General features: G+C 44.8%; 2 protein-coding genes and 1 long non-coding RNA gene across 10 annotated transcripts; 2 read left to right on the plus strand and 1 right to left on the minus strand.

The window, feature by feature from the left end:
* Window positions 1–3,910: 3,910 nt before the first annotated feature.
* MDM2 (MDM2 proto-oncogene) lies at window positions 3,911–27,642 on the plus strand. 4 transcript variants are annotated; one of them, XM_070622015.1, is made up of 11 exons: window positions 3,911–4,110; window positions 5,279–5,363; window positions 8,078–8,152; window positions 10,600–10,733; window positions 12,725–12,774; window positions 15,364–15,431; window positions 15,559–15,655; window positions 18,863–19,023; window positions 22,770–22,925; window positions 23,575–23,652; window positions 25,316–27,642. In XM_070622015.1, exons 2-11 carry the CDS (start codon window positions 5,283–5,285, stop codon window positions 25,889–25,891), a joined length of 1,476 nt encoding a protein of 491 aa, XP_070478116.1. In that variant the 5' UTR covers window positions 3,911–4,110; window positions 5,279–5,282; the 3' UTR covers window positions 25,892–27,642. The 4 variants fall into 4 exon arrangements, with proteins under 4 accessions (XP_070478116.1, XP_070478117.1, XP_008529685.1 ...); XM_070622016.1 differs by lacking the exon at window positions 3,911–4,110 and adding an exon at window positions 4,569–4,732; XM_008531383.2 differs by lacking the exon at window positions 3,911–4,110 and adding an exon at window positions 4,877–5,151.
* Window positions 27,643–28,653: 1,011 nt separating this feature from the next.
* Window positions 28,654–49,000, plus strand: LOC103558287 (uncharacterized). 4 transcript variants are annotated; one of them, XR_011540538.1, is made up of 6 exons: window positions 29,198–29,473; window positions 30,553–30,816; window positions 38,512–38,583; window positions 46,097–46,157; window positions 47,697–47,981; window positions 48,589–49,000. It is a non-coding gene; the product is annotated as an uncharacterized lncRNA (long non-coding RNA). The 4 variants fall into 4 exon arrangements; XR_011540537.1 differs by lacking the exon at window positions 38,512–38,583 and having other exon boundaries at window positions 29,244–29,473; XR_011540536.1 differs by lacking the exon at window positions 38,512–38,583 and having other exon boundaries at window positions 29,333–29,473; window positions 48,269–49,000.
* Window positions 35,043–97,945, minus strand: CPM (carboxypeptidase M). 2 transcript variants are annotated; one of them, XM_070622018.1, is made up of 10 exons: window positions 97,819–97,845; window positions 97,430–97,592; window positions 88,273–88,362; window positions 61,049–61,146; window positions 51,746–51,918; window positions 50,173–50,357; window positions 49,284–49,454; window positions 46,367–46,519; window positions 38,644–38,792; window positions 35,043–36,616 (listed from the first exon to the last, which is right to left on the minus strand). In XM_070622018.1, the coding sequence occupies exons 4-10, from the start codon at window positions 61,061–61,063 to the stop codon at window positions 36,374–36,376; spliced, it is 1,089 nt and encodes a 362-aa protein (XP_070478119.1). In that variant the 5' UTR covers window positions 61,064–61,146; window positions 88,273–88,362; window positions 97,430–97,592; window positions 97,819–97,845; the 3' UTR covers window positions 35,043–36,373. The 2 variants fall into 2 exon arrangements, with proteins under 2 accessions (XP_070478119.1, XP_070478118.1); XM_070622017.1 differs by lacking the exon at window positions 88,273–88,362 and having other exon boundaries at window positions 97,819–97,945.
* Between the last annotated feature and the right edge of the window lie 46,234 nt (window positions 97,946–144,179).

A 144,179-nucleotide genomic window follows, 5' to 3' on the forward strand; every position in this document is an offset into this window, starting at 1 on the left:
TGTCTTTTTTATGGCTGAGTGCTATTCCATTGTATATATACCACATCTTCTTTATCTACTCATCAGTCTATGGGCACTTGGGTTGTTTCCACATCTTGGCTATTGTGAATAATGCTGCAACGAACATAGGGGTGCATAAATCTCTTTGTATTGTTGATTTCCTGTTTTCTGGATAAATACCCAGTAGTGGGATAGCTGGATCATATGGTATTTCTATTCTTGATTTTTTGAGAAATCTCTATACTGTTTTCCATAGTGGGTGCATCAGTTTGCATTCCCACCAGCAGTGTATGAGGGTTCCCTTTAAAAGCATTTTTAGGGGCTGGCCTGTGGCCGAATGTTTAAGTTTGTGCACTCCACTTCAGCTGCCCAGGGATTCACCGGTTCAGATTCTGGGCATGGACATGGCACTGCTCATCGACCCATGAGGCAGTGTCCCACATAGCATAACCAGAAGGACCTACGACTAGAATATACAACTATGTACTTTGGAGAGAAGTAGGAAAAAAAAAAAAAGATTGGTAACAGATGTTAGCTCAGGTGCCAATCTTTTAAAACAAAAATTCTTGAAAAAAAATAAAAGCATTTTTATTAAAGTCAGGAATATGGCAAGCATGCCCACATAAAATAATACTTGTTCTAATGGTTATAAGACAAGAAAATGATATGATATTAGAAAGAAAGAGACAAACTGATGACTTTTACAGATGGTATTGTTATTCACATAGAAATTCAAGAGCATCTGCTGAAAAACTAATAAGTATTTATGAAGCAAAATGCAGCTGTATTTCTGGCTATACGATCACAAGATACAAAAATCAATAATTCTCCCTGGTGTCAGAAATAACTAAATAGAAATAAAATAGAAAAAAGATATAATTTACGATAGCAATAAAAATTATCAATTACCTCAGGAAACAAACTAGCCAAAGGGCCAAGCCCCGTGGCACAGCGGTTAAGTTCCCACATTCCACTTTGGCCACCTGGGGTTCGCCAGTTCGGATCCAGGGCGTGGACCTACACACTGCTTGTCAAGCCATGCTGTGGCAGGCATCCCACATATAAAGTAGAGGAAGATTTGCAAGGATGTTAGCTCAGGGCCAGTCTTCCTCAGCAAAAAGAGGAGGATTGGCGGCAGATGTTAGCTCAGGGCTAATCTTCCTCAAAAAACCCCCACAAACAACAACTAGCCAAAGATACAAGAGCCCTATGGAGAACATGATAAAACATTATTAAAGGATGTAATGGGAGACTGAAAACAGTGGAACCATATGTCATGTTCTTGTCTGGGAAGAATCCAGACTGAAAAGATGTCAAATTAATCTATTAACCCAATGCAATTTGAATCCAAATCCCAATAGGATTCTTTTTTATAACTTAGACCAACTGATTCTAAAAGTGACATTGAAGATGAGCCAAAACGATACTGAGAAAGATGAGGAGAGCTTTCTGTGTTAGATATTGAAGCTCATTACTAGCGGCATACCCTGTGGCCCAGTGGTTCCTCTTGTATGTATGTGGCCCACTGTACATACTGTCTGTGGATTCACACACTTATAACTGATGTATAAAAACAGGGGCTCAGTGCACATACATCAGACTGATCATTATGACTGCCTCCAGGAGGGAGGGAATGGGATTAAGAATGACAACAGGGGAATTTAAACTTTTTTTTAATGTTCTATTTTTTTAAACATATCTGGAGCAGAAATGACAATGTGAATTCTAGGCAGTGGTTACATTGGAGATGAATTGTTCTGTGAATGCTTCTGCATACTTTAAACTTGTCAAAATAAACAAAAAATTCGTTAATTCTCAAAATAGAAACAAAAAGCTTGTATTTACATTCACTGTTTGCTGGGATTTTGCTTTTTAAGTAACACTATTCATCTCCAGATGTTTGGAAAGATATATGGAATTTGAACTACTTTTGTAATTTTAGACGGCCTCATAAATATTGTGAAAATTTCAGCATTCTAAATACTGTTTCTGAGATAAATCTTGTTTATTTTTCACCACTCTTTAAAGATTAGTCAGCTGTCACTAGTAAATGCAAGTGTGAAGTGGCCCTTGGACCTGGATAAAAGTCTACTCTGGATGTGTTTGCAGGGTTTAGGTCCCAAGGAATACAAAGATGCTCAAGGGATCTCCATCCCTTGGAAAGGAGGGTGTTGAGAAAATTACTGCTAAAAATTAAGCAGAAGTTTGCCCCCAGGAAAGCCTCAAGAAAGCCCAAGGGCAGAGTGACACAGGAAAACAACAGCTGGTCTGCATTTTTTTCTTGATGATAAAGTCACAAACAACAGGAACTGTTTTTAGAGTGAGCAGGTCCAGTGTGTTTTTCTCATTCCTCATTTTTTTTTACTTTCTGCTGGATTCGGTGTTGTTACTTGAGTCCTCTGTTGTTGTTTTTTTTGCTGAGGAAGATTAGCCCTGAGCTAACACCTGTGCCAACCATCCTCTATTTTTTATGTGGGATGCGGACACAACATGGCTGAGGAATGGTGTAGGTCCACGCCCAGAACCGAACCCACAAACTCAGATGCTGAAGTGGAGCACGCGAACTTAGCTGCTAGGCCACGGGGCAGCCCAAGTCCTCTGGTTTTTGAGACACCATTATGTGGGCCTGTGTTGGTTGGCCTCTGGTCATTCCTCCTTCTTTGCTGTTTCCATCCCTGCTGCCTTATTCCAGACCAGTCCCTTCTCTCCTTCCAGGAAGTCATCAGCTCTCAAGTGGTGAGCCGGTCATCCCCTCAAAAGCCCTGTCTCCAGCCTGAGCTTCAGGTCGGCGTTTCCTACCACCGAACTCTTCCTTCTGTGTTGCCTCATTCAAAGCTCAGCAACCACCCAGCTTTTCACTTCCTCCAAACGTTTTCTCAGCAGTATCATCATTCTCTTTGGGCAGAAGTTCAGAGTCATCCTCCCAGGTTCTATGACAGCAGGATATGACTGTCTTGTTCACTACCTGGGGTCTCGGGCAGTGCTTGGTACACACAGTAAGTTTTCAGTCAAACTGGTTTCCTGAAAGACAGAGTACTCCCTCATCCACCTCTCCCCCAGCACTGCAAAGCCCCTGTGTCAAGCCCACGCCCGCCAGAAACTGCACTATATTTATCTGATAAAGATGGGTTTTTTTTTAAAGCCAAAACAAATCCCTGAAGATAATAATGTTAGCAATTAAATCACTTGAGTGACCACTATGTTTAAGGAAGATTCCTTCCTTTTTTTTTTTTAAGATTGGCCCTGACCAGAAGCAATCTTTTTTCTTTCTTCTTCTCCCGAAAGCCCCCCAGTACACAGTCGTATATTCTAGTTGTAGGTTCCTCTGACTGTACCGTGTGGGACGCAGCCTCAGCGTGGCCTCATGAGCCGTGCCACGTCCGCGCCCAGGATCTGAACCAGCGAAACCCTGGGCCGCCCAAGCGGAGCGCGGGAATTTAACCACCCGGCCACGGGGCGGCCTTAGGGAGCCTCCTTTCTAGTAGGCTAGGGAGTGGGAGAACGGGAAGATACAACTTTATAAAAAAGGACAAGAAACTGATCTCTTCCGAGCAAATAAGAACGTGTTCTTTGCAATGATTGTGCTGTTTGGGTTGAGTCAACTCAATTGTCACGTCCTCGTTCATTTTTGAGATCGCCACGCCTATGTGCCAAAAGGGGGAAGTAGGCGAGTGCCTAATACATAAATACATATTTTTAATGGCACTCAATGCCTATGTTATATACACAAACGAACCCAAACACTCTGAAAGCGTACAGCGAAAAGTGGCGGCTCTTCTTCCACCCCCACCCCCCCCCCGCCGCTTCTAACGGTAACCGCCAGAAGACTTCTGTTCCTCCATCTGGAACATCTGTAGGCATGCGTTGTACTATTTTTAATCATACTATTTAAAAAACAAGTCTTGAAATAGCTCATTTTGCGTACAACTCCGACGGCTGGCGGTGCGGGCTTCACAGATCGCACAGCTGTGAATTTTGCTTTCTTTTTCCGCGGCGGCTGAGACGCGCGCTCGCCCGCAGTTCCCACCGCGGTCGGGAGGCGCAGGAACAAGAAGGGCAAACACAGCGCAGCCAGCGAGGAAGGCCCGGCCCCCGGGCGGAGGAGGGGCGGTGCGCGGAGGGGGGATGCGGGGGGCGGTGCGCGGAGGGGGGATGCGGGGGGCGGTGCGCGGAGGGGGAGATACGGGTGGCGGTGCGTGGAGGGGGGCTGCGAGGGGCGGTGCGCGGAGGGGGGATGCGGGGGGCGGTGCGCGGAGGGGCGGTGCGCGGAGGGGGCATGCGAGGGGAGATGCGCGGACGGGGGATGCGGAGGGGCGGGATGCGAGGGGCGGGATGCGAGGGGCGGTGCGTGGACGGGGGATGCGGAGGGGCGGTGCGCGGCCGGGGGATGAGGGCGGGCCCGGGACCCCTCCCCGAAACCTCCCCGGCCCGGCCCGGCCCGGCCCGCCCCGCGCCCCCATTGGCCGAGGCGGCTTCCGGCGCGCTCCCGGGCGGGGCGGGGCGGGCGCGCGCAGGGCGGAGGCGGCGCACCGGGCGGAGGGCGGGCGCGCGGCCGGCGGAGCGGAGGTGGGGGGCGCGCGCCGCCGAGCCCGGGGCCGCCGAGCGCCCGTGAGCGGGCCGCGTGCGCCGCGGGACCTCCTCCGGGACGAGCGAGCGGCCGGCGGGCCGGGGCGATGGCGGCCGAGGCCCCGCGCGCCGGGGGCCCGCGCGCGCCGTGAGGACGCCCGGCCCGGTGAGGACGCGCGGCCCGTTGGGCCCGCGCCTTTGTGCGGCGCGTGGCGGGGCGCGGGCACGTGGGAGGGTCCGTCCGCAGGAGGCGGTGCCGTCGCGGGGGCGGGGCCTCGGGCCCGGCTGGGGGCTCCGGGCCGGGGGCGCGGGGCGGGGTCCGGGGCGCGGGCGTCCCGCGGGCCCCCGGCGTGACAGGTGCCTGTGGGTGCCCGCGTGGGCGCGCGGGCGGGGCGGGTCCGCGCGGTTGACTCAGCGCTTCCCCGGGCCGGTCAAGTTCGGACACGTTCCGCGGGCGCGGCCGGAGCTAAGCCCCGGCTTGTCTCCAGCGGGGCCATTTAAACGGCGCCCGCCCAGCTGGCCGCGCTGGCCGCCCGAGATAGGTCCCCGCGCTCCGGGGTAGAGCCCTGACCCCGTACCGGCCAGGTAAGGACCCGCCTGCAGGTGGCTTTGGGTGTCATCGAGGCTGTGTCTCCTCGCTGTGTGGTTTGGTCTTTTGACAGATGCTTGATCATTTCGAGTTTTTATCGTGTGGTTTTTTTCCTGCTCTTAGGCAGATGTGCAATACCAACATGTCTGTGTCCACTGATGGTGCAGTAAGCACCGCGCAGATCCCAGCTGCGGAGCAGGAGACCCTGGTTGGTATTTCTGTCTCAAGCGTAACGTTTACGGATAATTTATTTGATGAGCCGATCAACTAAATTCCATAGACCCCAACTCTAGCATGACTCTCAGTGACGTTGTATGTACTAAATTCTCCCACTCTGTGTGGAGTAAAAGTTGACTGTGACAATCAGTGTTTACTTTCTTAGAGCTTTCCCGCACTGGATTTGAAAGTAAGTTCATTACATTCTTACGGTGGATGCTGAAGTTGTGTTTATTATATGACTAATTTGTGTTTCTGTTTTGATCTGTCAGTATTTAACTTTTTAAATAGTTTCTAAAAGTCGCAAAAGTAATTCATGCTTGGAAATATTTTAGACGTTACAGAAATGTGTAAAGTAAAAGCTGAAAATTCCAGGCTTCTTTTTCCACCATGTTTCCTTTTAGATCTCGCTGTGTACATGCCACATATATGCGCGTGTGACCTTTAGTCTGTGTCATCTGTCCTGCTAAAATAGGATTAAAGTAGAGGTGATCAGCAAATAGCATCTATGTCAATATAAAATCAGAATTCTTTTTGATGGCTTCATAGTACTTCATAGCCTTGGTCTACCATTTTTTAAGTTTATGCCTTTACTGATAAATTTTTTTAATTGCCTTTAGTTTTTGAGTCTTACAAATACTGCTCTTTTGTGCATGCATTCTAACACAAGTGTTAAGTGAGCATTTCTGTAAGAAATATTTTATACAAGTGAAACTCCTGGGTCCTAAACTATACACATATTTGATTGCTGCTGCTAACTTGCTCACCAAGAGATTGTACTAACATTGAATCTTCTGTTTTTTAAATTGCCATTTTTTTGGTAAAAGGTACTCTGTCGTTGTTAAAATTTGTATTTCCCTAATCTCTGGTGAGGTTGAGTATCTTGTTTGTTAAATCATTTGTTCTGGGGTTTGCCTGGTCTTTTCTGTCCACTTTTCTGTTGGTTTTAGTGTATTTTTCTGAATAATTTGTAGTAATCTCTGCATTTCTAGCGTATTTAACTTTTATCATTTACACATATTGGGTTTAACTTTCATCATGTTGTCTTTTTCCTGTTGAGAATGTTCTTTTGAAGTCAAATTTGTTGGCTTTTGAATTTTGTAGCATGAAGATCGTGCTTTGGAAGAACTCTCCCATCACAAGATTATGCACACATGTTACTATATTCTCTTCTAGTTTAAAAAATTTTTACATCTAGATCTTTGTTCATCTGCAGTTTCTCTTTTTGTTCTTGAGTGTAAGATTAAGAATGATGCTCTTTTATAGCAGTTTCCTTACTAATGCATGTCTTTTAAGTGTTAATAAAAAACTAATGGCTTTCATTGCTGATTTTTACTTTGTTTCATGTGGTTTGAAGTTAATATAGCATATATAAAATTTTAGGAGAAAAAAGTATCTTTTCTGAGAGAGTTCATTCTTTAGTTTGAAAGTAAAGCGCGTATGTAAGCACATGAAAAATGTGTGATTGGAACAATTAATGATTCCGTACTACACTTATTGTGTATTTTAAATTTGCAGTTATTAAATATTGTTGTGTTGATTAGTTGGAAATAGGTCATTTTTCTTAAATCTAATTTTGAGAGTTAGATCCCAAACTGGGATGCTGTCGGATTTCAGTTAGACAAAGGACAGGAGTACCTCGAGAGGCCCAGAGGCACCGTCCTGACGGGCGGCGGGCTGTGAAGATCCTTGAGTGTGAAGAGTCCGATAGAGCAGCAGATAGGAGGAGAGGAGCACATCGTGTCCCTCCCGCTTCCTGGTTATTTCTTAATCCCACTTGCAAAGCCTCTAGATCAGGGTCAGGCACACCACAGCCTGTGGGCCGAATTTGGCCTGCTGCCTGTTTTTGTAAATAAAGTTTTATTCAAATACAGCCAAGCCCATTGGTTTCCATATTACCTATGCCTCTGAGTCAGACCATCTGGCAGGGAAAGCTTAAAATATTTACTCTCTGGCACTTCACAGGAAAAATTGACCCCCTGATCTACTTGGCTGGCTCCTTGAATAGAGGTCATGTTGTACTTGTCATTGTTTTGCAATATCTGGCACTGTCTGGTGCATGGTAGGAGCTCCATAAATGTCAAGTAGATACTTGAAATGCAGACCAACTAAGGCAGCAGTATATCGTAGGAAGAAAATGCTGACCTGTCGCTGACAGATGTGAGTTACACTCTCAGATCTGCTTTTCATTATCCTCGTCAGCTTGGGTTAGTTATTTAAGTTCCCCATCTTCAGGAACCTAATCCGTAGAAAGAAAAGATTGGTAAAAGAACCCACCCTAAAGGTTTATTCTTTTCCCTTGGATTTTGTAACTTAGCTTACAGTAAGTTCATTGGAGTATTCCTCTTATGGCTGACTTTGTAGGGTAGTCAGCAGATGATAGAAATAGCTGGAGGAAGAAGCATTTTCACTGTGTTGGTGTGGGTACTGTTTTTGATTACAGCTGATGATACTTGAGGGTTCTTTGCAGAATAATCAGATCCCAGCATTTTTTCCAAGGCCCCCCGACAGTCGTTGGCATTTGGTTTATATAGTCTGTTACATTTAGGGGAAACATGAGGACTTATTTTGTGAGGTCTGACCTTTGAGCTTGTTAAACATAGTGCCTGCTGCCTTTTTTGGAATTGTTTATGGACGTTTTTGTTAGGGGCCTTGTAGTTCTGGAATAATTTTGGAAGTATAATAGCAACTTCTTGTTCTTTGCAGGTTAGACCAAAGCCATTGCTTCTGAAGTTGTTGAAGTCTGTCGGTGCACAAAAGGACACTTATACTATGAAAGAGGTGAGCTGACCCAAGAGTGAACGAGATAACCGATGTCTTACTAGTTATAATTAGCCCTGGGGAGAAACTGGCCACACAGGATCGTCAGTAAGCAGCTGTATTAAGTATTGTGGTCATTTGGACTATAATTTGAAGCTAAAAATTCTAATGATACTTGAATTGCGTTTCTCAGCTAGGGACTGAGAGGCAGCGGGAAGCTTTGCAGGGTTGTTAGCCATTTTGTGCTGTGGACCCACTTGGCAGACTGGTAATTCCTTCTCAGAACCATGTTTTTAAACTCATGAACTAAAATATATAGAATTACATAGGAAGCAAATTATATTAAAATAGTTATCAAAATAGTAAATGAGATTGGGATATGTGCTTTTTTATTAACACATTAAATGATGAGATTTAGCAGTTGATCTAATAGCTATGATTTTGAAGTAGTGAGGAGTATAATCGATAGTTCGAGATGTTAACTCCAAGCATAGTATGATATGAAAACAATTGTGATTTTTATTGACAGAATCACAGATATTGCTAATACTTTGTGGTTTGTTGCCTATATTCACAATTGAAGGAAAAGCTAAATTTCAGTTAAAAGTTAGTGAAAATAAAGATAGAAATTTTTTTCCATCCAAATTAATGGACCCCCTGAATTCTATCCAAGGACTTCTTGGGCATCCATGGATCCCAGGTTAAGAGCTTCTGCACTAGAGTGCGTGGGTACAGTGTACTGATCTTTCTGGGCAGAGGTGAGCTGCTTCGTGGAGACGTGTTCTGTTTAATGGATACACTTCAATGTATTGTTCTCTAGCTTTAAATTTGTGCACAGAAGCGTGACTTTCACTGAGAGATTGGGTCATCTTAGGTGAAATTTCAGTGTGATTGAAATGTGCCTCTTTCCCATCTCTCCCACTTAGTTTACGGGGCTCAGGTTGCTTAAAACACTAAAGTCCCTTACCTACATCAGGATAGTGGGGCAGGAAGAGATGCCAGACCCTTTTCCTTTTCAGGCACTCTTTTTTTAAATTTTTAAATTTTTTATTTTTTTGAGGTAAATTACCCCTGAGCTAACATCTGCCGCCAATCCTCCTTTTTTTGGTGAGGAAGACTGGCCCTGAGCTAACATCCATGCCCATCTTCCTCTCCTTTATGCGTGGGACACCTGCCACAGCATGGCTTGACAAGCGGTGCGTAGGTCCACACCCGGGGTCCGAATTGGTGAACCCTGGGCCGCTGAATTGGAGCATGTGAACTTTGCTGTGCCCCTGGGCTGGCCCCTGTTCAGGCACGCTTTTATAAACTTCCCTATGGGCTGTTTGGTAGGAGTCTAGGTTCTCTTCCCGCTTCTGCCAGCCGTCTCCAGTCCATAGTTGTGGAGGAGTATTCGTTTACTCTGCACCCTGCCAGCCTGTCACGTGATTAGACAGTGCTTGCAGGGAAGTGTCAGGGTAAATTATGTTTTTAGGGCTGTTAACCTGGGTTTGACCTTATTATTATAAAAGCAATTAAGGAAACAAACAAGTATGGATTTAGTAGCAGATAGAAACGGATCGAGGCCGTCACAGCGAGCTTGGATGCTTAGCCAAGCCCTGTAACAGCAGTGTGGATGTTGTCTGGTGCAGGTTTCAGTTGTGGGATGTTAGTTCTGAGACGCTGGGAGAGTGATGCCAGCTAGTATGGGGTAGTAGAGAGAACTTTGGACTAGGCGTCAGAAGGCTGAGTCAGTTTCCTTATTCCTAATATGGTGATAATAGTTCAATGAAATAACAGAAGAATGGGACAGCACTTGTAAAAGTGTACCATACGTGTTTAGGTGGTTGTTGGTGGGTGTGTGTGTGGAAGTCTTAGAATGTATTGCTGACATCTTTGTCTCAGTGGGGCATACAGAGTGTAAATTAACTGTAAATACATGATTCGGGGTCATTATTGATTGTTTGTGGTTGTATGATTGTATTGATACTTTTGAGGGCTTATTTCATTCACTGAATTCTCCCAGAATGTTAGGTAGATGTGATTGGTCATTTTCCTGTCTTCCTTGTCTGTGGTGACCTCACAGGCTGTGTGGTGTCCGGGATCTTTACTAAATGACTCCGGTCACTGCTGTATTCTGGTTGATGTTTCTGATTCTGTAACTTTTTATCACTATCAGTGGTTTTGCATTTTTCTGCTTTCTCCCTTCTTTCTAACGTGTCGCACCTAGATAGTATCTGGACAGAGTTAAAGTCTGCCAAAAAAAGAGACGCATTTTAAGGTTTGAGTAAATCTGAGAAGCAGTGTCTCTACGTCCATCACACTGAAAAGATTTCAGAGCAGCTTTTTCTGCGCGCAGGACGGTGGTTATTCTGAGTGCTTGTGGACGCGGTTGCTGTTGAACCCTCTTCCGATAAATGAGATATTACTGAATGTATTTGAAACTAACTTTTTTTCTTCAGCGCTCGGAAATCGTGTCTGTGTTTCAGGTGATCTTCTACCTTGGCCAGTATATCATGACTAAGCGGCTGTACGATGAGAGGCAGCAGCACATGGTGTACTGCTCCAACGATCTGCTGGGGGACCTGTTCGGCGTGCCCAGCTTCTCTGTGAAAGAACACAGGTGCGCTCCTCAGCCTAGTCCACTCTGAAGGCCAGCCGGCACACGCTTCGGTTCACCCCACCCTCACTCCCTGGGGCAGAGAAGAATTGTGACTGTATACGTAAGAGGAGCTGAAATTTAATTTCTTAGCAATATAGCATGTTGCTTGAGACTCTGAGTCCTGGAGTCTTGGAAAGCTGGGTTTGAGACCTAGCTCAGTCATTCACTAGCTGTGTGACGAGGCCAACTGACTTGCCCTCTCTAAACCTCAGTTTCCCCTGTTTGTAAAGTAGGGGTAATATAAATACTTCATGTGGAGGTCATGAAGAGACGTCGTGTGGAAAGCGTAGTGTCTGGCACAGAAAGCACTTGCATGTTAGTTACTGCATATTAAAAATGTTATTGCCGTCACTTGCAAGGACAGTCTGTATACCACCCTGCGGGTGAGGCCTCAGTTACCGTGGAGACCACTCTGTCATATACCTTGATGGCCTCAGTCAGCTGAGTTTTCCTACTGGGAACTGAAGACTGTTTCTCTGTCATTCTTACCTCACATTTGAGTTCCTGTCCCGTTTGGTTTGGTGCGGTCAGTCTGTGTGGAGCCTTAACACGTATCTTAATGAACGGGGTGAGTGCTTTTCACCTGAAGCAGGTAACTAGACTCTACTAGTCTTTAATGCCCAGTAACGTTACAGCTAAAAAGATGGTCGTTAAATGGGGTATTTTTCACTGTCACACAACTGTGTTATTATAAACATAATACATATTCATTATTGAGCATTAGGAAAAGACAGAAAGCTAAGAATAGGAAAAAAAATGACCATAGTTTGTCATTGAAAGGTATTTTTACTCATCATTTTTATATTATGTCCAGATGTATGTTTTAACCTATTTGTTATCATACTATATTTAATTTCATCTTGCTTCTTAATTTAACATATAAGCATCTTTCCGTTTATAAACCACTTCTGTTTAATATTTAGTTATCGTTTTACACTGACCTTGGGATGTAAGCTCTAATTTTGTAAATTTACCGAATAACTGTCTCTGTGACTTGCGCCGTTTGAGTACTGAATCTTCTGATAGGTTTGGAGGCGTGGGTTCTGGTGCTGAAAGCGCAGTGTTAGGATTACCTTTCACTGCGCTCTGACGTAACTGGGGAAGTTCTGGCGCGGACAGAGCCCCTGCAGAGGAGCGTCGCACAGGGAGCTGCAGCTTCAGCCCCGAGGGTGAAAAGAAATGCTTGGGGTTCGCACTTTCCCCTTAACCTTCAAATCTGTGACCAGTAAACATTCTCTAAAATCATTAGTTTAAAAAAGAAAGAAAGAAAAATGTGCTCTGACGTGAGTGAGCTCCGGAGTGAGAGCTGTCGGCCTGCACGGCTCTCGGCCCCTGAGGGGGAGGTTTGTTTATTTCGTTCTTTGCCTTCCTCGATTTCTAGAACAGTGACAGGTCCATAGTAGGTTCTCAGACTGTATTTATTAAATGAATAGATACTGCTTTATCTGTTAATAAATTTTAAGGTCAAGAAAGAAAACCCATTAGATGACTGGTCCAAGGTCGGTGAAATTCAGAATTATAGTCAAGTTCCTATAGTGGGTCTTGCATAACCCGCTACTATTGTAGGCAATCTGCTTCTAAGCACAGCTAGAAAATTTCTTTTCTGTTTGAAAATAAGTATATTAACCTGCTTCCTGTGTTCACACCCATTTTCTGGGGTCTTTGGTAAAGTCCAAACAAGGCAAGCTTCAGGAAATGGAGATGTGAGGTCTTTCAGCCGGAGACACCTTGATGATTATTAAAAGCAGCTGTCTGTCATCGTCGTGCAACTAACGATGCTGCTTTCTAGGCCTGGAAGCTTGCCAGGGATATAATTTTAATGCAGTGATTTGAAATTTGGTTTGTGTGCGATAGTTCATACTAATAGGCATTTAAAAGTTGGGTTAAGTCCAGTTTAATAGATTTTTATTTTAAAATGTACATCTGTTGTTTTGTTTTTTTCTCCCTCCAAGGAAAATATATACGATGATCTACAGAAACTTGGTGGTCGTCAATCAGCCGGGTGAGTTAACTGTGAAAACCGTGAAAGTAGAAACGCGTTGTAAAGATCTCTGTGCATGCGCAGTCCTTTTATAATTGTGCTTCTCTTTAAAAGTTGCTTTAGTTATGTATTTAATTATAATAAAAGTGTGATAAATTTAACAGGAAGAAATAGGAATGAACTAAAACAATGTCATATTGAGGTTCAAATGCAGATTTGCAATATGTAAAGTTAAGTATCCTCTTACATCAGTTTAAGTCTTGGGATATCAGAGTTGGAATTTGTTTTGGAAGGTAGATGATTTCAGAAGCTCCTGCTTAGTCAAGATGTGCTCGAACCTTGGAACAGGATTGGAAGGCTCTGGGAAGTGATGTGGGTACTAGGTAGGACCAGGTGAAAGGATGGGTCCTCTCTGTTTTTCATAATGGATAGAACTTTGTTACCAAGTTATTTAGGTAAGTGGCATTTTACTTCCCTGCCTTTAGACCTCTGGGTCTTAACTGGTTGTTTTTGGGTCACATGTCCCTTTGATAATCTCATGAAGGCGCTGGGCTCTCATTCCAGAAAGATACGCATGAGTAAGTACAGCGGTGTCCTGGTGAGTGTTTAACAGCCGCTTCTCCGGGGAAAAGCCCCGATGTGTGGTGGTTGCTGATTGCCCTGCTCTGAGTCCGCCCGCCATGGCCTTTTCAGAGCGCAGACGGGGTGTGGGAAGCGCTGCGCACGGGCTGCTGTGCGCGCCGGTGGGAGCCGGCTCCAACACCACAGGCGGCTTTCCTACGCCTGAGAACTGTCCTCAGAAGCGTGTTTACTTCCCAGAACCACCTGACCCCTCCTGTGTGCTCCCCCATTCCGTACTTAGACTGCGTTGCTCTCTTTGTTACACTCACACGTTTACGTTTCTGATCCTGTGTCCTGTTCAGGTTGGCCTTCTGCATCACACAGGACAGAGTTTTGTTCATGTGGTGTTTAGTAAATGTGTTGAACTGAACACTTATTCTTCCAAAGTTAGGATTTAAGACCCAGAAAAGGCCATCACCAACTTATCTCAGAACAGAAGTAATTAGTAGGCTGGTGACTTGATATTTTATTGTTTTACAAAGCTGTTTATGAACCAAATGAAGGCAAGTAAATAGTATCTGTAATAGTATTTTCACTTTTCTGAATATTATACCTGCTGTATTCATTCATTTGTTTAAACCTTGGTAGATTACTAGGACAATGATATTAATGGGATGGTAACCTGTGGGTTACTCACGTTATCTCCATTCTGAGTTTGTTTCAGTTTCAGGCTAGTAGAGTGAACTTCAGAACTCCTGTGTCAGTGTTCTCAGCCTTGTCCCACCTAGCGCTTCCTTTCTGTCACATCTCCTTTATAATACTAAGGCAAAATATAACCTACCCATATGTACAACTTAAAGTTGGTGTAATACCTCACCCATAATACAAAGAAGAAATAAACTGTTAGGAGAATGTGTATAATTGCAGAATGTTAGTGCCCAAGCCTGACTTCACTGTTAAGACGAAGATGTTTTGGGGGGAGTAGTAGAGGGTGTTTGGTGATGACCTTTGGGAGTCGTATACATCCCAGGTCTGAAGCCTTGAGTTTGGAGCTTCAGCTCTCTACATCCAACTACCCACTCTAACTGCCTGCTTATGAGTTTCATCCTCTCCAGTTCATTGTCTTCCCACCCACATCTCTTCGTCTTCTGAATTTCGCTCTTGGTGAATGGTGCCACCCATTTGTCCTCCCCAGGTAGAATCTTGGAGTCCTTCTTGACTCCTTCCTCCACTGCCGTAGATCTCAGACACCAGGTCTCGTTGGTTTCCCCCTTGTCATTTCTCTGGACTGAGCTGTTGTCCACGCCTGCTCTAGGCTTTAGTTCCTCTCGTTTGTCTCTGCGGTCACTGTCGGATACGGGTTTCCCTGGCTCTGCTCTCTTTCCTGTTTTGCCAGAGTGATTTGTCACTCTTCTGCTGAAAATGACCATTTACGAGTTCCTTGTTGTTCTTGGATGAAATACTTGCTGTGAAGCAGCAAGTCCGTTTTATCTCTCGGATGAAACCTTTTCATTGGTGAGTGGCTGCGACAGTGCCGTGCGGAAGATTCTCAATATCGGCTGGGAAGAATGCAGAGAGGCGGGCTTGAGTGCTGCCTGTGGACATGTTTGTGCTGTTCAGCAGCACACACGGGATCCTTGCTGGTCCTGCTTACATTCCAGTGGTAAAGAACTGCCTGCAGTGCACTTCTGGATGCCGTCTTCACACGGCGTCCCTCCTTCTGCAGCGGCCTTTCCTGGGCCTCCTGCTGCACGTTCTCCTGCACACCCTTTCCCGATTCCTCCTTCCTTAGAACTGTCTCTGCCAAATAACCCTTGCTCCATCTCTCCACGAAGTTATCTTATGATAATTCCGTTGTTTATTCTACTTTATAATTACTCTCGTGTATCTTCTATATTAACATGGAACTGTCTTGCACAGGTGGCACCTGGGAGACACGTTTACTGTTGTTGACACGTCCAGTTGTGTAAGGAGTTTCTCCTGGACTGATGTCTGTGGAGCAGCCCTTTCTTTCTTAGTTGGTGATTCTTTGTTTTTATTTTCTATCAGAACCATCAGATTCAGGCACATCTGTGAGTGAAAACAGTTGTCCCCTTGAAGGTGGGAGTGATCAAAAGGTAATCTTGAAATGAACTCAGTCAGCTGTGATGTTTCTTGAAAATTGGAAAAATTATTTCAAACAAAGAATCTTCAGCTTCCTGGTGTTACAGGTTAAGTTGTGTTCTCCCTTTCCTGAATGCTTAGGCCGCTGTGCAGGAGCTGCAGGAAGAGAAGCCGTCGTCTTCGGCTTTGGTGTCTAGGCCGCCCACGTCATCTAGGAGGAGAGCCATCAGTGAGACGGGTATGAGCGCTGGCACTCTGAGTTTGTTTGCTCAGGAAATTGGCGGCTTAATGACCTTGTGCTTTTTTGGTTTAGATGAATGAATTTCTGAGTTTCTGTCATTCTCATTTTTATATGACTTATCTGGTTTAAAAATTGCTTTCTTAGCAGCATTTTTCTGATTGACTGCAGCAGGCACGGTTGACTGTGCCCCCTGGATTTCGTCATTAGCCAACGCCATTGTTCAGGATGGGAGAGGCCAAGGATGTAAACTGTATCTCAGTCGTTATTCTCAGTCATCTTAGCAATTAAAATATTGTGTTGTTTCTCATAAATGGTAAAACATAACAATGAGTTTAAAAACAGAGAAAGTAAATAGTGTCTTAGAAGTGAAGACGAGGAAAAGAAAATAGCTGAGAGCATTTTTGCAGAGAAAAGGCAGCGGGGGAGGCCGTTGCCTGGTCAGAAGTCGTAATCCCCAAGACGGTGTGATCCAGGTGAGGACGTGCGCAGCAGGCCCTGAGCCCGGATCCGGAAACCCGGCCAGAGTCTGTGCGTGAGGTCAGAGGGCAGAAGCTGTCTTCGTGGGACTCAACAAATGGTTGATAATTTGGGAAAAAAATCAAGTTATGTTTGTACCCTATACCAAGATGAATTCCCAATGAGTTTAAAAGATAGATGAAAAAAATTACAACAAATTTGAAAGATATTCACTTTAAATTTGACAGTGTTAATATCTTTATTACATAAAAAGTTCCCAAAAGTCACTAAGAAAAATATCAAAAATTTGAAAAGGTAAAAAAACAAAACCCAAAACACCAAGAGGTATTTCATAGTAAATACAAATGACTAATAAGTTTGAGGGTGGATATTAGCGATTTAGCTTTGTGGATAATGAAAAATGCAGAAAAGTGTCTTTTCTGGTCTATAAATTAGCAAAGGTAAGTTTTTGTACTGATCCTTGCTGACGTGTCTTGGCACTGACACACTGATGGTGTGCCACTTAGTTTAAATTGGTTAAACCTTTGGACTTTAGAAAGGCTTGCGTTCTTACCATTGCCCCAGTAGCTCCATTCTTGGAATCTATCCTAGGGGTATGATCAGAAATGCAAAGATTCTATGTAGAGGTATTAATTATGAGATTTAAAAAAAAATTTTTTTTTTTTAAAGATTGGCATCTGAGCTAACATCTGTTGCCAGTATATTTTTTTCCTCCTCCTTCTCCCCAAATCCCCCCAGTACATAGCTGTATATTCTCCTTGTGAGTGCCTCTGGTTGTGCTATGTGGAACACCGCCTCAGCATGGCCTGATGAGTGGTGCCATGTCCGCGCCCAGGATCCGAACCAGCGAAACCCTGGGCTGCTGAAGCCAAGCGGGGAACTTAACCACTCGGCCACAGCGCCGGCCCCTATGACATTGTTGGTAACTGGAAATACCTGTGGTGATGAGGATGTCCTCCGTCTGCTCCAGGCTGTGGCCGTCCCCTGCCTGGACCACGGCAGCAGCTTCTGCCCTTCTGTTCCTTCACACAGTCCCCAGAGAGACGGCGAAAGGGGAATGAGACCCTGTCACTTCCCCACGTAGCTACTTTGGTCACTTACCTTTGACCTTCAGTTAAACTCACTCTTTTTCCTGGGTCTGCGAGGCCCTGACCTGCCTGCAGCCTGCTTTGGGGCCTCTCCTCTACCTCCAGTGTCTCTGCTGCACTGCTTGCTTTGGTTCCTCCCATCTTCCTGCTTTAGGGCCATTTGCACACAGTTTTTTTTTATGCCAGGAGCTCTTCTACCTCCACTTTGCAAGACCAGCTCCTCGTTTTTCTGTTTTTACTTAAATATGACCTTCTTGGAGAAGCTGTTTCTAACCACCCAGAAAAGCAATCCTTTCTTGTTATTTTATTTAATTTTTTTTTGGTGAGAAAGATTCGCCCTGAGCTAATATCCATTGCCAATCTTCCTCTTTTTTTGCTTGAGGAAGATTGTCCCTGAGCTAACATCTGTGCCAGTTTTCCTCTCTTTTATATGTGGGATGCCTCCACAGCATGGCCGATGAGTGGAGTGTGTCTGTGCCTGGGATCCGAACCCGGGAACCCTGAAGTGGGGCACACGGAACTTTAACCACTCAGCCACAGGGTGGCCCCCGTTTTCTTGTTATTCTTTGCCCTAGCACCCTGCTGTTTCCTACACAGCACTTGTAGCTCATAAATGTGTATTTCAGTTGCTTTGACGTTTGAATGTAAACTTCCTCTGGTGGCCAGAATGATGGCTGACTTCACGTTTGTAGTTCCGCGGCCTGGCGCTGTGCCCGACAGGAAGCAGGTGCTCAGATATGTGGACTGAGCGGTTCAATTACGATGGACCATACATGGACCTATGTCATGGACACCATATTCTGCAGCCATTAAAGATAATGTAGAAGAACATTTCAGAGAAAATAATCCAGAAATTGTATATATATGTACGTATATTTGTAGTGTGTGTTTCAAATATTTTTTTAAAAAAGGAAATAAACTGAAAAAGCCACTGGAAAATTACTACACTAAAATGTCTATAGTAGTTTTCTCTCAATGGTAGCATTACAGAAGTTTACATTTTGTTTTTTTTCTATTTTTTTAAGATTTCTACAGTGAGTAATATAATTCTTTAATAATCAGAAAAACCCCAAGTGTTATTTTTAATGGAGGTGAGACATAGCAGTAGCGGGGTGTGGGCTTCTGTCCGATGTCACTCAGCCCAGACCGCCTGTTCCTATGGGGAGTACAAGCCCGGTGAGGGACTTCTCTCGGGGCCTTTGATCATTGATTTTGATTCCTGTTGAAAATACAGGGTAGGTACTGAGGAAATTTGAAAGATTAAGAATACCTTCTAAGTAAATTAAGCATTTTTGGTTATTTTCAGGAGAAAAATCTTATATCCTAAAGTTTGACTTTGACAGACAAATCCTATATTGTTTAGTTAATGAAAGCTCTAGATGAATTAAATTGTGAGTTAAAGGAGATAAAGTTCTGAAAGAAGCTTAAAAAGCTTTTGGAAATAGAGTGTTCTGCTGTAACTCTCAGACAGGCGGATTCCGTACAATAGTGTTGACTTTTGAAACCCTAGGACTTCACTATTTTTCTCTGTTTATTTCATTGAAACTGAATTTCAGTAGAAATAGGTACTCATGACAGTTCAATTTCTAAGTAAATCACAGTATAGCCATTGGACTAACTCGTTTCCTTGCACATCCAGAAGAAAACTCCGACGAGTTGCCTGGTGAGCGGCAGAGGAAGCGCCACAAGTCCGACAGCGTCTCGCTGTCCTTCGACGAGGGCCTCGCGCTGTGTGTCATCCGGGAGATCTGCTGTGACGGCGGCAGCAGCAGCGAGTCAGCCGGGACGCCGTCCGATCCGGTAACCTCCTCGTTTTAAGTCAAACGGGACTCCTGGCTTTGCAATCCAGCTCTGCCGTGCTGGGGAGCATTCAGATAGCGAGCGCGTGTGTGGCGTGCGGTTGCTGCTGTACACCGGGGAATTTCTGTCCAGTGAAACTGCTCTCGCTCTCCCCCAACCCCAGGTGTGGGGAGAAGGGTGGAAGGTAGTGGAGTTGCACTGGGGTATGTTGGCAAAATTAGGACCAACATGAATAGTTATTAATGTCACCTTCCGTGTTGGAGAAGCTTGTGGGCCACTGCGCCAGTGGTAAAGTCAGATAAACTGGAGTATAGAGTAGTCTGAGAATTTAGAAGTTTTACTTTTTAAAAAATAAGGAACAAAAATGAAAATTTGGTTCAGTTAGGTGTCTAGGGACCTAAGGCAAAGCTGTCTTGAATATTTAGAGTAGAAGCATCTTTTTTGTTCCAGCTGTCGGGAGCATGCCAGCGCAGTCTGCGGTTCCCACGTGCCCACGTAGGTCGAGACATCACGGAAGGTCTGTGCGCTCAGGCTGTGACATACGGGTCATTGTCGCACGGATCGCGGGCGAGAGCTGTGGTTCCTGATTGTCGGATACAAAATTCCAAAGTATTAGCCAGGAGTAAAATTCATAAGAGATCTCACTGAAGTTTGGTAAAACAGTGTTTGCTAACAAGAATGCTCGACAAATGGGATATTTTCCTTCTTGTCATTCAGTGTGTCTTTGACACGTCACTAAATCGGGAACCTTTATTTGAGCTGTGGCCGTGTCTCCTGGTCATTATGGGAGATATTAGTGGTCATTCCTAGTTCTCTAGAAGATGGAAGGACTGAACCCGCTGTGACAGTGACCTGCTCTCACTTTTCCTGTATCCTTGTCCCGTCTTGTGTTTACCGGCTTCTCCAGAGCAGGGACTTGCGGAGGCAGAGGTGCCGCGTCAGCGTTGGTGGAGCTGGTCCCTGGATTGGCCACTAGAGGGCATGACGGGCTCCGAGAACAAGTTCTCCCTTCAGGAGATGCTCTAAGGTCTCCTGGAGGCCCGGCCCCGTTTGCGGTAGAGACAGAGGGGTAGTCGGGGCAGACAGAGTCCCTGCCCGCGTGGAGAGAGATCATCAACAGTCAGACAAGCAACTAAAACATTTAATAAATGCTATGAAAAAAATACAGGTTCTTGAGAGCAAATACGTCTGATGTGAGAATTGAATCCAGTTAAAGAAAACTTGACATGTACACAAACTTGACGTGTGGATAATTTTATTTCTTGCAAATGGTTTAAATAGAACTGCTCTGCCCCGTTAGACTCAGTCTTTGACAGAGCTGTTTCAGAATCCTCGCTGAATGGTCTTGGCTGTCCTGGTTCTTGCGTTCTGCCTGGGGCGCTGCTGTGTTATCAAAGCAACGCAGAGGCTATTTCCTTTTTTTTTTTGTTAGTCCTCTCCTACACTCTCTTCTAAAAATCCTATCTAGTAAAAATCTGCTGTTTTTCGGGCTCCGTCCCCAGTCATTAAAGCTTTTGTAGGGCCCATTTTTTTTCTTCGTTTTAGCCTCCCTCATGTCATGTCGTCACTCAGTGTCATCGTTCGCCACTGTGAAGGGAGCTGAAGCCACGTGCTTTCGCCTCCATCTCTTCTTTCTTTTGGGTTCAATAAATTAGGGAACTGAGGCTATTTTCTAGGCCCTAAACTGGGCAGTTTACATGATATATATTACTTTATCATCTCAGCAGCCTCAAACTCTTCAGATGGGAAAACTGAGACTTGAGAGTTTCAAATAACTCAAGATCCTGTAACTAATAATTGTCACAATTGGAATTCAGACAAAACCAGGCATTTCTGACTTCAAAATTTAAGATATTTCCAGATTAAGGCTGTCTGATGCTTTTTAAATATATAATATTTAAAAGTTTCTAGGTTGTTCTTTTTTGAACATTAGCCAAAACTTTTTAAAAGCAACTTTTAATACTTGCTTTCTTCATAGTACCCTAGATGAGGGGTGGGCAAACTTTCTGTAAAGGGCCAGATAGTGACTGTTTTGGGCTTTGCAGGCCATGTGGTCTCTGGTGCAGCTGCTCAGCTCTGTTGTGTTAGGCTGGAGCAGCCCTGGACAGCTGGTGCATGGGTGGGCGTGGCTGTGGCTGTAAACCCATATTCATAAAAATAGATGGGTGGTGGGCCATTGTTTGCCCACCCTGCCATAGAAGATGCTTTTTTTTCTTTCTTTTTTTTTTTGAGGAACATTAGCCCTGAGTTAACGTCTGCCAACAGTCCTCCTCTTTTTTGCTGAGGAAGACTGGCCCTGAGCTAACATCCGTGCCCATCTTCCTCTGCTTTATATGTGGGACACCTGCCCCAGCATGACTTGACAAGTGGCGTGTAGATCTACACCAGGAATCTGAACGGGCAAGCCCCGGGCCACCAAAGCAGAACGTGTGGACGTAACCGCTGCGCCACTGGGCTGGCCCAGAAGATGCTTTCTGAGACTTACCTTTTCTTGTGACTTACCTCTTCATTTTAGACTTAGTGCACTGAAGACTAGTTAATTGAAGTACCCAGTTTGTTGGGTTGCTTTCTTAGAGGTGTTTCCAGCTAGACTTGTGATGTTAACCTGGTTGTTGATAGAGCCCTGTGAGGCCCCAGGGCTGCGGTGTGGCTGCTGCTACTGCTGTGCTGACATTGCTGTAAAAAACAGGTTTTTGATCTCAGTGGTTATAAAATAATACGCTTTGTTGTTGTTTTTATAAATGATGGAACTCTTAGAGTGCATTCAGTCCAGATTCCTGTCATGGGGGAGGGGCTGCGGCCTTCACAGGTGAAAGATGTCCGAGGTGGAACAGCCTCTTAGTGGCAAGTCCAGAGTAAGACGGTATGTGTCCTGACTCCCAGACCACTGTCCTTTCTGTATGCCAGCCTTCTGCTTTGTCACATGTCCCTGCCCCAGCCCCCGACAGCAGTATCGTGGGACTGAAGGTCTTATTAGGTTCTCAGACTGTTAACTAAAGTCCTAAAATGAGGCGTCACAGGAGCAGTTACAGAATTTTAAAAATAAATTTTAGAAAATTATGTCTAAAAGCTCTTCTGAAGAAATTATTCTCAAAGTTTATTTGAAAACATAAAGCTCAGAATTACTGTGCGTGTTGTAGCTTCTGGCATTCTTCTGATCTGAAGATAGAAAGATGACTGAGACATGGTCTTAACTCTTGAAGTGTGTATAGTTCAGATAAGAAACATGCATGCAAAGTAATGTTTTGCATAATTTTTGTGAAAAGATATGCTGTTCAATAATACCGTCTAAGTGGTCAGGATCATTGAAGGGGGAAGAGCTGTTTTCACTATGGGATTGACAGAGACTTCGGCAGAAAAGCGTGAGCAGGACTTAGAAACTGTCCGGTTGTTCCAGTCAGAGAGGGAAAGGGAGGGAATCGAGGTGCCAGGTTTGGTTTGGGGAACCATCTAGATCTGGCTGCTGGTCGATATTTATTGGGGGGAGCGAGTGTCTCCTGGACAGAAGACGAAGGCGCTAACGTCGTCGCACCGTATGAGCCTTGACTGCCAAGGGGCTTCAACCCTTTCCGTTAGTGGTGGCGTTTTGAACAGGGAATGACGTTACCGTGGCAGTGCCCCCGAATCGTGGTCTGGTGTCGGCGGAGGCTGGCTCTGAGGGAGTTGGGGCACACTGGGGAGTTGGGGAGCCCTTACGGAGGCCAGCGGGTCGTGCACGTTAAGTTGCTTTTCCTTCCGGATTTCAGGATCTGGATGCTGGCGTCAGTGAACGCTCAGGTGACTGGTTGGATCAGGATTCCGTTTCAGACCAGTTCAGTGTGGAATTTGAAGTGGAGTCGCTCGATTCGGAAGATTACAGCCTCAGCGAGGAGGGGCAGGAGCCCTCGGATGACGATGACGAGGTAGGCTTTTCCTCTCTGTTCCAAAGTCATTAAATGTTTTTCACGTTCACTGACTGATGAGATTGAAACAATAGTGTATTCGGATTGCGCTGGAAATCTTGGGCTCTTGATTTGTTCAAACTAGAATATTGTTCTGTGGATTTGAGGCTTCTGTGGTTCCTTGTTGTCTGACTTATGTTCTTACGAGCGCTAATGCCAAGAAGTCAGTAGGCCTTAATGAGCATTCTTATAATAGGCTGCTCATTTTTAAAAACATTTAATTCAGTTCCCCTCATTTAATATTAATTTACTTTTTATAAAAGTAAAGTGTGTGCCTGGTTAGAGTCACACAGCACCTCCAGACCTGTTTCTGGAGGTGACACCTTCAGCGTTCCCCGCTGCTTCACTGTCACTCAATACCTCCATATTTATAGAATAAAAATACTCGTACTGAATTTTTTCTTCATTTGTGTACACATCCTGTCTGCTGCCTTTTTACCATGTGCGAGAGGATGTCACTGTCCTCTACACTCACGCGTTCCACTGGACTTCTGTTTCAGAATTTCTCACATGTGGGAACATACGCTGTGGTTTAGGACTTTCCACTAAGAAGCTTTCCTGGTTGAAGAAAAAAGGTGATGAATTGATGCCAATGGGTTTATTTTATTAGGTATATCGAGTGACTGTGTATCAGGCAGAGGAGAGCGATACAGATTCATTTGAAGAAGATCCTGAAATCTCCTTAGCTGTAAGTATACATCTGCTTTTTTAAGGAATCAAAAAATAACATGAGGTCGAGGTTGGAAAAAGAGGCCTAGCCTACTTTCTGACGTGAGGTAATTTTTATAAAGTTAAATCTTTTTAAAGTTTTAATGATTTAAAGCATTCTTGTTCCTTTATTTGCTGCGTTGGCATCTGTTGTTACATGTTTTCGGGTTTTTCTGTGCTGGAATTTGAACTTTTAAAGAACTTTTATGGAACATTTCCGGTATGTATAGCAGAGAGGGTGGTGTCGTGCCTGTCCAGGGTGCTTAGCACCCAGCTCTGACAGCTCCCAACATTTGCCAGCCGCATCAAACAGAAACATTTGTTCCACTGATGTGTATTAGAGAATGTGGTAGGATTTGCCATTAAAGAAATCAGGAATTAAACATTTATATTTCATGCCTTATTGGGTTCCTGAGGTTTTGGAAGTTTTTTTTAACTGAATATTATTGCTTTCACTTTTGTTCTTAATACTGCCTTGTATTATATTTGAATAGGAAATCTCATTTTTCTTTTCCGAGTTGGAAACATTTATTAATTATCCAAATGCAAGAAAAGAAGTTGAAAATGTAAAATTATTTTGCTATATTTGAAAATAATTCAAGTAACTAGTTGACTCATCTGATGTCAGGTTGAGTGAAATGTTTAGGCCTCAGATCTTGAAGTTGTTGGACTCGAGGAAGCACGTCCGCCCCGCCCCCCCCCCCCCCCCCCAAATTTCAAGACCTTTGCCTTTCATTTTATCGGTTAGTAGAAACCTCCCTTGGGAACATGGAATAACCAAGTGGGAGAATGAACTCTCTCCATCCTTACTGCTCACGTCTCACGTCATTTGTCAGACAGTTTAAAAAGAGTTACATTATTTGTGCAAGAGAAGCCCCTTGTGGCAAGTTCTACGTGTCCAGTGTCCTCAGGCAAGACCCGTGCCTCAGTTAAGGCAGGTAGATGAGGACATGTTCAGAAAGGAGGCAGGGCATGGGAGGCTGTCCAGATTGCATGGTGGGAAGGTTGGGGAGTAGGCAGTGGGGTGAGGAAGCAGCAGGGAGCGGTTACAGAGACAGGAACACAAGAAGGATGGACTGTGAAGGGTGTGCATTTTAGAAAGTGACAGAGATGACAGATTTGAGCTGGCAGTGATGGCTGAGAAGAATGTCTTAGCACTTCCTTTGTGGAGGAAGTTAGGGAGCACTGGCTTGAGCCCTGGTTCAGAGCACTTCTTAGGGAGTCTCCGTTGGTGGCAGGTTGGGCGGTAGTTCCGTCTAGACTGATGGGGTGGGCTCTGGGCGCAGTCCTGTGGGACCCCGTCAGGCTGGAGTGGGTACAGGCCTTGTCACCAAGGAGGAGATCCCATAGCACTTGCTTCCATTAAATGAACCAGCACCATGTGTGTTCTCAAATAGTCACGGCATAGATACGTGACCAAGATCACGGCGAGTACACGTTTGGTTTTAGGGTTCTTCAGCATGGTTTGGCTGAAAAAAAAATGTACTTACAACCTTATACTTGAGGAAAGACTGTTTGAGATAAAACATGAAATGCTGAAAATTGAGCTGTGTGATGCATGGTACCTGAGACGTCGGAGGTGCTAGTGCTGCTGTGACTAGGTCCCCGAGGGCGCGGAGACTCACTGTCTTGTTTCCTTGAAGGACTACTGGAAGTGCACTTCCTGCGGCGAGACGAACCCCCCGCTGCCGTCACACTGCAGCAGGTGCTGGGCCCTTCGTGAGAGCTGGCTTCCTGAAGGCAAAGCAAAGGCCCCTGGGAGCGGGAGCGGGATCGTGGCCCCGGAAGGCTCCGGCCCCGGGGAGGAGGGCGTTGATGTCCCCGACTGCAGGAAGACCGAGGGGGGCCATCCCAGGGAAGCGTGCACTGAGGATGACGACGCTGCTGCCGCCCAGGCATCCCAGTCCCAGGAGAGTGAGGGCTGCTCCCAGCCGCCAGCTTCCACCAGCGGGGCTCACAGCAGCCAGGAAGGCCCCGGCGAGCTGGAGAGGGAAGACGCACCCGACAAGGAGGAAAGCGTGGAGGCCAGCCTGCCCCTCAACGCCACTGAGCCGTGTGTGATTTGCCAAGGTCGACCAAAGAATGGGTGCATCGTCCACGGCAAAACAGGGCACCTCATGGCGTGCTTCACGTGCGCGAAGAAGCTGAAGAGGAGGAACAAGCCGTGCCCCGTGTGCAGGCAGCCCATTCAGATGATCGTGCTGACCTACTTCCCCTAGCGGGGCTGGCCCTGAAAAGTAGACTTACACAGTTCTAACTGTGTAGCCCGAAGCATTTAGACATGAAATTCATTTTTATTTTTTTACATATATCAAAGTGGGGACCTATCTTGGTGCATGTAGATTTCTTCTCTGCAGTGTAATTTACCTGTCTTAGCAGGGGGAATAGAGAATATTTACTTCCTTTTAGGAAAATTTCACTTCTGTTTATATTTTATATTTGGGTTTTAATGTAAGTTGAGTTAGATATATAGCTCATCATTTACCCCACCCCTATTTTAAATAATTTCCACTTTCTCTTAAATGAGCAGGAGCCAATCCTTAGAAAATATAAGTAGGACATTTAAACGTAATTTATTTAGTGCCTCTCATGTAAGGAGAAAAAGTTATTATGAAAGATAATATTTAAATTTTACATGCTCTTAAACCTTCTGATCCTTAGTTACTCTTTCAGAGCCTCTTAAAATACTCTGGCACACGAAGAAGGAATTAGTAGTTATATTTGGTGCTATGTAAGCAGAGAGGTGCTCCACCCTCTGGGGGATGGTCAGGGCTGGGTGGGGAGGGTGGTGTCAGTTGAGAAGTCTTTGAGAGCAGCCCTCATGTACCTAAGACTGAATTTTTTTAAGCCCCCCCCCCCCCCCCCCCCGGTGCAGCTTGCAATTATGCTCCAGGTCTGACTTTGCCACACCTCTTTGCAGGATTAGTGCAATCTCTTGTTTCCCCTGTGAGGAAAACCATTCTGAGACACTTTGAAGAATGCTCTCGGGCCGGGGCCCAGGGTTCCTGGGAGTTCCCTGGGTTTCAAACCTTTGCTTAAGGCCACTTGTAGAAACCACTGAATTCACGAAGAATAACCCAGAAGTTTAGGAAACAGGAGGACTGCCTGTTTTTTAAACTAGCTGGAAGTGTTGTAGCTTTTCTCCAGATGGTGCAGAAACGCTGCACTACTTTGTTTCAAGAATGACGGGATCGCAACACAGGCTTCTAAAATAGCCCTCGAACTCACAGACTAACATCTTCATTTATCTTTAAGTATGAATCTTCAGCAAAAGAGCAAAAATAACCACTTTGACTTAAGGTCCCAGTATCTTCCTCCCATATGTGACATACTCGGGGGAGGACAGTACAATCAGCTGAGCTCTAAGTTTAGAACAGAACTGCACGGTACTGCTGCACAGCACGGTGTGTTAAGCTGTGAAGACAGACTGCACACGCGGGACTTCCCTTGTGCACGTGTGTGGGTTGGGCCTCAGCGGGTGGTCCTCACATACAGGGAAGTGTTATTAATTTGGGACTTACAATACTTCAGCAAGAACTGAAGGATCCTTTCTGAGGAGAGTTGATAGACATGTACATTCAGGGTATGTCATGCAGTCATTATGCTACTCACAAAACATTTGGGCCACCCTGGGGCCGAGTGGTTAAGTTCGCGTGCTCCGCTTTGGCGGCCCAGGGTTTCGCCGGTTTGGATCCTGGGCGCGGACCTGGCACCGCTCATCAGGCCACGCTGAGGTGGCATCCCACATAGGGGCAGAGGCAGGCACAACTAGAATATACAGCTATATACTGGGGGACTTTGGGGAGAAGAAGAAGAAGAAAGAAAACCATGCAAGTGTGTGCGGATAGCATCTCATTCAGCATGTCTATCCATACTAATATAGCTTTGATTGTCTAAATTTTTAGGTTTAGTATACATATATTATTTATTAATTTACAAATAAACAATTTATTAAATGTTTGATTAAGAATTGTTTCAAGAATGTGATTATTGGATCTTACAGTTTTTTCCTAACAGTGAGTTTTGTTAAAATAGAAATTGTATTTGAATATCATCTATTTAGGTAATCAAAGGTATAAGTCTGAATATGCTGCTTTTTTGGGAATGGTCGTGTCTGCCCACTTTGGAGGTCCACGTATCAATGGGCAGTGGGATGCCGTCGGAATCTCCAAGGCACTAAGACCAGCCTGAGAGAATGATGTTAGATGCGGCAGGGCCACGAAATGCTGCTTCCTCCGTGTCCTGTTCACGTGTGTTACCACGTGGCAGGTTGGCTTCAGCGGTTTTTCCACAAGTTTTAGGGAACCTTCTGGAGGGGCTGTAGGTGCGGCAGGAGGAGGAGTCAGGGCTGGGCACCCTGCCGATTGTCAGTGGGGAAAGCCCTGTTGTAATTGCCCGTGACTTCTCTGCGTTGGTGGAGCTAAATGCCATGGGGGGAGAACCTCTCCCTGATGGTGACACACACATCCAGGTGCTGACTAAGTTTATTGTGACTTGAGTCCGGAAGCTGATTTAAAGCAGGAGCCTGGGGGCACCGAGCCAGACCGCGGTGAGCTGCTGGGTCAGTTAGTTTAGATTTTTCTTTTAACAAGAGTTTTAAAGGTACTGATTGGTGTGTAGGTCTGTGGGCTCGTGACACCAGCTGCGGGCCCTCATGCCTGGGGGTGTGAGAAGTCTGTGGCTTTACTGGTTGGTTGGACTCTGAATTGGGTTTTGATTTGGTATTTACAAAAAATACCAATTGTTAAAAAATAATTCCAATTATTTGGTATTAAAAGATAATACCAGCTTAAAAAAAATACCAATTGTTTAAAAGTTTGTGGCCTTTTTGTCCCATAGCCAGCTCTGAATTATATGATACGGAGTTTTTTACATTTGCAAATAACGATTTAAAAACAAAAATATCTGAAAGCACTAGCACATTAGAAGGCACTCAGAAATGTTGAATGTGTTAACAAATTGTAAAATGGACTGTTTACAGGAATAAAAGCAACAGAAAATGGGAGCGCGTGCGCAGCGACCAGCAGCCGGGAGCGCCCCCAGGTGCTGAGTGACATTTGACAGGCGCGTGCCCACGGTCGCCGGGAGGCAGAATGGACTCGATGGCACGGACAACAGTGCCCCCGAAATGGGACATTCAGATATTGCCGGAATAACATCGATTCGGCCTTTCGTGCGCTTGCTGGCTCCTCCCTGCGGGCGCCCTTGAGTCGGGGACCCGCCCCGGGGGAGCGCTGCCGGTTTGGGGTCTCGCCGTCCGCCCGGTGGAGCGCGGGTCCCCGGTCCCCGCAGGCGGGCTCTGCGTCTCACCTGCGCCCCGGGAGGCCCGGGCCCCCTCCGCCGTCCGGTCCCGGGGCGGGAAGCTGGTGGGCCGGGGGCGATCGCGTGCCCCACCTCCACCGTCAGGCGCCCCTGCTGGTGCCCGCCGGCTTCTCGGGGTCGGGGGTCAGGATCCCAGCTCCCCGCTCCCCGCTGTCGGGTCCCCTCTCCGAGCCCCGCCTTCTGTGTACCACGTGCGCATCCCTCCCGCCCCCGGCGGCGGCAGCGTGGCCCTGGTTGGGTTAGGGATGTGCCCCTCACTGGAAGTTGGAGGGGACACAAAGGGACCCGCTCCCGCCGCCCTGATGATGACGTCTTAGAATATTAGTACTCTGGATAAGAGAACCCTAACTGATTGTTTCAGGAGCGCCGGAAACCTCCTGAAGGCCACGGCGCCTTTGAAGCGCTGGGCCTCCTCTGGTCCTTGTTTCAGTCCCCGGACCTGCCTCCAGAATACCATGCGTACGTGCTCTGCCGGCAACGTAAGTTACCAAAATATTCACGTTCCAGATTCCAAAGTTTCAACTCTTCCTATTTTTCACGTTACTGTCATGTTACGTGAATTTCATTTTTTGTCTTGGTTAAATTTTAGCACTTTCGTGCGTGTGTGTTTGGTTCACACCTTCCCAGGCCATACCCTGGATTACCCCCTCTCCGAGATCATGGTACATCTGCCGAAATGGGCTTCACTGCCTTTGGTGTCCCCCAGTTTTGGTGCATTTGTAGATTATTTTATAGATATCTTCATGTCGCTCCCCTGATGTAAATATTGAAAAAAACCTTCAATAATTCTATTGCTTGTTGGATATTAGCTCAAATGTTCTGCCTGACCGTTTTGGACTTCAGAGCTCTCTCTGAAATGGGTGCTTTCTTCTCACCATTCTCTTCTTACCCTTTTTACCTTTTCTTGCCTCCCCTCTCCCATGACTCCTTTTCATGTTCATCCTGGTGGAGTGGGAAGGGCTAACTTCAAAGAGCAGATCTGGAACTTCCTTGCTCCATGATAGAAGCAGAGACAGGAGGTGGCTGGAGTCTCAGATGGGGTCTGGCGGCTAGCAGAACTTCTAACACTGGCAGTTGTTGAATAATACTCCGCCTGCCTCCATTCAACGGCCATCACCACTTCCAACACCCAGCTGAGGTGGCCTTCATTAACCCTGTCTCTGGTTCCACAGGGCCCCAGCCCTGAGATACTGTCCCCTTATGTTCCCTGACATGTCGCTGTGTATCTTCTCTCCTTTTGTATCTCCTTCCCCGGGTGCCTGACAGAACACACTGTGGGCACAGCCGGCTTTTGGAAAAGGCTGTGGATTGAAGGAAAGCAGCTGTGCGTCTTCTCTACAAGAGGAAAAGACAGTTTAAAAACACCTGAGAAAATATCGTCCATGCAATAAATTCCTTAAATGGCAGAAGAGAAACATTCTAAGGAAACAACGGTCTTTAAAAGTTGATGGGGTGTCAGAAATGTAACAGAACTGGGAAAGCTTCCTTAAAAAACAAAGCTTCCCTCTGTATAAAAAAATACTTTTCTCACCATCATTTATTTTGTTTCTTTTTAAAGAGGCATGTCAGAAGACCAGATCTCTTTAGTTAAGCACCGTTTTAACCCAAGGCAGCACCACATCGGGAGTTCTCCACGGCACCCACTAATGTAGGGGGACGCTGAACCGCGGAGGAGAGGTCGCCGGGCTAGACAGCAAAGAAGTGGCAGGAGTTCTGGTCTCAGTTTTTAGAGAAAACACAGACTTCCCATTTCAGTCCTGAAATCCTTCACGGCTCATCCCTCAGAGCCTCGTGAGATGAGCACTGAAGAAAAATACTACGCGTAAGTGTTTGAAGCACAGATGTCCTTGCTCAATTAGGAGGAAAGTGTTATTAACTTTGACCTAAGTTAGTCAACTGTTAGTTAAGTATAAACTCTGGAAATGTTTCATGAATATGTAAGAATAGGTGTAGCAGTTACTTGTGTAAACTGGGGCTTCTAAAACTTGTGGTTCCGTTCTTTAAATCAGTTGCTTTTCTTTCGTTATAAAATTAGTAAGTAGAAAATTTCAAAAATGAAGCAGGAGAAACTAAAACATTCTATTCTCCCAAAATAGGCTGATTACTTGTTTATGCTTTCTTTCGTTCACTTGTTTTTCGTATGCCTAATATTTTAAAATTTCATTCATTCAGGGGCCGGCCCAGTGGCGCAGCAGCTAAGTTCGCACAGTCCCCTTCAGCAGCCCAGGGATCGCCAGCCTGGATCCCGGGCGTGGACCCATGCACCGCATGTCATGCCATGCTGTGGCAGGCATCCCACATATAAAGTAGAGGAAGATGGGCACGGATCTTAGCTCAGGGCCAGTCTTCCTCAGCAAAAAGAGGAGAATTGGCGGCGGATGTTAGCTCAGGGCTAATCTTCCTCAAAAAAAAAAAAAAGTAAAATTTCGTTCATTTAAAAATCATGCCTTGCTTTTAGGGGTGGCAGGTGGGGAGTAATGGATGCTCTAAGGAGCTGCACGTTAAATATTGATGTCTGGCTAAAATACACCAAGGGGTTCCTATATAATAAGTTTTCTTTTGAAAACAGAAAAACTGTTCCCAGTTTATTTTCCAAATTGCAATATTTATCACTTTTTAGAAGTTGGTACCTGTAGGCTAGCCATTTCCTCCGCAGCCTTTCTCATTTCTGTTGCTTCTTTAGTGTGGTTCAGAGGCTGGACGTACCCTTGAGCCTGACCTCTGTCCTATTGGAAACTCTACATTATCAGGGCTGTGTGGGTGAGCGTGAGGGCTGTCACTTTTCCAGTTCCCACAGCAGGCAGATTATCTGTTTATAACTATGCTCTGTGTTTCAAAGGCACTTTGAAATCAATAACATTTATTATTCAGGACAAAAAATTTCTCCCTATATCAGCATTTCCAAAAATGTGTTTGGAAATCTAGGAATGTAAGTTCAAAGGAATGGTACTAGGCTAAATTATTTAAGAAAATGGTTCCTTGGCTAACTGTTTGGGAAATCCATTTCTTTCTTGCATGGTTTTTTAGATCCTTTACTACAGTAATGTGCATTGTGAATGTTCCAAAGTTTGTTTTGTTTTTCTTTTTACCAGAAGGTGCACATTTCATCCATCGTCTGCTCCATGTACAAATTAACTTGGAATATAACATGCATATTAGGATGGGTTGATACCATAAAAACTGTTCTGGAAGGACTATCTGGGCTTGGAAGAGTTATTATAATATTATTGCCTCATAAAAGGTCATTACATTTGTTCTTTCTCGGGCTTTATTTGGTGGTAATCAGTCCTCTCTAGTCTATGGACTTTGTTGTACTTGCAAAAGTACTTCTTTTCAAGGGAATGTTATGGAGAGAAACAGCATTCTGGGCTGGCCCCGTTGCGTAGTGGTTAAGTTCATGTGCTCTGCTTTGGTGGCCTGGGGTTTGCAGGTTCAGATCCTGGGCATGGACCTAGCACCGCTCCCTTATCAAGCCATGCTGTGGTGGCGTCCCACATAAAATAGAGGAAGATGGGCACAGATGTTAGCTCAGTGACAATCTTCCTCACAAAAAATCCAGCATTCATTATTTACATGAATATTAATTCTTTATTGAGAATCAGAAATATTGTAAATTTAGTGAATTCAGAGGTAGTCATGGCCCCTGCCCAATAAAACTTTACAGTCTTAGACAATTTGTGCATTTTAAGTTAATTGTAGTACAAAAGAAAGTCACTGAGAAAACTTGTAAAATCAGCTTGGAAGCATCCGCGAGGCTGTGGAGTTGTTCTTGTGCTAAAGTCTGACCAGGCAGTTTGTGAGCAGTCCCGCCCAGTCCAGTCCCTGCTGCTTGGTGACGTGAAGAAGTCAGCCCCTTTCCCAAACTTCTCTGTTAGGTGCTTTGACCTTTTTTTTTTTGCTCTTTAACCATCCTCATTCTCTCCTCCTCCCTCCATCTAAAGTCATGAGGAAGATAGAAAGGACCTGTCATAAAACAGACATCAACTGTATCGTCACCGTGTAGAGTAAGAACCATGCTTCTCCGTCAGCAGCTTCTCCTGTTGCAAGGAGACGGTATGCTACGCTCATTTTTCTGGATTCCCTAGGAAAAGCTATTTCCAATCCAATGTCAGATATAAGTAGTTTCTAAAGGTAGAGCTAACTTCCTATACTGACGTTTCTGACGTATCCAACAGCGCAAGTCTGAAGGTGACACAGTAAGCAGCGAAATCAACAGGCACTTACCTGCTCAAGGTTTCTCTAAAACACTCCCCCCATTTAGATGCATTCATGTTAACATTTATCATCACTTGAGTAGGTACATGAAAAAAGCTGTGTTACTTCATGAAAATTTGCTTAAATATTATGCAGTGATCATTCTAGCTAACAAATGTTTTTCAGGCAAATTCTGTTTATATCTGAGGCAAAAAATTTGGTCTTTAATAAGTTATGTTATACTGCCTTCAAAAGACTTATGCCACCTGAGTGTTAATTGTCCTTCCTCCACCTGGGCAAGCACCAAAAACGGCGGCGAAGTGTGGCATCTGACACTGCAGCGTCCAGAGCCACAGTGGAGAGGGCTTCATTTCACAAGTCAGGGAACTGGAAGTAGGGGTCTGAACCCAGGGCTCCTGCCTCCTACTTATCCTTTTACCCCACATGCCGTCGTCTTCTCTCCCATCTTGAAGACCTTTGCTGGGTTGGCGTCTCCACAAAAGGAATTACACCTGAGCCTGGAACGCGAGGCCCACAGGCCCAGCCTGGGAGGGTGCAGACGGTAGGAGAGGCGTTATGCAGGGGCACTGAGGTCTGAGCGGACTACGGTCAGAGCTCCACGTTGGTTTCTCCCCTCTGACGCCTCACTCGATGCGTGGGGGTGGAGCTGGGGTTCTACATACTAAACCCTGGCCACTAACTGGACCTGTGAGCACAGGGCCATCACCACAAAATAGGTACCCCAAACCTGCTCTGAATTAAATTCAGGTTTGCCTTACGTTTGGTTTGGAGATTATTCTAATTGTTTTGCTTGTCTCTAAATGATTTTAGGTTTGCTTCAGGTAAAATTTCTGATTTTAAAAACATTATTTCCTTAAGGAATTTACATTAAGGCTCATGAACCAATTCAGATTTTGGTTCATGTCCCTTCAAAAATTGCTTTCTTGGAAAAGGAAAAGTTAGAACTCAGAACGCCTGATTGGAAAATTGATGAGGCTTTGATAAATCAAGTAGTTTTATATAGTTCTATATGTATTATACCAAAATCACTTTCTGCAATATTATATTAATATTCACTTTCAAGTATATAATAAATTACTGGTTATTTAAATAAAAATGATCAAAGTATTCAGGTTATTACCAAATTTAAAAGATGTGATTAAAAGTCTACAAATTCTGTTTCTGTTAACATGTATGGCTCTGTGCATGTAGCAGAGGCTTGCACAGGAGTAGCTCCCGAATGCCCGTGTGTCTCCCCTCCGTTGTGCTGCTCAAGCATCCACCAGGTACGAGCCCAGCACAGTTTCCTGTTCAGATCCTAGGAACTTTCAGTTTAAAGCAAGCGCCAAGGAAACTCGCCTCCCATGAGCAACACACAGCACTCAGAAACCTGCTCACCAGAATTGCTCTTACGTCTGTCTGATGCTGCCCCTCCTTAATTCTTACATATAATGTTTTAAGAAAGGTTAACTCTCATTCCAGTGGAGAACAGTTGCTTCAAATTGAGTACTAATGGTAAAAATTTTGTTTCCTGATAAAAAAGGGTGCTTGTAGTGTTGTTAACAGGTAATGTAATACCTTTACATTAAATGCGCAGTCCGGTAAAAGCAGGTATTTGAATTAATTTCTCGATACACATGCAAACAGTCCTCTGTCAGTGTTACCAGTGAGCAGGAGACTGCCAAAGCATAGGACCTAGTTTCATAAAATGACTTTCAAAGCTTTGTACAGTTTCTGGAAGAGACGGGAGCAGGCTGCTGGAACCGTTCATTCATTCATTCATTCAGTTCCTACTGACTGCAAGGCTCAGGAGCTAAGATCGAATTTTTCAAACAAATTAAACATAGCCAGGTCTCAAAGAGCTCACCTTTACCAGTGAAAATCACACATGTAGACCATAATACAGTATGTAAATCCAAAAACAGAGGTGACCCATTTAATTTGGGGAGCAAAGAGGAAGGGTCCCCAGATGGACTGGGAGGGTGGAATGGAATGGAACGGGGTGATGCTCAGCAGAGGCTTCCTGGAGGGGTTGGTCAGGGGGCATTCCAGACAAGGGATCCAGACCCACGGTGTGAGCGTGGCAACTACAAGCAGTTGGTTGTTGATTTTTGTTCTAAATAGACCCCCTTCCCCAGTGCTGCGTGGAGGATGGATCTGAAGGGGAGGAACCTGGGGTCAAGAGACCAGGCAAGCGGCTGCAGTGGTGGAGGCGAGCTACGACGGCCCGCACTTGGCCGTGTCAGTAGCCATGGAGAGAGGGGAGAGTCGATCAACATTCGTAATGAGCATGCGTCTTCAGTGGCTGCATCTGTCGGGTGAAGAGGGAGGAGGAAGTGTCAAGGATGACTCCCAGGTTTCTAGTTTGGTGGGGCCAGGAATTGAGACAGAAGATGGGAGGAAGAGCCACTCTAGGGAGAAAAGTGTGTTCAATTTTCAACACGATGAGTTTGAGGTACCTGTGGGTCACACCCGGGTGATAGGTCCAGCGGGCAGTCGACGTGAGTCTGCAGCTCAGGCCAGAGGTGAGAGTCACGCCTTGGGGTGGTCAGCATTACAGGACTGTGGCATCAGGTGCAGAAAGGCGGGGACACTTACTTAACCGACCTGTTGCTTTGGGGCTCTGCAGACACAACCTTGTCATCCCGTCAGGCCTGTATCTTCTTGGCCACTGAGACACGGTTGACCTGTTTTCTCTCATATTTCCTTATTTTGTTCCTTATTAGTGAAACCAAATATTCCCGGCCCATCACCATTTCTCCCCGTGCTGAGAACTGATTACACATGGCACCATCTCTTCACAGGTGGCACTCGTGGCAAGGTCTTGCATGTAGGAGGCGATCGATAAATGTTCATCTTCATTGCCCATATTCATCTGGCTCCCTGTCTACAAAAGGAGCTCCTTTTTTTCTTGCAGGAACTTCTTTTTTGCTTCTCAAGTTTAACTTCTTACAAGTCTCTGAGACAACTTCCAGGTGAGGTGTAAGGGGGCAGTGCTCGCCAGGTAGGCGTCTTCCCTTCACCATCACCGCCACACACTTCTTGTCGCAGGGTTTGGAAACAACCGCTTCTCTCCTTAGGGAGGGACCATGGCGGTTACCTGGTCGAGGTCCCCCAGGAGTGAGAGGGGCAGTGAGCAGTCCCCGATGCCAGGTGGTAATGGCGGCTGAGTCTCAGATTTTGCTTTACTTGAACAACAGGTGAAAAAGAGTCACCAAAAACAAGAACAGACCGGGCTTTGTTGCAGCCGAGTGGCTTGGCAAGTCACTGTACAGAGGAGTCATGGGGCATGAAGGATTTGATTCTGGGATAGAATCCAGTTGTCCTCTGAATGGAAGTAAAATGTCCATTTTAAGAGCACTGAAGTTCTGGGATTTTCCCGGAATAATCACCTTTGTGAGGTGCGGACTGTGTCCAGGGACTGTAACCTGAGGGGAAACAAGGAACAATTATCTGAGTGACTGCAGATGTTTGGTGCTGCCAGCACTGAAGACACCGATATCCACACCACAGTGCGGCCTCTCTGAGACGTGTAACCATCGGCCAGGCCTCACGGCTAGTAACGCTTCAGGCCCGCTGGCTGAAGGAGTTAGCCAGTGCCTGTTGGGATGGACCACAGCGGTTGATGTTGTCGCTAAGAATTACAACGTGAAATGAAGACAGGTCCCTTCTCTGGAGAGACAAGTCAGGAGAAGGAAGCAATAGACCGATTCTGCCCTCTCATTTCATGGAGAGCAGAGGTAAAGAGAGGGCTGCGGCCCCAGGCTGTCCCTAATATTCTTTTCTCAATTTATTCCATTTTCCTTGCAGCTCATCTAAGTGTCCAAGTTTCTTGCTTCCTTAAAAAGCTTGGATTTTACCTGGTTTTGTTCATGAGTCTGAATCTTCAGCTAGATTTGTCTTTTTGGTGGAGGAAATGATCAGGAAAAATGGGACAAATGCTAAACTAACCATAGGTCACGTGCACTGAAAAATGCTTTTATTACATATGTGGGAGAGGGAATGACGTTTACATAACCACTCACTGGTCTTCAGCCATTCATTTCAGCTTCCAGAGTCTTGTCTCCCAGTCTTGTCCTAGAACTAGCAGCCAGAGCCAACGTGGACTGTGTTAGTCTACCTACTTGGAAATGAACAATTCATAACTTTATAAAAGGTGTGGCCTATATGGAGTTGCATAAAAATAACTTAGATTCACTACAAAGAAAACCCTTTTTTTCAATAGAGTAGGAATGTCCCAGTAAATAATAAGAAAATAAAGGGTCTTTTTAGGTAGATTCACATTGAGTTGAGGTCTTTCCCACTCTCTCCGTCTTCTCAGGAGGAGGAGAGAGTCTCGAGAGGAGGCTGTGGGGGTGACCTGTGAGCAGGGAGACCCTGCATCCCAGTTTATACACTGAAAACCATGCCTTTTATTATGTCCTAATGATGCAGTAGTGAAATACGAAGCCAGTTTTGACTACAGAATGATGATGACCTTCTCCCAGGAGTAGCTCTGTACAGACAGTCGCTGTGCTTGGCATCAGACCCACTTAAGCAAAGTAGAAGAGTCTTGAGTTTCTTAGAGAAATCCTATCAAAGAGGAGAGGCACAATCTGCCCAACTAAATCAGGTACTTATTCATTTAGTTCATGGACGTAAATCTACTCGGGCTAGACCAGTCCATGCCTCCTCCTAGGAAGGAATGACTCAGAAACACACAGCTTACCTGGAATTTTACATGCACGATTGGAAAACTCACCATCATTTGCTTATGAAAGGGCTGCAAAATATGTCTATCACTTGCTTAATAGAATGGTAGCATTTGTGGATCAAGTTTTACTTGTGTCCCAATCTATTTTTTAATAGCAGAAATTATGTTTCATGGACTGGGCATTAAAATGGTATTCCATGAAGCTTGGAAGTACTTCGACCTTCTTGTTTAATTACTATTAATAAGGTTTGTCCCCTTTTTTTAAAAAAAGGTATCACAAGGGGCTGGCCCCGTGGCCGAGTGGTTAAGTTCGCGCGCTCTGCAGCAGGCGGCCCAGTGTTTCGTTAGTTCGAATCCTGGGCGCGGACATGGCACTGCTCATCAGACCACGCTGAGGCAGCGTCCCACATGCCACAACTAGAAGAACCCACAACGAAGAATACACAACTATGTACCGGGGGGCTTTGGGGAGAAAAAGGAAAAAATAAAATCTTTAAAAAAAAAAAAAAAGGTATCACAAGAAATAGGATTTGGCTTCTATTAAAAAAAAATTAATTGCCAGTTGGGAAAAAACCTGACTTTTTTGTTTGTTACCATCATTCCAACCTCTCCCACTCCCGCCAAATGCAGGTCTGACGTCCTTTCCTTCTGTCCTCATGAATCTACTTCGGGACTTTCCAGACTTATTTAGATTCCTACTGGGTGAGTAAGTATTGTGAGTTCTTTAATACTTTAATAATAATAACTAGGATGTATACTCACATTTATTATATAGGACCCAGGCAAGAGAAGGAGATAATATTCTCCAAATTTGTTGGTTCTATAGGGGCAGATATGTTTTCTGTCTTGGACTTCTACAATTGCATTGGGTAATGGATTTCCATTCTGATCAAAAACTTGACCCTTTACACCTGCAAGACAAAAAGAGAATTAAATGTTAATACCATGTTTCATGGCATATGAAAAATGATTTTTGTAATTATTTAATAAAAATATGCTCAATATTTATTAGCTAAGTTAATAAAGTGTTTGAGAAGGGAAAGTAAACTTCTTTAAAAAATTGAGAGATAACTGACATATAACATTGTATTAGTTTCAGATGTACAATATAATGATTTGATATATGTATATACTGTGAAATGATCACAATATGTCATTAACATACTTACAGATTTTTTCTTGTGATGAAAACTTTTAAGATTTACTCACTTAAACTTCAAATATGCAGTATAGTATTGTTAACTATAGTCACCATGCAGTACATTACATCCCCAGGATTTATTTATTTTATAACTGGAAATTTGTACCTTTTGCCCACCTTCATCCATTTTACCCACTCCCCACCCCCCACCTCTGGTAACCACCAATCTGTTCTCTGTATTTATGAGGTTTTTTTTCTTTTAGATTCCATATATAAGTGAGATCATATAGTGTTTGTCTCTCTCTATCTGACTTATTTTACTCAGCAAAATGCCCTCAAGGTCCATCCATGTTGTTGCAAATGGCAGGATTTCCTTCTTTTTTTAACGGCTGAATAGTATTCCATTGTGGGTGTGTATCACATTTTCTTTATTCATTTATCCATCAGTGGGCACTTAGGTTGCTTCCATGTCTTGGCTATTGCAGATAATGCTGCAATGAACACAGGGGTGCAGATATCTTTTCAAGGTAGTGTTTTTGTTTCTTTTGGATAAGTACCCAGAAGTAGAATTGCGAGATCATATGGTGGTTCTATTTTTGACTTTTTGAGAAACTTCCATACTGTTTTCCATAGTGGCTGCACCAATTTACATTCTCACCAGTAGTGCACAAGGGTTCCCTTTTCTCCACGTCCTCACCAACACTTGATTCTTGTCTTTTTGATAATAACCATCCTGTCCTGGGTGAGGTAATAACTGATTGTGGTTTTGATTTGCATTTCCTTGATGATTAGTGATGTTGAGCATCTTTTCACATACCTGTTGGCTATCTGTATGTCTTCTTTAGAAAAATGTCTAATCAGATCCTCTAGCCACTTTTTAATTGGATTGTTTTTTGTTGTTGAGTTGTATGAGTTCTTTATATATTTTGGATATTAATCCCTTTTCAGATATATGATTTGCAAATATTTTCTTTCATTGGTGGGCTGCCTTTTCATTTTGTTGATTTCCTCTGCTGCAGAGGCTTTTTAGTTTGATGTAGTCCCACTTGGGATTTTTTTGCTTTTATTGCCTTTGCTTTTGGTGTTAAATCCAAAAAATCATTACCACGACTGAAGTCAGGGAGCTTACCGCCTATGTTTTCTTCCAGGAATATTATGGTTTCAGGTTTTACATTCAAGTCTTTAATCCATTTTGAGTTAATTTTTGTGTGTGGTGTAAGAGAGTGGTCCAGTTTCATTCTTTTGCATGTGGCTATCCAGCTTTCCCAACTCATTTATTAAAGAGATTGTCCTTTTCCCATTGTAGATTCTTGGCCCCTTGTCCTAAATTAATGGACCATATATGCATGGGTTTATTTCTGGGCTCTCTATTCTGTTCCATTGATCTGTGTGTCTTTTTTTATGCCAATACCATACTGTTTTGACTCCTATAGCTTTGTAGTATAGTTTGAAGTCAGGAAGCATGATACCTCCAGCTTTGTTCTTTTTTCTCAGATTGCTTTGGCTATTCAGGGTTTTTTGTGGTTCCATACAAATTTTAGGATTTTTGTCCTATTTCCATGAAAAATACTGTGGGAATTTTGACAGGGATTGCATTGAATCTGTAGATTGCCTTGGGTACTATGAACATTTTAACAATATTAATTCTTCTAATTCATGAACACAAAATAACTTTCCATTCATTTGTGTTCACTTTCTTTCGTCAGTGTCTTATAGTTTTCAGTGTACAGGTCTTTCACCACTTTGATGTTTTATTCTTTTTGATGTAACTGTAAATGCGATTGTTTTCTGAATTTTTCTTTCTAATAGTTTGTTATTAGTGTACGGAAATGCAAAAGATTTTTTAATATTGATTTTGTATCCTACAACTTTACTAAATTTGTTTATTAGTTCTAACAGTTTTTGTTGGAGTCTTTAGGGTTTTCTATATATAATATTTCAACTGCAAATAGTGATAGTTTTACTTCCTCCTTTCTGATTTGTATGCCTTTTATTTCTTTTTCTTGCCTAATTGCTCTGGCTGGGACTTCCAATACTAATAAAAGTGGTGAGAGTGGGGATCTTCATTTTGTTCCTGATCTTAGAGAAAAAGCTTTCAGTTTTTCGCCACTGAGTATGATGTTAGCTGTGGGCTTGTCATATATGGCCTTTATTATGTTGAGGTATGTTCCCTCTATTCCCACTTTGAGAGTTTTTTAAATCATAAATATATATTGACATTTGCCAAATGCTTTCTCTGCACCTCTTGGGATAATAGGACTGCTTGGAACTCTGCTCTCAGAACTGCTTTTGCTGTATCCCTAAGTTTTGGTATGTAGTGTTTCCATTTTCATTTGTTTCAAGGTATTTTTTGATTTTTTTCTTTGATCCATTGGTTGTTTGGTAGCATGTTCTTTCACTTCTACTTATTTGGGTTTTTTCAAGTTTTCTTCCTATAAGTGATTTTTAGTTTTATACCATTGTGGTCAGAAAAGATGCTTGATGATTTCAATCTTAAATTTATTAAGACTTGATTTGCAGCCTACCATATGATTTACCCTGGGGAATGGTCCATGTGTGCTTGAGAAGAATGTGTACTCTGTTCTTTGGATGGAATGTTCTCTATATGTCTGTTCAGTCCATCTGGTCTAATATATCATTTAAGGCCATGTTTCCTTACTGATTTTCTGTCTGATCTATCCATTGATGAAAGTGGAGTATTGAAGTCCCCTATTATTACATTGCTGTGTATTTCTCCCTTTAGGTCTGTTAATATTTGCTTTATATGCTTAAGTGCTCCTATTTTGGGTGTGTAAATATTTAAAATATATCTTCTTGTTGGATTGACCCCTTTATCATTATATAATGATCTTTTTTACAGTGTTTGTCTTAAAGTCTATTTTGTCTGACATAAGTATAGCTACCCCAGTTTTCTTTTGGTTTCCATTTGCATGGAATATATTTTTCCAACCCTTCACTTTTGGTCTGTGTCTGTCCTTACATCTGAAGTGAGTCTCTTGTAGGCAGCATATAGAAGGGCCTTGTTTTTTAATCCATTCAGCCACTCTCTGTCTTTTGATTGGAGAATTTAGTCCATTTACATTTAAAGTAATTATTGATAGGTAATGTACTTGTTGCCATTTTGGTAATTGTCTTCTGGCTGTCTTCTAGTTCCTCTGTTCCTTTCTTCTTGCTTTCTTTGTGATCTGGTGATTTTCTATAGTAGTATGCTTAGATTCCTTTCTCTTTCTCTTTTGTAAAAACCTGCTCTAGGTTTTTGCTTTGTGGTTACCATGAGACTTCCATAAAACTACTTATATTTATAACAGTCTATTTTATGTTGATAACAGCTTAAGTTTGAATGTATTCTAAAGCTCTACAATTTTACTTCCCTGCCCATGTGTTATGTTTTTGATGTCACAATTTATATCTTTTTATCTGTTGTCCCATTAAAAAATTATTGTACCAATAGTTATTTTTCTACTCTTTTATCTTTTAACCTTCATAGTAGCTTTATAAGTGATTAATCCACTACCTTTACAACATTAATTATTATGAATTTTACTATATATTATACCTTTACCAGTGAGATTTATACCTTCCTATGTTTTCCTAATTATTGCCCTTTCATGTAAGCTTAAAGAAGTCCCTTTAACATTTCTTCTAAGGCTGGGTTAGTGGTAATGAACTCCTTTAGCTTTTGCTTGTCTGGAAAACTCTCTCTGCTTCAATGCTGAAAGACAACTTTCCCAGTATTCTTGGCTGGAACTTTTTTCTTTCATCATTTTGAATATATTACACGACTCCTTGCAGGCCTGCCAAGTTTCTGCTGAAAAATCAGCTGATAGTCTTATGGGAGTTTCCTGTATGTAAGTAGTTGTTTTTCTCTTTCTGCTTTTAAGATTCTCTCCTTGTCTTTAACTTTTAACACTTACATTATAATGTGTCTTGGTGTGGGTCTCTTTGGGTTCATCTTGTTTGGCACTCTCTGGGCTTCCTGGATCTGGATGTTTTTTTCCTTTCCCAGGTTAGGGAAGTTGTCAGCCATTAATTCTTCAAATAAGATTTCTGCCTCTTTCTCTCTTCTCCTTATGGGACCCTATAATGTGAATACTGGTCCACTTGATGCTGTCTCATAAGTCTCTTAAGCTATCTCATTCTTTTTCATTCTTTTTGCTGCTCTGACTGGGTGAGTTCCACTGCCCTGTCTTTGAGTTCACTGATCCCTTCTTCTGCTTCATCTAGTCTGCTGTTGAGCCCCTGTAGTGTATCTTTCAATTCAGTTATTGTATTCTTCAGCTCTGTGGCTTCTATTTGGTGCTGGCTTACAGTTTCTATCTCTGTTGAAATTCTCATTTTGTTCATGCATTCTTCTCCTGAACTCAGTATCTTTATGACCTTTATTTTGAACTCTTTATCAGGTAAATCACTTACCTCTGTTTCATTAAAGTCTTTCTGAGGTTTTACTTTATTCTTTTGTTTGGAACATATTCCTGTTTCTTCATTTTCTTTGACTGTATTGGTTTTAATGCATTAGATAAAATAGCCTCCTCTCCCGTCTTGAAGGCATGGACTCGTGTAGGAGATGAACCTTATCCTTCAACCTTTTCCTATCTCTTGGTTGCCTCTCATATCTTTGTGCTTGGCCAAGCAGCCGGCTTTATTTTTAGTGGTTTCCAGTAGTTGAGGGTGTGCCAAGACCTGTCACCGTCCCAAAGGGGAGGATCTTAGTCAACATCTAGATTCAGGCTGATGGGAAGCCAGGCCCTCAGGCAGCAGCTATTAAGGTATGCAATATACCTCTTTCAGGGGAAGACTGGGAGATGAGCACTTTCTGTCTGTTCCCTCTGCACTGAGCCCTGGGGTGATAGCTAGTTAAGAACTATTTATTTGTTTGCCTGTGAACACAAGCCCTGCTGGCCAACAGTACCAGGTGATCAAGAGATGTGTACACAAGATCCTTTCTTGGAGACACTGGGGACCTGGGGTGGAGCAGAGGGAGAGCGTGAAGATGGCACCTGCCACCCTCCCTTGTCTTAAGAGCATTGTAGTTGGTCCCTCGATGTGTGTTTAATTAAAAGCCTACCCCTCAGGCCACCACTATGAAGACATGGGAATAGGCCTTTTTCACAGGAAGACGGGTCACTTTTCAGTTGGCTGCCTTGCTGGTGGTAGCCAGGTGAGACCGTGGGCACAAGCGGTTCTCAGTTTGCTGCAGCCTGCGGGTCTCATGGATGTAAACCCCGTGGCTTTCAAAGCTAGATGTTTTGGGGGCTCGTCTTGGGTGTAGGTCTTCACAGTTGGGGTGCTAGCTGAGGGGTGCACACCCTTTGCTCCTCAGGGAGAAGCGTGGAGTTGTAAGTCCCCTCCTGATGGTGGGCACCATGCCAGGGATGGAGTTTATGGTGAGACTGTGTCTTGGCCTCTCCTACCTATTTTGATGAGTTTTTTCTCATTTGCCTAAGGTGTAGGAGTTGCTCAGGCAGTTTTTGGGTTTCTTTCAGAGGAAATTCTTCCCTATGTAGCTGTAGACATGGAGTGTCCACAGGAGGAGGCGAGTTCAGGATCCTCCTACATCATCATCTTGACCTGGGACTCAGTAAACTTGTTTCTGATGTAACTTAAAATACAGTCAGTTTAAATGTGATTTACAGCTTAAATTGGTTTGTTGCTGAATATTCCATTTGTAGCACATATGATCAAAACGAGAGCGCATAGATGACAGTCTGAACCCATTCCTTCCTTCCCAAGTTGTTCACCCAGTCTGCAGCTGTACTGCAAGAGTGCCATGGGTGGATTCCATGAAATCTGAAACACAACTCAGAAATGCCCACGTCTTCATTTACAATAAGATACTTATCTATGCAAGGAAATCAATAGTTCTGTCACATGGTTGGGCAAACTGCCTGGGAAACAAAATTATAATCACAAGGTTGCTTGGAAGCAGGGACTCGATTGTTGGGGTCCTGTTGCTAATAACAGGAGCAAATATTTACTGAGCAGTGAGTATATTTCAGGCTCTATGCTCAGTGCCTAATGTGCGCTTTCTCACGGATCCACACGTCAACTCCACGAGGCAGGCAGCGTCACCACCACAGTTTTACAGGTGCAGAAGCTAAGGCTCTGGATTATTAAAAACCTTCTCAAGCTCATGCAACCAACTGGTTCAACACAGCCCTGTGAGCTCACTAATAATCTCGTGTTCAGGGTCGGGGGCACTGGGGGTTGGGGACGTGGGTATGGAGGGGGAGGGGTGGCCAAGGGAAGCCCCTAATTGTCCTTGTACTCAGCCCTGGACCCCTGTGCTTCTGACTTTTCCCTCTCTCAGCTCCCTCCATCTCTTTTTAGCAGGTGGAAAGCTTTGGTGTGAAGCATGCAGAAAATTCCAGGAATTATGCAATTGTGCAGCAGACCCATGATGTAAACCTCTTCAACACAAACACCCTCCACTTTGGCTTGATGTGGTAGCACGACTACTGTGCCACTTCCTGATATGTTTCTTCCCTCAAGTCATTTTAACAGAGAAAAATATCTTTAACTCTGGCAAAACAGAAGAGCTGTCCACACCCTGCCCGAAGAGGCCCAGACCGGTTCAATAAACTTGGACTGTGCCTGACTCCATCCTCATCACAAGCAGTGTGTTTCTCTAGTGCAGTGGTTCTCAAGTGTGGTCCCTGGACCAGCAGCATCAGCATCCCCTGGGCAGATGTTCACCATTTGAGACCCACTCACGCAGGGACACACAGATGGGGCATGGCCACATGTGTTTAAAAAACCCTCCTGGTGGGTCCACCACACATGTCTGAGAACTATGCTCTGCCACATTTAGTCTGTCCATCGTGAGAAAGGCCAGCCAGCTGTCAAAAGACCGGCTGGGGAGATTTCCACTGCCAGGTCATTTGGCAGAGTTGAGGGCTGGGACAGGTTGAAGCTAATGCCGCTAGGTCACCCCCTCAGTTCCAGAAAAAATGTAAAATCCACGTCCAGTGTTCTCTGGGTCTTGACAGCGTGTGGCGAGTGACGAGCAAACTTGGCTTTTTCTAAATGGGTGATGATGCAACAGAGTAACAACCTGTTTTCCTGCTCTTTTGCCAGACTTCCGGGTCATTCAACATGTAAAATCAGAAGTGTTCTGGATTTTACAGCCTGCATTAAGGTAACATACGTCTCACTTCCTCTGATAGGAGCCGCATTTCCCACACACTGCAGGCATTCATGCAGACAGAATTCTTAACTATTGGTTCTGGTGCTGAAAATGAGGCTACAAGCTAGAAAACATAATAGGGGCTTGCGTTTTCTCAACCCAAAGGTTTTGCCAGATGCTATATTTTCTGTCGACAGGAATTAATGAGAAATCTTACAAACCTAGGTGCACCTGTTTTATATATTCAATCAGCGAGGCTTTGTTAAAATTCCAGAAGAATGGAAGCTTCTCCTCGGGAGGATATTTACAGCATGACAGCTCCAGTGTAATTTCAAAACACTGGGCCCAGATGTAGTTGTAATCTTGCATTCCACCTAAAACACAAGCATATTTAACTTTTTTTAAGGTCTAAAATTGGAATGTACCCAATATCCCGTACCTTGGAGACAAGCAAATCAGACAGATGCAAGGAAAGTGCATATTAACAGGAAGAAATGAGTTTGCCATATTAGCATGTAAAGGCAGGGCTCGACATTTCCTTCCCAGGCTTGACCAGGCCCTCCAGAGTATTCCTACCTGGGTAGCTGGACCGGAGCAGACTCAAGTTCAATTGTGCATCAAAATTAAGGGGGATGGGGAAGGGTCATTTTTTTAAACCATACATTACAAAAAAGAATCTTCAAATTACATTTCTTCCCCAAATTACATTTTAAACAGATATGGAATGAGATTTCTTTAAAAATATTTCCACAAACCATGTATAAATACATCTATTACGTAAGGCTAAGTACGTTAATTTGAAGGATAATAATGGCCGTTGACCGAGTGTTCCTGTTGCCGGGTACTGTTTGAGGGGCTCCGTATCAACACTTCCATCTTCACAGTAGTCATTCCCTGTATTTCCAGGTGAGGAGCCTTAATCACAGATGGGGAGCCCCGTGCCCAGGACTCCAGCCTGTGCGCGGCGGGGCGTGGCTCCCGAGCTCTCACCCGTTACACGGGGCCGCTTCTGAGGACGGAGGGGGGCACTGGGCTGACTCGGGACGGAGTGGCCGCTGCCCAAGCCCACTCTGCAGACCTCACCTCCGGAGACAGGATTTCAAAGGGTTATAATCACACTTCGTATTTTCTAAGATGCAAAACTTTTCATATTTTAAAATCTCTGAATTGGGGTTGTCTTAAATTTGATGGCTGAAAAACTTCATTGTGTCATTGGTTTGGCTGGAAATAGTTTTTCTTTCTTGGCAGTACAGTGTACTTTACAATCAATGGCATCTTGGATTTGATGAAATATACACTTTGAAGGCGGTAGTTTTTGCCAGATTTTAATTTGTTATACTTGATTACCTGCCCAATAAGATGCATATTCTCAATTCCATTAGGGTATTTGGGAAGTACTGAAGGAGAGAAAAATCTTATGCTAAGAAAATAGTCAAAATATTATATCAAAATACTATTTAAATATTTTGTAGGTCCAGATTTCAGCCAGGAAGAACTTCTCCATCCTTTTATTTCCTTTACTTATAAGTTTTGTCTTTCTCTCTGACCTAGTTTTCACTAAGAAATAGAAGAGGGGAAAAAGGAAGAGAGAAACGACATGGAAAAAAAGCCCTTGGCTGGATGGCTGTGTCCCACGTGGAAAGAATTAAACGGCATGGCCGCTGTGCAAGGCTGCGGGCCGAGGCTGCCAGGCATGGAGAGCATGTGTGGCTCTGGATGAGGCCGTCAGGCCTGGCTGTGTGACCTCCAGGCTGAGCCAGACGCTTTGTCCTCAGCTCCTCAAATCGCTGGCCTGGCCCGCATTTTTTCTCAGAAGGATACACAGCCTACACACAGGTACACTTGGGAACAATGCCCGACAGCAAAATTAGGTTCCTCGCTAATTTCCCACACATCTGGATCTGTCTGGAAAGTTACAGACAGTGCACACGGAGGACAGCTCTGCCATAGGGCAGGAGGGGTCCTTTCCTCCCCAGGCAGAGTGACGAGCAGGGGCTGGCTGGAGGCCTGGCGTGGGGTAGGGAGGCTGCATCTTGGACAGCAAAGAGAGGTTTGGGATGCTGTGGTGTCCAGCTGGCCCTGCTGCCTATCAGTCATGGTCTCTGTTTGTTTATATTACCTAGAAAGCTGGCAGAGAGCCACCCAGACATGAATGTATCAGCTTGTGCAAGAATACCCAACAGCCTGTGCTGTCAAAGAGGCAACTGGGGGAGGGCCTGGATGCAGAGGGGCGGCCTGCAGCTTGCCGCTGGTAGGGGCAGGCTGGCCAGGCTCGAGGGGGCACTTCCACTGAGGCAATGGAAACCGTCTCCCCGCTCGCCCCTCCATCCTAGGTCCCTCCTATTATCTCTTGGCTCCCAGACTAGGATGAGTTCTGACACCCCTGGGGTTCTGCTCATATCTTTCCTCCTGAGAAGAACATCTCCCTCCCATGTTCCCACAGCCAGTCTCCTCCCCCACTCTTTCACCTGGCCATCCTGTTGCAAGGGGGGAAAACTGGGGGCCCCCTCGCGCTGAATCAGCCTGAAGAGTTCTTTTGTTCAGCCTGCAAAGTGGCTTGAAAATCATGAAACTTCACAGACAAATCCAGCTTGTTTTACAAACAGGAAGATGTAGCAGTATTGGGATTGCACTGCCACATGGCAATAATTAACTGGCTCTAACTAGCAGCTGTCCCCATCGGATGAGACATAAACAGTACATTTCTCCAAGGTCTTCACTACTCCCTATTGCATTTTGGCTGTATACCCTTGTGGTACACTGTACCTGTTCTAAATCTCTGTTTTTCTTCTAATTACACTGCCACTACAATGATTTCTTTCCATGTCGCTCTTCCCTATTAAACTGGAGGGGAAGACCTGTGTCCTGTTCATCTTTCCTGGCACTGTTCCTGGCGCGTAGCAGGTAAATGCTGAAGGAGCATCTGAACGGATGAAGGAGGCGTGGCAGAGAGGGACGTGTCTGAGCATCTCTCAAACCGTCAGTCACCTCCACTGCTCTTGTGGTGTTAGCTGACAGAGATGCTGGAAGGGACTGCACCGTGCCTAACGCATTCTGACAACTGCCAGGGTCAACGAAAACCAGCCAGCACCTCTGGGTGACAGCAACAGGAGAACGGTAGCATGAAGAGAAACTCACCTTTGAGTGGATACCAAGAGTATCCATTTGTAATCCCGTTAGGAAAGTTCATTTTGTTTTTACAGTGATCTCCTTTCTTCATGTTGGCATTTTTCGAAGCGTAGGTGTGAGCGAGGTATTGAAAAACGTCATCATCGGGGGTCAGGCTCCGGGAGTGTAATGTCCCGGTTGCTGTACATGAAGGACAGACCAAGACCTGTCAGCTGACGTTTGGGACAGAGGAGGCTCTCATGACACTAATGGGCAAGTACATCACCACATCAAACACAAAGCCGCCAATTTCCTAGAGAAATCCTCCGCCCATTTCCACGAGTGTCCACTCTACTCTTCTTCCTATGAACGTACACATGGCGGCATCACGCAAAATAAGCCATCTACGCATCCAGACTCCTCCTACATCAGCCCGGAGGTTAAATGTCCTCAAACACTCATGCGAATTTCTGGAGGGCAGTAACCTTTCCTCGGGGACCGTCGGCCTTAGATGAAGCCACTGTGATATTTTAAGTCCTTGGTACACATCTCGTCCCACAGAGTTTTAAGGGGAGTCAGCAATTATTACTCATATAATTAACAAAGAAAGCAAGGTTGTTCTGGTTTTATTTTCTTTCATTTCTTTTTATTTTCTTTGTCTCTCCTGTGAGAGAATCTAAATGCCCGATTTTACTATTTCACGACGAGTGTCACGTAACCCTGTTGTTGGCTGTCAGATCAGCCACATTGTCATCTACCGTTTACAGGTTGTAGCAGGGATGGCTCAGGGTTGGGAAAATAAGGCTTTCTAGCCCTGCCCGAGAAGCTACGTGGGGAGAGGAGGAGGGTACCCCACTCCGAGGCTGAGTACACAGTTGCAGTCCAGCCCGAGGACGCCCGAGCCGCCCCGTGTGCTTACCTGGAACCCCGTTATCAAACGGGTAGCTGGCCACCAGGGCCCCGCCGTGCAGGTTTGCAGAGAGGACAAAGGTCTCTGTTTTCAGCCACTCCATGACCGCCACCGTTTCAGGCTGCCTTGACACGTTATTAGATTCAAACGCATCGGGGAAATTTCTGTTCAGGTCATAGTAGTTGTTATTTTCCCTTTAAAAGAAAGAGTTTTTAGGGTTTACTGATGGCACGTGAGGGAGCGGATTCGTTCAGTGTGCAGCCCTCTGGCGTGGGCTCCCAGTGTCTTTACCAAGATAAACATAGGGTGGTGGGTGCTCGCCTGGGCAGCCTCTCACGATCCACCCCTGGCATCCACGCAGTGTGTGGTCCCCTCCCACGTGACGTGCCCTCGCCAGTGGGACAGCAGCTATCGTCATGTGAGCAGAGGGTTGGTAAGTGTGTGCATTCTGGGTTCTTGCTCTTGAAACACTCCCTTTTGGAACTCTTTGAGACCCCACGGTCAGGCACATGGAGAGTCCACACGGGAAAAGGAGGAGTCCAGGCGACAGCCGAAACAGAGACTCCAGACACCTGGGCCGGGCTCGTTGGCTCGGCCAGCCCCAGCCGGGCCCAGACCTCACGGTGCAGGGACCAGCCGTGCCGGCCTGCCCTGCGCAAGCGCCGAACTTGCAGAATCGAGGGTGGTTGCTTTAAGTACCTAAAATTTGGGGGTAGTTTGCTACATAGCAATTGATAACAGAAACAACAGGAACGTGCCACTTCATACAAACGTATTTTTGAAAAGTGGACTGGCCGTGTTTCAATATGCTAGAAAAACTTGAAGGGAATCAAGTGGTGAGATTTTATTTATTTTTGGTAAAAGCCAATAACTGCACAAATATAAATGTATATTAGACATAGGCGTTCCAAACTTCCTGAGGCAGCTTGAAACAAAACGAGCTGCTTAAATCAGAAATCCGACAAGACTCACTCTTCTTTGTGGTTAGTTCTTGTACTGGCTTAAAAAAATCAACCAGTAACGACCGAGGGCCTCAGGGCCGGGCCCTGGGGATTTCTCCACAATGCACAGGGCAGGATTCCCACCCTCGGGGAGCTTACTGTAGCCAGGAGAGAGACATCAAACAGGAAATCAGACCTTAAAACTGTGCTATGAAGATAAGGCGCCAGGAGGCAGGCCAGCGTGACTGGGACCTAACATACGACAGGTTCGGGGAGGAGTCTGAGGAGATGCTGTGTGAGCAGAGGTGGGCTGAGGAGTGGGCGAGGCGTGTGCAAAAGGGCTGAGGGGAGAAAGAAGCGGGCAGCTCCAGGAGGGGGAGGTGGGGCAGCGGGAGCAGAGGGGCGAGGGGGTGAGGGGGGCAGCTGGCGGGCTCAGGGGTCACTGAAGCCTGAAGCCTCAGTGAGGGTCTCACTTTTCATCTGATGGCAACAGGCAGCCCTGAGGAGGTTTCAGCCCAGCAGTGACCTGACGCGGGCTCTGAGATGGCTCCCCGGCTCCTCCACCAGCACCAAGGGGGACAAGCTGACGGGGGCCTTTCTGTTTTCTGTTTTCACATAAAGACAGATGAGCACCCCCGTACCTGCCATTGCTGTAAAAACAGTCGGGCTTTTTGACAGCTTCAAACCCGTCCGGGTTCATGGAGGGCATGATGTGGATGCGGGTGCTGTTGATCAGACGTGTGATCTCGGGGGCTTTTCCATCATTGGTTACGAGATAGTCGATCAAGTGGAGCAGCAGTTCCCGCCCCACAGTCTGCGCGTGTTGAGAGATAATGGGATGCTATTAGGCCAGAGGAACACAGTCCCCAAAGCACAAATTCCCCAACGAGCGATCTGCACATGATGTTTCAGACCAAAACCAGTTGAGACCACTGTTTCTCACGCATATTGATACTCTGGCAAGTGGCGATCAACTCTGGAGTGCTGAAAATTGTTAGTAAAAGTTATAAGAAAAATCTAAAACAGTTGCGGGCCAGCCTGGTGGCACAGCGGTTAAGTTTGCACACTCTACTTCGCTGGCCCGGTGTTTGCTGGTTCGGATCCTGGGTGTGGACCTACACACTGCTTATCAAGCCACACTGTGGCAGCATCCCACATAGACAAAATAGAGGAAGACTGTCACCGATGTTAGCTCGGGGCCAATCTTCTTCACCAAAAAAAGAATTAGAGTGGAGTAAAGGTTATTCTTATAATTTACTTGCTTTCTAAATTTTAGAGTCTCAGAAGGCGTGGGGTTCTGTGCCCACGAGCATGCATGGTGTGTATGAAAGCTGTCACGTATGTCTTGCTGGATAACAGACTGAGAACCACTGCATTCAATGTACGTAGATTTTAATACAGAAAAATCCAAGTTTGTAGCAAGCATAATTTAACTAGGTTTCAGATTTCCAAATTCCCCTACTTCCAAATTTCCCTCTTGCACATCTGTGCACTTTCTGCCGTATCTGTGGGTTCTGATCTTCACATCCTCATGTTTCTGAAACTCCAGTCATCTGCACATCATTCTCACAATTTTTTGCCGTATCTGCATATTATCTGTGCTATTGTTTAGTTTATATTTTCTTTAAATTGGCTCAATTTTTACTTACATTAAACATGAAAACCTTTGTGTCTTTACCGTTTTGTTAGATATATGTTTCTGATGTACATTAAAGTGAAAGCATGACCATGAAAATAAAAATGGTCACATCCACCTAAAATTATCTTATGTACCACCACCGACTGGGAAACTGAGGACCTGTGAGAAAGACTGATTGCTATACAATTCCCAAGGGAGAGATTTACTATTTTTCTTACTTAAAAAAAGTATTTCACATTTCAGCCTTATTTTAGAAAGGGTTGACTAGGCTACGTCAAGCTCTCCCTATAGTCCTGGGTTCGAGGAATCTGCTTCTGAGTGTGGAACGTTTACCTCCGACGTGAGATGAGGGGCTGTGGAGGGTTAGTCAGTGGGGACCCAGGGCCAGCGGGGATGGCACGAGGACGGAGCTGCAGAGGCGTTAATGTGGCAGAGGGCAGGAAGAGGGTTTCAGTCCCAGCTCCACGGTAGGAATTCACTGTCGTGACAAAAGGTGAGCAATCCCTCACTTTGTGCCCCTCACTGGCAAGCAAAGAGGCCGCATTTGATGCATTCGTTATCCTGACAAACTCAGAATAATTGAAACTGGGACTAAGAAAACTTAGAATATGTGAATTACAGATTCAAAGGTAGCCTGAAAATTCAGAGTGGAAATATACTCGATTCTGACTTCTGTTTTTTTCCTACTCATTTCTATCTCCTTCCACTACCTTGATTTTTATTTTTATGGTTAAAAATCTCACTTGAAAAAGTCCTGACAGACTAATAATCAAAAAAGTCAAGCAACCCACACGCTGGGTTTCCAATTCCGTGTTTTAAAAGCTCCAGCTCTTTGGAATCACCCTCCACGAGCTGCTCACTGGCTCCCTAGAAACAGTGGAGAAGGGGCCGTGGACGTTAATTTGTGCAAGGCGACTTTACGTGTGGAAAGTGGTTGATTCAAGGAGCTGTTCTGCCAAGGGGCTGGGGAAGAGCGGAAGCTATGGAGAGGGATGGCCAGGAACCACTTTAGCTCCTGAGATTTCCAAGTGCTGGTTGGAGACTGTAGGATGGTTCGATCAGAGGGAGAATGGATGGCTCAGACAGTTGGGAGGGAAAGTCGCGTGGAACCACATGGGGATTCTGATGGGCCTCCTCCGGGCTGCACTCGGGACTCAGATCATCCTCCAGTTCTTCCTGGAACTCAAGACACGAGTTGGCAATGAAATTCACCCAACCAAAAGCAAATGAAAACAGAGAGTAAAGGAGCTGTGGTTAAGGTATAGAACTGGATTAAGCCATGGTGACAGCCTGGGTACAGAACAGAACGTGAGGTTAAGGTTTATAATTAACAGAGAGGGTGGGGCCGGGCGAGAGGAGAGAGGTTTTTTCAAAGGGCTAATTTCTTCACTTCTCATGGCAAAGGGTCATAAGATACAACAAAAGTTAAAAGTACATCTTTGAAATGACTACAATTTCAAAGTTATTCCTACTTTTTTCCTTAGAAGAATCTTCTAATAAATTTTTTTGAGAAAATATTTATTAAGTTGACCAATTATTTTAGTTTCACTTCAGTTTGGTTCTGTTAAATTCAAGTAAAATTAAGTCTCATACTTCTTAAAAATAACATATATAATATGACACACATTTTATTTTATACCCTTTTACTTCCTCTCATCCTCTTACTACAGAAATAAGTATAGAAAGGTTTAGGAGGATGTCTGGCTAGTATTAGTCATGGTTATTTTGGAGTGACAGTACTCTAAATGATTTTTATTTTCTCTTATTTTTCTATTGTCTAATTTCTTCTAAATTAAACATGTTATTTTAAAAAACCAATAAAATCACGATAATTTCAAGGAAACAAATGTGTAACCAAGGTATTTTCTGTGTGCCTCCATATTCCAAAATGAATCCTAAGTTCTTCACTACAGAGGGTAAATAAAAATCTTGGAGATGTGATAAAAAACCAACTAAGAGTCAGATAATTTAAAAAATGCTGAAGTAAACAGATGAAATTTCAGAAGAAGTGAAACAAAGTCCTCTTTTTTTGTCAGGCCGTATTTTGCTGCCTCTAACAGCAGATTTATGCCAAATATTATTCAAATTAATTCTTCCCAAACTTAATATAAATGTGTCAAGCACTCATTCATGTTTTATATATAAACCTTCCTTCATTTAAAATTAAGTCTTTGAATTTGAAAGCTTAGAGAATCCCAATTTTAAAAAAGAATGTGGTCAAAACAGGTGCTATGAGCTGAAGGAGCCTTTCAGATGGCGCACTGCCTTCCGCCCCTGGAGAGTGCAGGCTGAACGAAGGGACCCCACCCACGCAGGGGCTTCGAGGCCAGACCAGCACAGCAGCTCCCGCGTATTTTGCTGACAATTCATCCAGCAGTTAAAATGGTGATAACCCAGAAAGCAGAGAACAAATTCTCTATCAGTTTTAGCTCAATTCACATTGAACTAAATCATGTTGGAATTTGCTAGATAGATAAAAATGAGTGTTCTAGCTCTTCACAGAATGCTTCCAAAAAATGGAAGAAATTTTTTGAAGAAACAGTCCCCAACATAGTAGTGTGTTGTCTGAGAGAGCACGAGGTGCGCAGAAACTTCAGCTATTCTGACGGTGGACTCTGTTTCTGGAACGCTACCCTGTAATGCAGCTTCTGGGGCACAAAGGAGCCTGTTACTTCTGGGGCTCCACAATAGCGTGCTAAAGATTTAATCCATTTATTGGATTGCCTGGCTAAATCCTTCTTCAAATATCAGCCTAAATACTACCTTATCTAGCACACTTTTCCTGGCCTCCCGAAGTCGGGGTTCCCTGACCTGCCTATGTGGTCCCTCACCCCACACCACGCCGTCCTAATGCTGCTCACACACCTTACACAGCCAGCTGACCTGGACTGACCAGCTCCCCCTGTAGCCCTGAGTCCCACCCAGCGCCTGGCATATCACATACTCAATGAGCGACTATTGATTACTGTTGACAAACCCACTACAACGTCAAGACCATGCTGAGGAGGAGCTTTCTGAAAACGTGAGAACTTAAGGTTCTCAGCAGGGGGGGGGGGGGGAAGTACAAATGATCAAGGGACTTTGTCTGAAGGATTTTCCACACTGAGGGAATTTTACAGGGCTGGGGGCTAACAATTCAGATCACGGCAAGGACTCAGGGTATCTGGTGACCATGGCCCAGCCTCACAAAAAGAGAGACGAAGAGAAAGAGGACGATTATATGAGGAATTTAATACATGCTTAAAGGCAATTAGATGCTTCACCTGGAATAAAGATCAGTCCTGTCTAAATCCAAAAACAAAGAATTCAGTGTGCAAGCCCCACTGTGTAACTGAGGACATTTTCCTCTCAGCTGGGGCACTGGTGGACAAATTGCTCGGGAAGCGGCATTGGGAAGGACAGGCTTTGATGTTTTGTTGTTTTGTTTTAGTGAGTTCAGAACCTCTGCTGCACGCTGACTACACATCCCGGATTTTCCAGGAGGGACACAATTTCAGATGTTATGTCCTACTGTTCAGGTTAACCATGAAAATACTCTCTAAATACAAACATTTACACGCTACATCTCCGCAACTCTCTCTCCTACCTAGAAGGTGTGTGAAAATCATTTATCCTTTATCCTTTGTTTTCAGACTGAAAAATATGGTCACTGTCATCCAGGGACTGTTTTTCCTTTCAACCTATCTATCTGCAATGCAATAAACTATAAATTAATGCCACCAAGTGTGAAATTCTGAGTGTGATGTGGATACTTGAAAAGTGTATACATGAAAAAACCATCATAGTAAAAATAATTCATTGATATTTAAGAAACAGAGCTTAAAAGAAACTCTATGGGGAAAAAAGAACCCGAATTGGCAATTCAGTTAAACTTAACAAACACACATCAAATCCCGGCTCCTATCTACTTGAGACCGTGGGCCCTGAGGTCAGGGAACCCAGGCAACCTGGCTCTGACCGCACTTCATCTGGCACCGGGTTAGCTTCAAACTGAGCACCCAACCTTTTAAGCACATAGTCAAGTCTCGCTTCAATATTTCCATGAGAGAGGAATTAGGAAAGTCTTAACAATCTAGAGATTACCAAGGTTAAGAATTTTTTTTTCTACAGAGTTTAAAAAACATGGGATACAAGATAGGCACAAAACAAGCTTCCCCACTCAGTAGGCTGGCATTACCCCTTCTAATTAAAACGATTAGACTTCAGGGGTCTCCGCACTGCCAACCAGGAGCCTAGAAGCCTACACAGATTGCACCTAGAACTGGGGTTTCTACAGCGAAACATGCCAGTGCGTGTGCAAACAAGGGCCTGGGTGACCCAGAAGAACACCTGCTAGTCTTATTAAAATGAGAAAGGTGGAAGCACAGAAATCTCTCTCCCTTGTTCTGAAACAGCGTGACCATCAGGGGACAAAGGCTTATCAAAGGCCGGCGGTGCTCTTAGCAGCCGGGTGTGGTTCTGCAGCTGTGCAGGAGGGGGCAGCAGAGAGAGGGCAGAAGGAAGGGCCAGCGAGGCGACTTGGAAGGCTAACCCCAGTAAGAGCCGGCACTCCTCTACGCCGTGAATGAGCCCAGATCTTCTCATCAGATGACACTGGCACAACTAGATATCCACCCAAACAAAATCACTTTGAGACAGATCACAGGTCTACATGTAAAAATGTTAGCAATGAAAACAACATTTCAAAGGCAGCAGAGAGTGGAGGAGGCAGACCCACAGCTGGGGAAGGCTCGGTGTCCAGGCTCCGAATTCTGACAGCTTAAGACCAAACACAAGCCTGGACCCCCTCTCAGTAAATGGGACGGGACTGACAAACTCGCCTTCTGCAAAGGGATCAAAAGAAGCGATGCCCATGAAGCACTCAGCGTGGTCCCTCCAGTAGAGGGTGACTGTCGTTATTCTGCTGTAAAGCACCATATAGAAGGTAACCTGCCAGCCTGTTCAACGTGGCAGAGTGAGCCAGTGTGACAACCAGAACATCCAGCACGTGGCCCTACCCCTCGTAGGATGACACTGATCTTCGTAAAAATGAAAGAATAAGGGAAATTCATACAGAACAAGAGTAGGATTACCTGCACCTCTTTTGTAACAATACTTATCTGCAAGTGGGCCATTTTAAGCTGATTTTGCTACCCGTTTGCTTTTGGCATTCCTGAGTCAGCTATGCTAATTAATTAGCCCAAACCCTTAGCATCGGCCAGACTAACCCATCTTCACAATTGCTAAGCTGTATATCAGCCAAAAATGTTTCACCTAAATCCAATAAGCCTTTAGATCTAACATGCAGTTTTAAGTCAACAAAGGGACAAGAGGCCCAAGTTCAATGATGGACACACAAAAGCCAGGATGTGTGACACACTGGAGGTCGGACAACTGAGCAAGTCTCTTTCTTAAGTCTGGTGTCATGAAAAGATGCTTTAAAAGCTAGGTTAAAAGAGGTTCCGGAATATATCAACCAAATGTGATGCGTGGTCCTGTACTGGATCCCGATTTGGACAATCTGGGGGACACTTTGAGGACAAGTGGGGAAACTAGACAGTGGGGTATAAGATGAAAACAGAATAAATATTTATTGACATGAAAAGAGTAGCTAATATTTAAAAAATGTTACAAATAGCAAATTAGCACAGCTCATTGGTAAAAAGTGCACACACACATAGAAATATCTGGAAGGATAAATAAGAGAATTAATAGTCCTAAATTTTGGAAGGTCAGTATACAATGTTTTTTTTGTTGTTGTTGATCTGTATTTTTTCTAAGATGCACATATGTTGATTTTGTAATAATAACATTGTAATAATAACATTATTTTTAATTTTAAAAAGGCAATTCTAAAACAAGGCAAAATGAGGTAAAAATTCATGGGGGAAAACAGCAGGTATCACCAACAGAACTGGGTCCTTCTGCTGCCACTGCTTACTGTGATCCAGCCAGGGTATTAAGTGTGACACGCACGCGTGCATACACACACTCTGCGGTGGGGTTCAGGGACAAGAAGAAACATTTTTAACACAGTGTGGTCAGTTCTGTCCACCGTGCGACCAGCCCCCTGCTGGGATCCTGCACACGAGGTCCACAAACTCCTAGAGGATCCGTGGACCCCGAGGTCAGCATTCAAAGTTTGTGCCAGAAGAGCCAAAAATCCATCCAAAGAAGGTTAAGAACCACTGCCCTAAAATGCTGGCTACGTTGCTTTTTAATAGCGGGTTCTTGAAAATGCTCTTTCAGTTCCAAAAGATCTGAGAGAAAAAAGATGAGTCAGGTGGCTAGACCCTCTGCTCCTGGGTTAAGCCATCACCTTCCCCAGCAGCTAGTGGCACTGGGGGCAGAATATATAAGATCTCAGATTCAGGATAATAAGTTTCTCAATGGCCCAGGGAGCTCCAGACACTGCTATCAGTGGGACACACAGAGGTAATGGGACTTCAGGTCCCTACCCCAAAATACACTGGGACCTTTCCCCCTGCCTCATCTCATTGCTTAGTGCTCCTCCCAGAAGCAGGTGAACGAGAGCCCTGACTGACGGGATACAGGAATGAACGGGAGAGCAAGATGCCAGAACTCTGGAGAGGACGTGGAAGGAATACGCAAACTCAGGGGTGAGTGAGGGAAAGACTCCTGCTTCTCTTTGCAAATGTCAGTTCAGAGGATTAATTTCTGAGCAGCAAGCTGCAACCTCTGAAATGCCAGGAATTCAGTAAATAAACTACTCATGTCAATGAGGGCCATATGTCTCTTATTAAAAATGGATTCCACGGCACCTTAATCAATAGACTAGGACATCTGGACTGCTGTCTGTAATGAACAGTTGTTTTATTAAAAACAGCTCTGGTCAGACTCCCAGTAAGATTAAGTGTCTTAAAGCTCAGCCTGTTATGCTCCAAAAAGTCACAGGGGGATTGAACTTCACCCACCCACAAATCAGGCTGAAGGACCAAGCCCTTTCTTAGAGGCAGGTGTTTGCATCTTAGCTCCAGCTGCAGGAAGCCCCCTCTCCAGGCAGGGTGGGTGGGGCGGTATGCCTGGAAAAGGCAGGCTGTGAGCGGTATGAGGGGTGGATCCAGTTCCTACAGAGCCTGGGTTTGGGAAGGGTTAGGCCAGAACCGGAAGCTCAGCATTTGATAGACACGCCCCCCACACTGCTGCAAATTCAGGAGTGTTTTAACAAGCCAGCAGGTGGTACTCTGGAATACGCATTGACTCTGCCACTCCCCGAAGCTGAGCACGTCCTGTCAGGTGCTACGCATGTCCCCACGTACATCTCCTTTACTGTGATGACGGAACTGTCTTCCTTTCCACTTGATTGCCCAGCTGTACAGGGTCCTCGCTAACAGGAAGTACTGCAGTTGTCATGTTCTTTAAACACTCTGAGGAAGTCAGGTGAGAAACAGAGGTGAGCATCTTCCAATGCCTGGCCAGAAGGACCATGCAGGCAGGAGAGGTAAAACAGTATTTTGCAAAGTATAAAATAAATAACACAAAACAGAATTTATCCCTGCTAAGTTGGAAAAGAGGCAAGACATTATTGCAGATTTTTTTTTTTTTTGAGGAAGATTAGCCCTGAGCTAACATCTGCTGGCAATCCTCCTCTTTTTGCTGAGGAAGACTGGCCCTGAGCTAACATCCGTGCCCATCTTCCTCTACTTTATATGTGGGACGCCTGCCACAGCATGCTTGACAAGCGGCATGTAGGTCCGCACCCGGGATCCGAACTGGAGAACCCTGGGATGCCGAAGGGGACTATGTGCACTTAACTGCTGCGCCACCGGGCCGGCTCCTGTTGTGGAACGTAAGTGTTGGTTGAATGGTGGGTATGAGAGAACTTTCTCTAAGTCTACACTTGAGCATTGAAAACATTGAGGATTAGATTAAGAGAAAGCAATGAAAGCATTTAAAAAGCCAAATAATAGGAGTTTGGTCAGCTATTGGAGATCCATTGATTGTTTTGAGTTGAAATATAAGACAGCTGCTCTGCTGGGTTCACCTTGCTGCGGACCAGGAGGTGGAAGGATCAACCAGGAGGAGGTGAGGGACGCGGCCACAGTGCGGAGCTGGGGCCTGGCTGTTCTTCCGGCCCAGCACAGAGAAGCTCCAGGTAACCCCCCCAGGGCACCGGGCAAACAACCAAACGGCTATGAGGGGTGCCGGACCCCGGTTCCTTGCTTCTCTCAGAAGGCCTAACACGATGGCCTTTCCAGATTCGTTGCTACGATTTATGCTGCTTCCTCAGCATGTACACAGAGCTCCAGAGACCTGAGGGGAAGTTCCTCTGGTGACATTTCAGATATTCAAGCCGCGTACATACCTCATCTCCATGCATGTTTGCCACGTACTTGAACTCCGGAATCCCAACTCTGTGTTCCTTTGGGAAGCGCCCCACAACAAGAACCCACAGGTTTCTGCCTTTACAGGAGAGAAAAAGGGAGAAAAATAAGCTGTCTTTTAAAATGATAAACGAACTCTGGGAGAATAAGAACAGGAAGCAAAGGGCGCAGCTTCTCCCCCGAGTGACGTTTCACGGAGACCTAAAAAATTCTGTGCTTAAAATGCAGTTGGCTCACTGCTGGCCAAAACCCTTTCAATTTAGCACAAATATTTAACTATTTTAGAATGTGATTTAAAAAATTTTTAAGCTAGGTAGATCTTATTTTTCCAAAATATGTATATACTTTGCTCTGAGTTCTTAGCGCATTATAGAAATGATCTTGCCAGTTCACACAATTATATAAACTTACGTTATAGTGGCTGTTGACTGAGAGGGTGCCAAAACTCTCCCTGCAAGGAAAGTGAAGAGAGCAACAGCAATAAAACCTGTGACTCAGAAGAGAGATTGCTTTTAAAGTGAGAAATCCCGGATCTTGTATTCAGATGCTGGTGTAACGCAGCTCTTTGCAGTGGGTGTCCCTGACATCCGTGAGTCCTGTCAGGTGACCTGGGAACCACAGTCCACCCTAATAACGCCTCGGGGCAACGCCTCCCTGCGCCACAGATGCTGTGATCCAGGCAAGGATGGGCAGAGACATCTGGTCTGTGCGACATCACAGCTGGTCCTCGTTCACCCTTGTCACAACCCTTGGAGATGGATTTTCAACCAAACTTTACAAATGAGAAAACTGATCACCAAAAAATACTAAATATAAACTGCTTATGATCACACGGCCTGGAAGAGGCTGTGATTTGAGCCCCAAAGCCAAGATCTGAGTCCTGGCCCCTGTCACTTCAATTCTGGCGCTCCTTCCACAGACGAAAGCTGCCCGTCTCAAGAGGCTCGGTGTCCTAATCAGTGAGGTGAAGAGATCTCTTTCAAATCTAAAATCATCTGGCCCTTCTAATACAAACGCTTTAAAATGAGAGACTGGGGAATGTATGCTTCACATCTGTCACATGTTACAAAGTTCAAACCTCTGTGATACCTGAGCCCTTGGTGGAATTCCATAGCCCAGGAACAGAATCAACGGCAGCCAACGGGCTACCTCGGAGCAGGTTTCTGCAGAATTCAGATCCAGTTCCTTAAGTCAGGGTCCCACAGGCTGGGGAACACTCAGCTGCCATGAGGAATCCAGGAAGAAGCAGATACTGGACTTGTCTTTTTCACTATTTATTCTTAATTTATTATAAGAATATTTTAGGGAAATTTGTCATGGCAGGGTGACGCTTTAAATTTAGTAACTGCAGGAATTCTCAGAAAACACCCATAAAATGCAGTTTATCTGATTGATGCCACCTGTTCAGTGCAGAATCCTCATTCATTCATTCACCCGTCCATTTATTTAGTATCACTGAATCCAGGCATTCAACCCGTGATTACGCTGGACAGGTGGGTCACTGTCTCTACGCCCAGTGAGGTGTTGATCTAGAGGAGAACAGCAACGCGCAAACAGATCATTCCACCGGACCGTGACATGTAGGATCACAGAGGTGTGTGTAAGGTACTGCTGTGGATGTGGAATAAAAGAAGAAATGGTTAACAGTTTCCAAGGACGGGGATCACGTACAGCTTTGCAGACGTAGAGTTTTAAGCTGACTTCTGAACAAGGTTCGAAGGAGGATTCTGAGTGTGCCATGTGTACAAGTACAGTCCCTCCTGTGGTTTCCCACCAGCACGATTCCATTAACCAGAACCTTCCATTCCCCAGTAGCACCAATTCTCAGGCACCTGGAGCTTCAATTCCACAAGGTTAACGTGCTCATGTGAAGCAAGGCAGAGCTTTTTCTGAGCGAGCGACTTGAACCCGGGTCTTCAGGTTTCCTTCTGGGCATTTTTTTTTTTGAGGAAGATCAGCCCTGAGCTAACTACTGCCAATCCTCCTCTTTTTGCTGAGGAAGACTGGCCCTGAGCTAACATCCATGCCCATCTTCCTCTACTTTATATGTGGGATGCCTACCACAGCATGACGTGCCAAGGGGTGCCGTGTCTGCATCCGGGATCCAAACTGGTGAACCCCGGGCCGCCGAGAAGCGGAACGTGCACACTTAACCGCTGTGCCACTGGGCCGGCCCCTGGGGAATTCTTTTCTGTAGCTATTAATGCTCTTAAAGCTGGAATAATCACAGATTTGTACAGAATCTGGTCTAGTCCTGCACAACCAAGGGAAAACATTCCATGTCATCTCAGCAGAACCTTTACAATCGTTATATGTACAGCTCTCCACCTGCCACAGCCGGCCTGTCACATAAAGGACAGTGAGAGACAACAGGAACCTCACTCACCATGGACACCCAGTACGATCAGGTTGAAGGAAGGAGGGAAATCAAACCAATAAACCCTGAGTGAAGAAGTACTCTGGTGAGTAACTCAATCTCAAGTTTAGCACCAATGGCCCCCAAGTGAACTGCAAGATGGGAAACTCACCTTGAATAACCCCAATGGCACAAAGTCTAGGAATGAAAACCAAACAATGAATCTGGAAGACACTCACGCAATGCTTCTGGAACGACAGGCCTCCTGAAGCATTTTAATCACCCTCTCCAACAAACACGGGCTATCTCTGGCTTAGACCAGAGTAGATGCACAAAGGACAAGGTGTTTACTTTTCACAGCCCACCTGCCAAGATGAGGGTAATTTAAACAAGAGTTTTGTTTTTCTATCAAGGTTGGAAAGGTTACCCTTTATTCCCAAAGTTCTTGGTAACAGCAGGTGTGCTAAAGAGCTCTGACATGCTTGGCCTCTTTCTCCTCACGACAAAGTAAGTGGAACTTGGATTCCAAATGCTTCAGTATCTATATTCAGGAACTCACTCGGGGCTTGACACAAGTCCCGGCGGTGTGACGTGCGTGCCCAAATGGGTTTGCTTGGAGGATGGAGAAAAGTCTTACGCTCCAGAAGGATTCACAAAAACCCACAAGACAAGAAAGCACTGGGGGAGCTCAGGAGAAAGCGGGAGCTGGGAGAATTAAGTACAGCTTCAAAGGTGGAAACGGGGGGAGTGCCATTCCCACGTCAGAGTCACCCGGACGCTCGCAAAAACGCCAATGCCTGAGCCCCGGCTCCTAACCACACTCCAGGGGTGAAGCCGGACCCACAGGCTCCCTGGGCGGCTGTGAGGCCCACTGAAGGGTGAGCGCTGCTGAGCCCGGGGCAGTGACCGTCCAGAGAGAGCTGGGAGGGAAATTGTCTCATTTTACACACAATCATGAACGTGCAGCAGAAGTATACTTATCAATATGGAAGCACCTTTTTAAACGGCATCTTGTCATAGGAATGCATTACCACTTAGTCAACCAACGCTCTACTGCTAGGCGTCTGACAATAAGTAATTTTACGTAAATTATAGCGCGTCTGCCAAAATTACGTACAGAACTTACAATAAAAATATTTTACCAAGTGAAAGAAATCTGAACGCAAAATTATACAACTACAACCACATAAAACAGACTGTTCATTAAAAAAAAAAAACCATGGACGGAAATAGCCCCACAGCACATAAAGCTTCAAATTAAACAACGGACGAGTCCCCACGAGAACGGAAAACAGCACAGTCAGTGTTTAGGGCTAAGTGTCAGGGTGATAGAACCAACTCATTTTTTTTTCACTTTTCCATCTTTCCAGCTTTTTTTAGATAAAAGACCAAGTCCTATTATTCATCAAGTCCAGACACTGTGTGCCAGGCATGATGCTAGCACTGTTACTGGTCTTTATAAGCCCTCTGTGTGGTGGGCGACAGCCACAATTTATTGTTGAGGATCTGACTTAAGTGGCAGAACCAGGCTCAGCCCCAGGTCTGTCTGAGTCCAAACTGTGTGCTCCTCCGAGGACCCAGCTGCCTCAGTCACCTCGAACAGACAGACAGGCAGGAGCCACCCCACGCTGGGGCAAGGCTCCCAGGCAGCTCTCTCAGCATCGTGTTGCTACAGTCTGCACCTGGAGCAGGGTCCAGGCTGACACCTGGCTGTGACTGACTGAGCCAGGGCCAGACAGCTGAGAGGCACCCTGCAGGACCACGCCATGCTGAGTGCTGCCATAGCAACCCTGGTCAGACTGTCTACTCTGAGAGCTTCAGGAGGACACACCCAGAGAGAAGCAGAGACCTGCCCGTGTGGCCGGGTCCAGGGAGCACAGCTGCAGTGATGATGGGCACGTGGCCATAGTTCACGAGGCTTGTTGCATGTATGGTCTTGTCCACGAGGCTCTGGTACCCAGAGTGATGGAGCAGCTGCTGGTGTCCCAGACTTGCACATCTCTCCATGTATCCTCACAGCTACCCTTTGACCTAAGTCACAGCTTGAGAGAGCTTGCCCACTGTGCCGAGTTTCAACGTCCTCATACGTAAGTGGGAACAGCAGCTCTACTGGTGGGACTGTTGTAAGGCTGGCAAGTTCCTTCTGCCTTCCCTAAGAAGGAGCCACAGCGCTGACACCAAACCTTCAATTTCATGTGTGCACATTCCCATTTGCACACACACGGAGCTCATCACATGAGAGTGTACGAGGGCCCACATCAGATAGTGGAGGTGTCTCCAGAAGAGGCGAAAAGAGCACGTCACCTAGGTCAGGGCAAACACAGCCTCCAAAGTCACAGGTCCTCTGGCTTTGAAATGGGGGCAGAGGTTCCTGCTAAGTGGCTCATTACAAAAACAAAACACAAGCAGCACACAAAACAGGGAGAAAAGGCATGGGCCATGTTTCCAGGTCGGCTATGCCTGCATAGCAGAATCACTCACAGCTCGGAGCATTGGACCCATCTTCATTTAACCCTGACAACTGTCCTCTCACACAGGTGGACACGATCTGCAGTGACCTCACGAAGCAGCGGGTCTCCAAGTATGGTCCCAGGACCAGTAACACCAGCGTCACCTGGAACTAGTTAGAAGTGCATACTCTCAGGCTCCCCCTACAGTCCTGAGCCAGAAACTCCGGAGTCAGGATGCACAGTCTGCTTGAATGAGCTCTCCGGGGATGCTCACACACACCAAAGAACCAGTCACCAGGGGTGGAGCTGGTCGTCTGTCTACAGAGCCTGCTCTGTTCTTAACCTTACGTCGCACTGCTCTAGTCACCTAAGAGATGGAAAATATCAAAGACAGAATCAAAGAAAAATCAAAGAAAAGTGGACCGTGCCCCAAGCTTACTATGCACCATCTCCGGCGTAGAGATTTCTTTTGCTCTCTGCTCTGCAGAATCGGGAATGGCAGGAGGAGATTGACAGGACGCTCTGAGGACGGTTTGGGAAGTCAAAGCTGTTATCTCCTCCCTCTGATGTGCAAATCCAAAGCTGGTTTGCAAACGGGTGCACAGTTTTGTCCCCAGACTGGTCATCACTGGAGGACGACGGGCAGGCCTCGAGACCTGGTCCCAGGTCGTGGAATCTGGAGAGGCTTCAGGGACCTGGCGCATCAGGGTTTTCCCTGAGATAAGTTTGGTGACTAGTCAACAAAGACTCGGCAGCAAAAGTAGGAGGAGGAAGTAGCAGCCAGAGCAGGAAAGATGTGGACAGACCGCCTGCTCTGTACACGTCACGCCTCTGGGACACGACATTCGCGCAGACGCCCTCTCTCGGGCAAAGCCCCAGAGTTCACCGTGGCTTCTGTACTGAGTTGAGGGGTTCTGGCAGACACCGTGAACACCCATTCTGCCCGTTTCTGTACTTGCAAAGCCAAGAACCCAAACTCGGACAGATGCGATGCACCCCCAAGTCAGCCGCCTGAGCCCCACGCAGCTTACCTGCCATTTTCCATGTGGTGGCTGGGATTCCTGACCTTGTGTAGGAACAGAGGAGCTTGTCAGGGGTTCAGAGGAATTGGGTGTCCCAGGTCCGGCTGTTCCTGTGGGAAGAGCAGGTGCTCCACGGCCTGGAAGCCAACAATGGGCTGACTATTTCTTTTGCACGGGGCAATTCTAAATTCTACTTCACACCACGAGTTTTGTGGCTCAGTTTAATATGGGGATGAGGTGGGCACAGGAGGCATCCTGGAACTCAGAGGCAGGTGTTGAACCCCAATGTCTGCTGCACTGGCATGTCCTCTGCACAGAGACCTTGCGCAGGGTCCAGGGCGGACACCTGCCATGTGAGTGTGGCCTGGGCCCAGGGGAGGCTATGGGACCTAGTGGTCACCAGGGCTCTTGCATGGGTGTCAAGCCTGCTTTCCCAACTGGTCCTCCAGCTGTAGATGCCCACGGCCACCTTCTGCAGACTCAGCGTTCCCGTCATCTCACACACTGACGGGCCAGGCCTGGACGAGGAGGCTTCGAGCAGCTGAGGGTGCCAGCCCTGCTCCCACACCGCTACACAAACGCTCCCCCGCATCGGGCCCCTTTCCGTACCACAGGCCCAGCCTCATCTTCGCCGTGTTGTCCTCAATTGCACCAATAAATGCATCACTGGATTTTCAAACCCTAGGATCCCATAAGACCTAACCCCATAAGTGTCCGCAGGCTACTCTGACGTGCCCTGAGTTCTCCTTTTTTAGACTATTTCTATAAAATGACATCACAAGCTTTGCCATTGAAAACTTTCTGGTCAAGAAAATAATCAAACACCATCCTGCCTTTCAGTTGGTTTTCTAAGGGTTTCACATGGACAAGTCTTACTTTCTTAACGATCCCGTCAGCACCGCCCGGGCCGTCCCAGCCTTCTCCTCCCTACTGTGTGGGTGTGTCTGCTCAGTAAATCAGGGTCCTCCACAGGGCTCAGGTCCCCTCTCAGCAGGGGCCTCTGTATCACTGGTGGTCCAACACTCAGCGCCCTGCTGAACTCAGGTGTGGTCACCTGTTCTCGCCGATAAACTGTGGGTAGAAATGACTCCTTTCACTTCTGGAAAGGAACTTTAAGAGCCAATGTGCGCTTTCTATCTCATTTCCCTCAGTCATAAGACAGGCATTTCAGGAGAGGCTGCTCTGTTGGCGTGGGTCCTGAAGGAGAGGTGACAGAGACCAGAGTTGCCACTGACCCACGAAGGACGTGTAATGAGAGTAGACAGAAACCTTTATCTTGCTGTTATAAACCACTGAGATTGGGGGGCTTTTCTTTCTGCAGTATAGTCAGCCTGCCCTGTCTGATGCACCCTCTGCACTGACCCCAACCCCAAATTATCTTTCCCTCCACCGCGTGTTCATTATTCTTACTGCTGATACGAGTGTTTCTTCAGGCAGGGACGCCCAGAACCCTAAGATTTTGGGGAGGTGACCCAGAAATGAGGAAAGTTTAGAAACTAGGCTTTAAAACTACTCATGTGGCACGGATCCTACAAAAGCCTCCGTTAATAACGTTCTCATGTGTAGCTGCTGCTTCTCTGTCCAAACAATTGGCTGCTAACCATGTCGTACAGTTTTGTTTTTATAGCACCAGAAGGTGTCGTGCGCATTCACGGGATCTACTGATTGACAGTGACAGATAATAAATCAGTATTAAAATGCACTGGAGACACTGTATTAAAAAGGAATACCATGGTGAGACCTCACTGGCGAAGCCCATGGCTTGGAATTGTTTCCTGGGTGACTCATGACACCTGCACGCACCAGCAAACAGCACTTGCATGTGGACAGATGTGACTCCAGAGCTGAAGGACTGCCCTGAATTCTAGGACGCGAAGCTGGGCATGAACAGAGAAGAAAGAACAACAAAAGGGCCTAAGTTGCCACGTGGTACGTAAAGAGGGGCAACCCCAGGCGGGGTGAGCAGAGGAGGCCGCTTCAGGACGCGCTGAAACACTGTGGACAAACGGTCATCCAGTGACCTGCTGGAACCTGGCCCACCTGAGGCCAGGAACCAGAAACTGGACGGCAAGACCTTGGCTAAACACAGCAATGGGGCCAAGCCGGGAGCAGCAGCCAGCACTGCAGCCAGCAACTGCAGCCCCGTGGGTCAGATGCGGCTGCCCCAGGCGACCAGACCCGTCTGCAAACCCTGGTACGAACTCCAAAAACTTCAGGTACCTCTTCACTGTATAAGCCACCATGCTGTACAAAGGCTTAACTATTCACTCTCTCACTTATTCGTTCAACAAACATGCATTGAATGCCTCTCCTGAGCCTGGCCTTCCGTCAGCTGAAAGAGATGTAAATCACTAACTGATTATATTGCCCTGAAAAACACTAATTTTGTACTTCTGACATTACTTTCATCATTTGAAAAAACGAACTCCAAAGGAAGTACAGCGCTGGTAAACTTTCTGTTACTTGGGGTTAATCGAACGTGAGTCGGGTCACCTGGCTCTGTTGCTTGTCCTGCAGTGGCTCCCAAGACATCGAGGACAAGCCCAGGCCCTCTGTGTGGCACCCAGGCCTCCACGGTCTGTCCCCTAGCTGCCTCGAGCCTCCCACCACAACCCCGCACACCAGGCTCTGGCCATTCTTAATTACGTGCAGTCCCACGTGTGCCGACCACCCGCCGCTACACCGCTAAGGCATGCTTTCTCTTCCTTGTGGACAGTCCTCTGTGCATCTGGCCACAGGCCACTTCCACCCGCCTTTTCAAGGCTCAACCAAAAGCCCCCTCACACCAACACCTTTCTTACCCTTCTCCTTCCTCGGTCCTGTCCCGTACCAGCCTGAGTCACTCTCCCTTTTGAGCTCCCAGAGTACGTCTGCAACCCTCTCCCAACACTCGGAAACCACAGGCTTTCCTGCAGGCGAGGGACCATGTGCCCCTGTGCCTGCAGCACGTGGTGCAGTGCCTGGCACACACAGTGGGTGACTGGTAAATGACAACTAAATTAACAGCTAGGGACGTCCGGTTGGAGCCGGGGTCAGCCCTGGTCCAGAGATTCAGTGGAGCTGTTTTCCAGGATTGATGGAAAAGTCTGCAGCTGGTCTACGAAGTGTGTCTTGGGTGGGCTCTGAGAAGCATCCAAACTTCTAGGTGAGCTGCAGAGTCGATGGCCCCCCTCAGAGTATCCGTAGAAGAGCGTGCCGAAGCCCCAACCAAACGCGGGCTTCGAGTCGGACTCTTCCGACATCACGGGAGATGGGGTTTCATTTGCTTACAGTTGCCCCCACGGCACCAATGCTGGGAAATGACACCTGGGAAACGCACAGGTTAGGGTCCACTGATCTCTTCCCGACCAGGCGAAGGGGGAGCTTTGGGGATTTCAATTTCTAAATCCGGATTCTTCTGATTGCTCAGGGACATTTCATTTTTCTTTCGTTTTTTTAAGATTAGCACATGAGCTAACAACTGTTGCCAATCTTCTTTTTTCTTCTTCTTCTTCTCCCTAAAGCCCCCCAGGACATAGTAGTATATTTTCAGTTGTGGGTCCTTCTAGTTGTGGCATGTGGGACGCCACCTCAACGTGGCCTGATGAGTGCTGCCATGTCTGCACCCAGGATCCGAACTGGCAAAACCCTGGGCTGCCAAAGCAGAGCATGCGAACTTAACCATTCGGCCACGGGGCAGGGCCCACTTTTTCAACTGATAAAAGGAAAGGAAAAATATGAAGATGCATTGAGTTGGGATAAATTTTTTCTTCTTCTTCTTTTCTGATTTCAGTAGTCAAGACTCCCAGAGAAGCGGAGCGGCTTGTCTCCGTAATCACCCCCATCACCCCAACAGGAAGGTGGCAGGAAGTGCCTCCGCCCTCCTCCTCTCGCAACCCCACCCTCTCGATTCCTCCCACTCGACTCCCAGGCCCGAGGCTGACAACTCTGTTCCCCTTCCTCTCAAATTTTTAAATTTTCAGCTATAAAATTGTAAGAAATTTTTAAAAACTTGAGTTTTAATAATGAGCCATAATTCTTACGTCCCAACCATGCTAATTTCTCTATGTTTCATCCAGCGACAGGAAACTTGCTTTTATAAGTCCCTGAAGTAAAATTCTCTAGAGGCCTCATACTATAAAAAGCTGAGAACCTCCCTTCTTGGTCCCTGGGGAGAGAAGTCAAACGAAACCAGATCGACCTTCTGAAGAAAGTTCAGCAATAATAGCCAAGTTGAACGTCATCTTAAAGTACAAACAAGGACCTGAGAGTGTTAAACGTTCTCTTCGGAGATGCACGCATTACAGCCGGCGCTATCCGCTTCCTGTCCGTTTGAGGGCTCTCTTTTATGGCTTGTCAGGGGCATTCTGGCTCAGCGCTGATGTTTTGTTTTTCTCCCCAGTGGTGTTTTTATTTCTTGTGAGTTTCTGTGGGTGTCACACAGCTGTAATTTATGAGGTCAATTCAGATCCATTTGCCCCAAAAAACCCGGTCTGTTAGAGGCCTGCTCATCCTCATTGCCTCTTTATTGCTACCATAAGAGAGCTCAGCTTTCAGTGGCAGGAACAATGGCAATTACTTTGGTAGTTTCCTCATAAGCCACTTTGGAGAATGAAGACTTTCTCTTTGACATCTAGACTTCTTAAAAGAGATGCCATATCCCCTTAGGGCGCCGGATGTAACGACACGTGCAGGGTCGAGAGTCAGACTGCCAGGGTTTAACCCCAGCTCTGCCACTTACGAGCCAGGTGGAATTGGGTGAGTTGCTTCATCTCTCAGTGGATCGGTTTTCTTATCTGTATTGTGGGATTAATGGTACCCACACCTCATGGGGCTGCTATCTCATTTAATCCTCACAAGCCTTACAAACTGTGCCAGGAACAGGGTGAGCACAGGTTGCCTTGAGGGCTGAGTGCGCAGAATCGGGTGATGAGAGACCACAGACCCCAGCAGACGATGCAGCATCAGAGCAGTCAAAGAAAAGTTTCAAAGATAAAGTGTCCATAAGACGTGGATAGAGACTTATGCCAGCAGTCAGCAGAAACGTACGCTCCAGAAGATCTCACACTCTCCACTGTCCGAGGGCGACCCGAGAGCTCGCAGATAAGGGAATGGGTCAGTGACGCAAAACTGGCTCAGAGTGAACTGGTCAATGTCCACAAGGGCAGGAGGACCGGCCTTGGTTACGTGACTCAAGAGACACAAGGCTGCACGCAGTGTGTGAGCCTTGGTTGGATTCTCAGAGAAAATAAGTGAGAAAGGGCATTCTTGGGGAACCGTAAAAACGGAGTCTGCCGTTCACTGAGTGGTTATTATTTTTCTTTGTTTGACAGTGTGTGCTGTGGTTGGGTAGGAAGAGGTCATTTTTAGATAATGTGCGCTCAAGCGCTTAGTAAAGAAGCACGCTACTCACCATTTCCAAGAGTTCAGCAAAATCTGCAGACAGAGCTCAGCAGAGGGAGAAAGCAGATGTGGCCGAATATTCACAACAGGTGGATCTACACGAAGACTCCTTGAGTATTTATTTTATTATTTTTGCAATTTCTCTATAGGTTTGAAAATTTTCAGAATAAAAAGCTGGGGGAAAGCTTTAAAAAAGGTCAAGTTAAAAAGTCCTGGCCTGATCCCTCAGCCTCTGCCGCTTGTACAGGTGAGATGCGGGGCCTGGGGGCCAGGGCTGCTCACCTGAAAGGTGAAGTCGTGAGGACGGGAGTGGGGCCGACGGCGGCAATCCACAGGCTGCCTCTTCCAAGGGAAACACAGCACCGTAACCGGAAAAGGGTTAAGGATGACCGCGTAAACCATCCAAACCCACGGCCAGGAGCTTACTAAAGCTCTGTATCCATCGAGAAAGAAAAATCACCTCGATGCAAATGTGAAGGTTAACCAAAGGACAGCCACTTTTTATTTTTATTACAACTGGGAAAAAAAACTACAGAAATATTTTTAAATAATACAACTTTTGTGACCATTGACCTGCTGGTCAAAGAGTCATTAATCTAGCAAAGGCCAAGTGGTTAATGCAGGCTAAGAATAAGGGATGCTGGGCAGTTTTAGTAATGACTTCCATGTCTTCCTCAGGATTGGGCTTTGGATGGGGAAAGAAAGGAATGTAAGTGGTTGCGATTGTTCCCTCTGCCTGACCCGATCCCCACTCCCCTTGGGGCTCTGGGCAGAACAGAGCAGCAAGACTGTTACAGGAGAGGAAGTGATGGGCGGGGCAGGCGGGCTGCCGAGGAGGAGAGTGGGGAAAGAAAGGCCTGAAGGTCACCCCGCCTGGAACAGGGGAAGCCCAGTGCCACCCAGCAGACACCAATGCAGGACTGCGCGTGTGTGACTTTCAAGGATCCTCCCAATTTATCCTTTAACAAAATCCCAGCAAATACTTGTTGTCAACAGACTTAAGAAGGCACGTGATAAGCACTCATCGTCTTTAAAAGGAGTGTGAACATGAGATTTATTTACATTCTGTTTCTGTGCATTTTTTTTGCTGAGGAAGATTCGCCCTGAGCTAACATCTGCTGCCAATCTTCCTCTTTTTGTATGTGGGCCACCACAGCGTGGCCACTACAGACGAGTGGTGTAGGCCTGTGCCCAGGAACCAAACCCAGGCCGCCGAAGTGGAGGGAGCCAAACTTAACCACTAGGCCACTGGGGCTGGCCCCCTCGTTTTTAATGTGGTCAAGACTGTGAGCATACTTTTAACACTGTGGTTCTAGATCATTTAAACCATGAGCTGGTGCTAGCTAATTTCCGTCACAAAGTAGCATGTTAAATTTGCCATACCTACTGTTGCAAAGTCAATACGAATATAAACATTCACTTTAAAAAGAAACAGAACAAGAACCAGCGCCCAGGCATTCCCATCACGGCCACGCCTGCTGCAGCCACGCCTGCTGCAGCCACGATCGGCAGATCTCTCGAGCTGACGCAGCAGATCCATCAGCAACGACCACTCACGGAGGGGCGTCTGGGGTGAGCTGCCTCAGTAGGGATTTCTAGTGATTTGGGGCTTTTCTAGTGCCTCCCTGAGAATCTGATGGCTAGGGTTACAGAGGGGCCAGAAAATCTAAATGAGGCCATAGTCATGGAATCTGAGGAAGAACTCAAGGGTTTCAGGAAATCATCTCTCTTAAAATACTGATATTTTACACAATTTCCCCAGTGTTTCACACACTCCATCTTATCATTTGATCCTCACAGAAACCCCAGGAGATAGATGAGGCGGGTGTTCCATTCTCATTGTACAGATGAGGGAAGGTGCTCAGACAGCCGGGGCTTTGAACTGGTTTTCTGTTCGTTTTACTCTGAGATCAGCGTTTGTTCTGCACCTCGCCCCCACCGTGGAGGAGGACTGCCTCTGCTGCCACCCAGATGCAACAGATATTCACCTGTCTGCGAACAAAGAAGCTGAGGCTTCTCACAACTCCCAGACAAAGCAAGAACCGCACCTCCCACGTCCCTCTCCCCACCCAACCAACGCAGCCATTAGGAAGTCTCTCCTCCAGTGGTGGCCGTAGACTCATCGATGAGAAGATGCTTTCTGGAACACTGTGTGTTTGTTTTCTTCTGTGTCTGTAAGAGCTTTGAGACACTAGGTGCTTATCGTTCAAAGCCAACGTTATCTGCAATGCAGGCCTGTGCACACAGACACAAAGAAACCGGCATCTATTTTGGAAGCAGCGAAGGCTCCCCACAGTTTCTCTGGCTGTGCATTTACAACTGACTGATCCCAAGTCTTTCCTAAGCTGGAGACCAGAACTTTAACAATGCCATCTTGTATCCACAGCTGCAGCTTTTGTTCAACATGTCCAAAGGGGCAACACTGAATGCTCAGCCTCTGAACTGTCTGCCAGAGCAAACCCAAGACCACACGGACCACCTCCACTGAATACTTCAAGGTCGGAAAATGTCCCAGGCCTGACTTCTCAGCTTCACCAAACTGCGTAATTAGCTTGATCTCAGATCAGCTCCATCTGAAAATGTGGGTTAAGAAACGCCCATTTCTGAAGCAGCATGAGGAAATGCAGCTGTTAATAAGCCACCTGGGTTTGCTCAACCATTACAGCACATCTTATCTGGATCTTTGTTAGCTTGCATGTATTCAATTAACAACTTATGCCCTGCCAATTTCACAAGGATGGGCAGCTTGGTCACACAGCACACTGCTCACTGGCAAACTATTTGCGAGAAAGAGTAGGCCCAGATGCCATGTCCGAAGGTTGAGAATGGATTTCATGCCCATAAATGCAGGATGAAGCTCAGGCCTCCTGAAAGGCACCAACTTTTCCATGGGCTGTGACACAGTAACCTTGGTGAAAAGTCCAAATAATTATAAAGAGCCATTCCAGAAACACTTTCTCACAACAGGTCAAGGCAGCCCTGGTTCACGTCCCATCTGCTGGGACAGTCACAGCTCAGCACCCGTCAGGTGCAGCACACGGTGGCCAGCCTTTATGCTGACAGTGTGCCCCTATTCATGTCGGCTAGGTTTAAGAAATCTGTAGACAGGGACCTTATCCAAGCTGTGCCCTACTTCACTCTACCACGCTCAGGCAAATGGTTGGGCTGAAACAATGAGGCAGATTCTTAAGAGGGGATGGGCCACACACAAGATTTGCTAGGGTATTCTCATTGCTCAAGAAGTCAGCAATGCTCAGCCACAGAATTACTAAGACGGCAACACGTCAGACATACCCAACCATCAGCCAGACTTAGACAAGCTCTTAAAGACCAGGGGTAATGTCTGTTCAAGGCGCCCTCTCCGCTCACCACACGTGAGGGGGCCTGACACGGCGTGACAGAGGCGCATGGGGAGGGCCGGGAGGAGCGGTCTTCACACAGCTCTTGCAATTGGTGGAAGGAGAAGAGAGGGAGCGGAGGATGTGGGTGGTGACACTGTCGTATATGGATGACTGCTATCTAAGGGGGTGAACTTTGGCAGAATAGAGCCAGGCCTGGAATTTATCCTCTTTCCATTAAAATGCAGGAAATTTTTTTTTAATTTAGCGAATTCTTTTTTTTAAAGATTGGCACCTGAGCTAACATCTGCTCCCAATCTTTTTTTTTTTCCCTTCTTCTCCCCAAAGCCCCCAAGTACTTAGTTGTATATTCTAGTTGTAGGTCCCTCTGGCTCTGCTATGTGCGACGCCTCCTCAATGTGGCCTGATGAGCGGTGCCATGTCCGCGCCCAGGATCCAAACTGTTGGAACCCTGGGCTGCAGAAGCAGAGCATGCGAACTCAACCACTCAGCCCCGGGGCCGGCCCCTACAGGAAGATTCTTATATGTCTCTTCTGTGGGCATGGGACGGATTCAGAGAAATCTTGTTGAAGGCATTTTATACAGTGTTTCTGCATTTTTGTGGATTTTTTAAAATCCTGTAAGATAAATCCCACAGTGTGAGTTCAGTCATTCCCAAATGACCCTTTTGCTCGGCTCATACAGTCCTGCTGATGGCCAGCCAGAGTTAAGCAGAACAGCAGCAGACTCGGTCGGTAGCATCACTGCGTTTCTTATAAGTATCTCTTTGGACCACCTGCAGCAGAATTATCCAGAGTCATTGTTAAAACTGCAAACTCTTGGGCCCTGCCCAGAAAGGGTATCTCCAGACGTGAGTTCAGGAGTTTGCATTTTCCGCAATACCTCAGCTGACTGAGCCACCCCATGAAACACGAAACCTCTTTAGGGAAGTAGGACGCACCTCGAGAAAAGTGTACCTCGTACAGCTCCCTGGATTTTAGAGACTGAACACGCAGCTGCGCGGCCAGCCCTGAGAGCAGCCTCGTGCCCACTCCACGCACTCTCCGCTACGGCCGATTCCCTCACACTGTAGTGTGTAAACGCAAATCATTCACGCTCAGGGCACAGGATTCCATCGTGTGATGCAAGCCAGACTGAGAGCCACTGGCTTCCAGAATGAAGCATAAACAGAACTTACCCTGCATGGATAAGCCATGTGTTACATCTGAAGGCACTTTTTCCCAGGAGGCTAAGCTTTGCCAGGAACCACAGACTCACACTGTGGCTGAAGTCAGAAGGCCGGCCTGGAGTGAAAATGGGCACGCGCGGGAGCCGTGCTGTCAGCTTTAGAGAGGCCCCTCCAGGGCAGTCTGATGACAGAGAGGCCTTGCGAGCATCTTCCTGATGCAGGTTTTTCAGCTCCTTCTCATTAGGGCTTATCAGAGTCTAGTCCTTTCCTGATGGCTGCACTTGCCGAGAGACCATTTGGAGGTAGCGTTAGCACAGAGGTTATGTAAAGCTGGAGCCAGATTACCGAGGTCCAAACTTGTTCTGCCACTTCCGGTGAGACCCTGGGCACCCTACTTAACTATTTGGAGCTCGTGGAAACGTGGAGTTTCCTCACGTGTAAAATAAGGCTTTAACTGTAACTCAGGGGTTGTTATAAGGAGTGTATGAGCCAACATTCGTGGGCACTTAGAACAGGGTCAGCACACAGCAAGCAAACATACATGCGTGAAGGATGAACAGGTGTTTCTAAACTCATCAGTGTCACCAGACACCAAGGGACCGTCTGGGTCTAATGCCAAAGGAAGAAAGGAACTCGGGATTCTGGGTGGATTCACCCCAACTGGTTCCCACTCTGCCTGCTTTAAAGAATGGCCTACTGAGCCTCGCTCATTTGTTATCCACGTTTCTGCCACACAACATTCTCTCTCAAGTGACAAGGATGGAGACCTGCGTCATTAGGAAGCTGGGGAGAACATTTACCAACATGGCGACCGTCAGGGGATGCTCTTATTTTGGTTTTGGCTATGACAAGCCCCAGAGCAGCCAGGCGAGGCCCTCTGGTTTCATGACAGTCACGGAGGGCGTCTCAGGAAGACTCTTCAAGCGTTAACAGGGATTTTATCGGCTTATTTGGGTTGCAGTTTGCAATTTTTAAAAATGTCTAGGCAATCTTCTCCACCTTCCCCTGATCCTAATTCCCGTGGACTCCTCGGTGTTGGACCAGCGCTTCCTCACGTCTCAGTTCTTTGTGTCTGCGTTCTTTTCAGATGTACTAAACAAACAAAAAATCCTTCCAAAAAAAAGAAAAAGAAATTCTCTGAAGAAACTCTTTCTTAAACCTAAAAGACATTAATTAACGAGGCTGCACACTTCGATCCTCTGCTTTTACTAACCTCTGGTAGCCAGAATTAGTGGTGGCAAAGCCAATCACTAGTCTAGGCTAGGATTATTTTAAAATAGGGTATCACCTCCAGCTCCTTTTTGTCCCAGATGATGGATTAACAATTCTATTCCATGACAACTAGAAACACCAAAGAACCCAGTCTCTGACTCATTCTGGCTTATTCTCTGGTTCTCGTATTCTGAAGCTGAGCCATGTCTCATATTTGAGCTGGAGCACCCAGGACACCAGGGGCTCACTCTGTGCTCCTGTCCCCATCCAGGCCCACTAAGACCAAAGTTGCCCCCCAGACCACAGGCTTCTGTCCCCACTGCTTCATCTTTCTCCTCTGGGCATCCACTCCCTCAGCGTCTTTTCAAAATCTTCATGGCTCTTTCTGCTTCCAAAAGCATACACACTTTTAAAAAATTTGAACATTCAAAAATATATGCTGTAGGATGTGGACTCTATCCACACACCACTTCATTCACAAAAATAGATTCCAGATGGATTCAGGTGCTACATGTTAAAACTAAAGCTATAAAAATATTGAAAAAAGTATAGGCTATATTTATGACCTTGGGGTAAAGAAGGCCTTTTTAAATGAGACATAAAACAAAAAAGCATTAAAAAAAAGATTGATGAATATGACCTCATAAAAATTAAAAACTTCTGTAAGGCAAAAGATATCGAAAACAAAGTTTAAAAGACAAGCCACAGCATGGGTGAAAATAATTGCCACGTATATAACAAAGATTATCTAAGAAGACCTAAGAATAAGCAGAAAAATAGGCAAAAGGCATGAGGAAATATAAATGGCCAATAACGTCTGAACGTCAGTTCCACAGGGCGGGATTCACGTCCGCTCACCACTGTCTCCAGCATCTGGAGGAGTGCCTCGGTGCTCAGCGTTAAATAGATGTGAAAACATGCTCATTCTGATTTTCAATCATGAAAATTCAGTTTAAAATGGAGACTTTTTTACCCATTGGATTGGAAAAAATTTAAAGTGTTGGTTAGGAAGTGGGGAAATGTGCACACTCATGTGGTGTTGGGAGCATAAATAATACATCTTATTGTAGGGCAATGAGTCAGCCTCCACCAGGCAAAAAAAATTCTCGTTCCTTGAGACTGAGCAATGCCTCTCCCAGGCAGTTACTGAGCTCCTGTGCTGGTTCACGGGTATCGATCGCAGCACTGTTTGAAATATGCTAAGTTGTAAACGACCAAAATACTCATCAATATGGAAAGGATTAAATAAACTGTGATAAAATCAAACCAGGAATCGTACGAAGCAGTTTACAACAATGAGGTCTGTCTACATGCACCAGCAACCCCCGACACACACAAGTGAAAAAGGCAACTTGCATAACAATGCTCAGAGCGAGACCCATAAAACAAGACATGGACATGTACGTAAATGCATAGAAAAGTTTGATACCAACTTTTTTTCCTTCACAATATATCCTGGACATCTTCCCACGTCAAAACATAAAAATCTACCTCATTCTTTTATAAAGTTTGTATAATATTCCATTGACTAGGCATAGCACAGTATAATCAATTCCATATTGATGAATGTTTGGGGTTTTTTTTTTGAATAGCTTTAATGAGATATAATTCACATATACAATTCACCCATTTAAAGTGTACAATTCATTGGTTTTGGTATATTACATTATCAATTTTTAAAAGTTCTGTTAAAACATATAATACAAAATTTGTCATTTTAAATATACCATTCAATGGCATTAATTAGATGACTGTGCCATTTTCATTTTTTACTATTGTAAATCATGCTATAAATCTATACCCTCATACACACTTTGTGAAAATGTGTTTCTCTAAAGGATAGAAAGCTCTCACAGGCTGAGGGCCAGTAATGAAGAGCGATAAAGACGAATATGGGTTGGTCTTTTCCTAAGATTACTACATTATTGTTAAACATAATTTTAAACCTCAAAGAGATACGGGATTTTCCAAAGCAAATGCAACAGTGGAAAAATTAAAAAACCCTTATTTTTCTATGTTCATTCATGCTGTCAAGTATATAAACACAAGCCAATTAAAGCAAAGGAGAATTTGTTACCCAGTACTTGAGCGTACATACGCTTGATCCCAATGGAATCAGTTATCTGGCAGCTGACAGCCTATCCTGACGCTTTTTTGCCAAACACACCATAAGCAATTGTACCCTACAGAGAGAGACACAGCCTGCATATTAGATAAGTTCCTAATCTGGACTTCACAGTCTAATCAGAGGGCGCCTTGGGCAACTCACTTAATCCCATGGCCTCATGATCCTCTTCCGTGCAATGGGGGGCCTGGCCTGGATGCTGGAACTCGTATGGCCAGGTCACAAGGTGTGCTGCAGGAACAAGGTGAGCTGAAACCTGCAGGGGTGGGGGCCCCGCTCTGCAGACTGGGCGCTCTGGTGGGGACCCACCAGCTAAGTGCTTTGTGGCCTTGGGCACGTTACTTCCCCACAGGAGAGTCGGTCTCTAAAGCCGTCCATGGTATTTACCTCACAGGGCACTGTGAGGATGCAACGAGATAAAGTACAAACACTGCCTCTCCTGGGCCTGACACCAAAGACACCCTCAAGAAAAGGCAGCGTCGAGCGTTTTAAACCCCAGAGCGTGTAGCAGTGCCAAGCTTCAAAGCTGCCAAATATCCCAAAGAGTTTAACAGCAGTAACAGTGGCATAGACTCCTAGCGTGTTACACGTGCCAATCACATTCGGAGCACTTAACATCTGTTAACTTATTTAACCCTCTCGACAGTCTCTGAGGTCGATATTATTTTCCATTTTACCAAAGAGAAACTCGGCCCACAGAGGCTAAGAAACATGTTCAAGACCACAATTACTGAAGAGCATAACCAGGATTTGAACAGGCAATCTGCACTCTTCAGGGTGTGTTCTTAACCACTATCCGAGGGGCTTATTATTGTTACAAATGTCTGTGTAGGTATGAGCGTGGGTCTAAATATCGTATCTTCCCCTATTCAGATAGCTCCCCACTTACAATATCCAGTACCAACATCTCTTTCTTATCAAATTTTAAAAATTAAGATTATTTTGCTAAACACTCAATTTTCACCCATCACCTAATTAAAAAACCTGTTATTTAAATGATGCCAGATGATAACTTGTTTTAAAGGCAGCTATATAAAGAGTGAACATAAGAAGAGGCATTATTAAACTTCTCATTTGGTCACATATGACCTCTAAGATCACACCATGATGGCTATGAGTCCAAGACGTTCTGGAACTCAAATGCTTGGCGTTACCTTCCCATCCTGGGCAGTACTCACCCCACTAGCTTCCTCTATTTCCCTAGAGCTGCCACCTCAAAACTAAACGGTTTCTCACTGACCACAGCTCATAATATTTCCCTTCGAGAAATACAGTTTGGACTGCTCACGAAGCCAGCCTCAGTGTTTGGCAGCCTGGGATTCTGCTAATGTACCCAATGTAAAATGTCATTTCGTTTTCCTTCCTGAATTCACTTCTATCTCCATCTCTAGCACACAGGGAAAAGCTTTCCCCCTCTAGCAAGTGGGACCTGAGTGGCAACGAATGACAGTCACCTGTCTGACCCGACCGTCTCGTTCCAGGATGCACAGGAGGAGTTGAGGCTGGTCAGGGCACCTCAAGTGTTCCTACACTGCACCACCACCTCCCCTCTCAGGCACGAAGGATGCTGAGTGGGCTCTGCCCCACCCATCCAGTGGCTTGACGTCTTGTGCACAGTCTTCCTCAGGGGTCCTGCAGCCTGCGCATCTAAGGCATCTCAGTGTGTGCTCATTGGAAAACCCAAAGCTCCTGAGAGCCAGACTCTGCCCCTATACTCCCCACTCTCCCGTTCCACCTTGTCCACCGCTGGAGTCTAAGTCTGAATCTCAGTTGTGAGGACGGACCTCCTGAGCCCAGGCAAGTCATTTGAGGTGGGTAAGTGTTTCTGAGTGTTTTGAGACATTTACAGAGACTGATCTGCCCAGAGCACAGCAAGGATGCAGGCGTGAGGGGGGTCAAGAGCTCTTTTGCTAACCCACCACATAGGTGGTCAGCAAAGACACAGTTATTTAGACAAGAGCCTAGCATTTGGCTTGATATACAGAATATATTCACTATTTCCTAGCAGATATAATCTTGTTTTGATCCATTTCAGAGGGCTCTGGACCTTTGCAAAGTGTCATGTATACATGTCCCAATAGAATACCACGTTCCAAAGGGCAGGAACTGATAACCCAGGGCACTCGCGTGCCTGTGGCACGTCCCCGGTCTCTTCTTGCAAAGGTACCTCGCTGTCCATCCCCCGTTGCGGAACCTTTGTTCCGATAAAATCTTCTGTGAAAATCCAATGTAAAAGGTTAGAGCCAAGCTACTCTGGTTTAAGGGAGAGGACCCCGAGCTGTCTTCTGTATCCTTACCCACCGAAGTGTCCCAGGTCACCTCGCCAGAAGCCTCCAAGCTCCACAGCCCGTTTGGAAAGTGGAGGAACTGGGTTTGAATCCCCAGCTCTGCCACCGACCAGCTGGGTTGTCTTGGGCAAGTCACATTTTCCCCAAGTCTCGGTTTCCCATCTGTGACACAGAGAGGACACCACCTCGTTCCCAGACCGATGTCAGGACTTAAAATAACTCATGAGAGCAGCCAGGACAGAGGATGCATTCGTAAAGTATACACTTCATTACTAATCTTCAAATACCCCTCTTTATTTCCTTTCTTAAACATATTTTCCCAAGGATAGAGAACAGAATGTCCTAAGGACACACAGTTCCCTCGGGACTATGAATATTGCAATTTTAGTGAAGAGTTACGTGAGTCAAAATATTTTCCCTATTTATCACTGTTCTTTGAACAATCTCTTTCCCAAAAAAAAAACCCAAACGAACCCCATAATGACAAAATACTTCTAAAACTTTATCTTTTCCAGTGAGTACAAACTAAGATGCTCAGAGACATGGAAATCACCGTCATTATCCTTGGCCACATGGACAAGGTGGGCCGTGTCCTGAGCACAGGGCTCCCTGCTTCCACACCACGACCCCACCACGCCCCTCAGGCTCCAGCTGTCTTCTACTCACTTTACCTGCATTCCCACCTCACTGTCTGCCTGGTAACGTTCGAGCTTTGTTCAGTACTGGCTCCCTAATCAGCCTTCCTCCACTGTATGGAGCACCTGGGGCCAGGCCTTTAGAAGTTCACAGCCCTTCGTGCTTTCCCATGAAGGCGATTAGGTGCAAGGCTCCCAGGCCCAGCCCCTAGAGAGAAGGGCCCAGGTCTTTTTTTTTTTTAATTGCTTTCTCCCCAAATCCCCCCACCCCGTACATAGTTGTATATTTTAGTTGTGGGTCCTTCCAGTTGTGGCATGTGGGATGCCACCTCAGCATCGCCTGACGAGCAGTGCCATGTCTGTGGCCAGGATCCGAAGCAGCGAAACCCTGGGCCACCAAAGTGGAGTGCGTGAACTTAACCACTCGGCCACGGGGCCGGCCCCAGGGCCCAGATCTCGTTCTTCCTCGTATCCTCCCACACAGGTTCTGGTCAACAACAGGAGTTCAATAACTATTCAGCAAATGAATATATAAGTGAATTACCAAAAGACAAGTCTGGGTTAATGACCCAAACATGTCAGTCCAAGATAAAATTTTGGACCATCAATTTCCTCATCTTTGAAATCTGTTTGTTCTCAGATCTAAAACAAAATGTAAATAACTCATCATGGAGTTTCTACACTGCTCAGGTGAGGGACACGTGGGAAGGGCCCAGCACAGAACAGGTTCTCAACAGATTGCAGTCCCACTTCCTTCCCGCTCCGGTCCCCGCTGCTCCTGGTGAACAGCCTACTAGAAAATGAGACCAGGATTGAGCTCCCACTCGTTCCACCTGAAAATACAAATGGTTGTTTTTCATAACAACAATATCCCAAAATTATTTTAAAATAGAAAGTATCTGTTTCCATCTTGCGCACTGTTGGTGGGAATGTAAACTGGTGCAGACACTATGGAAAAGAGCATGGAGGTTCCTCAGAAAGATTAAAAACAGAACCACCATATGATCCAGCAATCCCTCTTCTGGGTATTTATCTGTGGAAAATGAAATCACTATTTCCAAGAGACATCTGCACCCCACGTTCATTGCAGCATCATTCACATTAGCAAAGACACAGAAACAGCCTGAGTGTCCATCGATGGATGAACGGGGAAAGAAGACGTGAGATACACACATCCAGACACACGCACGCAGCACGCATCAATGGATGAACGGGGAAAGAAGACGTGAGATATACACATACGGACACACGCACAGTCAGGCGTCACTTAATGACAGGGACACGTTCTGAGAAACGCATTCTTAGGCAATGCTGTCGTTGTGTGAACATCACAGAGCACTTACACAAACCTAGATCGTTCACCTACTACACACCGAGGCTACGTGCTACTAGTCTTATGGGACCACTGTTGTGTATGCGGTTTGTCGTTGACTGAAGCATTGTCATGTGGCACATGACCGTATATATAATGGAATATTATTATTCAGCCATAAAAAGGAAGGACATCACGCCATTTGCAAAAACATGATGAAACTTGAGGGAATTATGCTAAGTGAAATAAGTCAGACAGAGAAAGACAAATACTCTATGATCTCACATGCAGAGTCTAAAAAAGCCAAACTCACAGAAACAGAGAGTAGATGGTGGTCGCCAGGGGCTGGGGATGAGGGAAGCGGGGAAAGGTTGGTCAAAGGGGACAAACTTCCAGCTGTAAGAGGAATAAGGTCTGAGGGTCTAATGCACAGCATGATGACTACAGTTAATGACACTATATTATACACTTGAAAACCGCTAAGAGAGCAGCTCTTAAGTGTTCTCACCACCACAACAAAACAGTAAGTACGTGAGGTGAAGGACTTGATAATCAACTTTATTACAGCAATCATGTACAAGAAACATGTGCATGAATTCACCACGTTGCACACTTGAAACATATACAATGTTATATGCCAATTACATCTCAACACAGCTGGAAAAAAATATTTGTTCCTAAATATTCTGGCATTTCTCTATGAATTCCAGATTTAATTAATATTTACCAGTTTCAGCATAACTTTGGCATACACAGAATTTGTCTCCAAAATTGCTGATTAAAAAATCATTTCTTCTTATGAGATCTGTGCTCCGTAAGGGCAAAAAGAAAAGGCACTACGTGTAATACGCTATTGAAATGTTTCTAATAAGTTCTATTGGTAAGAATAAATTATCTTTAAGGTTTAAGTGAATAATTTGATCCAATTATGATATTTAAATCAGAACTCTTCACACTGGTAGTTCTTAGGAACTGTTATTATTTTTATAGATTTAATACTTCATTTTCTTGGTGCTCTGGTTTACTCGCCCTGGTGTTTGTATTTTCTGGTTTTTTTTCACCCCCAAAATGGCTGTTCCACCATATTTCTTAAAGGGAACCTTTATTGTAGCACAAATGAATTGTAAAACCATCAGAAATTCTCCAATCAAGAAACCACTCTGTTGTTTTCCCATGAGGCGTGAATCCCTAGGATGGTTATGACTCCCCTGGGATGAAGGAAAAGGTCTCTAAGTGTACAGGTCTTCCACCATCTGCCCACCTTGCCTCCTCTCTCCCCTTCTCTCTCTCCTCTCCAGCCACAACGAACTTCTTTTCTTTCTCCAGGTCAATATGCTCCTTCGCCACCAGGCCTCTGAATGTGCTGTTTATTGCCTCCCTTCCCCCGGCCACCTGGCTGACATCTCTTGATCCTTCAGGTCTCGGCCATGGCGAGTCCCCTGCCGTATGCTCCCATAGGGCTGATCACATCTGTATTTACTGACGTCTCTTCCCTCCCACCTGCCTCTCGGACTGTCACCTCCATCAGGGCAGGGACCACGTCTAAGTTCTTTACCTCTATATTCCTACGTTAGCACAGGCCATAAACTATCCAATAAACGTTTGCTGAGTAAATTGAATGAACCTGCCTACAGAACAACAGGATTTAACTAACCAGACTTTAGGACATGTCACTTAACTTTTTGGCTCTCAGTTTTCACTTACAGCAGTATTCAGCATGGTCAACCATGACCTCAGCCAAGAAAGAGTTAACACAGCTGGTCTGTTTTACGCACTTCTTGCTTATCTCTGAGAACACCTGCAGTCACGGTAATGACCCTGAACCAAACTCTGAGCACTAAACTTCTGAAATGTTCACTCACTGATGGTGTTATTCTGTACCCCCAGTCAGTGGGTCAGGACATACCAAGGAGAAAGCAACGTTTCCAGTAAACATGAAGATTCTTGACGTGCACCTGGTACCCAGTGTGGGTCTGCACTTTACATGGAGCCTGAGTGCTGCCAGCAATTAATTCCCTAGTCGGTGGTCATGGGAGCCGGAAACAGCTCCCTTCTGGAACTGCTGCCCTTCCTTGATGTCTGCGACACCATTCTTCATTTTCCTCCTAGCTCATTGTTGATTTTCTCTCCATCTCTTTTCTTGGCTTCTATGTCTACCAGACTCTAGATGCTGGAGTGCCCTACAGCTCTATTCAGGCCTCCTTTTCTTGATCTCTACTCTTGTTAGATTCTTTTATGAGTCTCATGGGTTTCAATACCATCTACATGTTGCCGACTCTCAAGTTTCTTTCTACAGTCAGACACATCCCCAGCTGTCTACTGGACACCCCCACTGGCTGTCTCCTAAGGATTTCAAAATTACTCAAAATTGTCTAACCCAGAGCTCTTGATTTCACTCCAAACTTGTCCTCTTCTAGTTTTTCCCATCTTGGTGAATAACACCTCATACACTCAGTTGCCCAAGCATTAAACCTAAAGGTCATCCTGGATTTTAAATTTTTTCCCAGTCTCTGTCCACTCCCCTTCCAATCCATTAGCAAGTGTTGTTGGTTTTATTTCTAAAAAAATCTCTGATCCTTCCACGTCTCTCCATGTCTAAAAGAGTCCTGCATGGCACAATGACGTATCAGTCCACAATGGACCGCATACACGATGGTGGTCCCATCAGGTTAGCACCATGTAGCCGAGGTGTGTTGTAGGCTGTACCATCTGGGTCTGTGTAAGTAACTCTACGATGTTCGCACAACGACAAAACCATCTAACGACGCATTTCTCAGAATGGTCCCCATCGCTAAGCAATATAGGACTGTATAGCATCTTAATCCAAATCACCATCATCAACATCTGCCTGGATTATTATAGTTGGGTAATTCTCCCTGCCTCTATTCTTGCCCCCTTTGAATTAATTCACTATTCAGCAGCCAAAGTTATCTTTTTTCAAACCTACATCATATTACATCATTCTGCTTAACACCCTTCAACGGGTTCCCATTATTCTTAGAGGAGAATTCAAACTCTCCATGTTTGAATTGGCTTGTGAGGCCTCTGTGCACTGTCCCCTGCACACATCTCCACCTTCATCCAATACCACTCTCCCCTCGTCCCTACGCTTCTGCTTCACCAGTCTTATTTCCATTCTTAGAATACGGCAGAACCCTTTCTGCCTCAGGGCCTTTGCACCTGCATTCTGCCTCTGCACTTTGAACTAATGTATGGTGTTGAGTCTGAAAACACATTTTGTACATTTAGAAGTACATGTTCTTGAAACTCAAAAGACAACCAAGCCCAATTAACTGTTTGTTAAGGCTAGAATGTGGTATTCCCACATTGAGAAAGGAACTCTCCAGTAACCAATGATAGACCAGGTGGGCCTAACTCTAGATTCTGTCTCGTATAGTGAGACTGTTCCTCTGAGTGCCCAAGAGGAGTAGAAATAAACAAAGTGTGTTCCCTAGTTGAGCAACCTTGATCTGAAATTTAACTCCACGTGCACCGCGTCTTACTGTCAAGGTGTAAATCAATCGTTCTTATTAAAAAACAATGGGAAAACTCCTGTGGAATTGCCACATGTTAAATGATCTGTGCTCCCCACTTTGTCCCCAGGTGTCCATAGTTTCACAAGAGTGACTACCCGTCTTTAAAAGAATTTCAATGGGTGAGCTCAACTGAGTTATGAATGGGCAAAGGAATGACTATTTAACAGGGACTAAAAATTGAAGTTAAGGATGCCTTTAAGAGTCTATCCACCTGGGTAGTCCCAAACCCGTGCCTTTCTGAACTGCTCACAGCGAGCATAATTACATACGTCCGTGCCTTCATCGCAAATCTGTGCAACATTCCTGAGTACAGAAGGGGAAAAAAGACACAAAATTGAGGGGTTTCAAATCTCTGCTTACCTTTTTCTGGGGGGCAGGAGAAGGCTTCATCACATGATCCTTTTCTCTCTCTTTTCACAGTCTCTGATAGACACTTGAATTATTCCTGCGCTGTTCAAATAAAACCAGGGCTATTTCTTAAACTCTTAATGGAGGCGTATGTATCGCCTATATTTACTCTCTCTTCTCTTTCTATGTTTGGGGGCCAGAGGAGGGGGGACAGAACCACCTTAGGCGCGTCAGTGAGTAATTCAACTAGCCCTCCACCGCCTGAAAGCCACGGCCTTCCCTGCTGCCTCCTCTGAGGCTCAGCAACGCGCCCTGAGCTGGGGCATTGGGAGGCCTGCAACTCTGCCTCTCCGGGTTATCAGCGTACTTACCGTAAAACAGTTCTGGCAAAAAAATGGTTATACTGCAAGAAAACAATTTCCTTTTCTTGAGACGAAGTACTCACCACATACAGCATAAATAACTATATAAAGTTACATAAAGTCACATATATGTAACTACATAAAAGTTTACATAAAAATATACACACTGGATACTTACACAACAGAACAACACACTGAATAACACACACTGCCCTGTATGAAGTGCATTTACATTCACGTTGCATTCACTGTGCACAGAAAAGCTCTTCAGCTTTGACCCCAGGCGCGCCTGTCACAGAAAATAAGCACACGTTCCAGCCCAGGAGACAAAGGGGAGCAAAGCCTGGGCCTGCCTCCAGGTGCAACAGAGACGGCGCTCCTGGAGGACGCTCAGGAAGAGGCCAAGGAGACTCCAGCTCGCCCAGGGGACTAGGAAAGGCTTCCAGGAGGAGGCAACCCTTTGAACTCAGCCTTGATTAACTGATAAACGATTAACTGATAAACGATCAGCTGGTCCCTAACATCCATTCCTGCTCTAAAGCTGTGATGCGCTAAGTTTTAGCTGACTGTATTCGTAACACACCTGCACACTCTGCGCGACAGGAGAGTTAGGTACGGACGTGGAGAACGGTTCGCTCATGTGACTTCGGTTGTGCTCCTTAAGTATGGCTCCAGTTTCCTCAGAGAGAGTCCCATCAGAGAAATTTAAAAACTGGGAAAGCGACTAATTGAAAGCTCTTTATTTAAACCAATGGAGGCTTTACTTAGCTGGTTCCTGGCACCGAACCTGTGTGTGGGCAAACCCTCTGAATACACGTGCATTGTCGTTAGTGCCTGAACACCCCCCAGGAAGGCCGCGTCGTCAGTTCTGGGCAAGGGCACAATGAGTCTGTACGGCCAGTGTGAAGGTGACTCGTGTGAAGTTGGTGGCGTTTTCTGATGCAGAGGAGACTGAGCTGTCCAGGTGAGCTTGACAGAACTATGTATGTGAAGGGTCACAGATCAGAAAATCTGTACTTTAACTTGAACCTCTGACATGCAGGAATGCTCACAAAACAGACATGAGAAACTTTAAAAAAAAATTTTTTTTGAGGAAGATTAGACCTGAGCTAGCATCTGCTGCCAATCCTCTTCCTGGGTTAACATCTGTGCCCATCCTCCTCTACTTTATATATGGGACGCCTGCCACAGCATGGCCAGAGGAGCGGTGCCTAGGTCCGTGCCAGGGATCCGAACCAGCAAACCTGGGCCACTGAAGCAGAGCGTGCGAACTTAACCACTACGCCACCAGCCGGCTCAGAGAAAGATTTTTAATGTGCAACTCATGTCTGTCTTATTTTAACACGAACTCAAATTAGGACTTCCTGACCTCTCAGCAAACTACTAGACCATATTACACTGACCCGTGATGGAGCTGGGAGGACACCCGTCGTTTTCAGTCACTAGACAGGAAGATTTGATTTAATCTCCTTCCACTAACCCACATGCATGCTGGTATTCAACATAATCTTTTTAAAACCCTTTACTTTTTATCTTCCTTCCCTCCTCTGTGCTCTTAGAGAGGGATTCTAGATAAACTGAAAGGAGGAAACGGGGCTAATGGCAGTTACCACGTCTCAACCCCAGACGCTGCTGTCACCAATGTCACCTCCAGACACACTTGTTCACTGATTAAGAACAGAAACCAAGCCCCCTTGGATGCTGGCTACATAAACTTGAAGCGGGTCCTTGTCAGCCGTGCCTGTGATATTAGAGCAGTCGTTCCTAACCTCTCAGTCGATGCCTCTTTTCTCCTGTCCTGTATTTTGCAACTCCTTTCCCATGCTGTCATAAAATTCATAGAAAATACATGTTTACATACATGATTTCAAAAAGATCAAGACAACGTTTAAACTGCATATAAAGAAGAAATAAAAGGAAAGCAAGTTATAAGAAAATCTACTATTGGTACGTAAATACTCGGGCACCATCCTGTAGAGGACACACTGACAGTCAGATGCTTCTCTCGGTTCTTGAGAGGCACGGGGCAGGCGTCCCTACAAAGGCAGCCTCACTGAGCTGTGTGGGAACGGGGTCAGGGCTTTCTGAATGTTAAATATCTCTCAATCAAGTTCAGGGAAAAACAAAACAGACTTTTCCCTCAATTTATGTACAGTTACATTCCTGGAAAGGTCAGTGCATATTAAAGTTGTGGGAGAAAGCATGTTGTGTTTGTACATAAAACAGTTCGGTTTTAGGTTCAGATCACTGTAAGCTGTCTTTCACCCACAGAGGGCATTGGGAAAGGCGGGGACCAATTCTCCCTACGTGTGACCATTCCACACACTGCTGACAGGATCAGGAGGCGTCAGGACAGTCCCCCTCCAGGATAACAACTTAAATCTCCCAATTTCCAAAACTCCCCCTAGGGGGCGGCACTGCTCTGAGCGAGAACCACTGTTCTCGACTCAGGAGATGGCAGGTGGTGGGGTGAGCGTCCCCTAAGTGCTCAAACCAGCATCTCAGCCTTCTCCTTCTGCCTCAAAATCAGAGTTTTGGCATACAGAAAAAATTTTAAGATTACAGCGAAAGATGGAATTCAAACTGCTTTGGATATAATTGTGAATACCAAAAAGGGGTCAAGGACTTCCACAGCCCACTCAGCACATTAAAAACACTTAATCCAGGCCTTCTCTTGGATGATAGAGGAGGCCTGCCAACCGGTTCAGAATCACAGGAGAGGTGACAAGGGGAGGGGGCAGGGGGGTGGGGAGGGGAGAAGGGACAAGAACAGAAAGGTAAGTGGGGAAACTTCTCCACAGCAAAGAGGTGTGCGGGTCCACCATTCTGCTCAAGGCAGACTGGTCCCATTCACCCCTCTGTCTTTAACTAACCATGGACAGTTCACTCAATCTCAACCCTTCACACGTGCATTGGGGGATGATAATGGTATTTCACACCATTGTTAGAACAATTAAGTGAAACATATACATAAAGTGCCAGGCAAACAGTAGTAAAACTCACATGATGTTGCCTGTCATTATTATTTTTTTTTTTTAAGTTTCAAATGCTACTTGCCCCTAGAGATTGTTGTTTATATATATTTGAAATTTGGAATAAAAATGGTTACTAGATATAAGAAGCAGAGTAAAATTCTGTATTACTTTTTGGATATTCTCTGTCTCAATTTCCTCTTTTAAAATATTATACTACAAACATAGGGGAAACCCAAACTATTTCCTTATAATAAAAAAAGGCAGTGTCTTTAAGAAACCCTGAATGGTTATAAAGCAAGGCTGAAATCTATAAGATGTTCCAGAAAAGGACTTTGCATTTCAAGTTCAAGAAGGGGAAAGTCTTGCTAAACCGATGTACTAACTTTAAATCACAAATGTGTATTACAGCCGAAATTCCTAGATTTTAGTGGCTTTCTTGATATTTAGTCCTCAACATGTCAATATTTACATCACAAAGAGCATTTTATACAGGCAAACTGGCTTAACGATCACACCTGAGAAATGAACAGAGGGTGACAGAAAACCAAATGTCGTGGTAAAATTTTATATACAATGTTTCTTCCGAGGGCAAATCTCAGTCAAAATTTACCCAGTCAAGGGCAGTAGACAATGAGAGATCTGTGTGAACACAGTACCTGCCTCTTTGGGGGCAGGAATCGAAGCCAATTGTAGGGAGATTTTTGAGCTTCTGAAATGATATGAAGACTCCTGGCAGAAGAATTCAATAAATCTGTTGAATGAATATGTGAAGGTGAGAGTTCTTGGGGAAAAATCATGAGAAATAAACTCTCCCTTATACTTTAAACACAACAATGAAAAATTGATACTACAGCAATCTTTCACCATCATTATTATTATAACATTTAACACAAGATCTACCCTCCTAGAAAAATTTTAACTATACAATCTTAACTGTAGGCAATGCTGTACAGCCCATCTCGAGGACATCTTCATCCGGTATATCTGAACCTTTGTACCTACTGACAAATACTACAGTAATCTTTCAAACCACTAATGCCAGTACTGATTTACGAGTCGTATAAGATTTGGAAGACTTGTTTTTTTCTCAGCATACATCTCTCATGCAACTATAAATTAATACAATCTTTCTGCAAGGCAATTTGGTTATGTGTATCAAATATGTAAAACTGCTTAAGACCCAGTAATTTCCTTTCGGGAAATGTATCCCTACCAACAGCTCTTATGTAGCACACTGCTACAAAGTACAGGATCTAGAGTGTAAACTTGGGCGCTGTGGTTCCAAAGCCTGTGCCTTGACAACTTTTGATGTCTTAGCTACGAAGATGTTCACTACAGCATTGTTTATAATGAGAAAAGTTCAGAAACTAAATGTCCAACAACAAGGTGTAAGTTAAATAAACAATAGTATGTCCACTGACAACAGAAAGCAGTCATTAAAAATCAAGTTTCAGAAATAACATGTTTGCATGGACAAACAAGATATGTGGCTCAGTGAGAGGTGGGAAAGACACAAAACAGTGTACACAGTGATTCCAGTCTACTAAATGTTTCCTTTGGATGGTGAGATTCTAATTTTCTTCTTGGTGCTTTTTTGTATCTTCCAAATGTTCTAAATGTACTTGGATTCCTTTTGCACTCAGAAAAAAATTACTAATAAATTTCTCTCCAGATCAGCACAGCCCAAACAAAATATAACGCAAGTCACATATGTCATTTAAAATGTTTTAGTAACCATAACCACATTAATGAAAAAGGAAACAAGTGAAATTAATTTTTAAGTATTTTTATTTAATCTATATTTCTAAAATATTACCATTTCATGTGTAATCAATATAAAAATACTATTAATGGAGTATTTTACTTTTTTTGTATTGTCTTCAAAGTCACTTTTAGCACATCTCAGCTTGATCTAGTCGCATTTCAACTGCCCCACACCAGGTGGCTCATGGCTACTGTAGTGGACAACACAGCTCCAGATCCTTGGAAGAAGCCACACTCTTAGGTCAAAGGTGCCCAAACCATGACTCGGAAACTCTCCACTAACAACCTCCCTCTCCATGCAGTCATCCACATCGGCGTCAAGCCGCTTCTTTAAAGAGAAGAGATGTGCTTGGGAGACACATGGATCTGGGTTTGAATCCTCCCTCTAACGCTTATCAGCTGTGTGATCTTCAGCAAGTTAATTAACTTCTCCATGCCTCATTTGACCTGTTGCATAAATAAGGATAATGCCTACTTTGAATTGCTGAGATGGAAATAATGTATTAAAACACCTAATACATGGAATGCACTTGATAAGAGATTTTTTGTTTTTAAAGATTGGCACCTGAGTTAACATCTGTTCAATCTTCTTTTTTTTTCCTTTTCTTTTTTCTTCTCCCCAAAGCACCCCCCTCCCTCCACCCCCACCCAGTACATAGTTGTATATCCTAGTTGTAGGTCCTAGCTGCGGCATGTGGGACGCTGCCTCAGCATGGCCTGATGAGTGGTGCTAGGTCTGCACCCAGGATCCAAACTGGCGAAACCCTGGGCCGCTGCAGTACAGCGCAAGAACTTAACCACTCGACCACGGGGTGGCCCTGATCACAGAGGTTTTTATTATCCTCTCCTCCCCTTTGCAACCTTCCTTATTCAGGTAAATAAAAGTCAGACTTAGCAGGAGGCAAGACAAGATTCTTAAAACAGAGATGGTAGGAAATCTCATTTAAAATGGTCCTATAACTAATTTTTGGGGGTGTGGAGAGCCTAGCTGGAGAAATCTACAATAAATACATTTGTATTTTAAAGGGGGCGACCTGATGGCAGGGGACAAATGGCACACAGCTTTGCTTGCTTCACACGGCTTTCGCTCAGCACATATTCAATCCATTAAACAAACAGAAATAGAGACTGAACGTGGGCCAGGCATCCTGCTGGACAAAGGAGGTGGGGAGTAAAAAAGAAAAGGGAGGTGCTGCCTTAATGGAATGGAGGAATGAACGCATGAGCCAGTGAACACTGTATCTTTTCTCATTTCTCTCAACTCCCTGGTCAGTTCTTTTTTGGAGTTCTTTTTTGCTTCTCTCTTCACCTAAGATTTTCTTTACTATGTCATTAGGTAATGGGGTTTCCTTCAAAAGGCTCAACTGTATACGGTCAGTCCACACGGGCCAAATCCACGTGAAGAGCATACATGTGCTCAACTTTTGTGTGAGTTTCAAACATTTCAAAATTAAAAATTAAAAAAATCACCAACTGTAATAGAAGGTAATTATCATGACATGTATCAATGGGTCTACAGCATCACTGTTTATAACAGAGATCATCAGAAACTGCACAGACGCCCCAAAGAGGTGAATGACTGAGGAAATTCACACCATGAAGAGGGGGAAATACCATACAGCAACCAATTTACATCTGCGGACTTTGTCAATTCATGGAAATGTGGAATGAAATCATGTGAATTGGGGAAAAAAGTGGAATAGAATCTATGATTACAGCAATGTAAATATATGCGAGATAGGCATTTACAAAAACTGAAAATGTATTTGGCGAGGTAGATTATTACTTTCCCATCTGGGTAGGCTGCCCACATTTATTAAAAAAAAAAAAGAAAAAGAAATAACATATGGTAAACCCCGTTCACGAAGCAAACTTGCCTTACGCCAGAGGGCAGGACGTCGGGGAGAAGTGCCTGTCTGGCGGGAAGAGCACCGGCTTCAGGGCTCAGGCTAACATGCAGGGACGCTGCAGTAAGTGACACCCAGTCACTACGGCACACTTTAACCTACCACTTGGAGCCCAACAGCAGATTTGGGATTTTTCTTGATTTGAGTAATTATTCAGAACATACTCCACACAAACATTTGACCCCTAGTGTCAGATTTTATTTTTACACGATAACTCCTTAGTCCTTTAACTAACCACAAGAGTGCATACAAGGTAAAAAAATTAAGCCTGCTGGCTTCCACTCTTATTGTGGTCTGATACCAAGCAGGAGAGACCAAAATAGCTGGTGCACATTAAGAGAGTGCCCTACTTTCTTTCACAAGCACTTTGTGCTTGAAAAAAATAAAAACTTACCATATCATTTAGTACTTACAATTAACAACATCCTCGTCATCTTGTGGTTTAAATGATGACTGAACAATAACTCAAGCTAGTTGTGTCCTGTTTCCTTTATCAACATAATTAGTATTCTTAGATCTTTTTCAATTGCTCTTCTCTAGCCTTACGGGAAAATAATTTCAAAAGGTTGAATCCATACGTTGATTCAAGATATGATTTCTCACACTCCGACCTCTACAATTTTGGCTTATAGAACGATATAGAGTAATTCTGGCATCGACTCTTCGGCAATGTTGCCTAAACATGAAAGTATCATTACACACATCGCCCAGGATTTTTATTTTGCATTGCATGTAAGTAAATTCATCGAATACTACTTCTTTCATATAAAAACCTTGACCTTACTTTTTTTTGGAAAATGATTAATTAAGAATACAGTAGGGGGCCGGCCCACTGGTGCAGCAGTTAAGTGCGCACATTCCACTTTGGCGGCCCAGGGTTCACTGATTTGGATCCCGGGTGCAGACATGGCAGTGCTTGGCAAGCCATGCTGTGGTAGGCGTCCCACGTATAAAGTGGAGGAAGATGGGCACGGATGTTAGCTCAGGGCCAGTCTTCCTCAGCAAAAAGAGGAGGATTGGCAGCAGATATTAGCTCAGGGCTAATCTTCCTCAAAAACAAAAGAGAAAAGAATATGGTAATTAAGAGACTCCCAATTGTCTCAAAAGCTCAGAGCTAAAATCTAGGTAGAGTCTGAACACACCTTATAAAGAGTTGAGATCCAAATTGCACAGACTTGACAAAACTTTTCATTTAAGCATTAAATTGTCTGGTAAGCTCTTTCAGAGTACCAAGGCAATAAAGGAAGATGAAGAAATAATAAAATATCTGATAAAGTTATCTGCCTCGTCCCCAAAATGTCTAAGCCTTGAAGCAGAGTGATCTCAGTGCCAATCCTGGGGATAAAGCTCCCTGTCTGGGTGATCCTGGGCAAAATACTTAATTTCTCTAGGATTCAAATTCCCCATCTATAAAAATAAGAATTACTCAATATATAATTGTATATTTATATTTAATATATAATTTCTCAATTAAAACAATAAAGCAATTAAATGATAAACGTGAAAAGGCTAGGAGCAGTAGCAATCACTGGCAACGACTATGTATTACCCAGCAATCGTCTTATTCAAACGGATAATTTTAAAACCCGCCTTTAATCAGTACCAGAGCAATTTTTCGCCTAACTTTAAGCTGTAGGGTTAATTACACATGACACAAATCTTACCACTAGAACTGTACTATTTAAGATTAAAAGAAACTTGTAGAAATGACAGTTTTGCATAACTTTAAGCCCTAAAGCTAATTATACATAACATAGAAATCTCACCAACAGAACCGCACTGTTTTAGTTTAAGAGAGACTGGAAATGATACTAACATTCCGAGCTGTATTTGAAGAAGCCGACAGAAAGGGAAACCTGAGACGGACAGACGGACTTTCTTGGCAGAAGTTTTATCCAGAAAAGGAACTAAAACGCACATCCCCGGCAACTCATGTCTGCAAGGTCCAAAAAGACAGGACGGCGCTAACACGCAGGACTCAGCGACCCCCAAGCCCCGCGGGGACGACAGGAAAACTCAGGTCTCCGACTGCCCCGCGACCAGACCAGCCAGCAGGACGCGCGGACGGCCCCGCCCGGAGCGCGCGGCGCACGGAGCCCGGGGCGCGAAGGCGCGCTGACCAGCGACACGGCCGGGGGCGGGACGCGCGGCAGGGCCCTACCTCTCACGGACTTGCCGATGCTGTGCAGGCGGGTGATGGAACTGTAGTTCTGGGCGACAGCCTTCAGAAACGCTTCCATCTCTGCCTGGTGGTGGTACCTGAAGTCCAGCGCGGCCGCCAAGGGCAGCAGCAGCCCCAGCCAGAGGCGGGCGCAGTCCATGTTCTAGGGCCGGGCAGGAGAGGAGAAGGCGGGGAGCAGGTAAGGAGGGGCGTCCCGGCTGCGGCCCCGCGCCCCGGCCCCAGGTCCCCGGGACTAACCTCCCCGCCTCCCGGAGAGGGGAAGGTGGCAGCGACACCTTCGAGCCGCGGCTCCCCAACCCCACCGTCCGGCAGCTGCACCCCGTCCGCACACCCCGCGCCCCACGCGCCCCGTGTGCCCGCAACCTCACCCTGCAGGCCCGGTACACCTCGCCGTCTGCAGCGCCCGCGGGCCCGACTTTATATCCCGGCCAGGGGAGGCCCCGCCCCCGGCGCCTGACTGACGTCCCACCGGCCCACTCAGGCGCCGGGCCCCCTGGGCGGGGCGGGCCGGGCGCCTCCACCTCCCTCGCACCTGGGCGGGCGGGCGCGGCGCCGGGCAGGTGCGCGCGGGGTGAGGGCCGGGACCGGGCGCCCGCGGTGGAAGTGTGTCCTCGCTGGGCCGGGGCTCCGGGCACCGCCCGTCCAGGCGCTCCGCCAGGGGCACTCGCGCGTCCGGCTGCGGCAGCTGCGGGGATCTCGGGGGTCTCCGTCCGCAGCGCCCAGCCCTGCTCTGGGTCGCGAGGGACTTAGGAAAGAGGCACATGTGTCTATACGTTTTAAATGTCCACAAGTGAGGAGTCCGGGAGAATTTTCGACAAAGTTATATGGTGCATGAGATTTGACTAAATCAGAGTTACGTTTAAAACTGGAAATCACACGGAAGAAAGCAGAGCCGCTAGCGTAAACCAACGCTCCCCGACCAATACTCCCCAGGTCATTTCGGTTCTCTCTTCCTAATGTGCTTCTTTCTGGAAGGTTGGGGTGGTCTGTGTTTGCACCGGGGATAACAAGGGCGTCACTGAAACCCAGAGACGGTTCCTGGTGGGACAAAGACGGCACACACCTGTCGCACATTACCTGTCAGAGTAACTGGGGCCTCGTGCCAAGGGTCCAGTGACTATCAAAATATTGAAAACCACTGATTTGGGATAACTTTTCTTGTTAACAGATTAAAAACAGTGGTGCCAGGGCCCCACCCCAGACTAATTGAACAAAATTTCCCTCGATGAGGCTCAAGAAAGAAAATTTCCAAAAAAGTACCTTAAGGGAGGGCCCCCCTGGTGGCCTAGTGGATAATTTGCTTAGGTTCCACTCGCCCGCTTTGGGAGCTGGTGTTTGTTCCAGGCGTGGACCTACACCACTCGTCTGTCAGTGGCCACGCTGTGGCAGGGGCTCACATACAAAAAGAGGAAGATTGGCAGCAGATGTTAGCTCAGGATCAATCTTCCTCAGCAAAAAAAAGTACCTTAAGTGAATTGAATGTGCCTCCAAGAGTTGAGAACCATTAGTGATTACTGGCCCTTCTCTATCACAGAAACAGATGCCACTGTAGAACTGAGCTCTTAGGAGCCCTGAGGCCTGCTGTGCTCCCCAGGCAGCAGAGTGGGCGGTTTGAGACCTAAGACTATAGTGTCACACGATCGGGATCCAAATCCTTGCTCTGACTCTGTGCTTATGCCAACTCACTGTGCCTCAGTTTCCTGGTCTGCAAGTGGAAATCATTGAACCTACCAGAATAATGTTGGCAGGCGCCTTGTCAGAACGGTGTAATATGTTTGTTACCCAGTCTAGGCTAATTCATAAATCTTTAAGCAGAATTTTCTGAGTTGGGAAATCTTAACATGATGCTGGGTTTTTGAGTGGATTCTTTAAAAAGTTCCGCAGCAGTTCCTTTGCTAAATGTGACTGCCGCTAGATGGGTTGAAGAGGTTCTCCTTTCCTTGTTGTTCACTGAACAAGAGGCCTGAAAGGAGGGGGAATAGGGCTTGGGGGGATTAGTCAAATTCAGGCAAAGTAGCTATAAGGAATGGGAAAGGGAACTGACTAGGAACAAAGTGAGGGAGGGCTGATCTGACTTTAGCAGTCACACCCTTGTTATGGAAGCATGGCAGTTAGACGGTTTCCTTGTGGCGCCGTGGCTGGAGACTGGAGGCCGTGGTGGCTTTATCAACGCTGGGATGGAGAATGTCAAGGTTGTTGTTTCAGGAAAACAAAGGGGACTGCCCTTGGGGTTCACACTAGGTGGAAGGGAAGCAAATTCAAGGGAGAACCAATCAGAGATGGAGGTGGGAAGGACAGAGAATTGAGGGCTGAAGGTGTCGAATCTGGTGACTCAAAGTGCAGTCCAGGAACAGCATTGACATCATCTGGGAGCCTGCTGGAAATGCAGACTCCCTTGTCTGGTTCCAAACATACTGAGTCAGCACATGCATTATAATAAGATTTCCAGGTGATTTCTATGTACATTCAAATTTAATACACACTAGTGTAGAGGTCAGAAAGGTTTAGTGTTAGAGTATGAAAGATGCAGAAGAATAAAAGGTTGGTCCAATGGAGGAAAACACTAAATGAAGTTGCAGACTTCAGAGGTGATCTTCCTAAGCATGACACCACTGAGGGTAAACCCCGATGAGAAGGCTGGTCATTCACAACATAAAAATGTACACCTTCTGTGCAGGGAAACTCAGCATCAGAGTTACCAGAAAAATTGCAAACTGGAAGGAAGAATTAATAGCTCCTACAAAACCAAGAAGGCGCAAAGGACGTTAAAAGGCAGTTCACAAAAGCAGTAACGCAAATGGCCATAAACACAGTAGAAGTGACCAACCCAGTTAGCAATCAAAGGATTACAAATTAAAAGGGTGAAGGAATATTTTGTTTATCTTATCACTAAGAAATATTAAAAAGATTGGCAATACCTGGAAATGGACAGGATCTGGGGAAATGACATTTCTGCTGTTTTAATGGTATTTTAAATTAATACAAGCTTTCTGGAGGACAGTCTGGGAATACACATCAAAAGTTAAAATACACTCTTCCTTGCTAGGAATTTAAGCTGTAGAAGTAATCTGAAGAAGTGCTGAGTTTATATGTGTTAGGATCTTTCTAAACTCTACTGTTTTTAACTGTGACAAAGTAGATAAAGGCAAATGTCACACAATAGCAGATTGATCTTATCAGTGGTTCTCAACTGGGACAATGTTGCCCACAGGAGACAGCTGGAAATAGCTGGAAGCGGTTTCAATTGTCATGATGGGGAGATGGTGATATTGGCACCCAGTGGGTAGAGGTGTACGGATGCTGCTAAACATCCTACAGTGCATGACACAGCCCCACAACCGGGAATTATCCAGCCTCAAATGTCAATGGAGACACCCTGGGTTAGATAAAGAATATTGCAGCCAGACAATAAAGTATTTTTCAGCCATAATAATGATGATGTAGAGCTGTATTTACTGGCTTGGAAAGATAAATCATTGAGTGGCGAAAAGCAAATTATAAAAGTAAAATGAATAGTAAGATCCCATTTTGCAAAGCAAGCAAAAAACTATTTCTAGCAAAAAGTTTAAAAGGTACAAAAACACTGAGTGTAAGCTCTGGGTTTCGTTGTTTGATTTTCTTGTTTGAATCTTTCTGTATTTCCTGAAAAAATTTTCCAGTAAATGTGTGTTACTTCTTTTAATTAGAAAAACAAGGCATTTTTCATCTAAAAGCAAAACAGAGCAAAAATCACAGAAGTGTCAGAAAGGAACAGTTCCGAATGAAGCCTGGATCTAAAATTTCTGTGGAGTGAATTACAGAAGTGAAGAAGGTCACTGGAAATGGGATATAAGGAATTGAAAAGCTAGGGTTGGGGTGTTTCTGCCCACGGACCCTGACCTTTCTTGAGATAGTGGCAGGAATTGGAGCAGAGAGGACAACAGCCAGGGCCCGAATACCTCAGCAGACATCAACAAGGAGGGAAGAGCAGCACAGCTGGACTTTGTGACCTTCGAGCTTTCTTTTATCTTCTTCCACAAGTGTCACAAGAAAATATGAACAAGATAAAAGAAATTTTTAAAATCTAAAAATTCCACTTACCCAGAAACAACCATTCTTGAAACAAATTTCGGTATTAATGGGTCCCCTCATGTTGCACGTTTCTGATATTTCACTATTATACTCAGCACATCCACAAACATTCTTAGAGCTAAATCTTTGAGAACATCCTTATCTCCTTAGAATCAAGTCTTTGACATGAAATTTGAAATATTTGGCCAAATTACTCCTATAAAATGTCAAAAACATAATTTCAAAATTTTTAAAAATATAGAGTAAACATGGGTCAAGTTTTTATTTTAACTCCTTACTGAGGAGCTTCCCAGACAAGTAAAAACTAAAGGAGTTTATCACCAAGAAATCAGCTTTACGAGAAATGCTAAAGGGACTTAGTTAAGTGGAAATAAGAAAATCCAGGATTCCTTTCCCTGTAGAATTCTGCATTGCTTTGGCCACAAGAGAGGTTTTGCCCAAGGCTTGGAAGGTGGGAGTGAAGCATCTATTCTTTCACGCCCAGAAGGTCAGGGTAGAGCCCCAGAGCCCTTGCGGCTCAGGCACACTGTCGCTTCTCCGCTGGCTCCCTGGTGGGTGTGGAGCAGCAATAGCCTTATGTAGACCATTTAATGAGCTCCAACAATTGCTCGTTCAAGGTCCAATCCTTAAAACAAATCTGTCACTCTATATCACATATATATAGTGGTTCTGCTTCTCTGATTGACTTCTGACTGGCACAGGGAGTTAAACATATAGACCTTAAACTGAACCTGATGGCACCACTTCCAACTCTGTGACCTTGGGCAACTTACTCAATCTCTCTGAGCCTTACTTTCCCCATCTGTTAAATGGGAACACTAATCCTTTCCTTCTTGGATCCTTGTGAGAAGATAAATGAAAATCACTTAACACTGTCTATAATTCAGTGATGTTTCAGGGAGTGGGGTGCCAGGTTTGGGACATACAATGGAGAACAAGGCAGGCAAGTCCCTGTCCGATTATGCTTGGGGTTGAGTGGGAGATACAGGCAAGTTAGCAAGAATTAGTAAGTATAGGATACTTAGTATCCCTACCAGGGGAGGAGAGAGTAGGATGGGAGGACCGGCTTAGTGTTGGTGTTAGTGGGGTTGGGGTTGGGGGTGGGACATGTCAAGGAAGGATTCCCATCTACATTGAGACCCAAGGACAAGTAGGAGTCCCTGATCATCTTAAGAGGGTGCTGCGTGTGTAAACCTGAGGGGTAAGCGGGAGCCGATGACTGCCACTGTTGTTAGCGTTCATCTCACCACTGAGGGATCTTGTGTCTGGGGCAGGGCAGAGGGAGGAGACTGGGTGGTGGGTGGAGCCCAGGAGAGCAGAGCCTGCCAGGACCCAGGAGGCCTCATCAGGAGCCCGCTAGCCTGGCTATGAGGGCGCATCTGTTCTGGGAGTGAAAATACAAAGCAATTTTAGGGCTGAAGTCCTCACTGTGACTTTTTAAAAAGAAGACAAGGAAGAACGGCCCGTGAAGGCCGTGGGGAGCCACATGAGGAGAGAGGAAGCTGGAAGCGCCTGAGTGGGCGTCTGCCGGCTAGGGCCTTTGCCTCTCCCAGACCTGTGTGCGCCCTACTACTACAGCATGGAGGTTATCTGGGGGCCAGGAGGCTTTCATATCCAGGCGATAAAGAAGGCTTATCTTCTTGAAGTGTCACTCTTACTTAAACATTATTTTTGGGGGTGAAACTTATCTTATTTAAAAAATGTATCCAACAGATTTATTAAGGAACAGAATGCAAATATCACATTTTTGGGGATAAAATATGAGCCTTCCAAGAAAGGTCACAATTGAGGAGAGCAGTCTCCTGTTCTTCCCTGAGACCCTGGTGAGTGAGTCCTAGGTCCCTCTGTTCTGGTATTGGGAGCACTTGGGAGGAGAAAGAACTTGACCAGAAACTGGTCAAGAAGCACCAGTTGAAGGCCCAGAGGAGAGTCCGGCCTGAGCGTGCTTGTCTCTGAAGGCTGCTTCTTGCCGGCTCCCACCTCCAGGACTGGCTGGATGATTTGTGGAGCCTAGTGCAAAAAGAAGTTGTGAGGTCTCGTGTTCAAAAATTAAGAATTTCAAGACAATGAAGCCATGGCATTAAACCAATGGCCTTGAATGACCATGCAGGTCCCACACCCTTGAGGCTGGCTCTGCCGACTTGTCTCCTGCTTCCAAACTCTCATCTGGGACGTTTCTGGGGCAGAGCACCAGCTGAGGAGAGGGGACAGAAAGACCTTCCCCCAGTTTGTCCTATTTATGATCTTTTCACACTCCCAGAGACTCTGCCTTCTCCAAATTGTTGGGAAGAGGGCAGACGGGGCAACATTCCATGGAGGTTCCACCTTGTCACTTGGTCAGACAGGCAGGTGTCTTCAGTGCCTGGCTATCTCCCCATGAAAGGAAGCAGGGGAAAACTGTGCTTACCCGGGCACACCTCCTCTGTGCTTACAGGTGGGTCGGAAGAACATGAGGCTTGTGCTCTGCTCTCCTCGTGGTATCTTGGCTGAGGTTGGATGGCTGCTTATCTTCATCTAAAATGTAGAGGATGGGCGCCAGCCTCGTGGCTGAGTAGTTAGGTTCGTGTGCTCTGCTTTGGTGGCCCAGGGGTTCACAAGTTCGGATCCTGGGCACGGACGTGGCACCACTCATCAAGCTGTGCTGAGGCGGCGTCCCATACAGCACAACCAGAGGCACTCACAACTGGAATATACAGCTATGTATTGTGGGGCTTTGGGGAAAAGAGAAAAAAAAAAGAAGACTGGCAACAGATGTTAGCTCAGGTGCCAATCTTTAAAACAAAAAAATGTACAGGTGACCTAACCAAAACTGCTATTTCTCAGAAAGATAAGGTCAGGCTGGGGAGGTAGGTACCACCAGTTCATGGAAAAGAGCTTTCTCTGCAGGTTATTGTTGTGGGCCCAGCCCAGGACATTGAGCCACATTGCTCCTACAGAATATTTGGCTCAATATTAGGCAACAAACTCAAAACAACACATTTCCTGTGATTGGGTAATGAAGAGTCTTCTCTCCTTAAAGGATCTCCTTCTGTGGTCCTTTTGTGGTTTTCTGACAGTCCTAGTCTATAGCCCTTTGCTTATATTTTTCCTACTTATTTTGTAAGGTATCCTGGGATGTTAGTTCAATAAGTATTTATTGAACACCTTCTATGTACCAGATATACTTATCTTTCTCTGTTTTGAATTCACTCATTTATTCACAAATACTGACTTGGGCGCTGCTCTGCTCTGAATGTCTGTGTCCCTCCAAAGTTCATATGTCGAAAAACTAATGCCCATCGTGATGGTATTACGAAGTGGGCCTTTGGGAGGTGATTAGGTCACGAGGGAGGAGCCCCCCTGAATGGGATTAACACCTTATAAAACAGGCCCCAGAGAGCTCCCTGGCCTCTTCTGCCACGTGAGGACACAGCAAGAAGATGGCTACCTGGACGTTTTTCCAAAGAAGATACACAGATGGCCAACAGGCACGTGAAAAGATGTTCATTGTCACTAAATATTAAGGAAATGCAAATCAAAACTACAATGGGATATCACCTCACACCTGTCAGAATGGCTATAATTAACAAGATAAGAAATAACAAGCGTTGGAGAGGATGTGGAAAAAAGGGAACCTTCATACACTGCTGGTGGGAATGTAAATTGGTGCAGCCACTATGAAAAACAGTATAGAGATTTCTCAAAAAATTAAAAATAGAAATGCCATATAACCCAGCTATTCCACTACTGAGTATTTATCCAAAGACCATGAAATCTATCATTCAAAAAGATATGTGCACCCTTATAGTCATCACAGCATTATTGGCAATAGCCAAGATGCAGAAGCAACCCAAGTGTCCATCAACAGATGAATGGATAAAGAAGATGTGGTATATGCATACAATGGAATACTACTCAGCCATAAAAGAAGATAAAATTATGCCATTTGCAACAACATGGATGGATGCTGAGGGTAGTGTGCTGAGCGAAATAAGTCAAAGACAAATACCATGTGATTTCTCTTATACGTGGAAGATAAACACATAGATAAGGAGAATAGATTAGTGGTTACCAGAAGAGAAGGGGTCGGGGGAGGGCAAAAAGGGGTACAGGGGCACATGTGTATGTGACAGATAAAAACCGGACTGTTCTTGGTGAACACGACACAGTCTATACAGAAACTGAAATATAGTGATATACAGCTGACATTTATACAATGTTGTAAGCCAATAAGACCCCAATAAAATAATAAAAAAAAAAAAAGAAAAAGAAGAAGAAGATGTCTGTCTATGAACCAGGAAGCCCTCGCTAAACGCCAATCTGCTGACACCATGATCCGGGACTGCCAGCCTCCAGAGCTGTGAGGAATAAACTTCTGTTGTTTATAAGCCACCCAGTCTATGGTGTTTTGTTATAGCAGCCTGAACAGACTCAGATAAGAGCCTTCTAGGTCCAGGTGTTGGTTACAGAGGTAACGCCGACAGACTCAGTCCCTGCCCCCGTGGGGGTGGCAGCTGGGCGGTGGGAGCGTTCTTGTTAGCTTCTTGAAGGTGGGGACTCCTTCTGACTCATCTTTGTGTCTCCTCAGCAGCAAGTACAGCTCCTTCCTTTTGCTATCTGCTCAATAAAAATACTTGTTGAATTAAATGGAATACGATACGATTTCAGTAGCACTTTGCGACAAGTGAAGTAAGTCCGTCCCAATTCTAGAAAAATGTTTTGCTAGTTGTGGGATTTGTTGTGGTACAAGCACCTTAGTCACAGAAGTCAATAGCATGTGTTTATGGCAGCTTTGTTAGCATTACGACATGGAAATTCATCAGGCATGCGTTAGTCCCAGTCCGGTTTTCTATTTTTGTTATACTTTTTACAATTGCTTTTATTAGTTATTCTTTCATGATGTCTTGGAGAGCTACCTCATAAAATTATGAATGCTGGTTATTTAGAAGCTCTTTCATGGCATTTCAAAATTTATGAGCTACGTAGGAGGCAATGAAAACTTCACAACATTTTTTGTTGTGTATTTTCTGTGTGCCACATAGTTTAGAAAAAATAAAACACCTTTGAGAACATCGTATGCTTGTTGATCAGCACAACTCTGGGGGTATTCCCAGCCTGGAAGAGTACAGCATATATTTCTTCAACCCCCTCACTCTATTCCCATCACTCTGAAACTGCCCCGTCAAGGTTGCCAAAGACCTCCAAGGGCCACACATCCGTCTGCATCTTATGCAGCCTCTCATCAACATCTGGCACAGTTTACACTCTCTCTCCTTAAAGTGTTACCCTCTCTTGGCTTCTGAGACACGCACAGTCCAGATTCTTATCCTGTTCAAGGGCTCCTTTCCTGACTTCTCTGCTTATCCTCCAAGTGATGGCGTTCTTGCCTCCTCACCTTCTCCATTTACCCTCTCTTTAGATAAATGCATCCAACCCCATGGCTTTAACTTCCAGCTATACGCCAATGACTCCCAAATTTAAATTTTTATCCCTGACCTCTCCTCTGTGCTCCCGACTTACATATGTAACTGCTTACTTGACAATTCCACCAGGATATCTAATGAGCATCTCACACTCACTCTGCCGTGTGTAATACGTCAGTAGTTTCTATTGACTCCATCTCCTGGAGAGATCCTGACTCTGTGTGCTGCTGGCACCTCCCCTGGTGCCATCCTGGCCCGAGCCACCATGGTCTCTGCCCTAATTGCCCTCCTGGCTTCCTTTCTGGCGTCTGTAGTCTAGTTACAACTCAAATGCCAGAGTGTCATTTAAAACAGAAGCAGAACACGTCATCCCCGGCTTCACTCCAGAGGCTCCTAGTCACGCACGGAATCAAACCCAAAGATTCTTCCTGGCCTCTGAGACCACGCGAACTGGCGCCTGCCCACCTCTCCCCCTGCATCTCTCTTGGTCATCCTACATTCTAGCCACAAGACCCATGAACACACAGAGTGCCTCTCACCTTAGGATCTTTGCACTAGCTCTGCCCATGTGCCAGACATGTTCTTTTTCCAGACTGTTCCATGGCTGGTTCCTTCTTATCGTTTCAGATCTCTACTTCAGTGTGATCTCCTCAGAGAGGCCTTCTTTGGCCATCAGCTGCAGGCCCCAGCACATGCCCTGGTAGTCACTTCTTTTCAAATCACCATGTCTTATTTTCATCATAGTACTTATTATTACTAGGTATTTTCTTATTATTTGTTTATAGATCCCTGTCCACAGGCCTAGAATCTAAGCTCCATGAGGACAAGGAGCTGGTCATCTTGTTCAACGGTGTCCTGGTACAGGCCAAGTCCTCAGCAGATGTTTGATGATTGAATAAGGAAATGAATAAATATCTTTTAGAAAGATCCAGTCCTGTCCATAGGTTGCCATCTAAATTATGAAACTCAGAGCTAGCCCTAATGGCTTAGTGGTTAAATCTTGGCACACTCCACTTTGGTGGCCCAGGTTTGTCTGGTGTCTGTCAGTTGCAGTGCTGGGGTGGCAGCTCACATAGAAGAAGTGGAAGGACTTAAATTAGAATATAAAACTATGCATTGGGGCTTGGAGAGGAAAAAATATTTAAAAAGAGGAAGATTGGCAACAGATGTTAGCTCAGGGTGAATCTTTCACAACAAAAAAAAAAAAAAAGAAAAGAAACTCTAAAAAAAAAATTAAGAGACTCAGAAGTCTTTTAAAATGCTAACTGCCTCTCTAGAAAGCTCAATTTTTAATAGCCACCCCACGGGCCACTGTCTTGGAATATCCTTGTTACTGTAAAAAATATTACCTAAAGGAGGATGGAAGTCTCGTGCTATCTTAAATATACTAATTCATCGAAACACGAGCCTGAGTTAGTAATCAGATTATTTTCATTTTTGGGAATCAGAAGGAGTGGGACCAAGGACGAATAAATTATAGTGAAAGTGTGAAAGAGAGAACACGAAAAGCTGTATACCTGGGGGCACTGCCCAGTCCAGACAGGCATGCGTGACAAATTAGCAGAGGGGAGGAGGTTGTCCCCCCAGAGGCCAGAATTGAGAGAGGGTCTGTGAGCGCTTCCCTGTGCCCGCCCTGTGCGGGGGCCTGAGCCATAAGGGAGAAGCAGAGCACAGACCTCAGACCGCAGTGCCTTCTGGGAAAGCGGCTCTGTGGCGATGTCTGGAGGGGAAGGATGACCACGTGTAATAAATAAGGCACACACACGTCACTTCTGCCCATTTTCCCAGTCTTCTCCCCAATGGCAGTTTCTATCTCTACTTTACAAGCAAAAGTCAGTTAGCTTCCGGGTTTATAAAATTCACTAAAACATACAAATGTGAAAATAAATGTTACTCTGCTGATTTGGAACGGATTCTGGCGGGAATTCTCAGATACAGATACAAATACGTTCTTTGTTCTTTTCCATGAACAGCCTTTTTATGGCTTTCGAGACCTAGTCTAAATCGGTAACCATAAGAATTAGTGTTTCCGATAGGTGTTGGCCTTGTGAAACTGGAAAAAAGGAATCGCATTTTCTATAACCGATGAATGCACAAGTGATTCATTCTTTGGCTTGGGATGGAAACATTTATTTTTGGCGTTCTTGATTCTTCCTTCTGCATTAGCTTCACAGATTTTTCTCAATAAGATGTAGACACTGGATGGACTTCATTCACTTCATTCACAAGGAAACACCAAGATAAATGGGGTGACTAATATCTAACAATTTGAAACTTGTAAATATTTATGAGAAAAATTACATCTGTTTTTGTGAGGATTTCTGTTGAAACTTGGACGTAACTCTTACGTGCTCCAGCTTCTCTTAAACTGTGGATTCCAGTGTTAGTACTGCAATGCTACTATGTATGAAACCAGTATGAAAATGTATAAAGTAGCAACATTGAATCTTGAGTAAAAAGGACAATGCTGTTTCTTTCTTCATGTGCCCTTCCCTGGTTGAGCCTAGCGCATCACATTGGGGTTCAGTGACCTACATCCTGGATCAGCTAGATAATTTGCAGGGCCCGGTGCAAAATGAAAATAGGGGCCCCTTGTTAAAAAATTATTAAGAATTTCACGATGGCAATGGCAGAGCATTAAACCCAGAACGGGCTCTAAGTGTGGGGCCCTCTGTGACTACACAGGTCTTGAGCTCAGGAAGCTGGCCCTGCCCAAGTCTTTATTTCAGATCCTCCTAGCTTGACTCATCTGGCGGAACTGACCATTCTGAACCTGCCTTTCCCTACCTGCACAGCAGGTAAGAATACACTTTCAGTGAGGCTTACTGATTACCTATAACAACTGTGGGAGGAAATCGGATTATTTGCGTAATTATGATCTTCAAGGAGGAGAAAATAAAATTTTAACACCATTTTGTAGTGTAAGGGTTTCTCCTAGCAAGCGTCTTCTAATTTAAACTTGGAACTCTCGTAAGAGCTTCAGAATCTCTCAGAATATGAGTCCTGAACATGAGTCCATGCAAATATTTCAGCGCTTCCCTCTAGTCTCTTGGTCCTCAGGCCCAGCTGATTATCAAAAATACTTGGGGACCATCTTAAAAATGCAGACTCCTGGGCCCACTACAGACCTAGGCAACAGGATCTCCTGGGCCAGGGTTCCCAGTGACAAAGTATATAGAAAAAACAAACAAAGCCTCCTTTTTGGCCTACTTATCTTGACTTTTTACTCTACCCAGTCAGTAAGTTTAAGGCTGCTCGAGAGGCTCTGCAATCAGGATTGGGGATATCATCCTTGGTAACATTAGGGAAGTTTGTTCATTTCAGCCTACTGGGTTGATACAGCCATTCCCAAAGAATGCTCTGGTACAGCAGTCAGGAGGGAAAAGCTTCTGACACAAAGGTGTCAGAAGGACAGGAAGAGTCACAAGAAAAAAATGCAAATTTATATGGTCTTTTAAAAAATTTCATATATTTTGGAGATTAACCTCTTGTCTGATATATGATTTGCAAATATTTTCTCCCAGTTGGTGGGTTGTCTTTTCAGTTTGTTCATGGTTTCCTTTGCTGTGCAGAAGCCCTTTAGTTTGATATAGTCCCGTTTGCCTTTTTTTTTGTTTCTTTCCCTTGCCTGAGGAGATGTGATATTCAAAAAGATACTAAAACTGATGTCAAAGAGCATACTGCCTATGTTTTCTTCTAGGAGTTTTATGGTTTCAGATCTTACATTCAAGTCTTTTAAATCCATTTTGAGTTAATTTTTGTGTATGGTGTAAGATAATAGTCTACTTTCATTATTTGGCTTGTGGCTGTCCAGTTTCCCAACACCATTTCTTGAAGAGACTTTCCTTTCTCTGTTGTACGTTCTTGGTTCCTTTGTCAAAAATTATTTGTCCATACATGTGTAGGTTTATTTCTGGGCTCTTTATTCGGTTCCATTGATCTGTGTGTCTGTTTTTCTGCCAGTGCCATGCTGTTTTGATTACTGTAGCTTTGCAGTATATTTTGAAGTCAGGGATTGTGATACCTCCAGCTTTGTTCTTTTTTCTCAGTCTTCCTTTGGCTATTTGGGGTCTTTTGTCATTTCATATAAGTTTTAGCATTCTTTGTTCTATTTCTGTGAAAAATGTTTTTGGGATTCTGAGTGAGATTGCACTGAATCTGTAGGTTGTTTTAGGTAATAGGGATATTTTAACTATGTTAATTCTTCCAATCCATGAGCACAGAATAGCTTTCCATTTCTTTATGGCTTCCTTAATCTCTTTCAATAACGTCTATAGTTTTCACTGTATGGGTCTTTCACTTCCTCAGTTAAATTTGTTCCTAGGTATTTTATTCTTTTTGTTGTGATTGTAAATGGGATTGTATTCTTGATTTCTCTTTCTGCTAGTTCATTGTTAGTATAGAAATGCAACTGATCTTTGTATGTTGATTTTGTACCCTGCAACTTTACTGTATTTGTTAATTATTTCTAATAGTTTTCTGGTGGATTCTTTAGGGAATCATGTCATCTGCAAATATTGAGAATTTCACTTCTTCCTTTCCAATTTGGATATCATTCATTTCTTTTTCTTGCCTAATTTCTCTGCCTGGGACTTCCAATAATACGTTGAATAAGAGTGGCAAGAGTGGGCATCCTCATACAATTCAACAACAAAAAAATGAGCAACTCGATCAAAAAATGGGCAAAGGGTATGAACAGACATTTTTCCAAAGAAGATATACAGATGGCCAACAGGCATGTGAAAAGATTTTCAACATCACTAACTATTAGGGAAATGCAAATCAAAACTACAATAAGATATCATCTCACACATGTCATATTGGCTACTATTGAAAAGACAAGAAAAAACATGTGTTGGAGAGGATGTAGAGAAAAAGGAACCCTCATACACTACTGGTAGGAATGTAAATTGGTGCAGCCACTATGGAAAACAGATTTCTCAAAAATTAAAAATAGAAATGCCATATGATCCAGCTATTCCATTTCTGGCTATTTATCCAAAGAACATAAAAACACTGATTCAAAAAGATATATGCACCCCTATGTTCATTGCAGCATCATTCACAATAGCCAGGACTTGGAAGCAACCTAAGTGCCCATCAGCAGAGGAATGGATAAAGAAGATGTGGTGTATATATACAATGGAATACTGCTCAGCCATAAAAAAGATGAAATCATGCCACTTGCAACAACATGGATGGCCCTTGAGAGTATTATGCTAAGCAAAATAAGTCAGATGGAGAAAGACAATTACCATATGACTTCACTCATATGTGGAAGATAAACAAGCAAACATATAGATAAGGAGAACAGATTGGTGGTTACCCCTCCCCTCCACCTGTAACAACACACCTCGGAACAGCACAGGGACACTGCCTTGCCAGGAAACAGAGAGAAACACACCTTTAGGACTACACGATAAAGAATCATTATGGATTCAAATTTAATGGAAACAGGAATGTGAACATTCTTTTTAAAGGGAGGGTAGGGGGCCGGCCCGGTGGTGCAGCGGTTAAGTTCACACGTCCAGCTCCTCGGCAGCCTGGGGTTCCCCAGTTCCAATCCTGGGTACGGACATGGCACCACTAAGCCAAAGCCATGCTGTGGTAGGCATCCCACGTATAAAGCAGAGAAAGAAGGTCATGGATATTAGCTCAGGGCCAGTCTTCCTCAGAAAAAAGAGGATTGGTAGTAGTTAGCTCAGGGCTAATCTTCCTCAAAAAAAAAAAAAAAAAAAAGAGAGAGAGAGAGAGAGAAAGGGAGGGTAGGATGAGTCCAGTACTCTGTGAAGTTAAAGGCACTTCTGTCACAACTCACTTTCTCACGAAGCATCACTGAAATGCCTGTGGTCTCGACTACCATCTTGAATGAGGATGAGTCTAAAAATTTGCAAGTGACAACAAATTTATTTCACCCTCCAAATCCTAGGCTAGTCACCCTTCCTCCAGGGAGCTGTCCCTGATCCCCAAGATGGGAACTGCTACCTGTGCCCCAGATACACTTCTCGCATTGTGATCGCCTTTGGCTGTTTCCTCTTTTGAGCACCTGGTGGCCTGGACCCTTCCCGCAACGGCAACTCTCAGACTTCTTCTTTTTCTCAGTTCGACCCCCAGGCCCAGCACAGCGGCTCACCCTTTGCAGGCACAAAATAAACATTTGTTGAAAAAAATGGCGAAATATATAAATGAACAGAAAGTTAAACATCATAATAGGGGATTAAAGAGTTCATATATTTTAAATCTCAACAGCTGTTCACTCTTATTTATCAAGATGTTCATTTAAATTTAAAATAACATTGAAAAATATTAGATTAAAAATTAAATGCCAAACCCTGCTGAAATGTCCCCCACTCGGTGGTGCCTTCTCCGACCTCCTATCTAAGACTGCACCTGGGCCACCTACCTCCTGCTTCCTCTTTCGGTGCTCATGGAACACCTGCAGATGCCCATGCCCTGTGTTCCCGCTCTGCGGGTGCTCCATGAGAGCGGGGTCGCAGCTTGCGACCACTGTATCTTCAGTGCCCAGAATAACGCCCAGCCTATGGGAGCGGCAAATGAATAATCCTCTTTAAAACAAATTTATTAAAGGCTAATGTTAATGGAGAGTCATTGTTGGGGTGAAGATAGAGCTAACTGAGGATTTTTTTTAGATGAGAAGAACACTGGCTATTATTTAAAGTCCTGTGCTTTTAAACGTATTTGATCACAGCCCATAGTAGGGACGCACTTGACATAGCACCTTGGTTCATCATAGGAAGTGATACTCACCTTTATTACATGCCATACTCCTTTCTTGTGTTTTCCTTTCATTCTATTTCATTAAAAAAAAAACAAAACCAGTCTGACCCACTTCACTGATTTCATGACCTACTCACAGTGTGAAAAACAGTGATCTAAAGTGTGTTTCCTTGATAAAACACCCAACTCATGAAAATAAGGTTGTGACTGCCTTCCCTTTGGCACTACGTGTCCGCCCTGAGAGCTCCATGGTCGCCCTGGGTGCTGCTGGAAAGAGACCGACAGTCAGTTCCAGCTCAGTAAGCTGAGGTTATTTTTTTAGGTCAGTTGAACACAACACAATTTTTTTCTAAACAATTTTATTTATTCAGTGTTGTTCATAAAGGAATTTTATGCTGTGTAAATAAAATTCCTTGAACTAATGGCCCAACATATTAGTTAAAATTACTTTTTTGGGGTACATTTAGAGGGGAAAAAGGAAGTTTAAAAGTCATTATATTTGAAGTACCAAGTATAGATGAGAAATGCGATGAATGATTATAATAAATCTGTAGGGCATATAGTTCCTTAGATATCTGAAAACTTTTCTTCACTTTATGATAAGGTAGGACTTTAGATGGGAGAAGATTTTAGACCCTGAGTTTTGACATGAGAGTACATAATAATATACTCTCCAGGAGTGAGAAAAGCTGTGTCATATGAATCGTCTTGGTGTCAATGTCCATTATTACTCAGAAGGAAGTGGTTCGGGAAGACAGCATTTGCAACAATACACAAAAGAGGAAATACAAGCAACTAACATAAGGAAAAGAGTTTAACCTCACTGGAAATAAAGAAATACAAATTAAAACAACAGTGAAAAAATTTTAGCCTATTGAAATAGTAAATATTTTTAAAAAATTTTGTAGCTATTCATTTTTTAAATGAGATGCCTAATATGAGTAAGGGTATGAAGAAGCAGCCATTCATACATTGCTGGTAGGAATGAAAATTGCTACAACCCTTTGAGAAAATAATTTTGTGATGTAGCCTTAAAAATGTTTATTATGGTAATTCTAAGAATCTATCCTAAGGGCATCATCTGAAATTTGGAAATTTTCTTTTTTTTTTTTAAGATTGGAACCTGAGCTAACAACTGTTGCCAATCTTCTTTTTTTTTTAATACTTTTTCTCCCCAAATCTCCCCAGTATATCGTTGTATATTTTAGTTGAGGGTCTTTCTAGTTGTGGCACGTGGGACGCCACCTCAACATGGCCTGACAAGCGGTGCCATGTCTGTGCCCAGGATCCGAACCAGTGAAACCCTGGGTTGCCGAAGCAGAGTGCGTGAACCTAACCACTCGGCCACGGGGCCAGCCCCAGGAAAATTTTTTTTTCATGTTAGTCATCATAATATTATTTATAATAGCAAAAAAAATGGAAATAGGGGCCGGCCAGATGGCGAAGTGGTTAAGTGTGCACGTTCCACGTTGGTGGCCTGGGGTTCGCTGGTTTGGATCCCAGGTGTGGACACGGCACCGCTTGTCAAGCCATGCTGTGGTAGGCGTCCCACGTATAAAGTAGAGGAAGATGGGCATGGATGTTAGCTCAGGGCCAGTCTTCCTCAGCAAAAAGAGAGGATTGGCAGCAGTTAGCTCAGGGCTAATCTTCCTCAACAACAACAACAACGACAAAATTGAAAATAAAGTTTAAGCTAAAGACAAATGGCCTATAACCTTTGTTAATATGTTGGCACTTATCTGTCCATGTGTTTTCTCTGCATGTATACATGTACTGTTTTTGTTCTTTCAAAATGGGGCAATTCTAGTGAATTTTTTAGATATCAATAAATTGTCAACACCTCACCATGCCAATAAATATAGTTCTACAAATTATTTTTAATAGTTGCCTGTACTCTGGACTATAACTATACATACTGAAATATGTTTAACCAAATTGCCCATTTTTGGCATTTTAATGTCTATAAAATACTGTTTCTCAAATTGCAGTTCATGACCCTTAGTAGGCCATGGAATAAATAGTAGTCTTATTTCTTATACTTTAAGTATTATACCTTTGTAATATGTTTTGCTAAATAATTGAGAGGACAAGTCTTTTCTTAATCATATTTTCCTGTTTTTCTAAATTATGTTGGTTATTTTTATAAGTTTAGTCTAAAAAGTTGATGCTTAAAATTATTTTGAAAGGTCCAGGAAAAATACTGTGAAAGGGGCCAGCCCCGCGGCCGAGCGGTTAAGTCTGTGCGCTCTGCTTCAGCGGCCCAGGGTTTCGCCAGTTTGGATCCTGGGTGCGGACATGGCACTGCTCATCAGGCCATGCTGAGGCGGCGTCCCGGACGGTATAGCCAGGAGGACCCACAACCAGAACTATGTACTGGGGGGCTTTGGGGAGAAGAAGAAGAAGAGAAAGATTAGCAACAGATGTTAGCTCAGGTGCCAATCTTTAAAAAAAGAATACTGTGCAAAACTTCACAATAAACTTATGAATTAATGCCTTTATAATAACGAATGTTCTCATCCGTAAATAAAGTGTGTCTCTTCATTTAATTGTTTTCTTTTATGTATCCAAGTAATGTTGTAGAGGATTCTTCTTATAGGCCTCATATTTCTTAAGTTTATTCATTGATGTTTAATATTTAGTTTTCTTTTGCAAAAATATTTCCATTATTTTTTCCAACTGAACACAGCCATCTGTAGGAAAGACACCAATGTTTATACTTTCCTTGTAACTGACCATACTGGGTTCTAAAAATATTTTCCCACCCAAGTTGTGGAAATCAAATGAGAGCGAGAACTGCGACATGTGACCGAAAAGTTCGCTCCCAGCCCTCTTCCTTCCTCAATCACATCTTGAGTCATTTTGATTTCATTACCTCTAAGAGGCTGGCCCGTGAAAACGAAAAAAAGAGCATAGGGACATCTGTAGGACCAGATTCACTCAGAGTGACTTTCCGAGCTCCATCCGTCCCCTTTGTCACCAGCTGCACGTGCTGAAACCATGTCCTCCTGGAGCAGGAAGAACACTCAGGACCCCTTGGATAGGGCAATGCTGTTCGTGCATTTTGACACTGGTGCTGCCTGTGTGTATGTGTCATATTGAGTGTTATTACTACCCTCATTTTACAAACGAGAAAACCAGGCCCGGAGAGGTGCAATACTTCATCTGCTCATTCAGTTAATGAATATTGAGCAGCTACTGCGCTCGAGGCCCTCTTCTTATGGCCATGAACTAAAGTCCTCACTCTCAGGAAAGTTACATTTTAACGGGGTGGACGTGCAGAAACAAAAATGCACCTCGTCCAAGGTCGTGTAGCTGAATGGTGAGTCCGGCTGCAGCGCCTGGGGCACATCCGCCACGCGGAGGGCGGAGAGAACACGGGCCTAGGAGCAGGTTATCTACATCTCCTGGAGAGCCCTTGAGGATGGCAGGCCCTGGGCTCCTTGACCACAGCCCAGGGGTGACCTCAGTCTACAGGTTCTGCCCAGGAAGAGGATTTCTGTCTCCTAGGAACAGTTGCTTTTTTGCGAACTTTTGTGTTCACCTTTCTTGACCCTGCAGCCCACCTACTCACCCAGCGTTCTCGCCTCCATATCTTTGCCAGTGCGAATGCCAATTCAGACTAGGGCATTAATGACTGATAAAAGCTAACTTATTTTAGCAGACCCCAGTGATGAGGCTGAGGCCAGATTTTTACATACATAGTAGACAAGCCCTCAGAGAAATAGAGGAGTGGGGTTAGGCAAAAACTTTCAACACCATTCCAGTTACCCTTAGAAATAGGACCGTTGGTTAGCGGGCTGTCATCTGAAGCGACATGGATTGACTTTTTTTTTAAAGATTGGCACCTGGGCTAACATCTGTTGCCAATCTTCCTTTTTTTTTCCTTCTTCTCCCCCAACCCCCCCAGTACCTAGTTGTATATTCTAGTTGTAGGTCCTTCTGGCTGTGTTATGTGGGGTGCTGCCTCAGCATGGCCTGACGAATGGTGCTTAACCACTCAGCCACGGGGCTGGCCCCAACTTATTATTATTTTTAACATACTTTTTACTTAATAAAATTCCATTCACCAGTCCCTGTTATTCCTTTGTCAATTAAACGAAGGCTCTTCCTGCCTTACAAACATAGATATTTGATAGATATACATCTTTTCGAAAGATCCAGAGTTAATCTTCATTTTCTAGTTTCAGGATTCACCTAGATTTTAATTTTTTATAAAAATATTTATATTGTTTAACTCCTTTGAAATCTTCAGAGTCAAGTAGGCTTTTATCTTAATCCAGGGTTTATTTGAGAACCCTAGAAAGTTTAGGAAGGATTTAAGCTGCTTTTCTATTAAACACGGTTGGTAGTTTGAATACAGGAAAAAGAATATTTTCTCTGCTCTTAATTTAGCTTCATGTGAGATATTGTTAGTCGCTTGAAAATGAGCTTCAAATTTTCAACTTTAAATTAAAAAATAATTTGTGATTTGTTGTTGTTGCTTCCATTGTTCTTGGATGGGGGAAAGCCAGAGAGGAAAGAGGAAACCCAAAGGAAAAAGCGCCAGGACATCCTGCAGCCCTTCCGTGGGCTGCACGGGAGTGTGGCGTGGCCCTCGGGTCCGTGGTCATTCGGTGGTTTGTACAAGTTTGGTGAGCACACTTGCTATGGAAAACTTTACATGCCTTTTTCCTTTCTTTTTTCAGTGCGTCATGTGAAATCCTTGCAGACACAAAGATCTTTTATTTGTCGACAAAGGGAAAGCGATTCTAGACAAGCAGCTCTGTTGTTCTCCAAAACAAGAAAGAGAATCTGTTCCATATCTTGGTGCAGAGTAACCAGAATGAAAACTGCATATTGTGTGTTATTTCTCCTTTATTTTGTGAATGCTTTCTATGCAACAGTGAAAATTATTTATGTAAAGTAACTCATGCTTTCTGCAAATGACCTGAAAACCAGAAATATTCTTCTTATGTCGTTCAGGGTCAAGAATTACATTACTGACCAAACTGAACCAAGTATTAACTTACCTGTCCTTGGGAATTTGAGATAAAATAAAGAAATTAGTGGCATGACGTTCTTTCTTTCATACATTCCTGGATGGGCGGTGATGCATTCATCTCGCCACATGGATCAAATGCCTTCTGTGCTGGAGGCACAGAAGTGAGATGGCGCCCTGCCCTGGCACAGCTCTTTTCTGTAAGGGAGCAGGCGTGTCCTCATCAGCAACATCTGGCAGTACAGGGACCCCCTCATCCAGGGACCTGGCAGAGAAAGAGAAGATGCAAATCACAGCCAAACCATGCACCAACTTAAGTCTTTCCTGCTTCCAACATCACCACGCAGACACTTAGACAGGTACCATTCACTGTATGCCTGCATGGCCAATGACCACAAATGGGGTACTCTAGGGAGGGTCTCTGATGCAGGTGACTTCTATTTTAAAAGAGGCCTTCCTGGGGAATGTTCTGTCCCTGATTTGTGATCACGTGGTCTGAGTCTCAGGACAGAGCCAAGGATTTCTGCCTTCAAAGACCACAGTGAATTCACCATGAGTCTCCAATCCATAATAATTTATTGAGTGTCAACTAAGTGTTTTCGGTTCCATGTCACCTCCTCAGATAGTCCTCACGGGCAGAGGTGGATTTAAGGTGATGCTAACGATGCATACATATCAGAGCCCCTCACTCGTGTGCCCCTGTCTGAGTCCTGGTGGGGACCCTAGCCATCTATTCACAGGTTTGTGTGTTTTTGTAAATGTTGCAAAAGTAAAATATTTTAACACCAATCATCACAACATAAGGCTACTCACTCGTTTTACCCCAACTGTCCTTCCCTCATTCTTCCCCTTGTTGGTGGAACTTGAGTGGCTGTGGGCATTTTTAGGACCTGGCTAAGAGCAAGTTGATTTAGGGGTCTGTTTCGTTTGAGTGTAGGGGAAATTTAAGGGGTTTGCAGTCACTTCCTTGCGCGGGTACATTATTGCTAGAGGTCCTGGCACAGTAAGGACTTCCTGGATCACTCGCCACCGACCGCCTGTCGTCATCATAAGCAGGCAGCCCCCTATGAACATGGCCCATGACACCCAAAACCAAGAGGTGAGGAGAGCATGGGAGGGGAGTGAGCTTGGGATGTGGAGAGTCGGAAGCTAGTCTGGGGGACATCTTTCCAAATAGCGCATCCACGAGAAAAACTTCACAGAGGCTTCCCCAGACTTGACCACCTTCCTGAAAAGTCACATGATTTTACCGAGGAACAAGTTATGAAGCTGAAAGAAACTTTAAAAAAATATCAGTAACCAAAAAAAAAAAATGGTTTTGGTCTACTGTTTTAGGGGAAAGATCAGAATATTTCATTATCTCAATAGAGTCTATTACCAAACCATGACCACATGAGAAGGTAATCAAAAAATAGACAGCCAGAATATGTAGGAAAAGGTATTGTAGAGGTGTGTCAGGGAGTTAATATAAATATCATGTTGGGTTTTTTCCTGGATTTTGTGGTGTTTGAGGTATTTATTAGCTTTTATTATTTGTAATTTGTTGGGATTTCTCGTTTTCAATAAATCCTCATGTTTGTACCAGTTTTGTATTTGCTGTGTTTTTTACCTTAGACGGGCCCCCCAAGTTGTAAGCTTCAGGTTCTACAAACTCTGAATCTACCCCCCATTTCAAGGCCACCAAACCTACAGTAATTCCCGTCCCTCCCATGTCACTGATGTTCGGTCTCTCCCAGCCTCGCTGGCATGTGACTTTTTCCCTTGGGAATGGATGTCAGTGGTGCCATGTTCCGCCCAGAGCCCAGGTCCCGTGAGGACCGCAGCTGACACTTGCACCTGTGTCAGTATCAGAGGGACTGACAGAGACCGGGTGCAGAAGCTTCATCCTCTTGCCTCAAAGTACATCCCTGAAGGTGCGGTTTGCGCGCCACCAACCCTAGTCATCAGCCAAGGTGAGATTTCACCTGAGCACGCCCTTGCTCGGCTTCTTTCCCTTCCCCATCCTGTGCCCCTCACCCTTCACAGGTTTTTCCTGAATAAGTCATGCACCCAAATCCTCGGCTCAGGCCCTGCCTGTGTATTTATCTGCTGCCGGTCTGTCTCCCTCCTTACTAGAATATACGTCCAGGGAGCAGAAACTCGGGCTGACTAGCTCACTGCCATGTTCCTGTTGTCTGATGCCTGGCGGGGTGTAATTACAATAACGTGGGATGAGAGGAATAACTGTTGAAGAATACGTAGATTCCAGTCACTCTGTATGTATTTCTCTAATCCTCCTGACACCCCTGTGAGGTAGCTATTGTTTCTTCTCATATTACAAACAGGGAATTGAGACAGCGCTTGGTTAAGTGGCTTCCTCAAGGTAACACCCCTACAGTCGGTGGCTACTGAACCTAGTTGTTCTCTGCGGGCACCATCCTCTGACCTCAGGGAGGATCCGGCATTTCCCTGTGTCACCTTGACCCAGGTGTGGGTGTGGACACCTCCTTGATCCAGTGCAGGACAGACTGTACGGATGATGAAAGGACATGTGACACAGAGAATGATTCAGAGATGCTACGGGCAGGACCGTGCCTGAGGCCCTGTCCTCTGCACACACCCTGCCTCCCTCCCAGGTTATCACCCCGTGACAAGGAGCAGCCACCTCCCATCAATAGGAGTGCTCCAGGCAACTCCATAACCTGAGACTGGGCCAAGTGTTGGCCAGGCGCAGAACAAAGAGGATGTCCTTCCTGCCCCACCACGTGCTCCGTCCCCAGAGTCTGTGCCCTCCTCTCAAACTGACCTCTTCCCAGGGTAGCTGACCAGGCTCGTTCCGTGCGGGGACACCCTCACCTCCATGGGACCAACAAGATCAATTCAGAAGAGCTGGCAATATATTTCTAAAATCGATGTTGCTTACTCTTTATTATTCTTGAATTTTTGTTGACACATAATTGACATATAACAGTATGTAAGTTTAAGGTGTACAACGTGTTGATTTGATGCATTTATCTATTGCAATATGATGATCACCATGGCGTTAGCCAACACCTCTATCATGTCACCTAACTATCATTTCTTGCTTGTGGTGAGAACAATTAAGATCTAGTCTCTCAGCAACTTCGAAGTTTATAATACAACGTCGTTGACTATAATCACTATGCTGTGCATTAGGTCTCCAGAACCTACTTACCTAGTAGTTGCAAGTTTGTCCCCTTGAACCACCTCTCCTCAATTCCCCTTCCCCCAGCCCCTGGTAACCATCATTCTATTCTCTGTTTTTATGAGTTCAGCTTTTTTAGATTCCACATATAACTGATATCATATAGTATTTGTCTTTCTCTGTCTGACTTATTTCACTTAGCATAATGCCTTCAAGGTCCATCCTTGTTGCAAATGTTGTTGCAAATGACAGGATTTCTTCCTTCTCATGGCTGAATAATATTCCATATATATATGTGTGTGTGTGTGTGTATACCCCACATCTTCTTTATCCATTCATCCATTGACGGATCCTTAGGTTGTTTCCATATCTTGGCTATTGTGAATGAGGCTGCAGTGAACAAGGAGGTGCATATATCTCTTCAAGACACTGATTTCAATTCCTTTGGATAGATACCCAGAAGTGGGATTGCTGGATCCTACAGTAGTTCTATTTTTAATTTTTTGAGGAACCACCATACTGTTTTCCACAATGGCTGTACAATTTTACATTCCCACCAACAGTGCACAAGAGTTCTCTTTTCTCCACATCCTCACAACACTTTCCATTTCTTGTCTTTTTGATAATAGCCATTCTAACAGGTGTGAGGTGATATCTCATTGTGGTTTTGATTTGTATTTCCTTGATGATTAGTGATGTTGAGGACTTTTTCATATACCTATTGGCCATTTGTATGTCTTCTTTGGGAAAATGTCTATTCAGGTCCGTTGCCCATTTTTTAATTGGATTATTTGCTTTTTTTGATATTGAGTTGTATGAGTTCTTTATATGTATTTTGGATATTAATTCCCTGTCAGATATATGGTTTGCAAATATTTTCTCCCTTCTGTAAGTTGCCTTTTCAATTATTGATGTTTTCCTTTTCTGTGCAGAAGCTCTTTAGTTTAATGTTGTTCTGACTTGTTTATTTTAATTTTTGTTGCCTGGGCTTTTGATGTTGTATCCATGAAATCATTACCAAGATGAGTGTCAGACATCTTTTCCCCTATGTTTTCTTCTAGGAGTTTTACAGTTTCAGGTCTTACGTTTAAGTCTTTGATCTATTTCAAATTAATATTTGTGAGTGGTGTAAGGTAGGGGTCCAGTTTCATTCTTTTGTGTATATCCAGTTTTCCCAACACCATTTACTGTAGAGACTGTTTTTTGCCCATTGTGTGTTCTTGGCACACTTGTCAAAAATTACTTGACCATACATGTGTAGGTTTATGTCTGGGCTATCTGTTCTGTTCTGTGTTATTTGCTCTTAAAATAACTCTCTCTACTCCAAGTTCTGTCTAGTCTTTTTCAGATCCTTGTTAGAAAGCTCTCATGAAATTTAGAAGTGTTTCTCATCCATGACCACCTTCTTACAGAAGAGTAAACCAAGTACATGCACTGAGTTTTTTATAGTCTGGTTACGGCGATGAGATGAACCCATATGAAACAATTATTGGGTTGTACAAAATTAAGTTATAAATAAGACAGCGAATTAAATTGTACATGGAGGGCTAAAGTACTTCTGTCTGAGCCTCTCCAAGGACAGGGCCAGATAATTTGTTGCTAGCTGCACTTGCTGGTAAACTGCAGAAGTGACGCCTTTCAGCCAGTGCTAGTTCACGCATCACCGAAGACGACCCGGCGAGTTCCAGTGCTGGCTCTCAACCTGCCCGTTGTGGATGGGGCCGGAGGCGTCCCCCACCCCAGCTTCCTCTCACTGCTCTCTTACCCCTCCTTCAGCATCTGATTCTCTTTCCTGTCTTCCCTTCCTATCTTTCTCTCTTTCTTCTCCCTTTTCTATTCATCTACCCCCTGCCTTCTCTCCTTTCCTTTAGAATTTAAGGTTTGATCATATATTCTACTTGTTAGGCACTGCAGTTTATAAAAGAAAAAGGGCTCCTGAGCCACACAGACCTGGATGCAAATTCAGATCTGTGCCTTTTGGACAAGTTATACCTCTCAGAGCTCTGTCTGCTGATCCGTAGAAGTAGGGGCACTAATCTTTCTTGCCACATCATTTGCAGGACTAAATGAGATGATAGATGTGACGTGCCTGGCATGTAGATGGCTCTCAGAGATGTTTATTCCCTACTTCCTTTTTCCTCCTTTTGTTTTTGCAATAGTAGGCACACAGTAGTCACTAAATAGATGCTCATTGAGTGAGTATTTAGGGTTTCGTTTGGTAGACCCTCATAAGCATGGAATAAGTGAGACTGGGAGTAATTCAATAATTATAACCCATTTATTATTTTGTGCTGGGCACTGGGATCAGGGAAGTCCTTTTCATATAATATCTGACTGACTCTCCCCCAAAGCGTAAGATAAGCGTTATTTTTGTTATCCAAGATACAGCCCTTATTGCTCAGGGCCTACACTTTATTTACATGTTAAAAAGGCGAGGCTTAGAGGGGCTGAGTAATTTACATGAGCAGAATCTCAACTCCAGAACCCAAACCTTGACCCACGAGGTTAGACTGCAGGTCATTTGTTCCTCAAAGAAAGATAGGGGACAGGGCCACATTGTTCTCACAGGAAAGGATGAATATTAAGGGGCAGGGGAGATGGAAAAGTTAGGGGTAGAGGAGGGAAATGTACCGAGAGTGACTGTGTAGGGCAGCCGAGAGCTGGTGGGTAGCAGAAGGTCGATGGGGAATCTTATGAGGGCGTTTGCATTTGAGACGTAGTCTAAGCCTTCTCTTTGTCCTTCACGAAATCCTACCAAGACTGGCGCTGCTCTCTGAAGCTTTGGGAGGAGCCTGTGCTCAGTGCAGCTGTGATGTGGACTGAGCCTGTGTCCACAGCTGGAGAAGAGACTGCTCACAGGACCCATGACACCTGGGCTACAGACAGATGAAATCCAGACCATCTTTTCCCACCATTTCCTTCTCTTTTACAGCTACGGTCTTGTCTTCCAGGCTTGTGCCCTGATTTATTCAGCTTCTGCTAGAAAACACTTTCACAGGCCTAGAGGGCTCTAGATGTGAAGATGACAAGTTTCCTTGGGAGCTCCTCGGATATCCCTCGGATGAGGCCAAGAGTGAGCTATGTTCATGCTCTACTATATACTATAACCACTAAGGAATCCACATTTTGGTCATTGTGACACCACCAAATTGGTGTTGGACTGAAACTGAGTGAGTCCAAATCAGTTCCTAATTGAACTGGTTTCTAACAAATAAGTCATAAGTTCAACCTTTAAAAAACAAGCTGGCAAAATTTTAATAATGTGCTCTCTTGTCTTACATAGAAACTGCTAATAGATCAGATTGCATATTGCTGTCGGCAAAGTGAAATAGCAGTCAGTGTAATGATTTTGGATCATGTTTAAAACGCCAGGGGCAGGAGGTGGGGGAAATGGGTGAGGTGGTCAAAGGGTAGAGACGTCCAGTCATAAGATGAACGAGTTCTGCAGGTCTAATGTACAGCATGGGGCCTCTAGTCAACTAAACTGTATTGTATACTTAAAAGTTGGGAAGAGAGTAGATCTTAAAAGTTCTCACCACACACACACAAAATTGTAAGTATGTGGTCGATGTGTTGACTAATCTTATTGTGGTGGTCATTTTGCAATATATACGTATATCAAATCATTACATTGTACACCTTAAACTTACACAATGATATGTCAATTATATCTCAATAAAGCTGGAAATAAATAAATAAACACAAATAAAATCACAATGACAACAAAAAATAATGAAACGCCAGTAATTCCTGTAAAATAGGGACCCATTGATAAAGGCTGGATATCCCGAGCTGTTTGGTGAGAGCTGAGGAACATTGCTCTGGAAAGGCTAATGTTCTCACATGCACATTAAACATTAAAATGCAGATTCTTACTCAACAGGTCTGAGGTGCAGCCCAAGAGCCTACCTTATAACAAGCTCTCTGGTGCTGCCAATGTGCTGGTCCACAGACCACCCTGAGTAGCCAGGGTTTGGTGGGTTGTAATTTCTTCTGTTGCATTTTCTGCTTGATATCAGAAAAACCAATTACTGAAGGAGGATAAGAGCAAAGCCTATAGGTATGACGTTAGACATTTCCTACATTTAGAAAGAGTGCAGGGAAATTGCACTGCATTTACTTTACAGATATTTGCTTTTTTGATCCCAAGATTGCTCCATGTAGCTGTATAGTCCGCCCTTCCAGCAATCCTAGGGTTCACGTGATGATATTAAAATAGAGTTGTTTGTTTGTTTAGGTGAACCATGATCCTAATATACCAAACTCAAAGAAATTAGAAGACATTTGGGTTCACTCAGTAGTCATGATGCCATTGTCATCCTGCTTGTCAGTAAGAGAAGCCAGACATCTATTCCAGGGACCTGTCAGTTCACTAAGGGCAAGTGTGAGGAAGGTATTTTCCACCTGAGATTTGAAGAAAGCAGAAATAAGGTGCTGGAGACAAAGGCTGTGTCAGAAGCTGTGCTGGAATGATTTCTTTCAAGAAGTTAGGTGGCAATAACATCCTGCAGCTGTTTAACGATTTACAATTACTGAGCATCTTCATCTGAGCTATGTCACCTGATCTTCAAGAAAACCCAGGAGGCAGATTTTTTTAGAAAAAAATAAATGAAGAAACAAGGGCCAAGAGGTGAAGTGATTTATTCAAAGTCACCTGCTAGATTGGAGCTGGGACTAGAACAGAGATCTTCTAGCCTGGTCCTCTTCCCATTGCAGTATTGGCAACCATATCATATATTTGTTCTCACTAGCTTTTCCTGGGCAGACATTCATAAGTGATCCCAGAATTCTTCTCCACTGATCTCTTAGCTTCACAGTCTTCCCAACTCCACACACCAACAAGCTAGAGAGCTCTACCAAGGAACTGGACCTGGTGTGGGATCAGAAAGCTCTCCCCTCCTGGAAGTGCTTTCATTATCCACAAAGACTGATTACAGAGACTCACTCTCCCTGGAGATCTGTGGAGGATAAGCATTCATTTTTCAGGTCTGGTTAAGGATTATTCACTTAGAGGCAGAGAATGACTCTGGAGGCCCTTCCGGACCCTGGAGTCCCATGGAATTAACTTCATAGTTATTATTTTTCCACGGCTTTGCCCTGAACTTTCAGGGAGGGGATATATTTGCTGAGATAGGCAGAATTCTAAGATGGGTCCCCGATCCCCACTTCTAATGTTTGCCTCCTTTGTGACCTCTTCATTTTGCATCTGGGAGGGGACTTGTGACCTGTTTCTAGTCAGGGGAATACGGCAAAGGCGAAGGGATTTTGCAGATGTAATTAAGGTCCCAAATCAGTTGATTTTGAGTTAATCGAAAGGGAGATTATCTTGGATGGACCTGATTTAGTCAGGTAAAGTCCTTTAAAGAGGACTGGGCTTAGGTCAGAGATTTTCTCTCCATGGCCGGCTTTGCAGTGCAGGGCCACGTTCTCAGAGAGCCTACGGGGAAGGCACATGGACCTGCAGATGGCCTTCAGAGCAGAGAGCAGCCCCTGACCATGGCCAGCGAGAAAACAGGGACCTCAGTCATCCAACCACAAGGAGATGAGTTTTGCCAACAACCTGAAGGAGCATGGGACTGCTTCTCCAGTTGAGCCTGCAGATGAAAACATGGCCTGGCCAACACCTTGCCTGTAGCTTTGTGAGACCCTCGCAGAGGACCCAGCTAAGCCATGCCCAGACTCCTGACCCACAGAACCTGTGGGATAATAAAAGTGTGTTGTTTTAAGCTGCTGAATTTGTGATAATTTGTTATGCAGCAATAGAAAATTAACATGCATGCCTTACATTGCACTTGCATTATTAAATCTTAATCTTGGTCTGTTCCTCAACTGTGCATCTATTGACCTATTCAAAATGCCAGTGAAAGCTCACCTAGACTTCAGTTTGTCTGAACTTGAGCACATGGTGGAGCACAATAGGACCCTTAAGGAGAGGGAAGACCTCACTCCACATATTCCTCCCCAGCCCCACATTTCTGTGTGATGCTGCAGTCCAGATGATGGCTGGCTGTGAAATCAGTACAAACCACAGAATAATCCTACACTTTTCCATGATTTTCCAACTTTTACCTAGAGCCGCTGCAGCAAAAAGCTTTAAAGATATGCATTCTGGACAGTCCTGCTTGAGAGTCCTGTTCGAGTAGGTGATTAAACCTGACTTGTTTTTCATAATTAAGACTAAATTCTAAGTTTTCTTAGTGAGACTTTCCAACACAATGTAGGCTTAGAGATACATCCTTCATTTCATCATTTAGCATCAACTCTGGGCCTGGGTGTTCAAGATAGGGCTCTTGTCCTCGAGCTGCTAGAGGAGAAGAGAAGCAAGAAAACCAACAGTTACAATGCAATTGGAATGAAAAGGATGGTGGGTGAGAATCAGGAATCCACAAGAAGAAACTGTCCCCCAAATCACCACACTGAAGCCCATTGTTTACTTGTCTTTCCTAAGAGACTGTGAAGGCAGCTGCCTCTTCTTGCTGCTACTAATCTTCATATTCCAGATACTTAGCAGTGTCTGCACATTGTCAATCCTCAATACTGTACCTCATTGAAACTAAGACACCGTTAATGAAGATCATACCGTTACTTCATGTTCCACCAAAAAGGAAAAAGTGCTGCTAATTAAATTACAAAATGCCAGCGATCATAAACAGATTCTGATTTCAGACGTTAAATGTGGGGAAAAATGCTTATCTTAGCAGTGATTTGGGGCTGACCCGGTGGCATAGTGGTTAAGTTCTTGCGCTCTGCTTCCACAGCCCATAGTTCAAGGGTTTGGATCCTGGGCGTGGACCGACACACTGCTCATCAAGCCATGCTGTGGTGGTGTCCCACATACAAAGTAGAGGAAGATTGCCACAGATGTTAGCTCAGTGACAATCTTCCTCACACACACCCACAAAAGAAGTGATTTAGCAAATAATCACTGAACTGTTTTGTTGAATTTCTAGAGGAATTATGGGAGCAGCGATTTCAGAGTAGATTTCAAAGATAATGTACACTCATAGCACGCCATCCAACAATGTCAACTCAAACCAGGTTGTTAGAAGAATGACGTCTTGAGTTGCTGACCACGAGACAGACAAAACCGTGTGAGATATCTTTAAATATGTCTAAGAGCTGTGAGGCCCTGAAGCTATGAAAGAATGCAAGATCTCATAAAGCTTAAACATTTTTAACTATTAGATAGAAAATACATTTACTTATCTTAGGATCCCATCTAGTTCAAAGATCTTTAGAGTTAGACCAAAAGAAAAAGCGTTCACTATTCTGGCTTGAACTGTGTCTGCCCCCGGCCCCCAAATACGTATGTTGAGTCCTGACCCCAGTGCCTCAGACTGGACCTTAGAGACAGGGTCACTGCACATGTAACTGGTTAGGATGAGGTCACAGTGGAGTAGGGTGGGTTCCTGATCCAATATGACCAGTGTCCTTATAAAAAGGAGAAATTTGGACATAGGCACCTGGGGGGAACACCGTGTGAAGATGAAGGCAGAGATCAGGATGATGCGTCCACAAGTCAAGGAATGTTACAGGCTGCCAGCAAACCAGCAGGAGGGGGGAGAGAGACACGGAACAGATTCTCCCTCACAGCTCTCAGAAGGAACCACCCCCACAGACACCTTGACTCCAGACTTCTAGCCTCCATTCCCGTGAGACAATAAGTTTCTGTGGTCTAAGCTGCAGTTTGTGGTGCTTGGTTAAGGCACCCCAGCAAACTAAGACATCTCCATGTCTTAAGAGCTGGAGAAACACCACATCCAGGCACATGATCCGCCTGGGTGGAAGCTGCAGACTTCTGTGAGTAGGCAGAATTAAACAGTGTGACTCAGGAGACCAAAACCCTTTCAACACTCTGAAACCCATGACACAATGTCCATAAAAAGACCATCCAGCAGTGACAAGAACTGCAGCTCTGGGTCTCACGTCTGACCAAAATCTCAGATCCTTAGAGTCCCCTAATAATAGGGTGGGGACTGCCATCCTTAGTAGCTGGGTGACCATAGTTGGGATGGTGGCACTCTTCCCAGTCTTTGCATCCCAGGAAAACCAAGAATCAGGTATAGAAAGATTAAAGAGAATCAAACCCAAGATATGAGTAAGTTTTGTATTAAGAAAGGATCTGTACAAATTTGATACGTGCCAGACGTTCTTCATCCTCTCAGAACTTAATGACTATCCAGGCTGGAGGGACGCAGAGCCTGTGTTGACCCAGGAGAGAGGATTGTTACATTTTCAGGAATTTTGCAAGCTATTGATACCAATGTTCCAATCCTTGCGACGACGCAAGTCTAAAATGATGGCTAGCACTGTTGCAAACAAGTGCAAAAGCTGTGCTGACGCTGAAAGAGGTGCCAATTTAGTGGAGATAGTTTGTTTGAGGGAGAGAAATAGTTTAATAGCAGATTTAAGAACAATACTTTTATTGGGAAAAGAGTTGCACATTGGGATGTAACACTATTTGTCAAATCCTGGTTCAAGTGCAACCACAGTTTGGCTACAGAGACAAGAGTTTGGCAAAAATCCTCAAAGGCATTCTGGGAGAGTCAACTGACGATACAGAATTTGCAGTAAAGAGTGTCGTGTATTTTGTTATTATTTGGAAATTGTGTGCTACATGTGTTTCCCATCACCCCCAACCCCACAGCCTGCTGTTAAATGTTCACCACCAGTGAGGAGACAGACATTAACAAATATTCAGATCATAAATAAGATAAATTCGGGTGGTGGTGAGAGCTATGAAGGCCTTAAAGCACAGTGTTATGATGGACAGCGACCAGGGTTGGGAAAAGCTCATGGAGGGTGAATGACTGGAAGCAGCCAGCCATGACAGGGAGAGTGCGCTCTGTGCAGAAGGAAGAGCAAGGTCAAAGGCCGTGAGGGAGGAAAGAGTTTGTGTTTGCTATTATTGCTGTTGTTAGCGACTTTGCACCTAAGATCCCAAATCTGAGGTCTCCACTCATTCCTTTCCTCCCTGACTTGCATCTGGGAACTATGCAGGGTCACTGTCCATTCGGCCCCATAGAAAGACCTGTGGTTCCTGGCACCCCTTCATACACTCTCAGAGTTCTGTATGGTTTAGATAATAATTGTACTATACATTTCTTTCTTGTCTCTCTTCTTTGGTGAAATTCAAAGCCATAGAACCTATATTTTCCCTGTTTCCAAATTGACTTTCTTTTTCTTTTTTCTTTTTGCTGAGGAAGATTCACCCTGAGCTGATATCTGTTGCCAATATTCCACTTTTTGCTTGAGGAAGAGTCCCTCTGAGCTAACATCTGTGCCAGTCTTCCTCTATTTTGTGTGTGGGTCCCTGCCACAGCATGGCCACTAATTGATGAGCAGCATAGGTCTGCACTCAGGAACCAAACCCAGGCCACTGAAGCAGAGTGTGCCAAACTTAACCACTAGGCCACGGGGCTGGTCCCTAAATTCACTTCCTTCTGCAGTCTAACCTGGACTCCATTTGAAGCCCCCCTTCTCTAACAGTAGCTGTGAGTGGAGGGCCACAGCACCCTGAACGTGCCTGAGCTCAGCTGGCACTGTGGTTGGGATCCCTCCAGTGCCTTTGCTGGGCTTGTCTACTGACGTGGTTAAGGGCGAGCAAGTCCTCTCCGGTGCCTTTGTAAAACTCCATTCCTCGGCTTGGCTTTGGAGATCGACAGCCCCTAAAGCGAAAGGAGACCATTTGGGGCAGATGTTTTGACTTCCACACCTTCAATAATCCCACTTATGTAGTCACTCCTGGTTCCTGAAATCTGGAGGCTTGCCTGGGGTCCGGGGAGATACTCAAAGGATGCTTCTTTTTTGTGTCACGGCCCCACATTCAGCTCCCACATGCCACGGCGCTAATGCATGTCCTGATGATGGTGCGAATGAGTTGACTATTTCACATTGGAGATGGCCAACTGTCCAAACATCATTAAACAAAACCATGACGGCGACCATGCAGTCTGCCAGACAGTGCTTTGGCTGCAGCGTGAAATAGCTACTTAGTCATTTAAAATATGACACCTTGCCTTTTTTCCTTTAATTTATCAAAAGGGAAACTTCCTGCTCCGTAGGCTGAGGGCTGGTTCTGCTCACCGGCAGGCTGTCTTCAAGTGCGCTTGCCTTGTTGCCAGGGCTCCTGAGCCAGCCTGGAGCGTTGAACTTAGCTTGTGAAATTATCCACCTTGAGTCGACGGCTGACATGAGCGCCAGCTGCTTGAAGTGTCGGCACAGCTGCTCTGTGAGATGAGAACAAGAGAATGCTGATTAGGGACCAATGGGCGCAAAACACATTAATTTTTGCTCCTTTTACCACCAGCTCGGATTTCTACAGAATGAAACTTAAATTTGGGGATCTGGAAATAAAGCAGCTTTACTCATGGATTTCTGTTTTTTGATTGCATGACTCACGGACTTTTTAAGGAACCACCCATGAGGGCACCATTCACTTGGCTAATTAAAGTTCCTCTTGGGTTAAGAAGAACAGTCCCCTCCTGGGAAGATGGAGGATTTCCTAGTCTGCACGGTCTGAGCAGCCCCACCCCCGGGAGGCTTCGCTTCACCTTGTTCTGGTCCAATGGACCAGAGAGTGAGATACAGAGATGCTTGAAATGGAACAAGAGAAGAACTGAGCAGGCCTGGACAAGGCCCCTCACCAAGGCAGGGGCAGGACAGGGCAGAGGGAAGGCACTCCTGCGAGCCCAGCGACTCTTCAATCCTTTTAGCCCGAGCTCTGACCAGCATTGTTTCTTTAACATCCTGCGTCAAAGCATTTGATGCTGACGTGCCTGCCTCTAGGCAAGGAAATATAGATATTTGCCAAACGTGTAATTAAAATAAGATCTATGTGAGGGGAGCCACAATTTCTTCCTCCTGTCTTCTCTTTGTCCTTCTCCCTCTTTCCTTTCTTCCCTGGTGTTTAGAGACATAACCAAACAAACAAGCTCAGTTCCCCCAAGAGTACAGCCTCACCCAGCCCTGCTGCTCCAGTCCACCCCAGCCGTCAATCAAAGCCAAACCCAGAAGCTGGCCATCATTCAAAGGGGAAAAATGGCATGTATGACATACTCAGACATGTGTTGGATGATTTAGTAAGTTCGTGGTTCCTTGTCTCATTTTCTAAGACTTCTTGGGTTTATTTTCTCCCCATTTTTCATCATTTTTATTCAGATTTTCTTCTAATAGCCAAAACACCACCTTTTTGTGTTCTTCTCACTGATCATACTCTACTAGTTGAGTGACTGTCTCCAATAAGTCTTCAACTAAGAAAGTGGGGGGAAAAAAATATATATATATAAATATTGTGTCTGTGAGGAGGATTGTCGCTGAGCTAACATCTGTGCCATTCCTCTTCTATTTTGTATGTGGGATGCTGCCACAGCGTGGCTTGATGAGTGGTGTGTAGGTCTGTGCCTGGGATTGCCAAAGCAGGGTCCTCAAACTTAACCACTACACCACTGGGCCTGCCTGGGGAAAATATTTTATAAACAGAAAACAGAGATGCCAGAATACAAGGGATGGAGTGCCCACCGAGGCCATGGTCTTCAACCCAGGCTCCAAGGCGCCCTGGGTGCAACAGGATACTACAAAATTTTCAGGGAAGCCTAGCAATACTTGTGCTGCCAGCTATGAGCTCGAGGTAGTTCACAGCCTCAGCATTACATGAGGCAGTGTCCCTTCCACGAGGTCACATCCTCTCAAGCTGGGGTCACTGTGAGATGTGCAAAGCAATGTGGAGCAGAGAGTGAGGCGTAGGCCCTGTTGACGAAAATAATCCATAACCAGTCTATAAATGAAAATGTGAGTGAGTTTATTCTGAGGTAAAATGTGAGGACCATGACCCGGGGCCTTTCTTCCCAAAGGAAGAAAGGACACCAAAGAAGTGGGGTGCATAGAGTGGTTATATACCCCCAAAGAGGATGTTTCACACAGGATTGAAATGTCCCTTTTACAATAGTTGTGAGACTGCTCTGTCAGCACAGCGATGGATGGACACAGCAGGTAGGTCTGCAGTCTCGGTGGACACAGCAGGGTGGCAGGTCTGTTGTCTGGAGCTGGGTGGTCAAAGGTGAGCTGGGTGGTCAAAGGTGAGTGCAGCAATCAGTTCCTAGCCTAGGGAGAGATGCTTGTCCTTAAGGAAATGCCAATGTCGGGGGAAGTTGCACCTTTATCTTAAGGCCATTTGTTCTTGCCATAGTAAATGTTTTAAAGCAGATATGCAATGCTTGCTCAATGGCCACAGTCAGGCCCTTTTGGAAAAACAAAGTTAGGCTGAATTAGGTTTACACCAAATGGCTTCCTCATAGACTCCAATATATCCTATTGCTTGCCATTTCTATTTGTTATTTCCCTCTTTTGATCTATAATCTTTCGATAGAAAGCATTGATGATCAAAATATTGTCCCTCGGTGCCAGGGTGGTTGCTGCCTGCCCTGGGTCCATCATGTCCCTCGGTGCTAGGCTTTTATCTCACTTATTTGCCCACTTGTCCACGTTGGGGGGAAATAGTGGACAAGCATAGAGGTATATGTATTAACAGAGGAAGCATTTCATATGTCATGTAATTTTCAATTAATTTTAGATTGTTGCACAAACATTGTATATGAGCTTTTCTATGACTCTTCACATTTACGTTGCATATGATCACAGAACAGGTACCGTAACAATGATAATAGTTCAACATATTTGAAAACATTAGTTTAAAATGAGTTCTTAGGTAAAGTTCTTATCAGAAAAGGAAATTTGTCCAGGGTTATAAGATAGATGGACCATCTCAAGCAGTCAAGCAACCATTACTCTAGTTTGTATGCTATTTTTACAGCACTGAGTAAAGAAAACAGCAGTTAGTTTGAACATTATGACTAGTACAAGAATTCCAGGAAGTAATAGAAATAGGAATTGCAATCCGGATTGAAAAAGGGAACCGATACTGAAACGGAGCCAACCAAACAAATCAAACTGGGTGTAGGATCGCAAAAGGCGTCCTCCTGCTCTTTCACGGGCTTTAGCAGAGATGACACAGTGGAAGATCCATCACGTGTAAAAGCACAGCAGCCAGTCTGAATGATTGCACACGTACCACCTTGGGATGCAGTAAGAATATCTAAAGGCGTTCTGTTGTGAAGGACAGCCCTTCTCATTAAAGACATTTCAGTATTTAATAAGCCTATTCCTGCTTGACTATTATTAAGGGCTTCTTGAGTAAATTTAGTCAGAGTCTTCATATGTAATAATGACATCTTTTAGCCCCAAAGAAGGAGCAAATGTAGCCGTACCAGTGGAATACTGAACGAGCCCATCTGGCCTTAAAGAGAGGGAGATAGGGAACAGGTTTTAACTCAGCCTGACTCCTTCGCTGCTTTTAAAGGAAACTCAGGGTGCAGTGTCTTAGCCATCCAGGCGGTAGCCAAAGCCAAAGATTTGTTCCACATAACCACTGAGTTCCATTAGGAGTCACTCGATAAATGCCTGGCCTTGAAGTCCAGTCTATTCCAAATAAATCACTTTCTTTAAGTATGATAGTATTCCAAACAAATTATAAAATAGGTATACAGTTTAAGCACAACAAAGGCTTAAATGAGGAGATATAAGGTCGGGAAAACAGGCCTGGTCCGGAGTCTTGGGACAGCTGTCTACAACAGATGCTGTCTTCTTCTCCTCCTCGTAGGGCTCTTTCCAACAGCGCTGTATAGAGTCTGTTATTTGATGTCTCTTTCGATAAATAAATTCTGCAGGTTATAGTCCATGATCCATAAGTCCTGGGAGCTCTCTGTGAAAGAATCAGCTACCAATCTTTCCTTTTTTTAAGCACCTCAATAAGACCATGACAATGTAATATATCCCTTGAGCAAAGTTGGTTCATATATTTCTTCACCTAATTGCATAGGCTGTTTTATTATTATTTCCAAAGGAGACAGCCGATGTTTACAAAAAGTACAGATGTAAGATTAAGGAGCACGAGCACAAGAGCTTTTGGCCTTGAGAGAGTAAATGCTTCTGAAAGCTTTGCCAATTAAGTTTGGTTGTGCCGTTAGTTCTTTCCACCAATCCTGAGGATCGAGGATGGTAAGCGCAGTGGAAATGTTGCATTATTGGCCAAATATTACAAATAGATTTAATGAGTTCCCCAGTCACTGTGTAACTTGGTAGGAATTCCTCAAACAGGAATTATCCTTTTCAATAATAATTTACCTAGAGCCATCACTCTTCTGCAAGGAAAAGCCTCAACATGATGTGAGAACATACAGATCATTACAAGATACATTTATCCTTGAGATGGTGGCATTTGGACAAAGTCCCATTGTCATACCTCAAGGGGTCCCTTAGGAAGGGAAACTGGGCTTGTGACTCATGAAGCGGCTTCTCTGGATTATACTTTGGGCATATAGCACAACAAGTAGAGGCCATATGAGCCACTGGGAGAAAGTTTCCAAAAGTGTTGTTTTTCCCTTTTGTTGCAACCTTTATGTATATATATTTTTTCTTCTGTGGCGATTTCTTAAGCCTGTAGAAGGAAATCTTTTTACTGGGTTAGCAGAGTTAATAGAAAATAGCAGGCATTCTTGAGGCCAGACAGCATATTCAGCTTGATAACATCCTTGTTTATCATTTAAGTAAGACCCATTTGTAAACCAAATTAAATAATAGAATGCAGTCATGGTCTTCTCCCCTTGTGATGTTGGAAGCGAGGTAGCAGGGTTAAAAGAGTGAATAATATTTACCTACACAATAGAACCTAAGGTTTATCATCATTTACTTGACAATGCTTCCCATGCAATTTAGCACCAAACAAGCCTGATTAGTATCCCTCCTTGACAGGAAGAGAGAACAAATTTCTTTGAGAAGTCCCAGAGGCCTTCTGAAAATCCTCAGAGAAATTCTCTTCCTTCATCCAGGTCAAAAGAAAGTCTTTATTCAGGACTGGAATTTTCTTTTTTTGAGGGAGAAGCTTGTCTAAAATATCAAAAGCTTTCAAAACACTTATTTAAACAAGATCAAGAAGTTGCTGATCTTGTCATCGTGAAATAAGGGTCACTGAAACAATGTTCATAATAATGTTTAACCAAAGTGACAACAGCAAAAACAACCTTAATAGAGAGACCTCTGTCTTTTTGCACATAGGAAATTATCTTAACAAAATACAGATCTTTTGTAAACTTACTGAGAAGAAAAAACCTTTTATAACCTCTTTACCAAGAGCAGACTAAGAGTTTAGAAAATTATCCCTTTAAGAGAGAAAGCCAAATTCTAATTTTTGTACCAGTTTACTTTTTCATATTAAAACCAATTTACTTAATTACATTCATTTCGATCTTAGCCAGCTTGACCATGTATAAAACTCCTTTCAGAATTTCTCTTTCACAAACCTTCTATAACTTTCTTTTACATTCAGAATTTGTCCAAAGTCTTTCTTTTTCCCTCCTATTACTTTAGGACAAATTTATCTTTTCTAACCAATCAAACAAAATTTTCCATTCTTTATACTTTCTTTGCTGAAAACTTACACCTTACTTTCTTTGAATATAAATACATTTTCTTTATTAACTTCTAGTAGCTTTAATCACATATATTAGAACTCTTTAACCTTTAATAGACCCTAGTAAACACCAAAAAGGTAAGCAATTATGAATTGTCTTTTATATTAGTATTTTAAACACGTTTCATAATTTCTAGAAATGCCCCACTTTACAGTAAAAGACCCAAACATTTTTAGCCTCTCTGCAATAAGAAGGCAAAAGTAGATAAACATATTTAATAATTAATGTCCAATACCCTATCTTATTTAGAGATGATCTAGATACTCAATGAATTTTATCATTCATTTACATTAACCTAGCAAAACTTCGAAGTTTCAAGTTACCAAAAAGAGTTTGAAAGTTATTTTAAATACACATGCCATAAACTATAATTATTGCTAAAAGTTTATCTATAAACTCTTTTTTCATTTATATATAAACCGTTTGTTCCCAATAGTGATGTTTAGATTACCTGCAAAACTTCATGAGACGTTAGGCAAAATTAGTTATCATTTAAAGCTATTATTTTGCTGAGAAATTTCTAACAGACAACGTGAGCTTATTTGACTAGTAAACACAGGCTGCATGTCTGCATCAGATTCAAATACTGACAACTCTTGAGAAAATGCCTTTTCAATCAAACCAACAAACTTAAACTTTCACTAACCAAAGATTAACCTATATCATGTTAACTTGAAAGACATTTGGGTTAGTTCTATTTAGAAAAACTTTTTGTAAGCGCTTACTTTAAGTTAACGGAATAGAGTTCTTTAGAAATTGTACCATCCGGAGTTAAATACCACACATTTGTAACATATATAGACACACACAGACAGACACAACAAAGATTCCCCTTAGATTTCTGAGTTAGGTGTCCTCATGGCAGACTGCAGTGGAAAAACTTGTTTTCCCAGGTTTTTTCCTCTTTCTCTCTCTCTTTCTTTCTTTCGGCCTTAGCAATCTGGCTTGGGATCCCCCTTTGCTACGCAATTGCAGTCACAGCATGAAGTCAAGCGGAGTCGGGAGGAGAGGCTGCCCATTCGGGACCTGATCGGGCTGCTTTAGAAGCTCAATTTTCTGCTTCTCTTTTAATTTTGTTTTGTTATAAAGTCCGAACAACTTCTAAGGACAGGTAATGGGTCAGAAAGTGTGCTGCTTGTGAGTGTTACTCCCTATAGAAAGGTCGTAAACATGCTTTTATGTGCCTCAATTTCTCCTTCCGGCAGTCTAACACCGCTGTGGAGGCTCAGAGCGTCGGGTGACCAGCCCTTATGTGCGCATCCCCGGATCAGCCTGTAATTATTTACCATGAATGAGAATAGAGTTCCCTATGGGACTGCTACACGTCGTGAGGATTGATCCTCTGACACTCCCACTGAGGTCCTTAGTCACCTAAGGGCGCCTTTTGGTAAAGGCCGGGAGGAGCAAGCATCCCTTTTCTTTGGAGCTGAACACGTTCAGTCTCTCATTTCTCTATCTAGCAGTTTGTTCAGACTTTATCAACATAATTCTTTCCAATTTAAAGCCAAATTAAAAAGGTCAGGCTTCCCCATTCACTCCAAGATTCCTCTAGGCTCCTCTGGCCTGGGAAACTCTTCCTAGGTTCCTCTTACCTAGGGTATGTACCGGTACCCCTTAAGACACCTAGTCTTAAGACCTTAAGCAGCTCGTATAAACTCTTGGACCATCAACTTAAAATAAGGAGGTCCGGGTTTCAGGAGAACTCACCAGGGTCACCTGAAGAATGCAGTAATCCGGGGGGCTCAATGGGCCCCTATTGGTACTGAATGCCGGCTCAGTGTAGATTCCAGGTGGTCTCCCGTGGCTTTCTCTGAAATCTTGCCATGACTACACCAAGAAATGTCGACAAAAATCATCCATAACCAATCTATAAATGAAAATTTGGGATGAGTTTATTCTGAGCTAAAATGTGAGGATCATGGCCTGGGGCCTTTTTTCCCAAAGGAAGAAAGGGCACCAAAGAAGTGGGGTGTATAGAGTGGTTATATACCCCCAAAGAGGATGTTTCACATAGGATTGAAATGTCCCTTTTACAATAGTTGCGAGACTGCTGTCGGCACAGCGATTGATGGACACAGCAGGTAGGTCTGCCGTCTCGATGGACACAGCAGGGTGGCAGGTCTGTTGTCTCCAGCTGGGTGGTCACAGGTGAGCGCAGCCATCCATTCCTAGTCTAGGGAGAGATGCTTGTCCTTAAGGAAATGTCAATGTCGGGGGAAGTTGCACCTTTATCTTAAGGCCATTTGTTCTTGCCATGGGAAATGTTTAAAGCAGATATACGATGCATGCTCAAAGGCCATGTCAGGCCCTTTTGGAAAAACAAAGTCTGACCGAATTAGGTTTATACCAAATGGCTTCCTCATAGACTCCAATATATCCTATTGCTTGCCATTTCTATTTGTCAGTCCAGTCTGCTGAAATAACCGTCCAGGCCCGAGATGGAGCCGCTCCTGCCCATGGTGGGGGGCGGGAAGCCAAGTCAGCCAAACAAAATCTGGATGACTTTCGTGTCCCTGCAGATGCTCTGCTTGACCACAAACGCAGGATATCTAGTCAGCCGGTCCCCAAGGCCAGGCCCACTCTGGGCTCTATACTTGAGACAGAATAGGGATGGCCTCTGCCCTTCACCCGTAGCCACCAGGTCTGGCACCTCTCAGCCCAGCTACTTTCTAAGTCAAGATAAGCAACCTTCCAACCACAAAACCGCCCCCAGGCAGGCGACCCACCCCCACACGTGCACAAAGGCTCAGAGGACCACACTGGACCCTCCTGGGGCAGCGGAGTGTGCGACACCACCGGGTTGGACCTGCTGGGCGGGGGTGGGGACCACAGCCCCCACGGGGCATGAGAAGCCGACCCCACTGGGAAGAGCGAAGCAGAACACCTCCAGAAGAGGGGAATCGGGATGCCAGTCCGCTCCCTCACCCCATAAAACCCTCGGGACGCCTCTCTTCCAGGGCCGACCCCCCTGTGCTGTGCCCCTCGTGCTCCAGCATGAGCCCCAGTGAAGCCTTGCCAGACTTTGGCTGTGCCTCTGGTCAGTTTCTGTTGCACAGAGAGCCTACAAACCCAGGGTCGGTATCATACTTATTTCCTTGTTCTTGTTTATTTTCTCTTCCTTGCTCCTCAATCTTAAAGCTCCCTGCCTTCCGCGCCATTCTGCCACTCGCCAGGCCCTTGGGAATGGAGACTGCGCCGGAGCTTCATGGAGTGTTCAAGTTCTGTCACCTAACTCCTCTTCTTTAATCATTTTTAACAAGTCTGATCACAAAGTTTGAGCAACCATGCAGTGCCCAACAAGCTACATAGCCATTAAGAAGTAATTGTGGTTATTTAAGAATGAAATAAAATTATTGTTTTCCCTTTCTATTTATACGTACATTTTTTTCAAACAGCTCCGAAGCTGTTCGGACATAAATATTTATTAAGTTGTGTTGACACAAAATAACCAATAAACACTCTCGAGATCAGAGAATTGAGTGAGTTTACCTGAGCCAGAGAGAGGATTATAACCCGGGAAGGCCTTAGAAAGCGTTCGGAGAAGCATGGGTTTGAGTAGTCTTATATCTTTTTAGAATAAAGAAAACATTAAATGCACCAGGATACATTTTCAAAGAGGTGTTCAGTTGAAAATTAGCAGGTCTACGTGACCCTGATGTCGGGAAGGGAGCTCATCCCGGCCTCACCAGCAGGGCCAGGAGGGGAAGTATGCGTTCTTATCTTGAGAGAGCGCCTTCTTCATTTTCGTGGTTAAGCAGATGTACAATGCATGTTTGCGAGGCCATAAGTCAGGCTTTTTAGTTCAAGTGAATGGGTTTTGAACTTGGATTAACTACCCCATGTACCTCAATATGTGAAAATCTCCTGTCACTTGTTTAGAACTAATTAATAAATGGAACCACTAGGTATTTGTTTTGGCCAAAGGACACTGGAAAACCTACCCAGACACTCAGAGTGCCACAAGTGGGGAAACTTTTGGAACGTTTATACCAAATTATAGAAGAAATAAATATGTATAAGAGCAAAAGAAAAGCTGATGGATATAAAATAAAACTTATATTGGGGGTGAATATTAGAAATTCATGGGCATGAGGCCCTAGGGCAGACGTGCCAGCTGATCTTTGTGGTGGGGCCCCTCCAGGGCTGCCTAGTGACAGCAATAGTGATGTATGGCTCCCAGGTCACTCCACGCTTCCGCTCAGATATTGGCAGGTGTCACTGATGCATTTGGACATACTGTTCTGTTGAGTTTAAATGCGTCTTCAGAATCCTTCTCAGCTCAGTGCTCAGTCAGCCAATGATCTGCCAGCGTTGACACAGGAGATAAAACCTCCTCGCTCTCCCTGTTCTAAGTCAGGTGCCCGGCCTTACAGTCTCAAAAATCCAAAATTTCTTTCTGTCAGAACGATTCCAGCCCCTGTGACTAAACCTGTCCCGTGCGCACAGACCCATGCTTAAATCTGGGGGAAACCTTTGCAGGAGCTAGACTCCAGCTCTAGAATTTGCCCAGAACCCTCGCCTGCCCCTGCCTGCCTTGAGCGGGACTCTTTGCTTCCCCCTGCTTCCTTGAAACCTCCTTCATTGGGAGCTGATGTTTCAGCTTTTCCTCTCTGCCCAGCACCCACCATCACCCGGGGCTCGCTTGCTGGTTTTGATCTCAGCAACCCTCCAGGACTCAGCTCTTGGCATCTGTGCCCTGATTTCTCTGGGGCCTTGGGTAGGAGCCCACCGCCCTCACACTACCTCAGGCCTCCCCCCTCCTGCGATGGTTAATTTTATGTGTCAGCTTGACTGGGCTCAGGGACGCCCAGAGAGCTGGTAAAACATTATTTCTGGGTGTGTCTGTGAGAGTGTTTCTGGAAGAGATTAGCTTCTGAAGACGTGAATTTAGTAAAGCAGATGGCTCTCCCCAATGTGGGTGGGCATTCTCCAATCCCTTGAGGGACTGACTAGAAGAAAAGAGGCAGAGAGAGGATGAATTTACTTTCTCTGCTTGAGCTGGGACATCCATCTTCCGCTTTAGGACACTGGTGCTCCTGGTTCTTGGGCTTTTGGACACAGATCAGGATTTACACCGTCAGCTCGCTGGCTCTCAGGCCTTTGGACTCAGACTGAATCACACCACCAGCTCCCTGGTTCTCCAGCTTACAGACAGCGGATCATGGGGCTTCTGGGACTCCATCACCTTGTGAACCAGTTCCTATAAGAAATCTCTTCTAGATATCGATATATACTATTGGTTCTGTTTCTCTGGAGAATCCTGACTAATACACCTCCCCAGGACTCTACCTCAGGGAAGACGGTTGGATTAGACCCTGAGATTCTCAAATTTGGGGGAATTCACTCTAACTAATCAACTTCATTGTGATGGGCTTACGTGCTGTGCTAAGGTAGACGGATTTTATCTGATAGACAATTGGCGGTTGCTCAGGTCTGCATTTGGGGAAGATAATTTGGGTAGCAAGATGATGGGTAGATAGGAAAGGGAGAGTTCTTGTGAGTAAACACCCATGTTTTAGCTGCCTATAATCTTAATTGTGAGCCAACCATATCATGGGGTTCTGTGCAAGCTGATGTCAACCTTCAATGCTAGAGGAATTTAGCATCCACATCAAGAACGGACATCACTCTTCTAGACCCTGCACTGGCCAGATCGCCTCTGTGTTACATTGCTCAGCTCCAAGAGCCACATTTTAGAACATGCAATATTGTGGCAAAGATTCCCTCCTTGATTAAACTTTAGTCAGGCTTCTCTGAGCTCTCTTTCCAACTAGGCCTTGACCTTGGCCCCATCCTATCTTTGACGTACCAAGCCCTGTTATTGCCAGAATCCTGCCAAGTCAGTTTAGCAGGAATCCTCCCAGGCCTGATGTCTCTTCTTAGTACTTTTCCTTCCACTGCCCTCACTTGGCCCGTCGGCTGTGCACCCCCAGCTGTCTTGGCTGTCTTTGGAGCGGAGCTGAGTCTCTCTCCCCGTTGCAGCACCTCTATTGCAACAGTCTTGACTAAGTCTTCCTTACCATTGTAGCGAGTGTCAGAATAACGCTCTCTTGAACAACTGACACACTATGAAGTGTCCTGAAAGGATGACCGAGAACTGAAGCGTCTTGAAATCGCATTACTTGAGGGTACAGTTGAAGAGTTTAGGGTTGGGGCTGGCCCTGTAGGCAGGTGGTTAGGTTTGCGTGCGCCGCTTCAGTCCAGGGTTTCGCCAGTTTGGATCCTGGGCGTGGACCTAGCACTGTTCATCAGGCCATGCTGAGGCGGCGTCCTACATAGAGGAACTAGAAGGACCCACAACTAGAATATACAAATATGTACTGGGGGACTTTGACGGAAAGAAGTAAAAAAAAAAATAAAATAAAAGATTGGCAACACATATTAGCTCAGGGCCAATCTTTAAAAAAAAAAGTTTAGGGTTTAATTAAAGGATATAATTAAAAATATAGCATGGATTATGCTCTATCTGTATGTTAGTTACCGTGTAGCAGGGGTCCCCATCTCGAGGGGAAGTCAGATACATGGGCCTATCTGGAGGTTGGTGGGGAGTTCCCACCAGAGAAGCTCAGTAGGAAGGAGTCAGTGAAGTCAGGCAGAGGGACCACATATCAAGCTCTCTTTTCATCAGGGAATGTTGAGAGAGTCCTGGGGAGAGAAGGTAGAAACAAAAACAGGTGCATTAGCATCTCCATAAGCTACTGGAGGAGACTGGCCACTCTGCTGGGGTTCCTCCAAGTGGCTGGACAAAGGGAGCAGCTCACTTTCTTCTCTCCAAAGAGGCATTCACAGGCTCCTGTGTTGACCCAGCGCCAACAAGAGACACACGGTACATGGAGTCCAGAGAGCAAGTGGATGGAGGAAGAAGGAA

This window comes from Equus przewalskii, chromosome 5 (genome assembly GCF_037783145.1).
Source record: "Equus przewalskii isolate Varuska chromosome 5, EquPr2, whole genome shotgun sequence".
Lineage (NCBI taxonomy): Eukaryota > Metazoa > Chordata > Mammalia > Perissodactyla > Equidae > Equus > Equus przewalskii.

Bases quoted from the DNA above. Each gene is read 5' to 3' on its own strand.
- CPM (XM_070622017.1), bottom strand. From the start codon at position 97,589: ATGGACTGCGCCCGCCTCTGGCTGGGGCTGCTGCTGCCCTTGGCGGCC. The intron at 51,919-61,048 runs GTATGTACGCGG...CAACACGCGCAG, and splicing joins CAAACATGCATGGAGATGAG to ACTGTGGGGCGGGAACTGCT. The intron at 49,455-50,172 runs GTAAGCACACGG...CTTCATGTACAG, and splicing joins GTTTGATAACGGGGTTCCAG to CAACCGGGACATTACACTCC.
- MDM2 (XM_070622015.1), top strand. From the start codon at position 5,283: ATGTGCAATACCAACATGTCTGTGTCCACTGATGGTGCAGTAAGCACC. The intron at 15,656-18,862 runs GTATGAGCGCTG...TTGCACATCCAG, and splicing joins GAGAGCCATCAGTGAGACGG to AAGAAAACTCCGACGAGTTG. The intron at 22,926-23,574 runs GTAGGCTTTTCC...TTATTTTATTAG, and splicing joins CCTCGGATGACGATGACGAG to GTATATCGAGTGACTGTGTA.